This window comes from Sycon ciliatum, chromosome 10, assembly GCF_964019385.1.
Source record: "Sycon ciliatum chromosome 10, ocSycCili1.1, whole genome shotgun sequence".
Taxonomy (NCBI): domain Eukaryota; kingdom Metazoa; phylum Porifera; class Calcarea; order Leucosolenida; family Sycettidae; genus Sycon; species Sycon ciliatum.
In genome coordinates, this window is record NC_088652.1 from 13,922,912 (window position 1) to 14,055,116 (window position 132,205).

A 132,205-nucleotide genomic window follows, 5' to 3' on the forward strand; every position below is an offset into this window, starting at 1 on the left:
TCCATGACATATTCCGCATTGCTGTGTGTGGAAGGAAAGGTGCAACAACATTAGATTGCTACTGGCCATAGACATCAAACTGCAACGTCTGGGCTTCAGCTGTCACAGGTCCATTGACAGAGAGACTGCCGCATATTGCACATACTGCGAACTATTGACTTCATGCCATCGCCTCATGGATCAGAAGTCACCACACTGAAAGAAGAACAGCAGAGGAAAACAGAACTGATGCAGTTAATTGATGCAGTTAATTGGCAGCAACAAATTTACTCCTTCATTTCATTCGACGAATTTGAGCCGTGCAATGCAAGAAAAAAGTCAGAGAGCAGGATCTAGGAGAGGGCATGCACCAGTGCTGTTGTGCCTATAATAATTAGATGCTCTGAATTTCACCACAAGAATGCACATAATACTGACATATTTACACTATGCAACCTAGTAGTCAACAAATTCAGAAAAAATCTAGTACTTCAGCTGGTGAAATATCCCACCTCTATCCCCTAAGCTCAAATGTCCCTGTAAAATTGATAAAGGATTGGTAGATGCTCACTCGGAGTGGTGTTTGAAAAGTAACACAACAGGTCATGACGATTTAGAGCATGCTCAATTGTCTCTTCTCATAAAATCACAATATTGCCTGTGCGTGGTTTATTTCGGGTGCAATTGTGGGGCACATAGGTATCACTCTAATTTTTCGTGCATTCGAAAGATAAAGCTTTGGTCTATCACCCCACAAAGCGGCTTTAGTGTCCGCGATGGGTAAATGCCTTACCTGGTGTGAAATTGGTGACCATATTCCTCGTTTCAGCAATTACAAAAGTGAGACATTCGTCCTTGGTGGCTGCTCACGAACTGCAAGCTCCAAAATAATTTTCCAGGGTACGGCCATAGGTGTCTACATCACTCCGAGCCATCTCTCCAGTGTAGGAAAGGTCTCCTGACGAGACTAGAAGGGCTCTAAGCAGCAAATTTCATTGAAATATTCACCATTCGGAGATAGGCGAAATCAACAGAAAACAAGCCCGCAGGTGCGGCGCCTTGGAGGCTACGATTCCCGCGAGAAAATGAAAATCGGTCTCTCAAGGGCCTTGGCGCACGGACTGAATAGACCATCCCTACTTGCAAGACCAGTTTGTCGTCGCCACACTGAGTCACTGAGGTTCATGCCTGCGCAATTCAAGTGCAGTGCCACAATCCCGTCGTGTAAAGTACAATGCAGGTCGATATTAGAACGAAGGCCCTCTATAATGCCTATAGGAGGCCACCCATCCAGGACTCTGCCACCAATCTAACGTCCAAAGCAGGGAGTAGTAATTTTACTACTCCATGTACATGTACTCCCTGGTCCAAAGCATAGAGCACGACACCACAGAACCACGAACACCTCCGCAGTTCTCCTTGCATAAATATACCTGGTAGTACCGGCTTGGCCAACAGCATCTTTATGTTGCCTCATGATCGCATGGCATAAAACTCAGGGTTGCCACAAACTAACCTCGTAGCCTCCACTCCTATCAATTATATTATTTTTGGTTCAGCGCATCGCACTAGCCGCGCGGTGCGTGAATAACATGACATTCCCAGCACGAAACAGCCCGCAACTATTATAGAGCGGGAGGGAAACATACAGCACAAGTACCATACCCCGATTGTTTTTTGTTTGTTGTGGTGCAGCGGAGAGCTCTTGAGGTGCCAAGTAGCAGGTGAGAGACACTTTAGTTTCGACAAGGGCGGACAATGTCTCACACACAACAATCATAGTTGTGTCCATGGGAAACTAGGATCAATATTTTGAAGCACTTCGTTTTAGTTCTCTTGTCCGGCTTCCCTTTCGTGAGATTTGAACCTGACTTTCTCATGTTGGAACCAATATAGACAGCCGCCAAGGCGTCACCCCGTGAATAACAAAACCTCGGGAATAGCAACATCAGTTACTAAGGATGTACGTGTACATGTACGTACAGTGCTTGAGCGTTCTGATCGCGCTGGTCACCCCCAACTGCCCGTTTGACATGCGATGTAAAATAAACATACAACAACTGCGTTGGAAATTCCTTTTTGTTTAGGCATATCTGCCTCTTGGGAATTCCTCAAATTTGATAACATCCGAGCAGGGAGAGCAGGGAGCCTGCGCTTGTGCGTGGACCCACTCCTAGTAGTCTTACGTTGGAATCGACTGCTATAACTAACAGCACAACACTCAAGCACTGAACGTATTCCTTGTTTAGGTTTAATACCGTGGTTGCAGACTCTACTACTAGTACTAGTACTGGCTTGAAAGACGGAAATAATTCGTCTCGCCAAGCATGGCAGGCAGGTAGCCAATGACTACATACTTCAGCACAATCATGTACATCACTACATGTGCACGCACAGGCTCTTGCCCTGTCTTGAGTCTTGAGGGGTGCAATGACATTATGTACAGAAGTCATCTGGTTATGGTATGGCTGGATCATGGAGTGGCTGTCTAGCTACTATTTTAAGAGCAAGTTGAGATGATTCGTCTGAGGACAGAATCTGATTATTTAAAAGAGGCATCTTACCATGCGCACCCAAATAAGGCGATGCCGTGCCGCTGATGGATCAGCGCCGATCGATCACCATCAAATCAGTACAGTAGTTCTATGCAGCCATACATGTACATCAACTACTACAGCACAAGTCTAGATTGGTTACGAGCTGCACTGCCGATCATTGCGAAGGTCCTTGAATCCTGGTCGCTGTACGTAAACACCCAGAAGACGGAATGGGTCACAATATCGTCAACAACAGAAAATTGGAAAACAGTAAAGCAGCTGGGATCACTCATGGCAACTAACGAAGACATCCAAAGGCGAAAGAAGCGGGCAACGATTGCCTTCAAGAACATGTACACTCTGTGGCTGCGGAGGGAGCATGTCTCAGAAGCTCGCAGAGTTCGCCTCTACAACGCATATGTTCTGCCGACCCTATTGTACAATTGCTGTACGTGGGGATCAACAAAGGCAGTCAGTGACAAGCTGGACGTGTTCCACAGGCAACAGCTTCGCTCGCTACTGGGCATACATTACCCCAATCGTATCACAAACATCGAGTTATACCGGAGATGTCAGAGCCAGCCCATCTCCGAGGAAGTCCACAGACGAAGAATGACCATGCTGGGACATGTCCTACGCCTACCCGAAGACACACCACCGCAACAAGCCATGGCACTCTACTTCAATCCACCGAACACAGCCAAGCCAGGATGACCTCTGACTACTTTAGTCACCCAGATCCAGCAAGACTGCGTCCACAGACAAACGCCACTCAAGAGGAGCCCGCATCTGCAGAAGGCATCCGACAGGCAAGTGTGGAAGGCCTTCGTAAAAAACGCACAGTGAACACTGACGAAACAGAAGTTGCCCATCCTTCTCAGTGCTATTTGCTTATTGTCGATTTGTAAACCGTACCTTGCAGTCCATGTCTTCCCTTGTCATCATCATAATAGTATAGTTTTGTCTCTCTCCTTCTATTGCTCAGGAACACAGAGGCGGAAAGAGGCTGGTCCTCAAGTACGCGAAACTGTTCATAATAAATAATAATAATAATAATAATAATAATAATACATGTACATGTATAATGGAACTCTGACAAAGATTTACCCCGGTTGGGAACAGGAAAGTGTACTTAGTATCCGAGGTGTTTCATATCCCAACATAACGTTATACCGAATGTCCACAATAGCGAGAATTCCCAGATTGTCTAGAGTGCTAAACACCACAATCAATGGCCTTCCAACTGGATACTAGTGATAATTTTGAAGAGGGGAAGGTATTGTCCAATGGTCTTACCGTCCCGTTATCGTACCGAGTCAGCATTCCACTGTGCCTTTGAATGTATAATGTAGCCGGTTGTGTTGGACTTGATAGCGCTAACCTTCCCCTCTTTGGAATTACCACTAATATCCATGAACCTCCCAAGTTGGAAGCCCGTTGGTTAGCGCTATCAAGCAGTGCTCAAGCTCACTGTCCTGCCGTGGAATGTCTCAGTATTCCTTGTCAGTCTCGTGCTAGCTTGTGCAAGTCTGACTGTTCTCAATCTGGTTTAGTTGGTGGACTCTAACGCATAGTTGGAAGGTCATTGGTTAGCGCTATCGAGCAGTGCTCAAGCTGACTTCCTTGCCGTGGAATGTCTCAGAGTACTCACTACGCGTAGGCAGGGTCTACAGCAAATCAACCGATTCTCTTCACAAGCCCATTGCACCGGCATGTGAAACTCAATATTGCACCAAATCGGGCCGTCGACAGCATCACATCCGTCCTAAAACCTTAAAGTACATGTATGACGAATTTATCCTTCGTATGATGATTGGTCGATGAATGCCATGCCAGGCATGTGGTTGATAAAATTATAAGGACCGATAGAATTCTACGTTGTTCATGTAGGTATCGGGGTAATGCCGGTAAACAGAGAGACCTGATCCACCATCCGCGTGGCAGGTAGATCATGCGACAATCATGTTTGTGAGGCAGAGTAGTTCAGAGACGTGGACGACCCATGGAAACTCGCGGTCGCCAGCGGACGTCCGTCGGATATCGGCTCTGTACTACATCCACACTTACATGTACATGTACCGGTATGCCATTCAGTAGACGGCATGCCAAATTTCGGTTGCTAATGTCTCAGTATCACTGCTCCTTACGTTTATAATAATTATCATCATGTGTTTACGTTACCCAGCCTGTCATGCCAGCGTTGTCATGCAATGCTGATCTCTCTTTCAGCATTTCCATTCCCACATGAGCTGCAACTCCCGGTGCCGAAAGGCGGGCTAACGCCCCTACATGGCTACTTCCCCTTGTATAACCCCCAAGACGAAAATTAATGGTAGTAGCCGACTGGCCGAAATTTAAAAAATTTAAAAATTCTCTCATACTAGTACAGTGCACAGTAAAACCGGTCATGGAGACCACTCTTATAAGGCGACCACCTGTCCTAGAAGTTGATAAATATGGTGGTAAAGACACACCTGGCAATATGGCGGTAAACACACGCCTGCCCACACACGCTCTCTAGGCTGCAAAGTTCTGGCACAGAGCTCTCCTTCTCACCACCACCACCATCAGTTCGCGCCTGGCGCCTGGTCGATGCATGGTTGGCGGTATCCGGCATAGCAGGCTGGTACATCAAGTAGTGCATGGCGCATATCACATGACACAGCAACGACATAGCTCGATTGCGACGTACGTTTCGTCCCCGCTAGACTCATCAGGCAATCTTCTTCTTGGATGTCTTCACACGGAGCTCGACTCGGGAGAATGAAGTTGAAGACACCACTGCAGCTGTACTTATGGTTGATAAATATGGTGGTAAAGACACACCTGGCAATATGGCGGTAAACACACGCCTGCCCACACACGCTCTCTAGGCTGCAAAGTTCTGGCACAGAGCTCTCCTTCTCACCACCACCAGTATCAGTTCGCGCCTGGCGCCTGGTCGATGCAGGGTTGGCGGTATCCGGCATAGCAGGCTGGTACATCAAGTAGTGCATGGCACATAGCAGATGACACAGCAACGACATAGCTCGATTGCGACGTACGTTTCGTCCCCGCTGGACTCATCAGGCAATCTTCTTCTTGGATGTCTTCACACGGAGCTCGACTCGAGAGAATGAAGTTGAAGACACCACTGCAGCTGTACTTATGGTTGATAAATATGGTTGTAAAGACACACCTGGCAATATGGCGGTAAACACACGCCTGCCCACACACGCTCTCTAGGCTGCAAAGTTCTGGCACAGAGCTCTCCTTCTCACCACCACCACCATCAGTTCGCGCCTGGCGCCTGGTGGATGCATGGTTGGCGGTATCCGGCCTAGCAGGCTGGTACATCAAGTAGTGCACTGCACATAGCAGATGACACAGCAACGACATAGCTCGATTGCGACGTACGTTTCCTCCCCGCTGGACTCATCAGGCAATCTTCTTCTTGGATGTCTTCACACGGAGCTCGACTCGGGAGAATGAAGTTGAAGACACCACTGCAGCTGTACTTATGGTTGATAAATATGGTGGTAAAGACACACCTGGCAATATGGCGGTAAACACATGCCTGCCCACACACGCTCTCTAGGCTGCAAAGTTCTGGCACAGAGCTCTCCTTCTCACCACCACCACCATCAGTTCGCGCCTGGCGCCTGGTGGATGCATGGTTGGCGGTATCCGGCATAGCAGGCTGGTACATCAAGTAGTGCATGGCACATAGCACATGACACAGCAACGACATAGCTCGATTGCGACGTACGTTTCGTCCCCGCTGGACTCATCAGGCAATCTTCTTCTTGGATGCCTTCACACAGAGCTCGACTCGGGAGAATGAAGTTGAAGACACCACTGCAGCTGTACTTATGGTTGATAAATATGGTGGTAAAGACACACCTGGCAATATGGCGGTAAACACACGCCTGCCCACACACGCTCTCTAGGCTGCAAAGTTCTGCCACAGAGCTCTCCTTCCATGCACTACTTGATGTACCAGCCTGCTATGCCGGATACCGCCAACCATGCATCGACCAGGCGCCAGGCGCAAACTGATGGTGGTGGTGGTGAGAAGGAGAGCTCTGTGCCATAACTTTGCAGCTTAGAGAGCGTGTGTGGGCAGGCGTGTGTTTACCGCCATATTGCCAGGTGTGTCTTTACCACCATATTTATCAACCATAAGTACAGCTGCAGTGGTATCTTCAACTTCATTCACCTGTCCTAGAAGACCACTATAACCAGGACCAAGGGATGCTATTTCCAGTCAAATGACCCTGGATAAGGAGACCACCCGGTAACAGAGACCACATTTTGGAGGTCCATAGAGCGGTCGTCTTAGACAGGTTTCACTGTACGTGTACAATAACATAGCAGACTCAGCGCTGTGTGCCAGTACATGACATTGTACTGTATTGTACTAAGCTCTGTCTCCGACATTGAGCACTCTCTGCAGCTCGGGGATCAACGGATTTTTACATGTACAAGTACATGTATGTTTTGTAAGCCTTGAGGTTCCTGTGATAGGCATGTACATGTACATGTAGATGATAACCGTGGTTGGCTATAAAAGCCTGCAATGAAGCCTGCAATCGCTATGCAAAGGTGTCATTGGCTGCCCAAGGCATGCATTTCTTTGAATAGAACTAAAAGTTAAAATAAACACGTTTTGCCGTTGGCAAATCAATCAAATAGAAATTGGTTTATTACTACCGGTATTTAACAAGTCGGTGTGGAGACAAGAAATCTAATATCTTTTTTTAATTTCGGCCAGTCGCCTACTATCATTAATTTTCGTCTTGGGGGTTAGACAAGGGGAAGTAGCCATGTAGGGGCGTTAGCCCGCCTTTCGGCACCGGGAGTTGCAGCTCATGTGGGGATGGAAATGCTGAAAGAGAGATCAGCATTGCATGACAACGCTGGCATGACAGGCTGGGTAACGTAAACACATGATGATAATTATTATAAACGTAAGGAGCAGTGATACTGAGACATAAGCAGCCGAAATTTGGCATGCCGTCTACTGAATATCATATACCGGTACATGTACGTGTAACCGTCCAACCAGAGCGATTCAGGATCAAGAGTAGAACGACTATATTATACCATCAACGGGGTTATATGGGACAGAAGTGTAATCCAAGGTGAACATGCAACACAGGTGTGATGTAACACAACGTAAGTGGGAACGTGTAGTAGGATGCACAGTGTGAGTGTGTGAATCTGTTACACCACCCCCCTCGTCAGCAAAGGTGAGCCGGGCTAAACACGAGTAGGTAAGCATTTTAATACCAGTAAATCAATATTATTGGTTCGAAAATAATTGCTAACACAAGAGGCAATTCAAGGTATGGTAGGAAGTAAAACTCAACGCAGGAAAGGCGGCTATTGACGACGCTTCGTTTTCAAGTAACTCTGCAGCGGAATAATTTCCTTGTTAGACTCGTCCAATAAATGTTCGATAGGCTCCCAGGTGTTCTCACTGTAGCCACGCCATTGAACTAGATACTCCATGCGGCCCCTCCGTTTCCGTTCATCGACGACCGCGTCTACAATATAACGCGTGTTGCCGTCCAGATCCGTTATTGGTGGCGGAGGCGGCTGTTGCCGTCCTGGTATAGAGTTCTCCTCATACCGCCTCAGAGCTGACACATTAAACACCGGATGACAACGCATATTGGCAGGAAGTAGCAACCGGAAGGCATTGGCACCAACCTTCTCAGTTACAGGAAATGGACCATACCATTAAATTTTGGAACGCAGCTTAGGGGACGGCTGATTCCGCGCCTCGGGAGTAATGAGGAAATCCCTATAGACCAGAACACGGTCACCAAACTTTATAGTACTGGGGGCACGAGTGTTGTCCGCATACAAGGCCTGCCGCGCCTGAGCCGCTACAATAGCATCCTTAGCAACGCGTAACGCATCCTGTTGCTCCTTCACCCAATCAGAGTGTCCAACTCCCATACGATCACCCAGCAAATCCGCTGGGGCTCGGGGGTGAAACCCAAAATTCAAATAAAATGGGGTATGTGATGTAGAGGAATGGTGGGCACTATTGATGGAGAACTCGCAAAGAGGCAATAGCTTATCCCAATTGTCATGCTTATGGTTAATGAATGCACGGAGGATGTCTTCAACCAGCCTATTCACCCTCTCCGTTAATCCATTTGTTTGGGGATGGTTTGCCGTGCTGAAACAAAGCTTGGTTCCCAGAAGGTGAAACACCTCCCTAAAAAAGGCAGCAGTGAACCGAGGATCTCTATCTGAGACAATGGATGAACTCAAACCATGCAACCGAAAAACGTTAGCTATGTACAATTCAGCACTGCCCTTGGCATCAATGGATGTGGTAGTCGGTACCAAATGAACGCATTTAGTCAGGCGGTCCACAAAGGTATAAATAGCAACATGTCCAGCAGCTGTTCTAGGAAGACCCGTAAAAAAATCCATGGCGATATCCTCCCACGGGCCTTTGGGTATTGGTAATGACTGCAGCAGGCCCGTGCGCAGCCTCCCCGGTTTAGTTCGCTGGCAAATATCGCAAGACTTCACGAAACGTTTGACATCGAGTCCCATTTTCGGCCAATAGAAAATTTTTGCCAAGCGTGAATACGTGCGGTCACGCCCTGGGTGACCTGCCGTCACGCAGTCATGGTTCTCCTGTACTAATTTCAGCCGTAGGGTACACCTCGGTATGCATAAACGGTTGCTAGGAGACGCCTTCAAGTAGAGGAACCCGGAGTCGTTGTCGATGAAGTACTGACTGTGCACATTGTCACTGTCGGGGCACTTCATTCGTTCCATAACTACACTCAGCTCAGGGTCCACGGCATAACTGTCCAGTATCATGTTGGCTATATCGTCATTGACCTCCAAGGTATATTCTATAGCGTTTAGTCGAGCTTCAGGCGGAACCACATGATCTTCGTCCCTTAAGTCCGGGCGGCGTGACAACGGATACGCCACGTTCTCCTTGCCAGGTTTATGGTGAATAGTGTAATCAAAGTCCGCAAGAAATTCAACCCAACGGGACTCCCTTTTCGTGAGATTTGATTTTGTCAGGAAGTAGACTGCTGCTCGGTTGTCTGTGAAAACGTCAAAGTGTTCAAACAAATAAATGCGCCACATCCGGAGGGCGGACACAACTGCTAACGTTTCTCGTTCCGACGCTGTGTAGTTCCGCTCCGCCGAGGAAAGCTTTCGACTGCCGTACGCCACTGGCAACCAACAACCAGGTTCCCCCTCCTGCGAGAGCACCCCCGCGATTGCAAAATCGCTAGCATCAGTTTCAACTCGGAAAGGTTTTGACACGTCTGGAAGTCTCAAAATAGGGGGATTTAGCAGTGCCCTTCGTAACTCCTCGAATGCTGCCTGGGCCTCACCAGTCCATGAGAACCTGGTGTATTTACCCGTTAGCTCCTCCAAGGGCTTGGAAATATATGAATAGTGTCTAATAAAGCGACGGAAGTAATTGGTAAACCCGAGAAATTGTCTCACGTCTTTCACCGTACATGGGGTGGGCCAATCACGAACTGCAGCCAATTTCTCCGGATCAGGGGTAATCGAGGAACCGGTCAAACGGTGACCCAAGAATAGAATTTCTTCCACCGCAAACTCGCATTTCGGTAACTTGCAGAATAGTTGGTTAGCGCGGAGGGTAGTCAGAACGGTTCAAATGTGCTCAACGTGCTCTTCCAGGGTTTTGCTAAAAATCAGAATGTCATCCAGGAACACTACCACGAATTGGCGCAAGTACGGCTGCAGAATGGAGTTCAGTGATTGGAAGGTTACCGGGGCATTAGTCAGACCAAACCCCATGACCCTGAACTGGTAGTGGCCAAACGGGGTGTTAATTGCCGTTTTCGGCACATCCTCCTGTTGTATCCTGATTTGGTTGTATCCTGCGCGAAGATCAAGCTTCGAGAAATATGCACTGCCCTGCACTGTGTCGAATAGGTCCTCAATGTTAGGGAGGCAGGCCTTATTCTTAATTGTTATTCTATTAAGTTCCCTCCAGTCACACACCATGCGAAGAGATCCATCTGATTTCTTCACAAAGAACACAGGAGCCCCCATAGGGCGACTTACTCGGCTCTAAGAAGCCTCTCCGGAGCAGCTCCTCAATCTGCTTCTGGAGCTCGTCTAGCTCCGGCTTCGGAAGGCGGTATGCCGGTCGTGATGGTGGCGCTGTCCCTTCTGCCACCTTTATTTCATGGTCGACCGTTCGCTCTGGCGGTAGTTGGTCAGGGAGCTCGTCCGGAAATAGGTCGTCGAACTCACGTAGCAGAGCGTTCAGCTCACTTCCGAAGTGAGTTCCTTCCTTGTCACGGATAGGTGGTGGGTCTTGGCCCGGCGCATCATCCTCCATAGAGACCCAGGCTATATACGCTTCGTCCCCTGAACGAATAGCGGCATTCGCTTGTGCTGCAGAGATGAAGTGGGATTCTGCGAACTCGGTGTCCTCGCCAGCTTCGTGGCCTCGAGCCACGAAGGTGTCCTCCTGGATCTGCACCTTTTTACTCCGGAAGTCGATCGTTGGGTTGTGGCGAGACAGCCACGGCATTCCCAAGATGGCGTCGTAGCGCGCCAGTGGCAGCACGGTGAAGGTCTGGGTTTCGCTGAAGTCAGCTACCATCACTTTTACTGGCCCGGCAGTTTCCAAAGGCTGTGTACGAGACGAGCCATCTGCTAATGTGACCTTCAGCTCCTTGGTCGCCGTGTCAGTCGTCAGGTTATGTCTCCTGACGAACTCCGACGACAAAAAATCGTGGGTAGAGCCAGAGTCTATTAGCATGGTAGCCTTCCTCCCATTCACCTTCCCAGTGACACATAGCAGATCGTGCTCTGCGCCCATCGCCACGCTGCTGATGTGCGCCTTAGGCGTAGCGTCAGAACTCTCCACTGCAGGATCGCTTGCGCTGTCTCCTTCCTCAACACTCAGGCCTTCGAACCTATTGAACACAATGAGTGGTGTGGGTGCCCGAGTATCCACCGCCAGTGAGCGCACTCCCTTCTTCGCTGGCTGGAAGCGTTTGGGGAATTCACGATGACTGGACAGTTTCTGGCAATATGTCCAGGCTTCCTGCATGAGTAACATATGGGCTCACTCGTACGGTTAGATTGCTGCTGCTGACGTCCCCATGGACTGACAGGTTGCCTCGGTGTACTGGCCTGAGCGGGAGGTGGCGGACCCGGGTGCCTCGACCGACGAATGCCTGTGCCTGTGGTGGCCTGTTCCCTCCATACCCCTGATGCCTGCATGGCTGCCATGCGTGCGGCACGAATGGCCTGGCCTAGTGTTGTCGGGTGCTCCCGAAGAGCCGAGTGACCGATTGCTGCATGCAGGCCCCTCACGAACAGCACCGCCTTCGAATCGTCATTCAGGTCGTTCACCTGAAGGCAGAGATTAGTGAATTCCTGTACGTATGCGTCCAGGCCGCCGCGCTGTACCAGTCCAAACAGCTTGAGGCGCGCTTCCTCCTGTTCATGGACTGGCCCATACACGTCGCCGAGTGACTGTTTTAGCGTCGGCCAGTCGTGGATGCAGGCGCCGGAATCCAATACCGACATCAGCCAAAGCCTGGCGTTGCCTTGTAGGTAGCTGGCAGCGAATCGCACCTGCTCCTGGTCGTCGTTGACGCGCTGTGACACCATGGCGAGCTCGATAGCGAAGACCCACTCCCTGAAGTCCGCAGGGTTGCCCGAAAACACCGGAGGCCTATTGACTGTCCCATCAAATTTCCTGTCGAGCAGTCGTTGGTCCGTGGGCCGTTGAGGTCCTTGAGGTGTATCCGTCGTTGCGGCAGTTTGTACCCGTCGGCGCGCTCCGTCCTTGTAGCGGTCATACCGAGCTAACAGAAGGGTGGCCACGCATACCAGCAAACAAAAAATCTCGACAACCATCCTTTGCTACCAGTGTAACCGTCCAACCAGAGCGATTCAGGATCAAGAGTAGAACGACTTTATTATACCATCAACGGGGTTATATGGGACAGAAGTGTAATCCAAGGTGAACATGCAACACAGGTGTGATGTAACACAACGTAAGTGGGAACGTGTAGTAGGATGCACAGTGTGAGTGTGTGAATCTGTTACAATTTCCATTCCCACATGAGCTGCAACTCCCGGTGCCGAAAGGCGGGCTAACGCCCCTACATGGCTACTTCCCCTTGTCTAACCCCCAAGACAAAATGATAGTAGGCGACTGGCCGAAATTAAAAAAATTAAAAAATTCTCACATACTAGTACAGTGCACAGTAAAACCTGTCAAGGAGGCCACTCTTATAAGGCGACCACCTGTCCTAGAAGACCACCATAACCAGGACCAAGGGATGCTATTTCCAGTCAAGTGACCCTGGATAAGGAGACCACCCGGTAACAGAGACCACATTTTGGAGGTCCCTAGAGCGGTCGTCTTAGACAGGTTTCACTGTACGTGTACTAGTACATAGCAGACTCAGCGCTGTGTACCAGTACATGACATTGTACTGTATTGTACTAAGCTCTGTCTCCGACATTGAGCACTCTCTGCAGCTCGGGGATCAACGGATTTTTACGTGTACATATATGTAGTTGAGGTTCCCGTGATCTACATGTACATCTACATGTACATGTAGATGATAACCGTGGTTGGCTACATGTATAAAAGTCTGCAATCGCCATGCAAAGTGGTCATTGGCTGCCCAAGGCATGTATTGCTTGGAATAGAACTAAAAGTTAAAATAAACATGTTTTGCCGTTGGCAAATCAATCAAATAGAAATTGGTCTATTACTGCCGGTATTTAACAAGTCGGTGTGGAGACAAGAAATCTAATATCTCAAGAAATAATAATTATGGTAAACCCGCCCATACCAGGACAGCAATGCCTGAATGGAACAATACTGAAGGGTTTGAACGTCTTTTTCATGTGATGATCATCAGAAATCTTCGTCACATTGACAGTTTGACTACAAAGGAAAGAATAATATGTTATGGTACCACAAAGTGAACATTACTAGATTTAAAACTAATACAAGAAACACTACTAGTAGTATTCTAAACTAAGTAAAAAACTCGTTGCTATGAGACAGGAGCTGTATTTGCAGAAAGCAGAAGACATATTATCGAACATGACCATGTATGAGAAAGTAGATTTGACCATAGAGTCCTACGAAACCAAGACACGAGAAGTAATACTGTCAGAGTGCAAGAACATGGATTCAAAACTCCTAAAGTCAATCCTACCAAACAGTACGAAGTTCCCCGAGTGGTACGGTCTTCCAAAGGACCATAAGCAGAACTTACCATTGCGACCCGTGGTAGCAGCGTGCGACAGCCCAACGACTGGAGTATCTATTGTATTGGAGCGCATCCTACAGCAGCTCATTCAATTTGTCCCGGCCCACCTGGCTAACACGACGGAAGCAATAACCCACATCTGTGACGCATGTCCGGGATTGAACGCCCCCGATGGCACCATCGTTATGTCCGTGGATGTAGTCGGGCTATATCCGAGCATACCTATTCGGGAGGGCGTTCAGGCAGTGGTGGATATGCTGCAGCAGTATTTCCAGCGGATCGACATGTTTGGGCTGAGTGTGAGCGGGGTACGGAATCTGTTGCTGTTTGTTCTCAGCCACAACTATTTCAGATTCGGCCATCAGATCTATCACCAAGTGGACGGGGTTGCAATGGGTAACAATCTTGCACCCCCATTTGCGATTCTATTTATGCATACGGTTGAGGCCAGGCTTCTGCAGGATTCTCCGTTAGTACCGCTCCTCTACAAACGCTACATCGACGATATCCTGCTGCTATGGACCCACGGCAGGGACAGCTTGATGCGGTTTGTGCAGCATTTCAACTCTGCACACCCAAGTATCAACTTCACATATGAGCTCAGCGAGGTGAGTGGCTCCATAAATTATATGGATATCACAATTATGATCCAGGAAGGCAAGCTGGCATACAAGCTGTACCAGAAGGCATGTGCTAGTGGTCTACTCAGTGATTATATAGCAATAAAAACTGCTTTATGGCAGCTTTCTAAAAAAGTTATTGTGTTCTAGTCCTGGGTCCGGCATAGGCTATAGAAAATTGATAAAATTGCTTCCAAACTGGACTCCGTCTAAAAGTAAGAAATTAACGAAATGTGAGTGCCGAAAATTAAAATTTCACACAAAACCTCACAATAATCACAACACTTGACAATCAAACACTGCTTTCAACACTTGTTTAGTCTGACATTGTACTTGTACTGCACCAACATGCATGCATGGGAAAGAGGATCACGAAGGGAAAAGGTCTTCTAGCTTTTCATCCTGTGTGTGATTATTGTGAGGTTTTGTGTGAAATTTTAATTTTCGGCACTCACATTTCGTTAATTTCTTAGTTTTTAGACGGAGTCCAGTTTGGAAGCAATTTTATCAATTTTCTATAGCCTATGCCGGACCCAGGACTAGAACACAATAACTTTTTTAGAAAGCTGCCATAAAGCAGTTTTTATTGCTATAATTTCTTTTGTTTTTTCTGTCACCAATCAATGGAATGCCCTTATGTAAATGATGGCCTTCACATCATATCAATACCGTATTATACGCATTGATGTGCAAGCCTTTTCTTGCAGAAAATGGCACTAGCATTATACTTCTGCTGGGGAAACATGTGGTTAGTGGTGGTGATACTTTTTTTTTATACGCAGGTCATTCTGTGCATGTTGCTGTTGCAGAATTTCCGGACTGTCATAAAATTGTCTTGCCTTTCAGATATTTCAGATTTACTTGAGAAATGTAGCCAGGTGCGTGTCGCAGATGTTTTTGTTGATTCTGTGTTTATAATTGTTTACAATCATGGGTTATCATGATAAGGTCATCCTGCATCATATTGCACTGAAATCGTAATCCTGTTGATGTCGATACAACTTTTGGAAGTAGTTCAATGACTTCAAACTGTTAGTCCACGATTTTCTAAAACAACACAGCAAAGGAGGAACAATAAACATGTATTAAAATGTAAACAAATACATTGTTGAGTCCGGTACCTCGTTCCAACAACTACACTGATCCTCAGGATAAAAGGGGCAAGGCCATTGGAGGGTCGAGGTCATTGTTATCAAATTGTCAAATTTTTGATAGGGCAATCCCGCAGGCCTAAGGCCTTCTTACAGGGTACCCTGGAGGTACTGAGAGATAAACAAGGCACTCCATAATAATAAAATGGTACACATCTCTTGCTGTGAGTATGAATGATATCCAGTCGAACCTCTTTAGGACGAACACCAAGGGACCGATGGTATTTATTCTGTGAGTTTGTCTTAACCTATTTTATAACCAGTGAATACATTTCTCCAATAGACATACGAATAGATTTTTTCTACAGCGAAAGATTCTAAGCCACACCGACTCGTCTCGTATGAAACAAATGAGTCACTGAACCTTTCTTTAGCAACATGACGGCAACTGAAACAGCAACAGAGAAAGTACGATACGTGTACAGCACATTCTTGCAGGTAAAATGTACTACAAACAGATTGCAGATCGTAATTTTTACTTTGGCAGCACGCAACTTTATTTGTGGCAGTGCAATCTCGGCGGTACTCACAAATCAAACAGCCCAGACTCGAGTAAACAAATCCAATCATACAAGTACGAGATTTTCACGAGACGAGACTGCACCCATTGGCTTGTTTCGTATGAAGCAAACAAGTCACTGAACCTCTCCATAATGGAGATTTTCCCTGATATGCGAATTTATTTTGCATACTCGGTCAATGGGTCCTTGAACCTTTCCCTCCAGATTGGGAACTGCCAACGATAGTATGCCACTGACCAGTGCCTTACTTGTAACGTACCAATGTACAATGAACATGAGTATTTCGACAACACATCTAAGCCTCAGCAGCAACATAAGCCTTACCGTCAAGAAGCCTGTGAACTCGCGTTCTTCGCACACTGTAGGCAAGGGCAAAGAGATAAAAATGGATCTAAATCCGAATAAAAGCAGCACACGTTTCCGTAAATGAAAGGGTGAGCATAAGCAAATGAATCGAAGGAAACTGGTCAACTCAGAGATCACTTGTCATCGAGTATTCCGTAAAAGGAGGCCTCGGCAGCGAAAAAGCTAAATTTAGAAAAGAGATCCTGTCAGCTTTTCCATTATTTATTGCATTCCGCCCAAAATCAGCACACTTTTCGTAAATGAAAGAGTCAACACAAGCAAATGAATCAAAGGGAACTGGTCAACTCACCTTTCATTGAGTAATATTCCGCGAAAGGAGGTCTCAGCAGCGCCGAAACGAAATAAGCCAGGCCAGGAGACAAAATATCCGAAACAGCTCATGCAAGAAGCAGTTCCAAAGAAGGAAGTTCCTCGTGCATGCACATCCGAAAACATGGAAAAGGCAGCAACAAAAAGTCTGCAATGCACACGCATGCGGCCAGCCGGCCGCGCGATGGTAGGAGCCATGGAGCAGCTCCCTGGCCCTGGTCCAGGACCAGGTACCGAGCATCTTACGTAGAAACTTACGTAGCTACGTAGACAACGTGTCTGAATAGCGGTGTCGTTAGGTAGCGCCATGTGAACAGAATAATAGAAAAGCTGACAGGATCGCTTTTCTAAATACTTCGGCAGTTCCCCACCATATCAAATTGGCAGTTGCTTCGTCACAATTCCTAAGAGCTCAGAGGCTCTCATCGAATACCAGAATGCGTGCAGAAAGTGAAGCGAGGGTTCATGAACAATTAAGATTGAACAATTACCCAGAGAGAATCATTGAAGAGGCACGCACTGCCTCCACAAGGCCAAAGCGTCGTCGCCATGCCAACCCATGCTGCGCATTTCTAAAGCTTCCATATAAGTCAGATAAAGTACATCAAGCAGTGAATAAAGCCATCAGAAAGTATAAAATTCCGGTTAGAGTCGTATATGAGCACACTGGTAGCCTGAGGCGCACATTGTGTCGCTCCGCCCTCGTCCCTCCTCTATGTGTCAAGGCTGCAAATCCGCTACAACCGAAAAAGAGAGGTCGCCCAAAGGGGCCGTGTATCTCGTGTATATCCGGGGGACAGGATGTATGTATGCAGAAGAATGTTGTATATCAGCTGAAGTTTTTTTTTTTTTTTTTTTTTTTTTTTTTTTTTTTTACTATATTCACATAACCAGCTCGAAAAGAATAAGGAAAGACAATGGTACGGAGACTAGGACAAACGTGACAACTAATGAGCAGGCGCTGCACCGAGACGCAGCAGTGATGGTGGGGCATTGATGACTCTGCCGACCTGAGGTCTCGGCGTCACGGCCAAAAACACGCACCAAAAACAATGAAAAAAGAAGAAGATAGAGCTGTACAGGTAAGAAAGATGCAAAAACCCAAGGCTTAACACGAGCGATTGTGGGGGAGAAACTGTCTTAGCGTCATACTATTCATAGGGAATCGACTGCCCAGAGCCAGTTTGTGCTGCGAAGATGGCGGTAAACATTCGTTTTGAATGATTGCATTCTCTTGCTGTGGGGAGGCTGGGATAGGAGAGCGGCAGGGAGGGAGTTCCAATCGCTGATGCTGCAGTGTGGGAACGAGCGCTTCAGTGCCAGCGGGGCAGATGCAGGCAGCTGGTGTTGGAGCTGGTGGTCATGGCCACTGACAGCACCGTGCTCGCTGCGAGTTCTGGGGTTGGTAGAGATGATGTGGCGCGGTGGCAAAACAGAAAGCAGCTGCGGAGGACCAGGCAAGCAGTGCAGCTTGTACAGGCAGGCAAGCGAGGCAACAGTGCGGCGGATGGCCAGGCTGGGTAGGTGTGCCCCAGGGCCGATAGCATGAAGCGCGCGGCGCTGAACATTGTTCAGACGCTGGAGGTGGCTCTGCGCAGCTCCCATCCATACAAGAGGCGCATACTCCATGACTGGTCGTACGAACGCCTTGTATACGGTCGTCCGGCCGGCGGGGGTGAGTATGTGGGCGGCTCTGTTTAGGACCCCAAGCCGTTGGCGTGCACGGGTGGCTACGGAGCGTAGGTGATCGCTGAAGGTCAACTTGGCGTCCACCTTCACACCAAGGAGGGTAATGGTGGTTGTCTCGGGCACCAGTGTGCCACCAAACAGGAGTGGGGGGAGATCTAAGCCGGTGCGTCTGAGGGTGGCTGTCATGGCCTGGGATTTGGTCGGTTCAAACATCACTTTCCATGTATGACCCCACTCGTGCAGTCGGTCAACGGACACCTGCAGTGACTGCGCGGCGACTGTTGGGGTCTGCTGGGAGGTGACTAAGCTGTACAAAGTTGTATCATCAGCATAGGCTTCCAAACTGGCGCCGTCAGCGAGAACATCTGGCGCGTCGTTGACGTAGGCCAGGAAAAGCGTTGGTCCAAGGATGCTTCCCTGGGGGACTCCAGCGGAGGTCGTATACCTAGATGACGTCCGCCCTCCAACGAGGCACTGTAGGGAACGGGTGTCCAGGTACGAGGCCAGCAATCTCTGAAGCGGACCATCTATGCCTAGGCTACGCACCTTGTGAAGGAGGCCGACATGCGAGACACGATCAAACGCTCCTGCGATGTCCACAGCTAGGATACGAGCCGCCCCTCCACAGCCCACAGCGCTTGCCCAGGCAGTTTGGAGAGCTTGCAAAGCGTCCGATGTTCCAAGGCCTCTGCGAAATCCAAACTGGTGCGACGTGAGCAGATGATGGTCTTCAAAATAGTTTACGATGTGTCTGTTTACAAGAGTTTCCATTACTTTCGAGATTATGCACAGTAACGATACGGGCCTGTAGTTCTTAAGGGTTGAGCGGGAAGATCGCTTGTGGATCGGAACCACGTTGGCCGTCTTCCACATCCTAGGTTGCACTCCAGACCGGAAGCATAAAGCAAATAGCTTGGACAGTGGCTCTGCGAGCTCATGAGCACATTCCTTAAGGACGCGAGCAGAAATACCGTCAGGCCCGGTAGCCTTGGAGACGTCGAGCCTTGCCAGGAGTCGGCGGACAGCCTGTGGGCGGAAGCGGATGGTGCGAAGAGGTGGAGCCTCTGAGGGAGCAGGGTCCGGTAGGTCAGCCTCCACAAGGTCTGGACCGGCAACGCTACATTTCTTCGAGAAGAAGCGAGCGAATGCCTCTGCTTTCTCTGAGCTTGTTGCCCACTCACGGCCGTCAGAGTCGACAACTAGGGGAATTTCGGGCTGTGTGCGGTTGCCAGCAGCGTTCTTCAACTTCGTCCACCACTGTTTGTCTCTGAGGGACCCAGTTGAGAGGCTGCGACGGAGGCTGTCCTCCTTTGCACGTCGTGATCGGAACTGGGTGGCGATCGCTACAGTCACGGAATCGGTGAATGCCTGCTGAAGTGCTGGGTCATAAGGGTGTTTTCTCCAGTCGCGCCAGCGCTTCTCCTTCTCCCTCTCGGTCTCTGTGCATTCAGGCGTCCACCATACCGGATCGGAAGGCCTCGTTTCCAGAACTTTGGATGGGACAAACTGTGCAACAGCTGCAGTAATCGAAGCGGTAACCTGCTCACAGGAAGTTTCTGGGTCCTCCGTGATGATATCACCCCATTCCACGTTGCGAAGGTGCGCCCTAAGGCGATCCCAGTCTGCCCTGTTGTAGCGAAATACTGTTCGCTTAACAGGGGGTTCACGTCTAGGGAGCACGGAAGAAAAGTCTGACAGTACAACTGCATGGTCAGATCGACCGAGGGGCGGAAGTATACGTGTAGTTACTGGGGACGTGAACGTTGACATTATGAGATCTAGCGGGTTGTCTCCACGAGTCGGTACTGTGACATGCTGGACAAGAAGATGGGCAGCGCAGGTATCTTCGAGAGCCTCGCCTGCAGGCGTAGATTTCGAGCTGTTCAGCCAAGCCCGGTTGTGCACGTTGAAATCGCCAGCTAGGATAATGTGGGAGCCCTGGTGTCTAGCTTCTGGGAGGATGTTGTCGAGATGATCGATTAAGGTAAGATCGCCAGGGGCACAGGACCCTGGCCGATACACTGCTCCCAAGACGGTGCGGAGACCTGGGGCCAGCTGGAGAGAAACCCAGATGATCTCATGTGCGGGGGACATGAGGTCAGGGATGAGCATGGAGGGGAGTGACGACTTCACCCAGATGGCTACCCCTCCCCCATGTGCCGTTCTGTCCAACCGAAGTGGTGAGCTGTATCCAGGGAAGCTGATGTCAGAGGGAAGCACTTTCTCCGCAGTGAACTTCGTTTCTGTCACAATTGCTACGTCGGGCTGATGCTGCAGGAGTGCGTGCTGTAGGTCGGGAAGTTTGCTGGCTAGGCCGAAAGCGTTTGTGCAGAGAATGCGAAGATTCTTGCTACCCTTCATTGCAGGAGGAAGTAATTAAAAAAAGGGGAGGGACATTTGGCGTAAGCGGGTGCATAGTTACATGTATGGCTAAGGGTCCTAAAATCTAATGAAATACCTAAAAGGATCAAGCTAAAGATAAGAATGAGGAAGCTGGAGGAAGACACGAGGTTGAAGTAGGACAGGGAAAACCAGATTGTGTTTGTATACCTAGGGCTACACAGGGGGAGAAGATGTTATCTGCGCCAAGTTATCTGCTTGTTGCTTGACGCAGTGATCTTTTTCGCCTTCTTCTTTCTCTGGTTATCACTGGAAACTACCAATGGGGAGGTCGACTCCCGCGGCCTCTTGTGGAAGCAGTCTGCCAATATCGCCAATGCTCTAGCCTCATCGCCCCCTGAGAGTTTCCCCTCAGGTGGACAGTCCGACTCCTCGGCCCAGCTGCTGTCAGGAGACAGAGTCAGGTCAAGTTCCACGTGGTTGCTTTGTTTATCATGCTCAGGTCGCATTTTGACAGTTACGGCAGAAGCTGAGTCTTGGCTGCCATGTGTACCCGTGCCCTCCTCCAGGGGTCTCGAGTCGGCCTGACCAGCTGGAGAAGCGCCCAGGCTCTCGTGTTGTGGCTGATCCTCGCGCGCTTTGTCTGCACCGATGACCTCCTGGGGTCCCGATTTGACTGCAGAGGCTAGGCTTTCAGGCAGTGGCTGATCCTCGCGCCCTTTCTGGGGTCCCGATTTGACCCTGTTAGCGTACGTTCCACGAGGGGTGCGTGGCCTGGTGGGGCAGTCCGCGGCCAGGTGACCTGGGGACTCGCATACCCTACAGGTGCGTGGTTGATCCTTATACCGTACGGCAAAGACGTGACCCCCTGCCGTTTGAACGTACGATGGAATGGAGGGGCATTGTTTCCCTAGTTTGAAGCTTAAAAAGCGTACCCCGGTTGTAACATCGAAGCCATGCTTTGTGGTGACTTGCCCGTATCGAACTGTTGAAGCGGGACTACCGTACGGTTTGAGAGCGTCCGTCAATGCAATGTCCGAGATCCAGACAGGGAGGTCAGATATATGCAGCTGGAGGATCGAATCCAGTACGTTTGAAACCAAAATTGTCTTATCCAATAGAGAAAAGCCCTCCCGAACAACACGCTCTAGACTCGCAGTGGACATGAAGGTTACAATGCACTCATGCTGTGAACTTATCTGAACAGATGTGAGGTCGTTGTATCCAGCATCTCCCAGTGCATTCGCGACATCCACCACTTTGGTCCCCAGTGGGCAATCGAATTTCCCGGACGTCTCTCGCATCTGCTCCGAGGTCAGTGCCATCCATCGGGGTCTCGAGTTACCAGTGCTTGCCATGATTGGTGGTTAGGTTATAAGGGCACGCCCTAGATATGCTTTATAAGGATCCAAAAACTACCACATTCACAAAAGGATGCAGAGCTCTCAAAACTGCATCCGCTCTTGCTTGGTACAGTTTTACTAAGTGCAAAGAATGTCCGGAACAATATGTTGGTGAGACTGGCCGCTTTCTGGAAACTCGCCTGGAAGAACACAATGGTGAGGCAAGACGAAAGGAACTCGACAAGCCATGGGGCCAACATTTTCGTAGCACTCACCCTGGATGTAAGCTTAACTATGGGCAAAGTGCATTCTCTGCAGTTGAAGTGATAGGAAGAGAGCCTGATCGAGCCCGTCGCAAACTGCGCGAGGCGATTGAGATTCGTGATGCCAAGCCCCATGTGAACATAAGCACCAGATGGGATTTGTTGTGAATTTTTCTCACCTTCCCCTGCTGCTACTTCAATATCACTGAATAATTATAATATGAGGCGGGTCACTCAAATCCATTCTGTTCCTGATGCCTCGTCGCGTCCCTGGTGGTAACAGTTTGGCATGGAAGTTTAACCTCATAGTGCATTGACACATGGGGCTCCGTGCTCCCCTCCTGTGCTAGAATTAACACCATAATTATTTGGCATGTGCCCTCACTTCGTAGAGCACAACGGCGCGCTCTTCTTCTCCGTGATGTGCACAGTTCCACCTTCTCTCTCCCCCCCCTCTGTATAGAGGTGACATAACTCGCATCATTTTTATTTTTTGGCGCTACACTCTGCGTAACGCCATTCACAGAGCACAATGCGCGCTACCTTTTGTTGCTTCTCCTCCGTGATGTGCTAGTTGCGCCTTTTCTCTCTCTCTGCCCCCCCCCCCTTCTGCACACTAGGTGACATAATTCGCATCTTTTTTGGCGCTACACTCTGCGTATATACTGCTCTTGTGTGGCTTCCACGGTATTCATTGCTATTACCTGACGATGGCCAAGTGCCGAAACGTTGTAAAAATAACGGAACTGGTTCGGATGTGATGTGCAGCGCTATGGGAATGGGTGTGTCCACCCGAATTCTTTTCACAGATGAAGCTGCAGGAAGCCTCAGCCCTTCTTCAAACTTAGTATTCTAAAGCTAGCACTATTGAAGGCGTGATTACATGAGCAGCGAGCGTTGTGTGAAACTCAAAGCATGCGTAGATTGGAGAAGTCGATGAGGAAGAGCTGGTTGATAAACGTAACGCATTGATAGTCGTGTAATTAGCCTTGATACAAAGTCATGTACATGTATGCGAAGGCGGACACACATGTACTTCAAGTACATGTACCGTAAAGTACCGCCAGAGCGCCCCGTCTCGCGAGAGCGCCCCACCTTGATTTTACAGCCAGGGAAAGGAAAATCGTATGGCAGAGTGCAATGAAGTTTGTACGATGTAAGAATCTTAGTGTACTAAGGTCACACTTGGCAGGTTTTGTGTGGAGCTTGTGTCCGCTTGAAGGTACGGATTGACTGCAAAACGTGCAATATGTGTACAAGGTTCATGTCGTATGACCTACAGACAGCAGACCACCTCCACAAAACGACCACGAAAGGATGGGATGGTGGGGCGCTCTGGCGGTACTTTACGGTACATGTGGAAGGTCAGTAGTTCTCACAGTACACAAAGAACAGTTTAGGAGGGACTCAGGGAGAGCCCCTAGAGACGCAGCAACCAGCAGGCCCGCCGCCCCCCCCCCTTGCCCGACCTACATGTACATGAACACAGTCTGTAGGTTCAGCATGCACACAATGACCATAATGACCGGTCGACCATGAATGACATGCACCAGCCACCCTACACATAAGCGGCCGTGTAGCCCCCTAGAAGGGGAACCAGCTATGCCCCTGGCGAGGATATTATATTTTTAGAACTTTAAATAATCGACGCGGAGACAACAATTTTATAATAGCTATAAAGAGAACAAATTCTGCTGTCATCGCCACACTACAACAAAGTCATGAAGGTTTACCAAAATCGATTTTCTTGTCACAATCATCAGTGGAAAGCCGTGACTGAAGAGTAACCATGCCAAATCAATAATTTATATACATTCAATAATGTGTTATGAGAACAAAACAAAGTGCTAAAAATAGAATGAGGGAAGGTGAGACAATAGAAGTAAAGTGAGAGCTAAGTGCAACAGGGGTGAGGAACTAATTACAACGCTAGAACTGTGTAGTGAGACAAACAATCATGCTGTGCACCTACGAAAACAATCTTAACGCAACTACATGTTTCTTCTGCTTACAAAGATCAGGCTTATGCAAACGAATACAAACAGCCTCAAGTACTTTCAACTGACTAGCGTACCGTGCCGTACCGTGCGGAAAAACCTCCAGACCGAAGCACATTTTCATTATCCAGAGAACACCTTAAAGCTCGACGTGTTCTAATGAACAACAACGATATTAGAATCACAAGACCAGACAAGGGTCGAGCTACAGTTATTATTAGCACACAAGAGTACAATACAAAAATGGCGGTCATCCTTGAGGACACGAGTAAGTTTGTCCAACTCGGTCCGGTATCTACTCATGACAACACAGTTCGGGTAGAGAAAAAGTTGAATAGTTTTCTCAAGAGACTTAAAGAAAGTAAACAGATATCGGAGGAAGAGTTCTTCAAAATGCGGCCCATTGGTTCCGTCCGACCACGTCTCTATGGGCTCCCAAAAATACATAAAGTGAACTGTCCGTTGCGCCCCATATTATCCATGGTCGCATCACCGCAATATAATATCTCTAAATGGCTGTGTGGTTGGCTTGACATCGTGCAAAAGTTCTATTGCAAACATACAGTTAAAGACACCTTCGAATTCATTGACGTCCTTCGCTCCCACCCAGTTCCGGCCTCCGCGCATATGTGCTCGTTTGATGTTGTGAGTCTATTCACGAACGTTCCGTTAGAAGAGACTATCAATATTTGCCTGGATGTGTTGTACCGGAATGATGAAGTTGATACGCCGTGGATATCGGAGACGGCATTCCGGGAACTGATGTTGCTCGTGACGACTGGTGTGGAGTTTTCCTTCAGTGACATTATGTATAGGCAGGTTGATGGGGTAGCCATGGGCTCCCCATTAGGTCCAGTATTAGCGAATGTGTTCGTTGGTTACTGCGAGTCACTGATTGCAGAACAGTTGTGGCCAGCATTGTACGTTCGTTTTGTTGATGATTCCTTCACCTGGTTCGATTCTCTTGAAGATAGCCAAATCTTTCTTGGTATTCTAAATGACCTACATCCTTCCATACGCTTTACTTGTGAGCACGAACAAGCGAACAAACTTCCCTTTCTAGACGTCCTTGTGGAAAAGTCTAGTCAGGGTACAGTAACATCTGTGTACAGAAAGCCTACATTCACCGGCCAGTACATAATGTTTGACTCGTATTGTTCGTACCAATACAAGGTGAATTTAGTGCGTAACTTGGTGGATCGAGCAAACCGTATTTGCTCCTCTTCCAAACTGGCTGAGGAACTGGACTTCCTAAAGTCAGTTTTTCTAAAGAACGGGTATCCCGACGATCTCTTGAAGGAGCTCATGAGCGAAAGGCTGCATAGAAAGGAAATACGTTTTGGCCCGGACAAATGTCCCACGTATCTTTCTCTCCCTTGGAAAGGTAACCTCTCATTATCCATGAGTCGCGTGGTCCGCAAAATTGTACAACAAACGTACTACGCGGTACATTTTGTACCCGTTTTCACAACTGTACGTGCGTTCACGGTGAGGAAGGATGTCCTACCAACCCAACTCGCATCTAAATTGGTATACCAATTTGAGTGCCGACAATGCGGTAGTCGGTACGTTGGTAGGACTCTTCAACATCTGAACGCACGTATCAAGCAGCACGTCCCACTGCACATGCTGACTGGCTCGGCACGGGCACTGCGACCCAAACGCGGCAGGCCACCTAAGAACCCTCGATCAGAGCCATCGTTAGCACAATTGCCGTCGACGGCAATAGTGCCTCCATTACCCGTATCGAGAGCCGTGGAGATGGATAATGTGCACATTGTCACTAACGTTATAACACAATGCACCATAACAACACAAGAAAGTACACCACAACAACATCCAGCTCATGACCAAAGTGGACGCTGCGACGAGGTGATCATGGTGATGCCCCCATCGCCATCGTTGCCGTTGCCTCCCCCAGAACCGCCACCTGCATCTGCCATCGGCAGTGCTGGGGCTGAGTCTGTGGTGTCGCTGGCACGGGCAAATATGGATGAGGTAAGCACTGAACATGAACAAGAAGAAAGAAGGCTGAAGGAAACGGAATTCAACAGAGAAAACGACACGATCAACATTCAAAGACCTAGACGATCAACGGCTAATTATTCAATGAATTATTACAGTACTGGATGTCAAGCACCGGCGAAGACACTGGGAACAGAAGATTTAGCAACAACAGGAACAACAACAATGACAACAACAACAATGGTAACAAATTACCATCAAGATCAAAGGAGGAGTCAACGAACAGAGGTTCAGCAACGTGAAGCGAGCCTGGGACCGATCGGTGGTGATGAGGAGAATGACACGGAGGACGACACTGAGGACGAGTTGGAAGATGAGACGGGGGACGAGGTTGCGGTTGGTGGAGACGAGGAATCGGATGGTGATTGTGATCGTAAGAAGTCTGCCGTTTTTCTTCATCTGTTGTCTCACCCTAAGTGTCTGCAGGTGTATGATGATTTTAGTTTTTCTGTTCTTTGTCGTGCACGGTACGCTAGTCAGTTGAAAGTACTTGAGGCTGTTTGTATTCGTTTGCATAAGCCTGATCTTTGTAAGCAGAAGAAACATGTAGTTGCGTTAAGATTGTTTTCGTAGGTGCACAGCATGATTGTTTGTCTCACTACACAGTTCTAGCGTTGTAATTAGTTCCTCACCCCTGTTGCACTTAGCTCTCACTTTACTTCTATTGTCTCACCTTCCCTCATTCTATTTTTAGCACTTTGTTTTGTTCTCATAACACATTATTGAATGTATATAAATTATTGATTTGGCATGGTTATTCTTCAGTCACGGCTTTCCACTGATGATTGTGACAAGAAAATCGATTTTGGTAAACCTTCATGACTTTGTTGTAGTGTGGCGATGACAGCAGAATTTGTTCTCTTTATAGCTATTTTAGAACTTTACAAAATAATAATACCCAGACAATCTGTGAAGCTGGAATTGGTACGGCCATGCCCGCATCAGCCTTACCAGTGGTGCCGGCCCTGCTTTCCAATTACTGTACCCAAAGACAACATTGACCACTCACAGTGTGCACGGTCCCACATTGCTACTGAAGGTAGTAAAGATTGACAATGTCACACATTGCTACTGAAGGTAGTAAAGATTGACAATATCACACATTGCTACTGAAGGTAGTAAAGATTGACAATGTCACACATTGCTACTGAAGGTAGTAAAGATTGACAATTTCACACATTGCTACTGAAGGTAGTAAAGATTGACAATATCACACATTGCTACTGAAGGTAGTAAAGATTGACAATATCACACATTGCTACTGAAGGTAGTAAAGATTGACAATGTCACACATTGCTACTGAAGGTAGTAAAGATTGACAATTTCACACATTGCTACTGAAGGTAGTAAAGATTGACAATATCACACATTGCTACTGAAGGTAGTAAAGATTGACAATATCACACATTGCTACTGAAGGTAGTAAAGATTGACAATATCACACATTGCTACTGAAGGTAGTAAAGATTGACAATGTCACACATTGCTACTGAAGGTAGTAAAGATTGACAATTTCACACATTGCTACTGAAGGTAGTAAAGATTGACAATATCACACATTGCTACTGAAGGTAGTAAAGATTGACAATATCACACATTGCTACTGAAGGTAGTAAAGATTGACAATGTCACACATTGCTACTGAAGGTAGTAAAGATTGACAATTTCACACATTGCTACTGAAGGTAGTAAAGATTGACAATATCACACATTGCTACTGAAGGTAGTAAAGATTGACAATATCACACATTGCTACTGAAGGTAGTAAAGATTGACAATTTCACACATTGCTACTGAAGGTAGTAAAGATTGACAATATCACACATTGCTACTGAAGGTAGTAAAGATTGACAATATCACACATTGCTACTGAAGGTAGTAAAGATTGACAATGTCACACATTGCTACTGAAGGTAGTAAAGATTGACAATGTCACACATTGCTACTGAAGGTAGTAAAGATTGACTATTTCACACATTGCTACTGAAGGTAGTAAATATTGACAATTTCACACATTGCTACTGAAGGTAGTAAAGATTGACAATTTCACACATTGCTACTGAAGGTAGTAAAGATTGACAATGTCACACATTGCTACTGAAGGTAGTAAAGATTGACAATGTCACACATTGCTACTGAAGGTAGTAAAGATTGACTATTTCACACATTGCTACTGAAGGTAGTAAATATTGACAATTTCACACATTGCTACTGAAGGTAGTAAAGATTGACAATTTCACACATTGCCACTGAAGGTAGTAAAGATTGACAATATCACACATTGCTACTGAAGGTAGTAAAGATTGACAATGTCACACATTGCTACTGAAGGTAGTAAAGATTGACAATATCACACATTGCTACTGAAGGTAGTAAAGATTGACAATATCACACATTGCTACTGAAGGTAGTAAAGATTGACAATATCACACATTGCTACTGAAGGTAGTAAAGATTGACAATGTCACACATTGCTACTGAAGGTAGTAAAGATTGACAATTTCACACATTGCTACTGAAGGTAGTAAAGATTGACAATATCACACATTGCTACTGAAGGTAGTAAAGATTGACAATATCACACATTGCTACTGAAGGTAGTAAAGATTGACAATTTCACACATTGCTACTGAAGGTAGTAAAGATTGACAATATCACACATTGCTACTGAAGGTAGTAAAGATTGACAATATCACACATTGCTACTGAAGGTAGTAAAGATTGACAATGTCACACATTGCTACTGAAGGTAGTAAAGATTGACAATGTCACACATTGCTACTGAAGGTAGTAAAGATTGACTATTTCACACATTGCTACTGAAGGTAGTAAATATTGACAATTTCACACATTGCTACTGAAGGTAGTAAAGATTGACAATTTCACACATTGCTACTGAAGGTAGTAAAGATTGACAATGTCACACATTGCTACTGAAGGTAGTAAAGATTGACAATTTCACACATTGCTACTGAAGGTAGTAAAGATTGACAATGTCACACATTGCTACTGAAGGTAGTAAAGATTGACAATGTCACACATTGCTACTGAAGGTAGTAAAGATTGACTATTTCACACATTGCTACTGAAGGTAGTAAATATTGACAATTTCACACATTGCTACTGAAGGTAGTAAAGATTGACAATTTCACACATTGCTACTGAAGGTAGTAAAGATTGACAATGTCACACATTGCTACTGAAGGTAGTAAAGATTGACAATATCACACATTGCTACTGAAGGTAGTAAAGATTGACAATATCACACATTGCTACTGAAGGTAGTAAAGATTGACAATGTCACACATTGCTACTGAAGGTAGTAAAGATTGACAATATCACACATTGCTACTGAAGGTAGTAAAGATTGACAATGTCACACATTGCTACTGAAGGTAGTAAAGATTGACAATGTCACACATTGCTACTGAAGGTAGTAAATATTGACTATTTCACACATTGCTACTGAAGGTAGTAAATATTGACAATTTCACACATTGCTACTGAAGGTAGTAAAGATTGACAATTTCACACATTGCTACTGAAGGTAGTAAAGATTGACAATGTCACACATTGCTACTGAAGGTAGTAAAGATTGACAATGTCACACATTGCTACTGAAGGTAGTAAAGATTGACTATTTCACACATTGCTACTGAAGGTAGTAAATATTGACAATTTCACACATTGCTACTGAAGGTAGTAAAGATTGACAATTTCACACATTGCTACTGAAGGTAGTAAAGATTGACAATGTCACACATTGCTACTGAAGGTAGTAAAGATTGACAATGTCACACATTGCTACTGAAGGTAGTAAAGATTGACGGCATATTGATCTGAGAAATCACTGGTGCCAGCAAAAGCGGTCTTTAGTAGCAGGTGGTCTTTAGTTAGAGGTTTGCACCGCGCGACCATATATGGATCCCATTATATGATATGTATATCAAAATGCAGCTAATACAATTCCCCACGACTTGCGCAATGCCATTCTTATTTCAGGTCAAACAACACTTGGAGAGAAAGGCGGAGAAAGACGGAGAGATGGATAGAGAGAGAGAGAGAGAGAGAGAGAGAGAGAGAGAGAGAGAGAGAGAGAGAGAGAGAAGATGAATGTTTTTTGCGGACATCAAATTCAGCTCCTACTTCTGAAGCCAGGAGTCAAACGTTCCCTGTGGAAGTTTCGTTTTGCGCTGGGCTTCAAATTTGTTCATGCGATCAATCGTACCCCCTGTCCTTGTTGCGACTTCTCGATTGCTTGAACGCGATCCTTCAGAATCAGGACCTTGCGGTGCTGCTTTGTTTCTGGATTCCTTGATGCTACAGGCTGTATGATCTCAAGAAGAGACCCACGGTCGGACGAGCTGTCCAGGCCTCACCACCACTGCCGTTTCTGTGCTGCCTTCTCTATGCATACGCATGTACACTGTATATGTATCATTATGATTGTGCAAATTCACATTTCTGAAGGTTTGTAGTTTTCAATAAGAAAAAAAAGAAAAAAAGAACCGGCACAAGGAACTGTCAGAGAAAGTCTGTCCGTATGTGCAAAAGTGTTTCGCACACGCCATCGCACAACACGGAAATGATCCAGAAGCATTGAAAGTCGTTATCCTTGAAAGTCGTTATCCTTGAAAGTCGTTATCCTTGAAAGTCCTTATCCTTGAAAGTCCTTATTCTTGAAAGTCGTTATCCTTGAAAGTCCTTATTCTTGAAAGTCGTTATCCTTGAAAGTCCTTATTCTTGAAAGTCGTTATCCTTGAAAGTTGTTATCCTTGAAAGTCGTTATCCTTGAAAGTCGTTATCCTTGAAAGTCGTTATCCTTGAAAGTCGTTATCCTTGAAAGTCGTTATCCTTGAAAGTTGTTATCCTTGAAAGTCGTTATCCTTGAAAGTCGTTATCCTTGAAAGTCGTTATCCTTGCGTGCGTGCCACATACAGGTACATGTACAATCAACTTCGCTAATGACAACTGTGGATATAACGACAATTCGCTAATAACGACTGCGGATATAACGACAATTCGCTAATAACAACTGCGGATATAACGACAATCCGCTAATAACGACTGCGGATATAACGACAATTCGCTAATAACGACTGCGGATATAACGACAATTCGCTAATAACGACTGCGGATATAACGACAATTCGCTAATAACGACTGCGGATATAACGACAATTCGCGAATAATGACAGAATGTCCATGCCCAGAGCAAAGTCCCATCTAACTGTAATACGTATAATGAGACTTTGGGTATAACGACCCTTCGCGCACAAGAACACTTTTCTGATGCCCCGCTGAGTGTCGTTATACGCAAAGTTTGCCGTATGTATGACGATCATTCCGACTGCGGCACATGGCGCGGTTCCAATAGCAACCAGGACACGTATCGCCATCAAAGCCTACCCCGGAGTAAGGCCTGTGCTTGCCAACCACCAGAGCCGCATTGCAGAAGTCACTGTTCTGCCTCTATGCCTCTGTTATCTATATAGATTTTCTTGCCTACAGGTAGAGTCATCTGGTGCTGGCATTTGACAGAAATCGAGAAACTCGCATCTGACTTGATTGCAGGAAAATGATGGCAATGGGCATGTGCGAGTGAGAACGAGTTCTGCTATTGCAGAATGCATAGCAGATCATCTAGAGTCTGAAAGACCAAACACCAGCAACAGACCGCTACAGACCCTGCAAGTACTCCAGCAGCTGCAAGAGTTGCTGCCTCGTCCCCAGTTTCAACCACTCAGAGTCCAGCCATGCAGCAGTTATATGGCCAGACATTGGAGTTGTAAGACGGAAGGTATGAGAATGGATACTACATGTACATGTATCTGCCTGATCCACACTACCAGCAGTGACTGCAGGCTGTCTCATCCAGCAGTAACCAAGCAGCTCAACTTGCTCATTGACCGCATTATAGGCCATTATGTTGTACACTGATATACAATCATACTGCATTATATACATACATGTACCGTAAAGTACCGCCAGAGCGCCCCGTCTCGCGAGAGCGCCCCACCCTGATTTTACAGCCAGGGAAAGGAAAAATCGTATGGCAGAGTGCAACAAAGTTTGTACCTTGTGTGAACCTTAGTGTACTAAGGTCACACTAAGCAGGTTTTTGTGTGGAGCTCGTGTCCGCTTGAAGGTGGGGATTGTATGCAGAACGTGCAATATGTGTACAACGTTCGTGTCGTATGACCTACAGACAGGAGACCACCTCCACAATACGACCACGAAAGGACGAGATGGTGGGGCGCTCTGGCGGTACTTTACGGTACATGTATTCACAAATATACAAGTAAAGACGTAAATAACAGCACTACCTACCGTCAAGTTTTGTGATACATGAACAAGTGGTAGGGGGGGGGGGGGGATAGGAGTTTCCATGAAGATATTTTGAATTATCACTGTAAACTTACTATAATTTTAAAGACATTGATACGTTTTACTTCACTACCTGTGCGTTCACGCTCACACCATGCACCATGCATTTAAACACATTTTTTTTACCTGTCAGGGGTGGATGCAAATTTGCGAGCTCCTGACCTTTACTCCTTTTTTCGGTTTCCCGGGGCACTAGGCCCTTGGAACACCAGTAAAATAATAGTGATATAATGGCCGGGAAACTCGACCCTAATACGGACATCGCCGTGCTTACTGACGATGAGCTCAAGGAGCTCATCCAGCGACTGGGACTGGAGTTCCCCAGAAAGGCGAACAGGCCAATGCTGATTGCCCTACTGTGAGGATCCAAGGACTCGGCTCCCGTAAGCCATGCTAACCCTGATGTAGCTAGCCTTTGCGCCGCACTCTCCGAACTTACCGGGGTAGTAAGGGAACTGAAATCAGAGCTAAAGACGATGAAAGATGTGAATGTACAGCTGAGAGATTCCGACAGGGAAATTCAGGCGTTGAAGGACGACGTACAAAAGCTCCGACGTGAACTGCATGCTGAACAAGATCACCAATCCCGTTTGACCCACGTCCACGCTGACCCTGGGGATACAACAACTCATCTCAGAACTACTACAAGTAGTACTCTCCCCATGCACTTTAGTACGAGTACCGACGCTATCCCAGACCTGTCACATGCACCGGTACAAACACAAGGCCCAGCTGCACAGCACATTGTAGAAAATTCGTACGCAGACTCCGCAAGGCAGCCACCAAGGCCGCATGCACCTGGCCACGACAAATGTCCGCAAAAGCCAAACCACCGTAGGGAGGAGACATCGCGGTACAGAGCACCGAAAACACCCAAGAGTGCACCTGGACTCGTAGGACGACCCCGCGTGACGGTGTACTACATTGGAAATGTTGACCCGGACTGCGATGCGGATTCAATAGCTGAACACTGCAAGGTACAAGGTGCATCTGTAGTACAAAGCGTCGTGTACACCTCCGTGCACTTTAGAACAGCCTCTGCTCGTATTACAGTCTTGGTCACGGACGCCAAGAAGGTCGCGGAAGAATCGTTCTGGCCTGACGAAGTTGGCCGTACTGTTAGAGAGTGGCGATTTGGTACAGATGCCTGGGCCATCAAACACGTCAAAGCATAATGCCACACACCACCTACCGGTATTCACAACCCCTGAACCCGCATGCTCCTGTGTTCACCCCTTCGTCCCCAAATCCTCCAACCCCAGCACTCTACTCTACAATTCATCCTAATATTAGGCTCGGCACAGTTAACACTTGCAGCTGGCTCAAAAGGTCTGACGAAATTAAGAATCTGTTCTCCACCTCTCAACTGGACATACTGGGTGTTACTGAAACCTGGCTCACCGCTGATATTCCCAGCTGCCTACTTGCACCTTCAGCTGACCATGCTGTCATACGAAATGACCGACACAGCGACAACCTACGGCGTGGCGGCGGAGTGGCATTTCTTGTACATCCATCAATATCACATACACAACGCCCGGACCTTCAACCTCGTGACCAGACTATTGAAATAGCATGCATTGAACTCCATCATCGCCCTACTCCCACTTTTGTGTTTTGCTGTTACCGCCCACCTTGGCAATCACCAGCCCAGTTCTGCGACTCATTCCGTACATGTATCCAATCAATACCTTGTCCACAGGCTTCCATATTAGTTGTGGGTGATTTCAACGCTCGTCTATCCAGATGGCTGACACCCGATCCCGACACACCTGCTGGTTTATACATGTCTGACACCCTTGATAACCTTGGCCTATCCCAAGTTGTAGACCTGCAGGCAACCCGCTATTCTCCTGGTGGCAATACATCTTCTCTGCTTGACTTAGTTATAACCAATGTTCCGTTTAAACTCTCGCATCTCACCATTCTCCCACCCGTGTCTGACCACTGTCCTGCTGTTTTCGATTTCGCTGTCCCTAAGCTCCCAGCAACGCCAAACCCTCAATCCTCGTCTCCATGTCTATCCACTCGGCTTGACTTCGCCCATACTGACTGGCAAGAACTTAACGACCACTTGTGGAAGCTGCCCCTCCTAGATACGATCCGAAATGCGCAAACAGTAGACGATGCCTGGTCTTTCTGGCGCACCATGTTGGAAGACGCAGTGTTCTCGTTCGTGCCAGTTATCCGGAGGCGAGTGTTCCCAACGAACAAACCCTGGTTCGCAGCCACTCATCATCGGCAACGGCAATGTAGGGACCGTCTCTTTTCGAAGGCTAAGCGTCAAGGAACCACGGAAGTTTGAACTTTGTACAGACTTGCTCGCAACCGTCTCAACTCTGCGATTCGCAAAGCCAAGCGCCACTTCCACGAAAAGATGGCCAGAGACCTGCAAAACCACCGTGGGTCCTACTCATGGTGGCGAAAAGCGAAACTCCTTTGCAACATTAATCGCCCGACCTCTGCTATCCCCGACCTCCAGGAAGACAACCAGATCAAGCCAGTGACTAGCAGTGCAGACAAGGCCGCCCTCCTCGCTAGGAAGTTTGCCAGTTACAGCCAGGCTCCCTTATCACAGCCTGATCTGCGCTCTGCCATCTTGCTACCGACTTCCACCGAGAAGTTTTCCATTCAGCCCTTCTCTGCCCAATCCGTATTCGATAGTTTACATAGACTGTCCACATATCGCTCTACTGCTGGTAAGTTGTGTAACCGAATTTTCAAAGAAACTGCTGAAGCTACTTCCCAATCCCGCGCAGTCCTCTTCAACCGCTGTTTACTCGCCAAAACACAGCCTCGCGAATGCAAATCTGCCATTGTGGTACCCATCTTGAAAGGCAAAGGTTGCCCAGCCGAACCGAGCAACTACCGCCCAATTTCTCTGGTAAATGGAATCGCTAAGGTGTATGAGTCAATTGTCAGTCGCCAGTTCTATTCGTTTGTTGAGAAACATAAGCTTATTAGTGAGAACCAATTCGGATTCTGCAGAACCAAGTCAACAGTCGACCAACTTGTTCAGCTTACAACCACGGTTTCCTGCGCTCTTGACATGAAATCACCTTGCGATCAGCTTTTCCTGGATTTCTCCAAGGCATTCGACAGGGTCAGCCACAACTTGATCCTGGAGTCGGTTTCCGGGTGGTGCTCGTCAAACGCTTGCGATTGGATTAAAGACTTCATCAGTGACCGTAATATCTGTGTCTGAGTTGGGCAAAGTCAATCTGATCCGTTGCCCATCACAGCTGAGGTGCCTCAGGGGTCTCATCTCGGCCCCCTCCTCTTTAATCTATGCATAAACTCTTTTCCTGATGCCCCTGTCTCCAGTACTCTCTCTCTCTTTTTGCTGACGACTCCAATTTAATCCTTGTTTCCCCGCCTAAAACGTCAGCCCGCTCACCGTGCCAGCTTTCAAGCTGATATTGAACATTGCCTCAAATGGTCAAGAACCACTGCCATGAAGTTTAACACCAGCAAGTGTGTTCATGTGTCCTTTCGGAAACATGCTGTGACTCCCTGCCCACCCCCCTTCAAAATGGATGACACTGAGGTTACGACGGCTGACAGGCATTGTCACCTTGGTATTACCCTTTCCCCGAACCTTAGTTTCTCTGACCATATTACTAAAATCACTAGTAAGTATCGCAGTAGAGTATTTCTATTATGCCACATGACCCGTTGTCTCCCCGCACCAACCATCAATTTACTGTATAAATGTTACGTGAGACCCTTACTGGAGTATGCTGTCCCTGTTTGGCTGTTCGCTATGTCGTCTACGCAATCCTGCACATTGGATCGACTACAAGCTACTGCTGCCCGATCCTACCTAATGCGTAAGACCCGACAGCTTCCTACTAGGACAAGATCCAAGAATGTTCTGAATCATCTGTGTGAATGGGAATCGCTCCAATGGCGTCGTCAAATTCTCTCTCTAGTTTATTTTCATCATGTATTCTACCAATTTCCAGCACTACTGAGCCAGTTTAGTTTCACCATCTCCAGCAGCTGCCGCCACCCTTCCTCTATCGTTTTGCCTCGTTCTGGAACTCATTTCTTTTAGTCTCCTCTTTTCGGTTTATCAGTTGTCTGGAACAAGCTTCCTGAGAGCCTACTCAGGGAGCGATCTTCTGCTAAGTTTCGGTTTCTCCTGAAGGACCAGAATTTAACGTACAAATTCTCCACCACTGGAATTCCTGATTTTCGTATCTAGCTCTCGTCATGTATTCTGTTTCTCCCTGGTGGTTTTACCTGTAGTTTTCCCTGAGCAGTGTTTCTGCTAAGTACTATTTTCCCTTCTCCCTTTTCACTTCCCTTTCGTCTCATCCACCCTTCCAGGAAACTCCCCCGATAAGTATCCATTTACTTTTGGAGAATCCTTCACATAAAGTCTAAATGAAAATGAAGTGACAAAACTAGAAACAAATTAAAATTTATTTGCTGAAATAATTTCGCTACAACGAGCACACTCACCTATACCATTGTATACCGTGTGACTTGAGCTCAAGTTTCTGAAGAATGAACACCATCTCAGCTGCTAGAAATCAGACTCCACTCGGCGGTAATCCGTCGCATGTACGCAGCTCTACTTCACATCAGTGCAGGCGAATGTTCGTAACTACAATCACGTACTTGCCATGTCCGCCATGGTGTCCACAGCATACTAATTAATATCATCATCATCTGAGTTTGACTGGCTACCACCTACATTGTACTTCCTTCCTCAGTGACAAGACACGACTTAGTTATCACTGTCACATCACGTCACGTGACGCGCATACAGGTAACTGGTTACTACTACTACTTCCTCCGTTAACAAAAACTTCGTGATGGATTTTGATGGATATGAAAACGCTTAGAACAGGTCAAGAACAGTTTGTATCGACTGCAAATCACTGGACGAAGGTGATTCAGTCTATCTACAGCGTCTTTACAAGAGAAACTGTTGGCGGAATGAGCAGAGAGTTCAGTTTGCGTCGCTTTCGCTCGACTCATTTTTGACCTGCTTCGCTGTCGTCATCTGCTGCGCGCGAACCGTCATCTCTCTCGAGTCGTTGTTTAGCTCGTTTCAGCCTTGCCTCGGCTTCTTTGATCACATTCCGCTGACCTTGATGTCGCCGTCGTTCAAGTTAGTTGGCTTTCAAGCCGCATGAGCCACCGCGATGGCGATTACTCGTTTCCACAAGGGAGTCGTGAAAAATATTTTACGACTCCCTGGTTTCACCTTCGCTCTCCAGAACTCCGCGAAACGAGGAGTGAAGGCACAGCCAAACTGATTCCATTTTCTCTAATGGATACCCCTGCCAGCACTGAACGGCAGCGGCTAGCAAGTCCAGTCGACTTTCTTCAGCCACGAGACTCGCATCGGACTGCAGACTTCTGAAATAAAGCATGGTCATCAGCATTCGAATCTGGGCTTTGCGCAGGTTGAACAAGAACTTGAGTTCAGAATTATTCTCATCGAGCCGTGCGATCGGAGCAGCTCCTTGTTCACTCGCTCATTTTGTGGGCTCGCTGCTCCGTTTTATCGCTCTCTATCACTCTCCAACTTACTGCTAAAGTGGTAAAGAGGCGCTAGGCCAAGCAACGCAATATCCCCTCGAAGAAGTGGTATTTCAGTTTCGCTCGCCATGACTGTCATCACCTATGTTTCCACAGCGCAACCATCGATTCCGCTCGGCTTGTTGTGAAAGGTCGCTTTCCTTGCATCGTACCTCTTTCATGGCATGCCAGGGAAGGCCAAGAAAGTGATAGCGACTCACTGCCGTTTTTGCCCAAATCAGCCCCTCGAAAATCCATCACGAAGTTTTTGTTAACGGAGGAAGTACTAGTAACCTAGCCTACATGTAGTGCCTCTTCAAATACAATATAGCTGCTTTTGCCACGGAGTGTAACTGGGCATATTGCCGCGAATGTCTCCATAAGCACGCACACGATAACATCATGAACTGAAACTTCATGACTTGTAGCCACAATAATCACTTACTGAATGGATGAGAACAATAAAGAATGTTTTGGAAAACAAGATTCGTCAGATGATGCAAATAAAATACTTGAGCTGTGGAAAATGTAGCACGTCGCACTGACACTGACACTGACACAGTGACACTAACTGCCACTAACTGATACTGACAGTGACACTAACTGACACAGTGACACAGTGACACTTTGAATGACTGTGACAGTTACTGTGACTCGCACTCCTAGATCCACTCCACTGAGTCCACTGTCTCCCGCCACAGTGCATGAGAGGATGTTCGGGGTGGGGGGGGGGGGGGGGGGGGGGTGCTAAGCCTAAGGAGTGAAATTAGACCTTCAAGTTCGAAGCTTCGTGTGTAGAAAATTCCTGTCTGTGGCTAGTGCCAAACTCAAAAAGAAGTAATAATGTCTCTTTCCCTCATACCAGTTAATAATTATTAGTTCACACTTTCGCTTAACCTGAAACCACCTGCTATCCCGGTTATTGTCCTTCAAATTTGGCCAACACTAGAAATCATGAAACATGCAGCTAGTGTACCTCGCAGGTGCATGGATCCTGCAAGCAGCAAGCCTGAACAGCTGGAACAAAGGAAACAGATCGAGAGGTGAAAACCTGAAATGGGACTCGAAGGCAATTCATCGTAAACTCGCACTCAAATCCAGGATACCCTTGGGCCAAGAAGCATGCAAGCTCACTTCATGAATAGCAAGAATTTGTTTTTGAATGTTTTTAAACCCTCTCCCAGAATCGATTTTCTTGTCACAATCATCAGTGGATCATGGTGATTGAAGTGAAGGCAAGCCAAGCAAAAAGCAATAAAACACAGGCCTCTTTTACGGGCAAACAGAATACAATTCACGGTGGCATGATGAATGACTAGAACACAACACCAAAAAATGAAAACAAATACATGTGTAAACAGTGGCATTTGGTAGAGGAAAGAGTCAAAAATCCGTAATCCCCTTGTTTCGACATACAAAATCAATGTAAAAACCAAAACAATATAACACCTGTGACAAAACAAAAAAAACATGCCAGGAGAATACATGGGTAGTGTCCTGTCCAACATCATCTCCAAATCACTGACAGCCGGCCCTCCGAGACTGCCAACTCTCGCAAAACATTTAAAATTACCCTATCGTCACTCACAGTCATTTTCATTAGAGGGAAAATAAAAAAGATCGAAAAATATGATAACCAAACACTACTCTCTCCCGAGAATAATAGTTTAATACTAGAGGGAGCATGACTTGTAAAGAGAGGTGAAATAGACATGTGGGAGAGGAGGAGGGGATTTCTATTGTAATTAGCATGACCAAGACTACTCAATGAAAACAGTAGCACGATAATGTAGAGGTGTGGTGTGGTGTGTATGCGTGGGGTTGGGTACGGGATGGGAATGATGGGTGTGAGTGTGTGTGTGGGGGGGGGGGGGGACTCCCGGAGAGGAGAGACAACAACATGGAGTTTGAAACATAAAATTAACGGTCTACAAATCTAATGTCGCAGAGAAGGAAAAAAAGATAATCAGATGATGGCTTATGGCAGTGGCTAGCAAAAAGGACAGAAGAGGAAGCAGGGAACAGCAAGAAATAACACAAAGAAACACACTCTGAAAAGTGCTCCACAAAAGGCAGCAGTGACACTTCTGTGTTGTGCTACCGTCATCAACACAGTGGGAAGGCAGATTTTGCCTGTGCTTATGGTGAAGTAAAAATAGTTTTGAGTGTGAGCCAGTGTTGCTCACACGCCAATTTAAACACCATTACGTAGCCCTAAATGCAGTTTGAACGCCAAAGAGACAGAAAAAAACAGATCTCCAGCCGAGAGAATTTGGAATGTACGGAACAGTGAAGGCAGATCTTGATCAATCCACTTACAAATATGGTCTACTGAAGTTGTCCCAGGTTGACTAGGATGATAAAAAGTGAAAAAAGTAAATCGTGTCCGTTCACGACGGCCGCTAACACCTGGTAAACCCTAGCATAACTGCAACAACTACTGAGACCAGACAAAATAAAACAATGCAGAAATATCTTGCAGAAATATTATGCAGAAATATTATGCAGCTGAACAAATGAGCGAATATTGTTTCTCGTATCGAAAACCAAACCGAAAAAACAAATCTCCTCTGCCTTGTTCAGTGTGTGTACAGTACATAGTTGTACAATCAAACCTGTAGTGGCCCAATAACATAAAGGCGAATATGTAAGGAGCATAGGAGGAAAGGAAATAAATGGCAGGAAGAAAAAATAACAACGGGTAGCAATAGAGCTATTAAATGGCAAGAACACCTGCTTCCGCAACCACTAGCTCAGCAGATAGTTGCACAGTGTGTGTACATAGTTGTACAGTGTGTGTACATAGTTGCGCCAGAGCAGGAATCACACAAAGTAGTGTACCTGATAATTAGGTCATGAGTATGCTTGTGCTGCTGCTACTGCTGTTGCTGCTGTTGCTGCTGCTTCTGCTGCTACTGCTGTTGCTGCTGTTGCTGCTGTTGCTGCTGCTACTTCTGCTGCTGCTGTTGTTGTTGCTGTTGCTGCTGCTGCTGTGGCTGATACTGGTGATGCTGCTGTGGCTGATACTGGTGATGCTGCTGTCACTGACGATGATGATCATCCACATCATAAACTCGTAGCACTGTGAGCAGCCAGTGTGGGTCAATCTGCACAATAGTACAGCAGATATGCACACACAGACGAGGGTACCAATTATCACACACAAACTCATGCACATAACCGCGTACACCCGCACACACATACGCCCACATACGTACACCCACAAATGCACACCAGTACACACGTGCGCAAGCACACACGCAGCCGAGAAATGGCAAAAGAATGTCTGAGTAAAAATGAATGTTTTAAAATAGTATTTAAATGCAAGCATCACAAAAAATAGAAATGAGCATGCATATTTGGGCACTGAGAGGGAGGGAGGCCAACTGTGCCGGACTGCGGTGGGCTATGGTGGATGGTGGTGGACTGTGGCGGACTGTGGTGAGTGTGGTGGACTGTGGAGGACTATGCCGGGCTATGGTGGGCGGGGCGGACTGTCGTGGACTATGCCGGGCTATGGTGGGCGGGGCGGACTGTGGTGAGCTATGGTGGACTATGGTGAGCTATGGTGAGCTATGGTGAGCTATGGTGGACTGTGGTGGACTATGGTGGACTGTGGTGGACTATGGTGGACTATGGTGGACTATGGTGGAGTGTGCTGGACTATGGATGTGAGTGTGAGGATGGCGGACTCTGACTGTGGTGGACTGTGAATATGTTTGACTGTGAATGTGGTGGTTGCGCAGCGGAAAATGTGTGGCACCACTCTCCTCACTGTTGGACAATGTTATGGCCGATTCATACTTCATTTCGCATATGGGAAAGTTATCGCGCGACCGTCGCGCGCTGGCTTTACCGTACGCGAAATAGTTGAGTCCAGATCAACTTTTTCGCGACGTGACGCGTTTCCCGTACCTGAAATGAAGTATGAATCAAGCTTTAGACTAATGTTACTATGGTATTCAGATGATGAATGTCCGCTCTGATCCCTTCATGTCAAAGTTTCAGGAGAGCACATGCAGGAAGTGTAGATAGAACTGACCAGCACAATAGCTGACTGGAGGGGGTTTGGTTATCCTCCATCATGGCAAGGTGGCCATGCCAGTCTGTGCTGGAGGGGGTTTGTTTATCCTCTATCATGGGAAGGTGGCCATGCCAGTCCATACTGTGACAGTTGGAGAAGTGAAAAGGCCTGGACACACAGACGGACACCCTACCACACACAAGCATACACACACATGCATACACACACATGCTCTCTCTCTCTCTCTCTCTCTCTCTCTCTCTCTCTCTCTCTCTCACACACACACACACACACAGAGGCACGCACAAAACAGCTGCACACAATTTCACACTTACCATCTCTAGGCTGACGGTCAGCAGGAAGCAGTATGATCATCTCTCTGTACAAAACTTCATACTTCAGGCCTTTGATGGCTGCACAGAGCTTTTTGTAGGAATCCACTCCTCCAGGATGGATGTATCCGATGATCTTGACATTATGGTTTTCTACTGGCTCGTACTTTTCTGTGCGCATCAATTCATTGATTTCTGCCATATTGTGTAGTAGACCCTGCTTCTGAACACTCCTGCGAAACATTGCACAGGGTATTTCGCATAACTTTGGAAGTATGCGACTAGTGAAAGTTCCAGTGTCAAACGGATTGTCTATAGTCGAAAACAAACATTAAAAAGAGGAACAACAACAATTCATCGATTTGCAAAATGTTATGATCCCCAAGTTTCTCCAAAGGTCGGGCAGTCCTACATCCATTTTTGTAGGTACTCAACCAGACCTACATCCATTTGTGCAGGTACTCAACCAGACCTACATCCATTTGTGTAGGTACTCTACCAGACCTACATCCATTTGTGTAGGTACTCAACCAGACCTACATCCATTTGTGTAGGTACTCAACCAGTCCTACATCCATTTGTGTAGGTACTCAACCAGTCCTACATCCATGTGTGTACATACTCAACCAGCCCTACATTCATTTGTGTAGGTACTCAACCAGACCTGTTCCTGGTGTGTATGTACTTGTTGTCGTCGTCGTCGTCGCCGCCGTCGTCGTTGTTCTTGTTGTCGTTTACTTAATTTTTTAATTCAAAGAATCAAACAGGAAGCAAGCCCAATTACATGAGAGCATATGTGCGCGCATATAAAGCATGTAAGCAGGGCTAAAGGAGAAAGCAAAGAGTTGAAGTTGAGAATTAAGAAGTGTGAGACATCCCTACTTAACCACCGATGTTCCTGTGTAGGTACATGTATGTACCTGGTCCGACTTATTAAAATGTGCGTTTCGCTTCGAACGTCAACCAAACAAATTCAAATAATCTCAGGACGGAATAAACTTTACAGCTACCTAACACTATCCTTCAGTTGTCAATTTGTGATGTTGAAGAAGAAATGGCTCCAACTCCAACGGAGGCAGCGGTTCGGGATCCTAGTCGACTCGAGAATTTTGCGTCCAAATTTTGTCGTCAGAGAACTCCTGTTGCTTCTCGCGCAACACAGAGAAGGCCTGGTGCTGAAATCAACACCCCGCTGCGATGGGGGATTGTCACGGAGTACCAGAACCTCCTGGGCGATCGTTCTCTAGTGCCTCCTGGCGGATTGAATTTGCTGGAATCGCTGTTTCCTTGGCAGAATTTCAGCAAACGCGTCATCCAGAAACTCGTACAGAAAGCACCTGCATCGCTCTGTCCAGTTTGCTGATCTCTCTTCCAGTCGTTCACGATGTGGCGGCCGACGAATGAAGATCACAGAAGTGATCGTCGAGAAGTTGATCGAAATAAATAAAGGGCCTTGAGGTCGACTTTCAGGCGACAACCTGGCTGGAAAACTGAAGCGCAGAAAGAGTGAATTATCCGGCGGATACGGTGCGGAGTCCTCGGAGCCGCGATCGCGATGTGTCACAAGATCGCCAGTCTCCGGGGCCGGTGGATTCGTGAAACAGGCAGGGAAGAGCACGCATGGTCTGACTGCATGACATGTCGACACAGATCAGACTCATGATCAGTAGACCTACGCGCGCGGTACACGGTGGTCAGAAGTGATTTTTTTAAGCATGGTGGTTTACTTGTTCGCCTCATTTGAAGGTGTCGTGGGAGCTTCAGGCGAAAACACCTACAGCCACCATTCTGGTAGTCGTACTGCACGAGGAGGAGGCGAAGTTGATCGTCTAAATCGTGCTATGGAATGAAAAATCAAAGAAGCGCAGTGTAGCTTGGAGGAGATGAAAAAAATGTCGACGTTTTGCAGGTTGACGCACTTGCAGATGCGCCCTGAGACACCAGCAGCGATGAAAACTAGAAGGCCAGGCCAAGAAACGACACAGTAGTTATCTATCCACCGTCTCTTGGTTGATTTTTTAGTACAGGTGCTCCTTTGTACATATGCTTGAGTTTCGAAGTGAAGCGCACATTTTAATAAGTCGGACCAAGTAATATATACAGTCAACTTTGCGTATAACGACATTCGGCGGGGCATCAGAAAAGTGTCCTTATTCGCGAAGTGTCGTTATACCCGAAGTCGCATATATGTGTCACAGTTGGTTGGGACTTTGCTCCGGGCATGAAAATTATGTCGTTATTCGCGAATTGTCGTTATATCCGCAGTCGTTATTAGCGAATTCGACTGTACCTACAAAGGAGTATTATTATTATTATTAAAAGCATGTCCGCGTAGGTGGCGGGGGTGCCACTTTCGCTTATGCCATTCAGGATTGATGTCTGAAGAGTAATACGATACAATAAAATGACAGAAGTGACGTCAACAAAAGCCGTTAGCAACAACACCAATATAACTAATGGAAAACTTCATCCAAAGTATAAAATAAAATAGAATATGCATACAACATGTCTGGTCAGTCCTGTTAGGTGGGGCGGGCTCCACGCCATGCCTGTCGGTCCGCTGCCATTGTGCGGACTGCGTCAACATCTAGCGGCTGGTGGAGGGTAAGTCCATGCCATGATAACAGTTCCGTCTGCAAGACCGTTACCAAAGTCGTCCGAGGTCGACCCCTGAAGCGTTCAGTGCCCTCGTCGTTGGCCAGGCGAAGATACATATCCACTGCCAACTGTGGAGGAGCAGTTGGGGCCAAACGAAAGATATGGCCAGCGAGACTGTAGCGCTGCCTTGTGATCATCTCGCTGATGGGGACAGCTCTGCAGCGCTTATACAGAGTGTCATTGCTAATTCGCTTAGGGTACCGCATGTCGATGATGCTTCTTAGCTGGGTCCTGTGGAACGAATCCATTCGCGCGAGCTCCGACATCGGTAGGCCCCAAGTGCCGCAGTTGTAGGTAAGGACTGGGATGACGTAGGCGCTGTAGAGCCTCAGCCGAAGACCTTCACTGATCTGGCGCCTCCGGGTCCAGATCTTGAGGAGTGAGTTGAAGGCGGCGGCGGCCAGTTGACGCCTCCGAGCAGCATCTTCGGCGTCACCCAGGAGGGAGCCTAGTTTGCGGACAGTACGCCACGTTTCTTGGTTCCTATCGGGAAATCGGGCGACGGTGGTATGCTCTGTCTTGGAGGGATTAACGTTCAGGTTCCATCTCGCAAGAACTGCTGGAGCTTGTTGTTCAACTTCACTGAGAAACGTCTCATCCCGGCTCACAAAATCAACATCGTCCGCGTATGCGATATCCAACGGCAGGTCATTGTCCACAGCAGGGCGAGATGGCAGCTCCTGTCGTAGGTCCCGGAGAGCAGCCTCCAGGTAAATGGTGAAAAGCACTGGAGAGAGACTGTCCCCTTGAGGGACTCCGATATTTGTCTTGAAGGAGCTTTTCGATGCACCTTTCACACGAGGTTCAAGCCAGGTTTCAGTCAACAGTATACGGATCATTCGGAGCTCACTTTCTTGGAGGAAGGATTCAAGGATCCTCATCAGGACATCGCGGCGGACAGTGTCGAATGCTTTACTCATGTCAATTCCCAATATGTGGATGGACGTATTGAATCGCTGTGTCATACTACATAGCCATCTATGGCACCACACCACATCACTTGTGCTGCGGCCACGACGAAAAGCACTTTGGGATGTAGCCAGGTACTGATCAACCGCTGGCTGTATCCTCTTCAGCACAATCAGGGACAGCGTCTTTCTCAACGCCGAGAGCAGTACGATAGGGCGCGTACTAGTAAGCGGCCCTAGTGGTTTACCGGGCTTCTGCAGCAGTATTAGGGTTCCTCTGCCAACTTCGAGTGGGTCATGTGTCTCAATAGATCGGTTCAATATGTCGGAAGTCATCTCAGCGACAATGGGAGGACTGTACTTGAGTAACTCTCCGGAGAGATGGTCAGGGCCTGCCGCTCTCCCGTTATTCAGGCTTTGGAAGGCCCTCCTAACTTCGGCCGATGTGATTCGATTGGGGAGAGGGCTGGGATCACCTAGGAATTGTGGAATGTCAGGGAGGGATTTATCATGGAATTGGCTTTCATAATGTTTGATGATGAACGCCTGCTGGTCTGCAGGGTTGATAACGACCCGCTGCTTCTCATCATGAATAATAGGCTGGCTGTACGGTTTTCGCTTCAGTAGCTGGACAGCACGGAACATCTTTGCCCCACTATCATGCAGTTGCTCCACTTCCTCTGCTTGACGATCCAAGGCTCTCTTGGCATTGTCAGATGCGATATCACGAATTTCATGCATTGTGCGATTTCTTTGATTTTTTAGTGACTGTCTTTTCTGGTCATCCCTGCACTCTCCAATCGCCAGGCGAAGATCTTTCTGCTTGCGTGACAGCAACTCAATTTCAGGGGAGAAGTCATGGCGGTGATGTTGTCTCTGCTGAGTGCCGGCCGAATCCAGTGCCGATTTGCTGAGGACTTCAGATAAGGATTCCCAGACTGCTTGGGTGCTGTTGGCTTCTGATGACACGCTGCACTGGACCTGGGTCTCCACAGTTCTCTTGTAGGATTCCCGAATTGCGACATCTGAAGCAAGCTTTCCAGTGTCAGGGCGGATGTTGCCGGCAGTGGTCTTGCGTTGGTGCATACCCAGAACACCATAGAATCTCGACATGTCCAGTCTCGCCACAACTAGGCGATGGTCGGAGAATACATATGTTCCCGCATACGACCTTGCGTCTGTTAGAAGGGGACTCTGGTTCTGACGGCAACAGATGTAATCTATCATATTGTAAACAGGAACACCGGAATTGTCACGGCAAGGGCCTTGCCACGTTGTTTTATGTCTAGCGCTGTGCTGAAATGCTGTGTTTCCAGCGAACAGGTTGTGAGCTTCAAGGAAACTAGCAAAAACTCCACCACTCAAGTTTCGTTGACCGCGGCCATGGCGTCCAAGAAAGGACTCGCCACTTTTGCGTATCCCTAGCTTCGAGTTGAAGTCACCAGCTACGAACAATAATCCACTGGAAGCGTAGTCAGTCACGGCGTTCGCCAAACTGTCAAAGAACTCACTTTGTTCATCCGGGCTTGCCCGCAGCCGTTCTGTTGTTGGACCGTAGGCGTTGATGACCGTCAACGATGATTTTTTGCTGTTGGGAAATTTGAATTGAATACCGGCCGCTCTGTCAGAAATACGCCAATACCGGCTCATACAGTCCTTGAGGGCGCCTCTAACGGCAAAGCCCATACCGTAATGCCTGCACTCTGACGGCAGGCAGATGATTCTCGTTCCGTTGCCCAGCGTTTCATCAAAAGAATTTACTATTTTCGTTTCTTGAAGACAACAAACATCGACTCGGTACCTCGCGATATCCTGAGCAAGCTGCTCCCGCTTCACCTGACTAGAAATACCTCTAACGTTGAAACTTCCTATTGATATATTCTTTAGACCAGTCCTGAATGAAGAAGACATTCTCCTTTCGCGAGAGAGCGGAGTCACCCAACTCAACCTACCTTCACCCAGGTCAAAAGTACCTACAAAGGAGTGTGGTCTGAAAACTGGTTCGATTTTCGAAGTGATTCCTTTTTCATCATTTCTTCCATACTACTTCTCAGTTCTTCACCACCTTCGTATCCACTCGTTTTTGAACACAATAAAGCCTTTGTGAAAGGGCAGTTCAGCTCGTTCTGCTTATCGCAGTCCTAAAACTATTGTCGCCTCATCGCTTATTACATAGATATGTTGATTTCTTGCATGTCTGATTTTAAAGTTCTCCTTTGAGCGGTTGGGTACAGTTGTTGGAAGGATGTGCTGCATGTTGCGTCACACCAACCGGTGTACACATCGTGTTAAAAGATAAGGTCAATGATTGGTGAAAAGTGGATGCGGATGGGAAAAGCAAAGGAAAAGAGTAGGCATAGGTGAAGAGTTTGGGTGACTGCAGTAATCACATGCTAGAAATGATTCTTCACATACCTATGATTCCTGTTACGGCCGCTTGGCATGTTTTTGATGTGGATGACTCTCTAGCTGCGGCTGTGTCCATAGCTGTTGCCGCTTGCATCATTGTGTCTGCGACTGTTGCTGTAGAGGCTGCTGTGGGTGCAACTGCATCTACCTCGTAGCCTGCATGTGCTGCTGTGACTGCTGCTACTGTTTCAGCATTGGTTAAAAACAGAAGAGTTACAGGTGCGGCGGAACCGATGCGGTTAGCCAGGGCATCACCAGACCAACTCTTTGACCACCAACGAGTGTTGGCTGCTGAGGTGGTCAGGCGTCCTCTCCATACCACGCACAAAGCATGGAAGGCTGTGGTATGGCCGGGCAAATCGACAGCTGCCTCCGCGGGTCCTGAGAAAAAATAAACAAGAAGAAGATTCTGATAGGTATCGAAAAAAGATTTAAAACATTTTTAGATAAAAAATGCTATAATTACATATACAGTTATAAAAGTGCATGGCAGGTAACAATTCAAGGCTTGGTTGGGCCCAGCAGGGTAGCCCCGGGGTTGTAGGCTCCATTCTTGAATGAGGTTGTTATTCCTTTTAGGAAACTTCACTTCTCAACTCCAAACTCCAAAAACTGCGATTAAAATTAAAATTAATATTTTCATTACACCAAATTTTCAGGTCTGGTACATCATCAGGATAATGTAGTCAGATTGTTATTTCCTTTCCATATAAGCTACCGTTTTGAAACACATTTCTCAGAATGTGAAGACTCCACTGTAGCCATCCGCTATATCCATACATCTTCACAACACTCAGGAAGATGGGCCTTACCCGAAATGATTCCAATGATTATCTCCTTTTTTTTCCTTTCAGTGATTGGAGTAGCCCAGGGACCATCTGGAGAGTGTCATGACGATGTACGTGCATAGAAGGTGACCATGCAGTTATTTTCGAAACTATCTCAGTTTGTAAATGGCCCTAAACCAGAACATGGAGTTTGCACTCCTCAAGCTTACAGCATATCACAAGTTGCTGTTGTAGATGTCAATTAATAAATGGAGAAGAAACTCGGCCATTTGAATATAATTATAACTATCCACCTCTCCACGTCTCCCTATTGATATGCTCATTCCTTTATATGCTATTCATTCGATATCTACCTCCAATGAGGAGCTCTCAACGTGGGAAACAGCTGCCCCCAAGGATACGGAACATCTATCCAAGAACAAACTTCCTCACTTTGGTGGTCTGGATGTCGGCGAAGAGTGCATTGTGGAGCGGTGGATAATTCAAGCGATATAAAAGATAAGATCAACAGCTGGAGGAAAATGGAAGTGGAGGTAAAAGCAAAAAAGGTCGAGATGGACGTTAAAAGGGTAAATCCCAGGTCAATGGTTTGGGTGACTGCAGTAATCACATGCTAGAAATGATTCTTCACATACCTGTGCTTCCTGTTACGGTCGCTTGGCATGTTTCTGATGTGGATGACTCTCTAGTTGCGACTGTGCCCATGGCTGCTGCTGTTTGCATCATTGTGTCTGCGACTGTTGCTGTAGCGGCTGCTGTGACCTCTGCCGTAGCGGCTACAGTGGGCGCCACGTTGTCTGCGCGTGTGGTCGTAGCGGCTGCTGCGTGTGACACAGTATCTGCCACAGGGACTGTAAGTGCTGCTGTGACAGCTTCTGCCTCTGCTCCAGTTAAAACAAGAAGAGAAACAGGGGTTGCAAAACCGATCTGGTTGGTCCGGCCATATCTGGACCCAATCTTTGGCCGCCAGCGCCTGTTGCCTGCTGAGGGAGCGATGCGTACCCGCCATGTCATGCGTAAAGCATGAGCCGCTGTGGTATGGTCGGACGAATCAAACACTGCTTCTGCCCGTCCTGAGACAAAATGAAGAAAAAATAACGAAATATTTAGTTTTGATTAGTTTGAGCGAAAGATGCAAACAGGGAAATTCTAAAGAAAAGTTGACTGTCGCCACCAGGACTTGAACCAGGGACCTTGCTTATGGTCAGCGAAGCTCTACCACTAAGCTATGGTGTAGCTGTCATCCAGGTAGTGACTGTTCAACATTTTCTTAAGACTTCGAAGCTAATATTTCCTGCAAATCCACACAGGCTGATGGACGCAGCCCTCAAGGTACCCCTCACACTGCACTCTAACCCAAACCCTTCACTCTAACCCTCACGCTAACCCACACACTTCACGTAAACTCAACCTATACATTTTAAAAAAATGATGAGGAGCAAGGAACTACAAGTTATGCGGTATTGTCCACTAACACCACCAGTTACTTTAGAATCAGCTCATGCGATAACATTGCCCGCCACGGAATAAAAGGTACTGATGTTCAACACGAAACTGTCAATGAGCTCTAGCACGTCTCGGATGCACACTCTAACATCCTTCCAGCTTGGAAGGTTCTAAGTTAGAAATAACATAGAAAGGGAAGGTGCCCTATGTGTCCCCTTGCGTAGAAGCTGATGAAGTAGTTATTGTGAAGCTATGTCAGGATCGCGTTCATGCCACAGCGTGTGTATGCAAGTTTCAGACCACTGTCTGTAACATGTCATTTTATTGTAAAGTTTGTAATCTTTGTAGTTCAATCAGTAACTGACAGTTTGTAGATGGCCCCAAACCAGGACATGGAGATTGCACTCTTCTAGCTTTCAGAATTTCAAAAGTTGGTGTTGCGGCAGACAATCCACCGTTGGAACCGATGGATTGTAAAAGGGTACAGCCGAGCTGAATTGTTTGCTTGTGGTAATCATAATGCTAGAAATGATTCTTCACATACCTGTGCTTCCTGTTACGGCCACTTGGCATGTTTCTGATGTGGATGACTCTCTAGTTGCGACTGTGCCCATGGCTGTTGCCGTTTGTGTCACTGTGTCTGCGACTGTTGCTGTAGCGGCTGCTGTGACTTCTGCCGTAGCGGCTACTGTGGGCGACGCTGTATCTGCCACCGAGACCGTAGGTGTTGCTGCTGCTGCCTCAGCTTTGGTATTAAGAGGAAGGGATAAAGTGAAGAACAGAATCAGATAGGTATGAAAGATTGTGACATATGTAGTTATAATATTAAAATTACAGGTTAGAGAATTGCAGGGAACAATTCAGGGCTTGGTTGTGCCCAAAAGGTTAGCCCTGTGGCTGTAAACTCTATTCTTAAATGAGGCTTGTAATCCCTTTGCGTATAAGCTGACCATGCAGTTATTTTGAAGAACATGTCAGGATAGCGTTTCATGCCGCAGTGTGCGTATGAAATTTTCAGACCACCGTCTCTAACATGTCCTTTCCTTGTAGTGTTTGTAATCTTTGTACAAGTAGTCCAATCAGTAACTGAAATTTGTAGATGGCCCTGAACCAGAACATGGAGATTGTACTCCTCCAGCTTTCAGCATTTCAAAAGTTGGTGTTGCAGGTGACAATTAAAACTATGGAACTCATTAAAGGTTAAATCAAATCAACTGCTGAAGCAAAGCTATTGTTGAGAGATAAAACGGAAAACTCGACAAAGTGGGGATGAAGGTCGAGATTGAGGTTGAAAGGGTAAAGCCAAGGCGAAGGATTTGGGTGTGGTAGTCAAATGCTAGAAATGGTTCTTCACATACCTGTGCTTCCTGTTACGGCCGCTTGGCATGTTTCTGAGGTGGATGACTCTCTAGCTGCGACTGTGCCCATGGCTGTTGCCATTTGCATCATTGTGTCTGCGACTGTTCCTGTAGCGGCTGCTGTGACTCCTGCCATTGCGGGTACTGTGTGCGCCACGTTGTCTGTGAGTGTGGTCGTAGCGGCTGCTGTATGGGTCACAGTATCTGCCACAGCGGCTACTGTGGACGTCACTGTATCTGCCATAGAGACTGCAGGTGTTGCTGTGGCTGCTGCTGCATCAGCTTTGGCATAAACAGGAAGAGATAAAGTGAAGAACAGAATCAGATAGGTATGAAAGATTGTGACAAATGTAGTTAGGTGAGACCAAAAAAATAGAGATTCCCGGGCCCTCCCACACCAAAATCAAGCCGAAGCCGATTTTTTTAATTAAAAAAAAAAAGTTCATGCATGTACAGTACTGATCGTGTGAGTAGATCTGTGACATGGAGTCACACAAACCCGAGCTTGTACGACTAGGTCGACTCCCTGATGTACAGATCAGGGCCATCGTTGGCCAAAATATAGAAAAATTGAACGGGTAAACCGCGTACCTGTTGTCTGTAAAAGATATTGAATGAAAATCACCGGAAATGCCGTAAAAAAGTTCAACATGGCATGCACACATATAGTCATGTACATACATGGGAAAAAAATAAAAAATAAAATTCGCCCGCCCGCACCAATTTCACATGGGTCCTGCCCGGGAATCTGGATTTTATTTTGGTCTCGCCTTATGATGTTAAAATTACAGGCTAGAAAATGGCAGGAAGCAATTCAGGGCTTGGTTGTGCCCAAAAGGTTAGCCCTGTTTCTGTAAACTCTCTTCTTAACCCTTTGTGTACGGACTGTACAACTTTCGATCCCCTGGAATTGAAACTTTTCAAAATTTCAATCGATCGGAACTCAGTCATTACTGGGGTATTACCAAAAACTAAAATATGTACGTCGAAGGGAAAACTCTCAGCTGTCCATTAAACACCACCAAAGTTGAACACATTGCAGTAAAAGTATAGCAACAACATACCTGTGTGGGACAAAATGGAGAGCATGTCCTTGCTCCTGTCCACATACCCAAGTTCCTCAATGACAACACCGAGATCACGATAAGTCTTTAGGCCACCAGCTCTGAGCAACTGGATGAGCTCCTTATTATGAGCAGATTGTCCATCCCGGGACCGAATTCTCTTTAGTCTCTCTATTGATGCGCTGTCAGTTATGAGATGTTTCTTGATCACCATCTGTCGCAGTCGATCTGCGTCAACTTCGTTCAACCATGGTTGAATGTCACACACAAACCTAACCAGATGAAACGGATTGTCTGTTGCGAAAGCAGCAAAATACAGAAGGCACAGATAAAACATGAACACACAACTACACACAACTACATGTCAAGAAACAAATAAAAATGGAATTGCACAACACCGATAATACATGGAAAGGAATTTGAGTGGACACACCCATTTCCATAGCGCTGCACATCCGAACAAGTTCCGTTATTTTACAACGTTTCGGCACTTGGCCATCGTCAGGTGATAAGAACAATGGACACACACACACACACACGCTCACGCACACAGACGCACACACTCACACGCACACACTCACGTGCGCACGCACACACACACGCACATGCACACACACACACACACACACACACACATTCCCAGACCCGCACATCGGAGCGCTTCAGTGATTGCTTCAATGGACAGTTTGGAGTTTTCTCTTCGACCTACATATCGTAGTTTTTGAAAATAACCCAGAAACGACTGAGTTACGATCGATTGAAATCTTGAAAAGTTTCGATTCCAGGCGATCGAAAGTTTTACAGTCCGTACACAAAGGGTTAAATGAGGTTGTTAACCCCTTTGCATATTAGCTGGCCATGTAGTTATTTTGCAGAACATGTCAGGATAACGTTTCTTGCCATAGTGTGCGAATGAAAGAAAAAACGCGGCTATATGAAAATAATTTGAACTATCCCCCTCTCCACGTCTCCATACTAATATGCTCATTCTTTCACTATTTATATATATGCTATCCATTCGTTTTCTACCTCCACCGAGGAGCTCTCCATGTGGGAAACAGCTGCCCCAAGGATACGGAAAAAACTTCCTAACTTTGGGGGTCTGCATGTGGGTTAAGAGTGCATTGTGGAGCGGTGGATAGTTCAGGCGATATGAAAGATAAGATCAACAGCTGGAGGAAAATGGAAGTGGAGGTAAAAGCAAAAAAGGTCGAGATGGACGTTAAAAGGGTAAATTCCAGGTCAATGGTTTGGGTGGCTGTAGTAATCACATCCTAAAAATGATTCTTCACATACCTGTGATTCCTGTTACGGCCACTTGGCATGTTTCTGATGTGGATGACTCTCTAGCTGCGACTGTGTCCATGGCTGTTGCCATTTGCATCATTGTGTCTGCGACTGTTGCTGTAGCGGCTGCTGTGACTTCTGCCATAGCGGCTGCTGTGTGCCCCGCGTTGTCTGCAATTGTGGTCGTAGCGGCTGCTGCATGTGTCACAGTATCTGCCACAGGGACTGTAAGTGCTGCTGTGACAGCTTCTGCCTCTGCTCCAGTTAAAACAAGAAGAGAAACAGGGGTTGCGGAACCGATCTGGTTGGTCCGGCCATATCTGGACCCAATCTTTGGCCGCCAGCGCCTGTTGCCTGCTGAGGGAGCGATGCGTACTCGCCATGTCATGCGTAAAGCATGAGCCGCTGTGCTATGGTCGGACGAATCAAACACTGCTTCCGCCCGTCCTGGGACATAATGAAGAAGAAATACCGAAAAATTTAGTTTTGATTAGTTTGAGCGAAAGATGCAAACAGGGAAATTCTAAAGAAAAGTTGACTGTCGCCACCAGGACTTGAACCAGGGAACCTTGCTTATGGTCAGCGAAGCTCTACCACTAAGCTATGGTGTAGCTGTCATCCAGGTAGTGACTGTTCAACATTTTCTTCAGACTTCGAAATTAATACTTCCTGCAAATCCACACAGGCTGATGGACGCAGCCCTCAAGGTAACCCTCACACTGCACTCTAACCCAAACCTTTCACTCTAACCCTCACTCTAACCCACACACTTCACTCTAACCCACACACTTCACTCTAACCCTCACGCTAACCCACACACTTCACGTAAACTCAACCTATAGATTTAAAAAAAATGATGAGGAACAAGGAGCTACACGTTTTGCTGTAATGTCCACTAACACCAACAGTTACTTTACAATCAGCTCATGCGACAACATTGCACGCCACTGACTAAAAGGTACTGATGTTCAACACGAAACTGTCAATGAGCTCTAGCACGTCTCGGATGCACACTCTAACATCCTTTCCACTTGGAAGGTTCTATGTTAGAAATACCATAGAAAGGGAAGGTGCCCTGTCTGTCCCCTTGCATAGAAGCTGATGATGCAGATATTTTGAAGCTATATCAGGATAGCGTTCATGCAATAGTGTATGTATGAAACTTTCAGACCACTGTCTCTAACATGTCCTTTCATCGTAGTGCTTGTAATCTTTGAAGTTCAATCAGTAACTGACAGTTTATAGATGCCATCAAACCAGAACATGGAGATTGCACTCTTCTAGCTTTCAGCATTTCACAAGTTGGTGTTGCGGCAGTCACTCAACCATTGGAACCGATGGATTGTAAAAGGGAGAAGCCCAGTAGAAATGTTTCCTGGTGGTAATCATAAAGCTAGAAATGGTTCTTCACATACCTGTGCTTCCTGTTACGGCTGCTTGGCATGTTTCTGATGTGGATGACTCTCTAGCTGCGACTGTGTCCATGGGTGTTGCCATTTGTATCATTGTGTCTGTAACTGTTCCTGTAGCGGCTGCTGTGACTTCTGCCGTAGCGGCTACTGTGGACGACACTCTATCTGCCACAGAGACCGTAGGTGTTGCTGTGGCTGCTGCTGCCTCAGCTTTGGCATTAACAGGAAGAGATAAAGTGAAGAAGAGAATCTGATAGGTATGAACTATTGTAAAAAATGTAGTAATATAGTAAAACCTGGTGTAAGCGACCTCTGGGTTTAGCGATATACTGCTCCTAGTGACTGTTTTTCCATGCACCGACAGTTCTACAGGTTAGAGAATGGCAGGGAATAGTTTCGGGTTTGGTTCTGCAAAAAAAGATTAACCCAATGGTTGTAGACTCTATACATAAAATGAGGTTGTTATTCCCTTTGCAGTGAAGCTGACCAAGCAGTTATTTCGAAGCTATGTCAGGATAGCATTGCATGCCATCGTGTGCCTATGCAACTTTCAGATCACCATCTCTAACATGTCTTTTCCGTGCAGTGCTTCCAATCTTTGTAGTGCAATCACTAAGTGACAGTTTGTAGATAGCCCTAAACTAGAACATAGAGATTGCACTCCTCTAGCTTTCAGCATTTCACAAGTTGGTGTTGCAGACGACAATTTAATAGGATGGAACTAACTTTAAAGATAAGGTCAACAGCTGGAGTAAAGCGATTGTCGAGAGGAAGAGCGGAAAACTCGACAAAGTGAGGACGAAGGTCGAGAAGGATTGGAAATGGGTAAAGCCCAATGAAGATGTTTGCTGGTGGTAATCATATTGCTAGATAGTGTTCTTCACATACCTGTGCTTCCTGTTACGGCCGCTTGGCATGTTTCCGATGTGGAAGAATCTCTAGCTGCGACTGTGTCCATGGCTGTTGCCGTTTGCATCTTTGTGTTGGTGACTGTTGCCGTAGCAGCTGCTGTGACTTCTGCTGCAGCGGCTACTGTGTGCGACAATGTATCTGCCACAGTGACGGGAGGTGCTGCTTTGACTGCTGCTGCCTCAGCTTTGGCATTAACAGCAAGAGATAAAATGAAGAAGAGAATCAGATAGGTATGAAACATTGTGACATATGTAGTAATATAGTAAAACCTGGTGTAAGCGACCTCTGGGTTTAGCGACCACCTTCTCCTAACGACTGTTTTTCCATGCACTGTCAGTTCTACACAGACACTGTGGGACCTGGTTCTAAAGACCATCTGTCTATAACGACCGCTTTTGCTCGCACCGTGGGGTGGTTGCTTAAACCAGGTTTTAATGTCATTAAAACTACAGGTTGGAGAATGGCAGGGAATATTTCAAGGCTTGGTTGTGCCAAAAGGTCAACCCAATGGTTGTGGACTCTATTTTTAATGAGGATGTTATTCCCTTTGCATTAAAGCTGACCATGCAGATATTTTGACGAACATGTCAGGATAGCGTTTCATGCCAAAGTGTGCGTATGCAATTTTCAGACCACGGTCTCTAACATGTCCTTTCCTTGTAGCGCTTGTAATTTTTGTAGTCCAATCAGTACCTGACAGTTTGTAGATGGTCCCAAACCAGAACATTGAGATTGCACTCGTCTAGCTTTTAGCATTTCACAAGTTGGTGTTAAGGGTGTCAATTCAATAGATGGAACTTATTTAAAAAATTAAATCAACTGCTAAAGCAAAGATATTGTCGAGAGGAAAAGCCTACAACTCGACAAAGTGAGGATGAAGATTGAGATGGAAGTTAAAAGGGTAAATCCCAGGTGAATGGTTTGCTGGTGGTAATCATAATGCTAGAAATGATTCTTCACATACCTGTGCTTCCTGCTACGACCGCTTGGCATATTTCTGATGTGGATGACGCGCTACCTGCGCGTGTGCCCATGGCTGTTGCTGTTTGCATCATTGTGTCTGCAACTGTTCCTCTAGCGGCTTCTGTGACTTCTGCCGTAGCGGCTACTGTGGCCGCCATTGTATCTGCCACATAGACAGTAGGTGTTGCTTTGGCTGCTGCTGCCTCAGCTTTGGCATAAACAGGAAGAGATGAAAATGAAGAACATAATTATTTTTTTGCGTTTCCTCTAGTGGTTTTATTGCACTTGTAGCTTAATGTTATTTCTAACACCTTTCTATTTACAGTACTTAACTTCAGTTTCTTTGGTTGTACCCTTAGTTCCGTTTTTCCCACTGATGATAGGATCGAGAAAATCGATTCTGGGTTTTCAATAATATTTTTGTTATAAAATACACAGTAATACATGTCAAACAAGTAACGTAGTTGCGTGATGGCTGCGGCCTTCATCCTATTCATAGCTATATTATAATTTGATAGGTATGAAATATGTGACATATGTAGTTATAAAGTTAAAATTACAGGTTAAAAAATGGCAGGGAACTTTTCAAAGCTTGGTTGTGCCCAAAAGGTAAACCCAACGGTTGTAGACTCTATTCTTCAATGAAGTTGATATTTCCTTTGCAGTGAAGCTGACCATGCAGTTATTTTGAAGAACATGTCGGGATAGCGTTTCATGCCGCAGTGTGCATATGAAACTTTCAGACCACCGTCTCTAACATGTCCATTCCTTATAGTGTTTGTAATCTTGGTATTTCAATCAGTAACTGTCAGTTTGTAGATGGCCCTGAACCAGAACATGAAGATTGCACTCCTCTAGCTTTCAGCATTTTGTAAGTTCATGTTGCGGCTGTCAATCAACCGTTGGAACCGATGGATTGTAAAAGGGTAAAGCCCAGTTGAAGTGTTTGCTGGTGGTAATCATAATGCTAGAAATGGTTCTTCACATACCTGTGCTTCCTGTTACGGCCGCTTGGCATGTTTCTGATGAGGATGACTCTCTAGTTGCGACTGTGCCCATGGCCATTGCCGTTTGCATCATTGTGTCTGCAACTGTTCCTCTAGCGGCTTCTGTGACTTCTGCCATAGTGGCTACTGTGGACGTCACTGTATCTGCCATAGAGACTGCAGGTGTGGCTGTGGCTGCTGCTGCTTCAGCTTTGGCATTAACAGGAAGAGATAAAGAAAGAACAGAATCAGATAGGTATGCAAGATTGTGACATTATGTAGTAATAATATTAAAATTACAAGCTGGATCGACATTTGTGTACACTGTATTCATGTATTGTAAAACTGTGGAGACAATGTGCAATAACACGATGAAAAATGTGAAGAAATTGTGTAGCGAAAAAAAGGGATTCAAACAAGTTTTCGTACAACACTCATCAGGAATCGTCAGTGTACTAAAGGACACTGAAACAAAAATTGAACTATTATAGAAAATCTAAGTTAGAGAAATAACACTAAGAGCAACAACAGTGAAATTTACAAGTGTGGATTTTAACAATCAAAGCGAGAAATGAACAAAGGAGAAAGGAAGGAAAGACAACGTGATAACACATAACAGCAGTACGTTACACCTGGAACATTAACGGCCAAGCTTGGCCGCACTAAACACGACACGTTACTTGAACAATTTCAACCCAATTATACTATCTTTCTGTACACACAAATTAGGCTTGTACAGACGCTGATAGATAGCTTCTATCAAAAAACAACCTAGAAAACAACCATTAACCACACAGCCGTTGCCTACACAACCCGCGGATCCTGGCTCTCAGACTGTGCTTGCTCCGCCGTCGTTGGTGGCGGTGGTGGAGGAGAATGGGCGTGGTGGCTCATCGGGTCGGCTTGTGTCGCAGCCTTTGCTCCGGCCATCGGTGGTTCCCTCGTCAGTGCCCCCGGCGGCTTTGGCTGAGGCGGTGCCGCTTGCGGTCCCGGTCCCACTGCCTCCTCCTGATCCTCCGCCATCGGTTCTTGCGGCGGTGGAGCCGCGAGTGGCAGACCGCGAGCAACACTGACAGCTGCATTACCACTACAAATGCCGACTCAAAAAGACCCACCTTGCATATCAGTAACTCCCACACCAACACCAACAACGCAATCTACAGCAACCACAACTAATCCACCATCCAAGCCCATAATTGAAAGACCAAGACGATCAACAGCCAACTACAACAGAAGCTACGCACTCAGCGGACAAGGGCGAAAGGAGGGACGTGATAGCAGGGGGACGGCCGAGTTGAGTTCAATTGACCCGGTCAGGCGGGATGGACGAGACAGAGAGAGTACAGAGGAAGCGGAGGATGGAACGGACGGCGGAGAGAGCAGTGGGTCGGAGAGCAGTGATGGGAGTGATGGTGAGAGTGCCGGTGAGAGTGTTAGTGTTGTGCGTAGGTTTCGTGGTAGCAAGTCTTCAGTGTACAATCATCTGTTGGCTAGTCCTGATTGTTGCGGTGCGTATTCCGACTCTTCGTTCACTGTATTGTGCTGTGGTCGTCATGGTTATGGACTACAGTTAAAAGTGTTGGAAGCTATCTATCAGCGTCTGTACAAGCCTAATTTGTGTGTACAGAAAGATAGTATAATTGGGTTGAAATTGTTCAAGTAACGTGTCGTGTTTAGTGCGGCCAAGCTTGGCCGTTAATGTTCTAGGTGTAATGTACTGCTGTTATGTGTTATCACGTTGTCTTTCCTTCCTTTCTCCTTTGTTCATTTCTCGCTTTGATTGTTAAAATTCACACTTGTAAATTTCACTGTTGTTGCTCTTAGTGTTATTTCTCTAACTTAGATTTTCTAGAATAGTTCAATTTTTGTTTCAGTGTCCTTTAGTACAACGACGATTCCTGATGAGTGTTGTACGAAAACTTGTTTGAATCCCTTTCTTTCTCTACACAATTTCTTCACATTTTTCATCGTTTTATTGCACATTGTCTCCACAGTTTTACAATACATGAATACAGTGTACACAAATGTCGATCCAGCTTGTATTACTGATTGCGGTTATCAAATTGTTGTCTCCTCGCCGTTTATTAAAATTACAGGTTAGAGAATGGCAGGGAGCAAATCAGGGCTTGGTTGTGCCCAAAAGGTTAGCCCTACGGCTGTAAATTCTATTCTTAAATGAGCTTGTTAACCCCTTTGCATATTAGCTGGCCATGCAGCTATTTTGAAGAACATGTCAGGATAGAGTTTCATGCCATAGTGTGTGAATGAAACATTCAGACCACCGTCTCTAACATGTCCTTTCCTGGAGTGCTTGTACTAAACTTTGTAGTTCAATCAGTAACTGACAGTTTGTAGATGATCCCAAACCAGAACATGGAGATTTCACTCGTCTAGCTTTTAGCATTTCACAAGTTGGTGTTGCGGCAGTCAATCAACCGTTGGAACCGATGGATTGTAAAAGGGTAAAGCCCAGTGGAAGTGTTTGCTGGTGGTAATTATAATGCTAGAAATGATTCTTCACATACCTGTGCTTTCTGTTACGGCCGCTTGGCATGTTTCTGACGTGGAAGAATCTCTAGCTGTGACTGTGTCCATGGCCGTTGCCGTTTGCATCATTGTGTCTGCGACTGTTCCTGTAGCAGCTGCTGTGACTTCTGCCGTAGCGGCTACTGTGGCCGTCACGGTATCTGCCACAGGGACGGCAGGTGCTGCTATGGCTGCTGCTGCCTCAGCTTTGGCATAAACAGGAAGAGATAAAGTGAAGAAGAGATTATGATAGGTAAGAAAACTTGTGACATATGTAGTTATAATGTTAGAATTTCAGGTTAAAGAATGGCAGGGAGCAATTCAGGGCTTGGATGTGCCCAAAAGGTTAGCCCAACGGTTGTAGACTCTATTCTTGAATGAGGTTGTCATTCCCTTTGCATTGAAGCTGACCATGCAGTTATTTTGAAGAACATGTCAGGATAGCGTTTCATGCCATAGTGTGCGTATGAAACTTTCAGACCACCGTCTCAAACATGTTCTTTCCTTGTATTGCTTGTAATCTTTAAAGTCCAATCAGTAACTGACAGTTTGTAGATGGCCCTGAAATAAAACATGGAGATTGCACTCCTGTAGCTTTCAGAATTTCGCAAGTTGGTGTTGCAGTTTGATGGAAAAGATGGAACCAATTTTAAAGATTACGTCAACTGCTGGAATAAAGAGATTGTCGATAGGAAAAGCCGAAAACTCGACAAAGTGAGGATGAAGGTCGAGATTGATTGTAAACGGCCAAATCCCAGGTGGAGGGTTTTGGTGTGGTTATCACATACTGGAAATGGTTCTCCACATACCTGTGCTTCCTGTTACGGCCGCTTGGCATGTTTCTGATGTGGTTGACTCTCTAGCTGCGACTGTGCCCATGGCGGTTTCCATTTGCATCATTGTGTCCGTGACTGTTGCTGTAGCGGCTGCTGTGACTTCTGCCGTAGCAGCTACTGTGGGCGTCACTGCATCTGCCACAGTGACGGGAGGTGCTGCTGTGACTGCTGCTGCCTCAGCTTTGGCATTAACAGGAAGAGATAAAGTGAAGAAAAGAATCTGATAGGTATGAAACATTGTGACATATGTAGTTATAAAGTAAAACCTGGTGTAATCGACCTCTTGGTTTAGCGACCACCTTCTCCTAACGACAGTTTTTCCATGCAGTTGCACACAGACACCGTGGGACCTGGTTCTAAAGACCACCTGGCTTTAACTACCGCTTTTGCTTGCACCGTGGGGTGGTCGTCTAAACCAGATTTTACTGTAATGTTAAAACTACAAGTTAGAGAATGGCAGGGAAAAGTTCAGGGCTTGGTTGTGCCAAAAAGGTTAGCCCAATGGCTGCACAATTCATTCTTGAATGAGGTTGTTATTCCCTTTGCCTTGAAGCTGATCATGCAGTTATTTTGAAGAACATGTCAGGATAGCGTTTCATGCCATAGTGTGAGAATGAAACGTTCAGACCACCGTCTATAACATGTCCATTCCTTGTAGTGTTTGTAATCTTGGTAATCCAATCAGTAACTGACAGTTTGTAGATGGCCCTGAAGTAGAACATGGAGCTGGCACCTCTCTAGCTGTTAACATTTCACAAGTTGGTGTTGCAGGTGACAATCAACCGTTGGAACCCGTTGTAGGATAAGGTCAACAGCTAGAGACAACCAGATGTGGTAATGAAAAGCGGAAAATAACCGAAACGTGCGGGTGTAGGGAGAAGTGAATGATCGATGCAGAGTAGATTTGTAGGGTGTTGATGTAGTAATCGCGAGCTAGAAATGGTTCTTCACGTACCTGGGCTTCCTGTCACGGCCGCTTGGCATGTTTCTGATGTCGATGACTCTCTAGTTGCGACTGTGCCCAAGGCTGTTGCCGTTCGGGTCATTGTGGCTGCGACTGCTGCTGTAGTGGCTGCTGTGGTTTCTGCCGTAGCGACTACTGTGGACGGCACTGTTTCTGCAACAGAGACCGTAGGTGTTGCTGTGTCATTGCCATTGCAGGTGTGGACAGAGCCAACCATCACTTGTGAGGTCATGAAGGCTCTGTGCATCTTCAATGGCTGTGTGCACTCAGGAAGCAGGGAGAGAGCAATGATATCTTTCTGAGAGCGGATGCTCAAGCCAAGCTGCAAGGCCATGCGCACGCAGAGTGTTGCCTTTTCACCGTCTTTGGCGAAGGCCGTCAGAGAACGGACGAGCTCCTCTTCACTTATCTTGTATTCCCTGACAATGCCATCAGGTCGGAGGGGGAAGACGTTGGAAGAGTACATGAACCCAATCACGTCCTGCAGGAGCCAGCGACGGTCATGAACCACCAGATCATCCAGCTCGGGGAATGTGATGATCTTTAGCAGAAACCATAGTCATCCCACATACACACGTAAATACAGATAGATAGACAGGCGAACAGACCGACACGACAGGCAGACAGACAGATAGACGCACAGACAAAGAGACACAGACAAAACACACACAGGCACACACACACACAGAGTCGAGTCGTGGGTTTCGCCTTTTGCCAGTAAATTGCTTTACAAAAGCATTTCAACTAATGAAGTAATGGCATCACCTCTAGCTGTTTAACAGTACACCAGCACTCGCAAGACCAGTAAGCCAATGTCAAACAATTATTTTCTAGATTTGATGGTCTCATAATGATCCATTTTGGCTCGGCAGCACTCCTCATACATAAAAATACATAATAATGTCGAATGTCACTTTCCACCACTGCATGGACATGGCTAAAAAAGAGCACTTTTTCAATTGTTCACAGCTGGCAGTGGGCAGAAATAGGGGGTTCGTCCGTACCCTCTGACCCATCCCTCGGCCACCAGCCTGCCCTTAGATGTTTGCTAGTTGTGTATGCAGGGTGTTGTCGACAGTCCAATTGCAGTACGTTTTGCACCCCGTCCCCCTTTTCAACACCCCGAAAGTAATCGTGTTTGGATCAGCATATTGAGAACACAGTTTCTTACATATCCATAAGCTGTCAGAATCCGAAGATAGTTACTGATGTTCTCCGCAACACGCTCCCTAACAGAATATTGTCTTCTGGAAGCGGCCTTCTGGGAAATGACGTTCTGGAATGCTGCAACAAACTCTTTCCTTGTGCAGTATGGATTGCTCAGAGAGGCCTTGACTTCACCCAAGTAGTCATCGGCCTTCTGCACCAGGCGATGTTGCCTTGGAGACTTCTGCAGGCAGCATGAACAACGTCACAGACACATCAAATGTAAAGAGGCCTCAGGGCACTTGCATTTTGTGTGCATTATTGTTAAACTTAATATCACAGAATTTACAGTAGTTTACAAGTAAACCTGTGCTGGGAAATCTCGATTTTCGGAGATCTTCTTTACCCTCCCCCTTAAGAACTGACTTTTTTATTTTTTTTATTTTTTTACTATGTTCACATACCCAACTCATAAATAATACAGAAGACAATGGTACTGAGACAAGGACAAACGTGACAACTACTGAGAAGGGGCTGCACCGAGGTACAGCAGTGATGGTGGGGCATTGATGGCTCTGCCGACCTGAGGTCTCGGCATCACGGCCAGAAACACGCACCAAAAACAAAAGATAGAGCTGTAAGGGTCAGCAAAAATAAAAATAAAGCAAGGGCAAGCAGCAGCTAGTACTACTGTGCAGCGCATTCGTAGCAATGGGAGTCGTTGACGGGGCACTAGAATGTAGGTGGGTCGACAGGCAGAATGTCCGTGGACCATCGCCAATCCTGTCGGCGGAGGTATTCGTTGACGTTGCACTTAAACTTTTGAAGATGTTTGCGAGTTGGGGCGGAGTCTAGAAAAGCTGGCGGCAGGGAATTCCACAGCTGGATTGCACAATGTGGAAAGCTGCGGAGAATGGTGTCTGGTCCTTGACGCGGTAGCGGATTTCGTAGCTGGTAACTGTGGCCGGCGGCCATGCGGAGATCGTTTCGAGTGCGAGTGGCGTCACGGGGCTCAAGCCTTGGTGGGAGGACTGCTAGCAATTGAGTTGGACCGGTGATGAAATGCAGTTTGTAAGTGTATGTTAATGCAGCAACGTATCGCCGTAGGCTGAGGCTCTGGAGCTCCGTCTCGGGATCAATGATGCACAATGCACGGCGTTGGATGCTATCTAGGCGTGATAGATGGGAGGGAGCAGCTCCCATCCAGACGAGCGGAGCATACTCCAAAACGGGCCGTACAAACATCTTGTACACCGTGAGGCGGCCTTCTCGGGAGAGATAGGGCGCAGCTCGCCGCAGGAGGCCCAAGCGCTGTTTGCCATGTATAGACACTGCGCGGATGTGCTCCGCGAAGGACAGCTTCGGATCAAAAGTCACCCCCAAGAGCTTTATTGTGGATGACTCTGGCACAGGGTTGCCTCCAAAGAGGAGAGAGGGCAAGGCTAGCTGCACTCTTTGCAGCGTGACTGTCATAGCCTGGGATTTCGACGGCTCAAACGCTACACGCCATTCCTTGCCCCAGTCTGACAGACGATTGACGGTGTCCTGAAGCAAGGCAGCAGCAGTGGGGAGGTCGTTACGGAGAAGAGTGTACAATGTCATATCGTCAGCATAGGCTTCCGGCTGCGTGTTCCCAGCAAGGCATGTTGATACGTCGTTAATGTATATGAGAAACATGGTTGGCCCCAAGATGCTGCCTTGTGGGACTCCCGCCTTGATGGGGTATGGACGGGAGGTTGCACCACCGACAACACGCATGACTGTTGACATTGTCTCTACATTGTAGAGGCCACGGTTCGATACCGGAACGGCTTTACAGCCAAATTTGTATAGACCCAAACCGATCATCAGCGTTGATTGTTCACTCGAAATATGTTTGTGGAAGGAAACTGGCATGTTGAAGTTGCTCTGAGGCCAGAGTCAATCGAACTGAGCCACTCCTTTGTGTCGACCCATTGCCTCCAAGTTGCCCAATTTTTCGCTTCAAGTCAGAGGTGGCTCCAAACCGGACAGGTTTTAGAGTGCACGTCAAATTCTCTCTGGGTCTGAAATTAAGTAATTGCTATCGCTCCACGACGGCCAGTACAGAGTAACAATAAGCCTTGTGCGTGCTTCCATTAATTTTGATTGGTATGCGGTGCATTATTGGCGAGAGGCGAGCCGCTGTTTACCTGCGACAAGCTGGTGATTTTTCGAAAGTCGTAAAACTCAAGTCGCAGTGCGAAGCAACACGTCTAAAACTCACCTGCTTGGTGTGGCGCTTCTGGTCATCGCAGAGCCATGAAATTTTGGCTCCATGTATAACACATCATAGCCTCACTGTGACATATGTTTTCTAATCAAAATACCAAGAGAGAAAGTGTATATTGAGTCCGTTCCGGTTTGCAACCTATGTCCTATTTGAAAACGTCGCCTCTACTGCTTAGCACTAGGAAAATCAATTGCATCCATTTGCACATTCGCTAGTGCCAACATGCAAACTGCACGGCACCCTTCAATACACTTACCAGCTTATACTCAAAACCTTTGTTCAAATTCATTGAAATTCATTGAAATTCATGCAAAGGTTTTTCTTGTTGAGATGGGCCATGAGAAAATTGAGGAAAACTGAAAAAAAGGACATTGAGTCAGAGAGCAGTCCATACAGTTTGAGTCAGAACCTGTTATATTTGTAGCAAAGAAAACTATAGTTCCACACTATTGTGGGTTATGAAGGGGGTATGTCAACACAATAAATATCTACATGTAGGCGCCGTTATAGAATAACAACGTTCAAAATTGCAATCTTACCGCCAGTACTTTGTGCACCAAGCGTAGGAATGCTCTCCTCAGCTCGTTCATACTGAAACTGTTGGACTTTCTGGCATCGACTACTCTCACAAAGGCAAGCTCCAAACGCTGTGAGCTTGATCTCATCCCTTCCACAATGGCCCTTTCCACTTGGTCGCATTGGTGCGGAGTAAGCAGATCTGCACGTGTAGCAATAGCCACAACGTCTAGTTTCTGCTGGTGCCCGCCTGACTGTTGTGTGTGTGATTGCGACTGCAGCTGCAGTGGCAATGGTTGCTGCCGTTGGCCATCCAGTTCAGAACCTGCATATGAAATCACAAAATGGACTCAATATATTTTTCCCTGTCGAGATGATCAAACAAAACTATTAACATCAAAATGTAACTAGTCCAGTAGAGTAAATGTGGAGACGTGACGTCAGCCACATTCCTGGCTGAATGATACGATGGTAATGGCCCACCTGACACAAAAAAAGTAAAGAAAAAAATTACCGTGTCCGTTCCCGACGGGAACTGACGACGGCTGCTAACACCAGGTAAACACTTAGCACAGAAAAGAGGTAAAAACAAATTCCAAAAACACACTCTACATTCTGGCACAGAACTCTTCTTCTCACCGCCACCTACCCAATCAGTTTTGTGCATGATGCCTGCTCAAAGATTGGCTATTATATCTGACATAGAGGGCTGGACAATACATTGTGTAATAAAAATAGAAGAAATCACATGGAAACGAGTTATGAAGCAACTATCCACGACTGTAACAAGATAATACGCAGTCATCACACCTCCCACTGCTTATTATCTTGTAACAGTCGTGGATAGTTGCTTCATAACTCGTTTCCATGTGATTTCTTCTATTTTAATTATATTTATTCCCGTAGCTATGCAGAAGTCGTTACTTCAGTAACGTCTGGAGCTAGCCAGGGTCCACACAGCTTTAATTTGGGGTTTGTTTGTGTGTTTGCGTCACGCCTGGCGCTATCCCGTATCTGTCCCGTACCGTACCGTACCATCAAACACAGCTGGCCACATACAGCTGGCCGCAATATTCAAATAGGGCTTTCAAACGCAAGATCATAACGTGAAGTTACTTGGAAGAATAAGTATGAATGCGAAGTGTATGGGGGAATGCATGTAGGGCGATAGTGCGGGTTCGAATCCCAGGTAATGCCTGAAAAATAGGAGAATTAAAAAAATTATAACATCTCTTTTCTTTTTTTGCCATCATCAAGGCGGTAGACGGTGTCGTATTCCCATCGACCGTACCTGTCCCGTACCTGTCCTGTACATGTCCTGTACCTATCCCGTACCTATTCCGTACCATACCGTACAATCAAAGACGGCTGGCCACAATGCATATTCAAATAGGGCTTTCAAATACAAGATCATAACGTGAAGCAACTTGGAAGAATTAGTATGTATGCGAAGTGTATCGGGGGGGGGGGGGGGGATGCATGCAGGGCGATAGTGCGGGTTCGAATCCCAGGTTATGTCTAAAAACAAAAAGCAGAAACTTATAAGAATTTATAACATCCCTATGCTTTTTTTGTCTAGGTCATCAAGCCAAAAAAAGCATAGCGTAGGGCCCTGAGCTTCCAAGCTCTCTCGTTGGCTCAGTATCCGAGTTGAATACATTATGTGATTGAAACAGAACGACGCGGCTACTTTTGACTTGCAGATGGGATTTCTTTGGACACGGCTGTAGTACATTGTTATCCACTCACCATCATCAGATGTTGATTGTCTACACGCATAACTAGCAGCAGTTGCACTGACACGTTTCGTGATCTCTTCAACCGACTCTGTGCCATCCACCACGATCGTGGCAACAGATGGTGTTGTCATGGCAACAGCAAAAAAGTCGTGTGACGCAGAATAATGGTCGTGGCCTGCAAAGTTGCGAAAACGCACGTTCACCTGCGATTGCTTCCACATGGTTTCTTCAATTCCCTACATGGAAAAAAAATTGAAAAATGAAAATATGCCGTGAGAAAGTGAACACTGTGTGAATTACACCCATCTCACTAACATAATAGTGGTCTACAGTAACAGTATAGTAATGCTATGTGTAGATAATACACATAGAAGTATAATACGGCATTACAATATATGGGCTGCGATCAGCTAAAGCATGTCTTTGGGGTTTCGTAAAAAAGTTGGGAAATGACGAAATGAAAAAAATGTTTTTGGAGCGCGTTCACTCTGCACTTCATTCATGATGTGGCGATCATCTTCTCAAATTTTGTTCAAACACTTGTTTGGCGGTCTAGTTCAAGTAGCTGGCGAGAAAAGACTGACATTGTCCGCATCTAGTGATACTAGAGCAGCTCGCAGGGCCAGACGATCGCTGTGCATGGCCCAGGTTTGTTCAGTTGCCTGCAAGTCCGTGGCGGCGGGTCTGCAGAGCGACGCTGACAATTTGTTGGGATCTCAGTGATGTTGATGTCGACAGCGAAGCTGAATCGTCCCCGTCGTCTCCAGTAGCGAAGAGGCACAAGTTGTGGGCTAGTACATAATCATTAGGCGACGAACCGGCTGCCTTACGACGTTACTTACGTTCAGCTCTCATGAGTCGTCTGACGCAGTCTCGGAAACGCAGGCGAGCATCGAAAGTGTTACTGCCAGAATCGAAAGAGTATGCAAGTGCAACGCCGCCCAGAGCATCGTGTTCCTTTCAAGGAAGAACTTGGGCCATGCCGTGTCGTTGACATGCTCAAGTCTGTGTCAACATCTTAGTTCCGTTGTATTGTGCTCCGCCACAAAAGCCACTAAGTAATAGTTTGTCTCTTTGTGTCAGACTGTGCGAAAACTGTCATTTTCTATTTCAAAGTACATATTTTGAAAGCGGTGTTTGGGGCACTTGTAGACTACTTTTCTGCCCTGTATCACCTTCAAGAGGTCAAGTTAGGCCCCAAGAACTGTTTTCTGGAGAAAACAAAATTTGAAAAATTTCACTCTAAGACATGTTTTAGCTGGTTGTGGCCCACTATTGTCATGCTGTATTGTACTTCTACGTGTATTATTGTTCTGGTCACAAGGCGTCAGGCGAAATAGCACGTCATCGTACATTTGAGACCAGCGGGAAGAAGATGACGACGTCCACTGATTAAGTATCTGTGCACACGAATGTGCTGTGCGTGTGACTTTGAATGTCAGCTATGACATCAAACCCTGTGGTTCCATGCCTACCGTGTACAGTCCATTCAGAAAAGGTTGAGCGCTGGCTCTGGAGAGCTCCCGTGTTTGGCGATTTTGTGGTACACTGTGCAGACATCTTTTTTTCTAAATACCGAGTGGTAGGCAAATTGAGCGCTCTGACATGGACAGGCCAGCTGTCCATTTCCAGTGTCCAAAGACTGTGAAGCATCTGGACGTAGCAAAGGCAATTCAAGCCTGCAGTCTCTCGCTTGGAGATGTCCTCCAGATCGACCTGCACGGCCGGCCCGGGTCTTGTGTTCTGACCCTGCGTGATTTCGCCACCAGGGACAAGCTCGTCGCAGCAAATCTGCAGTTGGAGGGTAAGAGCATTGACATGCTACCGGGAGATGGCACAGTATCCGCTACCCGTGTTTACATTTATGGTTGCGAACCCGCATTGCATCTGGGCCACATAGAGTCGGCTTTGGGGGAATTTGGCGAAATTGTCGGCAATATTGATTGCGAATTTGTCACCGTTGAGAAATTCAAAATTCTCACGGGGGTACGACGGGTGCTAGTGGTCCTGAAGAAAGGTGTACCCTGCAAGCTAAGCATTCAGAAAAGGTCGTACCGTATACATCACCGCGACCAGATACAGACGTGCTTTCGCTGTGGTGTATCTGGCCACCAAGCACGTGACTGTCCTGCACGCCCAAATGCTGCACGTACACGTACGCATCACACTTCGTACTCCACTGTCGTACAGGGCCAGGCTGCGGACCGTATGGCGGATGACAGTCCGGATGTACTCGTTCATGTACAAGAACCCACTGGCGCTGAACCAAATCCAGGAGCTGCGATAACAGGCGAAGCAACCGATAGCAACTGCCCATGTCCACCAAAAGGTTCAACCACACTAGAGGGCTCGAACCAACAACAACAGCAGCAGCAGCAGCAGCAGCACTGCGACAAGCGACCACCAAAGGTCTCTAAGATACCTGTACGGCAGGCAGCTTATTCTGTACCAGTCGCCACGCCAACAACCCTGCCAGCAGAAGAGGCTACACGTGGAGTGCCGGCATTTCCGCTCTCTCGTGGGAAGGGGTGTCACTCTTCACCTGATGACGAAGGATTCATCCGCGCATCAGGCAAGCACACATTCTGCGCAAGAGTCCTGGCATTCGACCCCCAAGTCGCATGGGCAAATGAGGCATCTGCAAAAGAGATGCACCGCCTTGCCCAACGTGTGAGGAGTCGGCGAGGAAGCCAATAACCGGTAAACTTCTGCTTGTAATCTCGATTCTATGCTAGTCCTCGTCATGATTGTTCTTTTTCTTACTAATTACTACTTTTCACTGCTATATCGTCTTTAAATCCACACGCTCAGGTATTTTCTCCACGAGCTGCCACCATCAGTTTTCCGGTGAGCACCCAGGATACCCGAACGCTTAAACTAGGTTTTTTGAATGTCTGTAGCTTGCGCTACAAAGTAGATGAAGTAACGGCACTCCTCCAGGTGCAGGACTTTGATATTTTTGGATTGGCCGAAACCTGGCTGGATAGCACTATTGGTGACGGAGAAGTAGCTTTTCCTGGATACAGCCTCACAAGGACCGATCACAGCGGCAGGCGAGGTGGCGGCACATGTATCTATTACAAATCCACCCTGCCAATCAAACCACGCCCAGATCTAAGCGTAAGCGGCTTAGAGCTGGTGTGGGTTGACGTACAGATACATCGACAGCATCACCGTGTCGGCTGCGCCTACAGGCCCCCTGACACATCCGTGGAGTTTTGGACTGATTTAGAAAGTGCCATGCATAGTGCTGGCTCTTCAGCCACGTATTTAACGGTGTTGGGGGATTTCAATGTGGACTTGTCCGCTAATCACCCCAATCATCAGCGAACCCATCTACAGAGCCTGTGCTGCACGTTCGACTTAACCAACTGCGTGGATGCAGTGACGCGCATCACTCCAAGTACGCCGAAAGGCACCCTTATTGACCTTGTCCTCACGGACAAGAAGATGGTATCCAGCTGCAGGGTGATACCTTGTCTGATCAGTGATCACAGCGCTGTGCTCGCCAACCTGAACATTTCAGTTCCTCGTGCAGAGACTCAATCGAAGCAGGCCAGGCGGATTCGGAATATAAGTATCCCTGAGTTCAGAATCGCTCTGGAGCAAGAACTTCAGCATTTCCCTTCCCTTCCACAGTCGTCAAGCGTGGATGATACGTGGCATGATTGGCACTCGCGCTTTATGACTGTCCTGGACAGGTATGCTCCAATGAAGACTGTACCACCGCGCCGCAAGCCTCTACCTCCATGGTCCGACCGTGAGACGTATCAACTCATCAGGACACGGAATAGGCTGCACACGCGCTGGCTCCGGAACCCCGAAGATATGGCACTTCACAGTGCATTCAAACTGGCTCGGACGCAGGCATCTAACGCGATTCGGCGCAAACGAAACTCGTATTTTCATCAGACATGTCAATCTGCATCTGCAAACCCTCGTAAGCTCTGGCAGCTCATCAACAGCCTTACAGGCCGTACCCGAGCACAACCGGATCCTACATGCGACGTTGAAGAGGTCGGCAATACGTTCCATCAAGTTGTGACCGACGCCAATAGACCTCCCATATTGGCAGAACCTCAGGGGCCATTGAGAGGGGAAGTCCTTTCGGATTTTCGAGGGACTGATGCAGGTTCCGTTTACGAACTGCTCCGTAAAGTCGACGCCAGAAAAGCAACCGGTAGTGACGGGGTCCCAGGATCGTTGCTGCTCGCCACTGCCGACATCATCGCACCAAGCCTCACCCAACTTTTCAACATGTCCCTGAAATCGGGTATCGTTCCTCGGGCCTTCAAGCTAGCAGAGGTTCGCCCCCTCTTCAAATCGGGAGATCCTGCTTCCCCTGGGAATTATAGACCAGTATCTCTACAACCCATTATTCCGAAAATCCTCGAGCGGATTGTACAAAACCAGTTACAAGGTCAGCTTTCCCGTGTTCATGCGCTGCCTGACACGCAGTTTGCGTACCGGCATGGCTACTCAACAGAAGATGCATTGGTTGTCCTGACGGACACGCTCCTGGAGGCCCGCGATCGACGCCAGGTATCGGGAGTGTGCTTTCTCGATCTCTCCAAGGCATTTGACAAAGTCAGTCATGAGCGTCTCATTCAGGACCTGTTTGCTTTAGGAGTGACAGGCAGACCCCTTCGCTGGCTCATCAGCTACCTCAGTGAGCGGACACAGCGAGTTTGTTTCGGGGCCAGCAGCAGCACAATCACCTCTTGCAGCTGCGGTGTGCCCCAGGGATCGGTGCTCGGCCCGTTGCTCTTTAACGTGTACACAAGAGATGTTCCTCAAGTAGCCCAATCCGCAGCCACGATCCAGTTCGCCGATGACGTCGCAGTATATTGTAGCGCTGACACGACTCAGGCTGTTGCCAGTACGCTCTCTACCGCAGTCTCCTCCTTGGCTGCATGGCTGGAAGAGCGAGGACTGATTCTGAATGAGAAGAAGAGTCAAGTTCTCACAGTCTTTCCTGGTAGAGACGCTGGACCCCGGGTAACAGTCCTCTGTCGCAGCCAAGCTCTGCCAACAGTCACCAGCGCGAAGTACCTTGGCGTCATCATTGACGAGGGGCTGAACTTTCAGCAACACCTGAAAGCCATTACAGCAAAGGTGTCCCGCAAAGTAGGTGCCCTCTGGCGGACTCGGAGATGCTTGAGCCTGGCAGCCCGAGTCACCTACTTGAAGTCCGTGGTGATGCCGGATCTGACCTACGCATCAAGTTGTTTCTTGTTCTGTCTAACTGCCCAGCAAGCAACGGATCTCCAGACGCTGGAGAACAAAGCGGTTCGCGCAGTTTTTGGCGCTCGGCCATACGACTCTGCTCAACCTCTGCTCCAACGGGTGGAACTCTACCGAATCTCAGAGCTGCACAAGCAAAAGGCGCTATTGCTCACCTGGCGATGCATCCACGGCATTGCGGGGAACCGGCTCTGTGGACTGATTTCAAGGTCACCAGATCGGCGTACCCGCTTGCAGAAGGACATCGGAGCGCACATACCACCAGCCGCAAGCCGCGCTGGTCAGGCTAGGTTCTCTGTTGCCGCTCCCAAGCTGTGGAACGCACTACCCAGCGACATCCGCACCATCCCCCAACGCAGTGTGTTCAAGATGTCAGTCATCCCACATACGCTCGCTCCATGAAACGTATCACCCATTATTCCAGTCACTGTTGCTGTCACATCCACTCGTATGTCGCATCCACTCGTAGTCCACGTCCACCGATGTCGACCGAGGTAGCTCTCTTGCTACTGTGTAATAGTGACATGTACCCAGCTAATGTCTCTGCTTCGTTCAGGGAATTCAGAATAGGAAGTCTGCGGTACCACCCGCTATTTTCTTTTTACTTTTAAAAGCGATTATTTGTAACATGGAAATTTGTTCCTTGGCTCACCATCTGAGCTCTCAAAGCTATTATTCATTTTCTGCTGCCCCCGGTTATTTCTTTTATTAGTATTATTTTCTTTGCCTTCGCTTTCTTGTTATTGGGCAACTTGCCCGTTAGAATCTGCGAAGTAAAATAAACAACAACAACAACAACAACAACAACAACAACAACAACAACAACAACAACAACAACAACAACAACAGTGCCGCGCGATTCGAAACTTGAAAAAGGGTCTAAAAAGGCACCTCAACTGGGGTTCGAACCGCAAATGTACTGTTATGCAAGTGGAGTAAACGGCCTGGATTTTGTTATTACCCAATTCAGTGCTTTGGGGGCAAAACCTGGCCGAAATCCTATTCTTGTTATGGCTTGCTTTTTGGAGAAATAGACTTCAAAAACACAATTGGAAGAGCATTCCATGGGGGATTGCCAAAAAAAGACGAAAACTCAAAATTTGACCCGTTTATGGCCAAAAGCTAGGATATCAACCTTTTCTGAATGGACTGTAGGTCAGAACCATCCTGCAAAGTTTGAATGACGTAGGTAGAACGATCGCGCCGCGAACCATACCTTTTGAAGTTCTGTTCAAAGTATACCTTCCACCATTGACATTTCGAATTTCTTGCTGGGAGGGGTAGCTTGCAACCTCGATATGGCTTGTTCCAGGCATGCTGTGAAGCGAAACCCTTTTGAAGTAGTGGCGGGATCTGCCCTGCAACTGCTACAACAACAAAAAACGATTCGATCTGAGAAAGCGTGAGACCGCAAATCTCCGTTGAATATTGAGTATTTCAAGCCTTTTCACGACGAAGATGGAGTTCTTTTTGGAGATGGACGTCGCAGCAAAGGACATGGTTTCCGACTTCTGGCGTCTGGTGAAGCCAGGGATCACTTGTCCAGTCAGGTCGGCAGCCTAACCGTCGATAAGCTTGTGTTTGGATCGCGTTCTGCTCAATGTGGTGGATCACAAACAATTTTCATATCGCACAAATTGAGCTCTGCATCGTGCGTACGGTATTTTGTATTCAGAAAATCGCAAAGTGTCTCTGACTCTCTGTGTGGCCGTCCTCAGCCACGAGCAATTCCAATCAGGCTCCTACGTCCTCTGCCTTCTTGATTGAATGTCCACTTCGTTTGAACAACGAACACAACAATCGAGGACGGCTTTGCAATGAAAAATACAGCTATACTGGAGCTGAAAAAAGAAGAAAAACGTCCTCAGGAGGAGACTCGAGTACACGCATACTCTCCCAGCAGGTTTTGTGGATGTCGCTCATAGATGCGTAATTTCGCGTGACGTGCTATTTGTAGTAAAGAAAAGGACCAAGGAACTGCAAGTTATGCTATAATGTCCACAAACATCACCAGTTATTTGACAACCAACTCAAATGATAAGATTGCACGACACTGACCGACAGTACTGACGTTCTACAACTACTTAGTAACTGACCATCAGCTCTAGCACGTCTTGGGTGCGCACTCCAACAGCCTTCCACCTTGGAAGGTTCTAAGTTGTATGAAAACAAAGGATGGGGGAAGGTGAACGCAACCAAGACAAGCACAAGCTGAAAGTCTCTGCTGTGAAGGACGTTGGTGGATGTTCATGCATGTCGATGACGATACTGGCAAGACCATTCCTATGTTTTCGTATAACTTAGAACCTTTCAAGTTGGAAGGCTGTTGGAGTGCGCACCCAAGACGTGCTAGAGCTGATAGCTAGGTAGTTGTAGAACGTCAGGACCGTCGTCAGTTTTGTGCAATGTTATCGCATGAGCTGATTGTCAAGTAACTGGTGATGTTAGTGGACATACATGGTCCGTCAAGTTAAAATTGGCGCTTATCTTCTCACTTGGTTTTTCGGTCATCTGACTGTGTCACACGGCATGGAACCACCGATTCACCATCCGAACATAACCATTGACCATTGCATCCGATGACATGGCAGCACAAACCATTACAGAAGTTGCGATCGGTTCGTTTGAGTCTTTTTGACGGAGCTACCGCCGACGAACACTTCCGTCAGCGCAAGAAAACACTGCAACCTCCGCTCGAGTCCGTAAAATAGGTCAGGATGTTCGCATTTCAGAGTGATGGAGAATACAATTTCTGTCTACTTCCAGCTGTCTGATGGCAAGGATTGTTTACCCCGGAGAGGTATAGAAAAGCTGAAAAAGCGCTTCGCGACCTTGAATTTCAGTGCTTGCACAGTACAGCGCCTAGTGAAGGACTATCACCAGCAAATCGCTGACGAAGAAACTGCAGCTCATGTAGACATATCCAGAAAGTGAGACCAATCCGGCAGACACATTTTGAAGCTCACAGAGGACAGGGCAAAGGAGCTAATCAAAATAAGTACCAAGTCCTGAGGGAAACACTCGTGCAAAGGACTTTCAGGAAACTAGCCGAAAAGTCTGGTGCACGGCCGGCGTTAGGACTTACAATCATGTAGGTGCAGTACGCACAGTACAGGTGCTACATCAAGCAGAAGCTATCACTGCGCTGCATGTACAAGCACCCGCGGCTCGCGTGGGTGCTGATGAGCAAGTACGACAAGCGTAAGATGCGATTTGAAAAAAAGTCACTGATATGGCGTTGCCTCTTTGTCTCAAACAAAGTCGCATTATTGCGACAAACGGGGATAACACTACCAGCCAACATGCGGGCAGTCTCACTCAGCTTCTGATCGGCAAGGTGACAGGCATGCACTGCCCTTGAGCGAGATTCGAGACGAGGAGAAGTGGAACAAGCTATGAAACGTGCAGCAGCTGTCCGGATCGAAATTTTTGAGCTCTTCCTCCAGCGACGATAGTGGTGAGGAGGATATGTAACTTGCTTGAATTTTCGACTGAGTTGCTTACTGATATGTAAATAATCATGTACATAGTACTTTGTGATCGTGGCTTGCTTCAAATAATATATTCGTATTTCCTTCCTGAAACACGTGTGAAGATAAGCGCCAATTGTAACTGGGCGGACCAAGTACATTATAGCGCAACTTGTAGTTCCTTGGTCCTATTTCTTTACTATAAATTAATCATTGCCTCTCCATCCCAGTCTATACATGGTGGTATATTAGTTGTGTACCAAACACTGTGTTGGTGGGGTGGTAGTAATTTGGACTAACAATACATTCATCCAAATCACACTCTATCCGATGTAATGCTGTGTGCATTCAACATTGCTTTCAACTCACCTTTGTTCTCGAGGCTAAATCTTTTGCCTTCATGTCTGGTTGATCCTCCTTACGTAGTCGTTTATTTAAGAAACCTTCTGTTGTGAAGGATGCAATGAAGGTAGATTTCCCTGAACCTTCTGCTCCACACACGTTGGCAATCAGTTCAGTGGGATCCTTGTAGCCCTCAATACCAAACTCTGCACATATCAAGCTGGTCTGGAGCATACCAATTCATCACATAACAAAAACAACAAAACACCCATACTTGTAAGTTGTATGCATGAACCAGAGATTCCAGTATTGTCACACAGCTGGACATGCACTATTATTAATCTGAACGAACGCTAGTTGCTTTCAGGTTGTTCAATGTAACCACCATTTCAAACCAATGATGAGGGCTCTTGGCGCATGAGTTTATAGTGGGGTCAGGAAGTACATTAGTATAGTGTCAATAGAGAGGTTCCGGGGTACGATTTTCAGTGCCAAAATCCGTATGGGCACTACGGATTTTTTCAGGCGTGCTTCATACGATTTTTCGGCACGGATAATCCGTGTGGACTGGCTTGCATACGAAACCGTGCCTCCCTCCCTCCTTCCCTCCCCCTCCCTCCCTCTCTCCCTCCCTCCCTCCCTCCCTCCCTCTCTCTCTCTCTCTCTCTCTCTCTCTCTCTCTATCCCTCTCTCTCTCTCTCTCTCTCTCTCTCTCTCTCTCTCTCTCTCTCTCTCTCTCTCTCTCTCTCTCTCTCTCTCTCTCTCTCTCTCTCTCTCTCTCTCTCTCTCTCTCTCTCACACACACACACACACACACACACAATCCAGTCAGCGAGTCGAGGGATCGTGAGGGTCGTCTCCATCAGCGTGTGGATGATCTCTCCACGCAGCTCTTAGCCCTACATGAGGAATTTTGTTCCCTGCAGAAATCCGCCAATGTTCCCGACAAATCTCCCAAGGCGAAAAATCTCGCACCCGTACGAAACCTCGTAACCGTGCTCCCCAGCTTGACCCAGCACCAAACCAGCTCGACCCAGCCGATGCAGATGATGGAAAACAGTCAGGGCAGATCGACGTGGCCTCTGGCTCTGCACAGCACGGAACCCGTACCCGTACGGACGACCCCAGCTTGTTCGATCCTGAGTCTGTGCAATCAAGCTGTGAGAAGAGCCAACCTATCATGGCCGTCATCAATGATGACAGTTGGAAATTAGTTGCGGCGGGCCCGCCAAGAAAGAAGCGATCGGTGTTCTTTGTGGGCAACTTGAGCCACGACTGTACGGTGGACAGCCTCACTGAGTTTGTACACCGCACGCAGGTCGGAACGCATCGGGACAATTGTCAAAGCCCACCAATGCAGCCTACACACAGCCGGAAACGGGCAAGTGTCCGCCAGGATATCAGTTGATGCCACCTCCAAGCTGACAGTGACGTCAGCCAATTTCTTGCCAAGGCCACTCTACTGCAGGCCGTGGAGATTCCACACCTCCACAAATGTGAATGCAGTCAACAGCAACAAGAGCAGCAGCCACAACAAGAACAACAACAGCAGCAACAACAACAACTCCAGCAGCAGCACCAGCAGTTGCCGCAGCAGCACCAGCAGTCGCCGCAGCAGCAGTAGCGACAGTAGCACTAACCAGCTGGAAGCACAGCAGCATTATCAAGAGCAAGAGCAACTTGGGATTGGCGCCACGATTAACGAATTCCTGAGCGCGAGTCATGGCCTGTCCGCTGACGCTGCCGGCACACCTGTACCCCCCCCCCTCCACCTCCACAAACGTTCCTCTGCCGCACGGTCACCAGATTCGCTGGTACAGGATGCAAAGCGTACTGCCCAGCATGGTGCGCAGCCACCCCAGCAGGATAACCAGTCCTCACAATGATGGCACCAACACGTGCAAAGCAACCTAAACTCCGGGTCCTGTTCACCAATGCCTTTGGATTGAAGTCAAAGCTCGGAGAGCTACGGCACCTAGCTACAACGACCACACCCGGTGTAATTATAGTGACTGAAACTAAATTTTCACCAGACAAGATCACCGATAACGAAGCATCCCTCCCGGGCTATTCGGTACCTATCCGACGTGATCGCAATGAAAATGGCGGTGGTGTCGCTATCTGGATTGGAGACAACTTGGCCCTCCAGCACCTGCAGCAAGTCAACTGTCTTCACCACGAAGTCATCTGGGCGTCCGTAGCGGCACAAAACCGAACTCAAGTCGTGATTTGTGCAGTCTACAGGTCGGGATCTTGTGCAGTAAACGACACAGAGCTACTAGAGTACATTGACTGTGAGCTACACACTGCTCGGCGCTCTGGCCAACAGTTAGTTCTGGCAGGTGACTTTAATGTCCACCATGTGCTCTGGCTGGGCAGTACTTCGAAGTAAAAAACCCACACCTGCAGGAGAGCTGGCGGAGGAGATGTGCTACATTCATGGACTTGAGCAGCATGTAGCTACACCAACCCGAGGCAGCAACACTCTTGACCTCATGTCAGACTTCCCCGGCAAGATACCAATCAAGTGCCTTGCCCCAATGGGAGCATCAGATCACTCCGTCATCATTGCCGACTTCCCAGTATGCATATACAAGGAACCAAAAACCTCCCGCACCGTCTGGAGGTACAACCAGGCCGACTGGGGTCGGCTCAACCACTTCTTCCGTAACCATGATTGGGACAGCACGATTACTGGCTGCCCTGAACGGTCGTACTCCAACTTTACAAACGTTCTACTAGACAGCATGAAGAAATTTTATTCCGTCGCGACAGCTGTCATCACGTCCATCTGACACAGCATGGTGGTCTTCGGAATGCACTGACGCTGTCCGGACTAAGCAACATGCGTGGAAAGCTGCTGCGCAAGACCCTAGTGACAGCAAGAAGCACACAGCCAGACTAGCCCCTCAGCACTGCACTGCTGCTATTGACCGAGCAAAAGATGTGCATTTCACCCCCCAGCGCAACAAGCTGTCTGCGGGCAACCTATCTGACCGGGGCTGGTGGTCCACAATCAAGCAGGCAGGAGGCAGTTGCCGCAATACTGCCATCCCCACTCTCGTCGACCAGTCTGGGCACGAGGGCATATCCAATGCGGAAAAGGCAGAGTGTTTTGGACAGTTCTTTGCATCCAAATGCAGCCTAGGAGGCAATGACTTTCCTGCAACACACCATTCTGTGGATTTCCCCCGTGTCAGACAACGGACAGCCCAGGCATTGTCTTAGGTGCACTTTCGGCAAGCAACAGTACGGAGAGAGCTATGCAGACTCGATCCTGAGAAAGCCACTGGTCCGGATACTGTCCCGGCACGGGTTTTGAAGTTGTGTGCAGATGTCCTCTGCAAACCACTGGCCAAGCTATTCTCTCTCTGCTTCCACAGCCAGATGCAACCAGCATCATGGAAGATCTCGAGGGTAGTGCCCATCCGTTAGCAGAAGTCCAAGAGTCTCCCCCAGAATTACCGCTCCGTGTCCCTGTTGCCCATTATTTCGAAGGTAATCGAGGCTATTGTCAACCAGCATATAACCAACTCCCTTGAGAAGCACCACGTCCTCTCGTCCAGGCAGTTCGGGTTTTGCAAGGGTCTCAGTAGTTAGTGCGGGGCAGGTTCTGGTGCACTTTTTGACCTTTGACCTTTGGGCCAAATAAGGCACACTGTGTTGGTCGTGCTGGGTCTGGCCCCGGGACCCCCCAGAGTTTGACCTTTGACCCCTGCCATGCCATAAATGTGCCATAAAGGTTCTTTTCCGTGGCGAACGTGCACTTGTGCACGTTCGGTGCATTCGCACCGTGGAGTAGTAAAATACGTACTATTCCCTGATTTGCACATCGTAGATGTGCATTGCATGCAGTGACATATTGCGCATGCGTGCATACGCACGCGGAGCGTGTGACCTTCAGTGGTCCTATGCGTGTGGAAAAGACGCAGTGCAACACAAGGTGTACTAGTACACGTGTCATTATACTACTCCCTGATTCGCACTTCGTAGATGTGCAGCAAACAAGTGAGTTCACGTGCCATGCACTCGTTGAGCTCCAAGATCAGAACTCGGCTCAACGTAGTACTTGAAGTCACCGTTCCCATTACGTCATGTACATTTACATACACTCTGTTGAAGCACTGAAACATCGGTTTTCGGGGAATTCAACATGCGAATTTTTGAACATTCGGCGAAAAGATGGGTAATTTCTTCAAAACCACTGTTTTCGGCGAATTTTTCGCCCGGCCGATTTGGGAAATGCCAACTATCCATGCATGTACATTAGATGCATATTTCTATTTTGATCGGGATACAGTAAGAATCAACCGGCTACGCCCGGAGTATCATGCATTAAAACAATTATTGAAGGGGTGTCACAGTGAAGCAGTGTTGCTACGCACCACAAATCCCCTCTGCACTGTACCGAATCTATACTGGAGAATCCAGAGTGGCCAGCAAAGAGTCACAACCCGCGGGTATCCAGTCACACTAAGGCATGTCCACCATTCCCCACATATTCACCATAACAAAACACAATACTGTTTACTATAATACACTTTTATTTAAATAATTGACTTGGATGAGTCTGTAGAAGAGAACACAATGCACGCACACGCACGCATGCGCGGACACACACACGCACACACGCACACACACACATCTAGGTTATAGTGCTATACACGTATCTAGGGTTTAGGAAGCACGAGAATATGTCGAAGCACCCACACATACCCCTTCATGCAGTGTACTTCAGTAGCCCAACACGTTACGACCGCTCAGGACCATCACAAAACACATTACGACCGCTCAGGACCATCACAAAACACTACACACTGTTACTACACTGCATACACAGTTACTACACTACGCCTGTTACAAGTACTTGCAAATAATTTTGAAAACAAATGGCACATCCCGAAGACGGCAGCTAGCTCCAGACCTTCATACATACGTCATCATCATCTGTAAAACCAAGCATGAGCGCACACAAACACTATTAGTGTCACGAATACGGAAGCAGGGTAAGACAAGAGGATACGAAACAAGTAAGTATCGCTATAACGAGGGGGGTAAGTATACATGTAGATAGAGCAGTGCTTACTTACAGGGTCCGGATACGCTCCATGGCGTCCCGGTAGTCGGACTGCAACAGCAGCCCGACTTGCCGGCCCTCCCAGTAACGGGCCCGATGGGCCGCACCCGCCAGGTGTGCGGCCACGGCCTGGCCTCCCACCAGCCTTTCTCCACTGTAAAAACGAAAGAAACCGCAGAAAGCACAGTGTCATAGAGCTCTTTTGTTGGGGGAGAGAGCTAGGAGCACTGCACACTTACCATTTGTCGCAATATATGATAAGAAAGAGGCGGCGCTTGACGCACCGCCTCAGGTGCTGGAACAGGGGTATTACCCCTGTCAGCTCCACACCGCAGTGGCAAGTGAACGCCATACTGTAAATGTAATGATACTGAAGTGAAGGTGTGAACCGCAAAGCAAGGCCTTTACCTTCTTCCTGTCGAATTCGCTCCCCAGCTGCATACCGACATCACCCGCTAAAATCCAATCATACCAAGTAATGCAAAGGTCATCACTTGACCTTTTGGACTTTTCAACTCTTATCCAAAACCACCAAGAGGAAAAAACCAGGATGAAGAAGACGTCAGTTGTAGAAGCGTTTGTGGAGGAGTTGTTACATTATTCTCAGTAAATAGATATGGCTGATACATTCGGCGTAGACTTGGACGACCGGTCGTGGTCTCTCACCACGGGTCCTTTACTAATAGAAAGATGGACGCCAATAAGAACTGTTGTGGAGTTGGCAGATCAAAACGCGCAGCAAGAAATTTGGCACGTCGATGGTAGACTCCATCGGGAGGACGGACCAGCTCTTGTTGATTGTAGGGGAGTGTCCGCCTGGTGCTATGGAGGTCGCCTTCATCGCGTTAATGAACCGGCTTGGATAGGACGGGGTAGCATAGAGTACTACCTCAACGGCGCCCGTCATAGAGCCGGCGGTCCTGCAGTCAGTTATTATGACGCCACATGCGGTATTCTACGGTGGTATCACCACGGAAGACTCCACAGGTATGATGGCCCTGCAGTGGAAACATTTTCAGACCTTGGTGAAGACTCTGAGGGGTTCTACCGACACCGCGAAGAGTGGTATTGGAATGGCGTCAGACAAAGGATCGGCGACGGCCCTGCTCTGACGGAGAGATTTGATGGCGCCTATTTGCTGGAAGCCTGGTATGTCCAAGGGCGTCTACACAGAGTAGACGGACCAGCCAGGATCACTCGGAGTGATGATGGTATCACCATCCAGTGGTATTATCACGACCGGCTCCACAGGGAGAATGCGCCAGCCGTGATACGCAGGGAAGGTAACAACCGTGTACGGGAGTGGTACCGATACAACCTTCGGCATAGGGAAGATGGGCCTGCTTTCATCTCTCAGGAGGAGGGTATCTATCAGTGGTACCTCAACGGGGTGTATTGCGGTGACCACCATCAAGACCAGGCAATACACCCCATGGAGCTGTAGTACATCAATATAGTGCCTACTAAGGTAGACTCGTCAGCAATAAGTCATGAGCCCATTTGTGTGATTTGTCAGGATACCCTGGACCGTCCTCTATCCAAGTTGGAGTGTGGTCATGAATTTCACTTCCACTGTATCAAGGAGTGGATCAGTTCTGCCCCCAGCCCAACTTGCCCGACCTGCCGCTACTCCATGACTGCTGAGGACTTGGTTGAGTTCTTGTAGTAATACATGACACAGTTGCATGTAGGCGACTACGAATGACCAGTCATGTGTTACAGATGGACACGGACACGCCACCCTAAGTAGCCATGAGCGGCTATTTGGACAAGGACAACAAAGCACCTCGTGGGCGGCCAAGGTTGACACTAGCCACAAGTCTGGTCGCTCAGTTGAATAAGCTGGGTGTGCCCATGAAGACCATGGAAGACCTTTCCAGGTGCCGGCAACATGCAGAGGACAAGACAGACTGGAAGAAACTGTGCAGCTCGACACTCGAGGACAAATCAGTATCAGCAGCTACTACACCTTGCTGATGATGCTCACAAGACAGAAGTGGGAAAAAACACTGAATTTCTTTATTTAGTGCTCAACTACGCGAAATGTGTTTTATTATTATTATACATGTTCAACTGTACACAGACTGGCTGACTGCCATTCTCTACCACACATTACCGGACACTGTTGTGGTTGTCGTCGTTATCGTCGTCGTCATTGTTGATGTTGTTGTCGGTTGTTGTCGTCGTTATCGTCGTCGTTGTTGATGTTGTTATTGGTTGTTGCTGTTGGTTGTTGTTGGTTGTTGTTGGTTGTTGTTGATGTTGTTGTCGGTTGTTGTCGTCGTTATCGTCGTCGTTGTTGATGTTGTTATTAGTTGTTGCTGTCGGTTGTTGGTTGTTATTGGTTGTTGCTGTCGGTTGTTGGTTGTTATTGTTGATTGTTGTCGGTTGTTGTTGGCTGTTGGATGTTGTTGTCGGTTGTTGTCGGTTGTTGTTGGTTATTGTTGGTTGTTGTTGGTTGTTGTTGGGCGTTGTTGGTTGTTGTCGGTTGTTGTCAGGTGTTGTTGGTTGTTGTTGGTTGTTGTTGTCGGTTGTTGTCGGTTGTTGGGTGTTGTTGTCGGTTGTTGGGTGTTGTTGTCGGTTGTTGGGTGTTGTTGTCGGTTGTTGGGTGTTGTTGTTGGTTGGTGTTGGTTGGTGTTGGCTGTTGTTGGTTGTTGTCGGTTGTTGTCCATTGTTGTTGGTTGTTGTTGGTTGTTGTTGGCTGTTGTTGGTTGTTGTTGTTTGTTGTTGTCGGTTGTTGGTTGTTGTTGTGTGTTGTTGTTGGTTGTAGTTGGTTGTTGTCAGTTGTTGTTGGTTGTTGGATGTTGTTGTTGGTTGTTGTTGGCTGTTGTTGGTTGTTGTTGGTTGTTGTTGTTTGTTGTTGTCGGTTGTTGGTTGTTGTTGTTTGTTGTTGTTGTTGGCTGTAGTTGGTTGTTGTCAGTTGTTGTTAGTTGTTGTCGGTTGTTGTCGGTTGTTGTCGGTTGTTGTCGGTTGTTGTCGGTTGTTGTCGGTTGTTGTTGGCTGTTGTTGGTTGTTTTTGGTTGTTGTTGGTTGTTGTCGGTTGTTGTCGGTTGTTGTGTTTTAATCGTTATTTTGTTCATTATCCAGGAGGATGTTGCTATGATCCAGTACCATTTTTTCGCATATATGAGACAAGTTTGTGTAACGTTAGTGTGACGTGGGGTATGCTGATTGGATGTGAGGTGGTGAGAGTATGCTGATTGGCCGATAACAATTAGTGGAAGGGATAAAGTAATGCGCTGCTTGTGCAGCGTAACCAAACACATGGTCTGTGGGAAACACCCTAGTAAAATAAATGAAATAATAATAACATGAATCGCCACCGGCACTTGAGAGACTCGAGCCCCGCCACCTTGTTCAAATCGGACTTGGTAGCTTCATACTGGAACATAATCTTCTTCTTTTTGAGGTATGACCGTACAAAACGCGCTTGGATTTTTTCATTTTTTTTTTATTTTTTTATTTTTTTATTTTTTTCATTGCAACTTTTTTAGCAGATAGCAACTTTTTTAGCAGACTCGTGAAACAACGGTGAATCTGAAACGAATAAATGGTCCATGTCAAAGGCATGACGAGTCTCGAAGTCTTCACATTCATGATGGAACCTTGTCATGATTGACGCATTCCTTGATGGTGCGCACATGAAATCACCCTGGCTCATCTTTTCCAACTCCATTCTTTTCACATCCTGCAACCCATACCCTACTAGTATCAGTGGGGATGCTAGAATCAGAAGAGGCAAGGCAGCACTCTTCCGTGGATGTATTACTCGACACAACACCACCCATACTTGTTTTCTAGAAGTTTTGACTATAATGATATATTGCAGCAGGAAGTAGTATACAGTCAAATAGGATAGGATAAAAATGAATGATCAACTGTCTGATAAAGAATGCAGTTCATTAAAGACTTATTGGAAGGTCTCTACCAGCTGATCGTCATGTTGGACGGCGACACTGCATAATGATATGAAGCTCTCAGTTAGCTGTTTCAGTTCCGTGGTAGAAAGTGTCATGTGTGCGTCCAGAGAACGATGAAAACATCTTGGGTCCACGTTGATGCAGACGATTGGAGCAACAGCAAGACGTACCTTCAACGCTTGCTCGTCAATGTCGAGGGAGACTGCCCCGGGGTAGATGAAAACATCTTGTTCCACATCCAGTTCGAACCAGCTGGTCGGGACTAGCTTGCTTTCACCGTTGATGTACACCCGACATTGACCGTAGGACGAACGTGATGGGTAGAAGTTGGTCTTGATCTTCTCCACACGTCCTCTTCGGAGAGTGTCACGGAGCGATGGACAAGTCTTGATCAAGTTCGTAATGATGAACTCAGTGGACTCATTCAGTTCGATGTAAACCTGTCCTTGAGCATCTTTGCGAGCTGTTGCCGTACTATTACAGGCTGGTAGAGCTCCTGAAGGGAAGTACATCTTATAACCAGGCTTGTAGAAGGATCTACCTGATGACTTGTAGGACAGTTGCATGTCCTCCTGAAACCCATCTACCACAATCTCTTTGTGGAGCTTGGTAGGAGCAGGTGACACATAGCGACGCTTAGCCGGTACTGCCTTCGAAGAGAGCACAACTTGAGGAGGGTCAGCAGGAAGAGCGGAATTCTTCCTCACCCGCCGCTCGTATAGGTTATCCATCTTCCAGGAAGCGAAGGGAGAACAACTCATCAGCACTGTATTCGATGAACGAATGACTCGACTACAGGACAACCACCCGTATTTATACAAGGCAGAGACGGAGGCGGGTTGAAGTGATAAAATATGTGTCAGCTAGGTCAACCAATCACCATCAAGCCCGCCAAAAACATTGGACCACTCAGCATTGAGCCCACCAAAAACATTTGACCAACCAGAATCAAACCCGCCAAAAGCATTTTGTCCAATCAGCGGCATGCCCACCAAAATCATATCTCATCTTAAAGATTCCTTACATGATACCGCCACTTTAGTGAACTGATACAGTATGGAAATAAGATCAGAGTCAAACGTGTGCAAGTTCTGAATCACGTGATCAAGTGAATAGGTTTCCCAACAATAGGCATCAATCAATGATGCCATAAGAGATGTATCAGATGGAGATAAAATCAGCAAATTCGTACGCAACGTGGACAGTTGAGAAGAAGACACCATCCTGGTCGACTCCATGAGATGCAGTACATATAGGAGTGGAAAATGCTGAGGAAGAGGTTTCATGATTCGACTGAACCTCAACCATGATACATTGCTACGAGGTAAGTAGGAACGCAGTTTACGTAGAACATCCACATTCGTATCGTATACTATGCAGGATAATGCTATAGCATAGTTTATACTCTTGTACAAACAGGATTTTTTCATCGCAAGTATCTGCTCCCGAAGAGTGTGTACGCAAAGCTGATCGGATAAGAGTTCAGTTTTCGAAAGAAAATGCAAAAGATGACGATCCACACCGCTTAACCGCTCATGTACCGCGTAAGGCTTCTTCATCAAACTACATCTCCTATGCACATCATCTTCAGGGAAGTAAATCACCGCCATGACAAGTCCACACGAAGAACACACGTATCTTCCTTCATGTAAAACATGATCAAGATGTTGACACTGTTTTTCCTCCCCGTATTGCTCTTTTTCTTCTTCTTCATCATCCTTCTCATGAAGTCTCCTTTCACGTACATAAGCAGGTAAGATCTTAAATTCAGAATCCATCTTCACTCCTCACCAACATCCTCATTATGACACTATATCCAGCATGATATCTACTTTATATAACCAATCCTATCCAGGGCAATTATCAGGTACAACCATTGGGGTAGAGGACCTCATACCCTCTCCAACACGTCGGAGAGGGTATGAGGTCCTCTACCCCAATGGTTGTACCTGATAATTGCCCTGGATAGGATTGGTTATATAAAGTAGATATCATGCTGGATATAGTGTCATAATGAGGATGTTGGTGAGGAGTGAAGATGGATTCTGAATTTAAGATCTTACCTGCTTATGTACGTGAAAGGAGACTTCATGAGAAGGATGAAGAAGAAGAAGAAAAAGAGCAATACGGGGAGGAAAAACAGTGTCAACATCTTGATCATGTTTTACATGAAGGAAGATACGTGTGTTCTTCGTGTGGACTTGTCATGGCGGTGATTTACTTCCCTGAAGATGATGTGCATAGGAGATGTAGTTTGATGAAGAAGCCTTACGCGGTACATGAGCGGTTAAGCGGTGTGGATCGTCACCTTTTGCATTTTCTTTCGAAAACTGAACTCTTATCCGATCAGCTTTGCGTACACACTCTTCGGGAGCAGATACTTGTGATGAAAAAATCCTGTTTGTACAAGAGTATAAACTATGCTATAGCATTATCCTGCATAGTATACGATACGAATGTGGATGTACTACGTAAACTGCGTTCCTACTTACCTCGTAGCAATGTATCATGGTTGAGGTTCAGTCGAATCATGAAACCTCTTCCTCAGCATTTTCCACTCCTATATGTACTGCATCTCATGGAGTCGACCAGGATGGTGTCTTCTTCTCAACTGTCCACGTTGCGTACGAATTTGCTGATTTTATCTCCATCTGATACATCTCTTATGGCATCATTGATTGATGCCTATTGTTGGGAAACCTATTCACTTGATCACGTGATTCAGAACTTGCACACGTTTGACTCTGATCTTATTTCCATACTGTATCAGTTCACTAAAGTGGCGGTATCATGTAAGGAATCTTTAAGATGAGATATGATTTTGGTGGGCATGCCGCTGATTGGACAAAATGCTTTTGGCGGGTTTGATTCTGGTTGGTCAAATGTTTTTGGTGGGCTCAATGCTGAGTGGTCCAATGTTTTTGGCGGGCTTGATGGTGATTGGTTGACCTAGCTGACACATATTTTATCACTTCCACCCGCCTCCGTCTCTGCCTTGTATAAATACGGGTGGTTGTCCTGTAGTCGAGTCATTCGTTCATCGAATACAGTGCTGATGAGTTGTTCTCCCTTCGCTTCCTGGAAGATGGATAACCTATACGAGCGGCGGGTGAGGAAGAATTCCGCTCTTCCTGCTGACCCTCCTCAAGTTGTGCTCTCTTCGAAGGCAGTACCGGCTAAGCGTCGCTATGTGTCACCTGCTCCTACCAAGCTCCACAAAGAGATTGTGGTAGATGGGTTTCAGGAGGACATGCAACTGTCCTACAAGTCATCAGGTAGATCCTTCTACAAGCCTGGTTATAAGATGTACTTCCCTTCAGGAGCTCTACCAGCCTGTAATAGTACGGCAACAGCTCGCAAAGATGCTCAAGGACAGGTTTACATCGAACTGAATGAGTCCACTGAGTTCATCATTACGAACTTGATCAAGACTTGTCCATCGCTCCGTGACACTCTCCGAAGAGGACGTGTGGAGAAGATCAAGACCAACTTCTACCCATCACGTTCGTCCTACGGTCAATGTCGGGTGTACATCAACGGTGAAAGCAAGCTAGTCCCGACCAGCTGGTTCGAACTGGATGTGGAACAAGATGTTTTCATCTACCCCGGGGCAGTCTCCCTCGACATTGACGAGCAAGCGTTGAAGGTACGTCTTGCTGTTGCTCCAATCGTCTGCATCAACGTGGACCCAAGATGTTTTCATCGTTCTCTGGACGCACACATGACACTTTCTACCACGGAACTGAAACAGCTAACTGAGAGCTTCATATCATTATGCAGTGTCGCCGTCCAACATGACGATCAGCTGGTAGAGACCTTCCAATAAGTCTTTAATGAACTGCATTCTTTATCAGACAGTTGATCATTCATTTTTATCCTATCCTATTTGACTGTATACTACTTCCTGCTGCAATATATCATTATAGTCAAAACTTCTAGAAAACAAGTATGGGTGGTGTTGTGTCGAGTAATACATCCACGGAAGAGTGCTGCCTTGCCTCTTCTGATTCTAGCATCCCCACTGATACTAGTAGGGTATGGGTTGCAGGATGTGAAAAGAATGGAGTTGGAAAAGATGAGCCAGGGTGATTTCATGTGCGCACCATCAAGGAATGCGTCAATCATGACAAGGTTCCATCATGAATGTGAAGACTTCGAGACTCGTCATGCCTTTGACATGGACCATTTATTCGTTTCAGATTCACCGTTGTTTCACGAGTCTGCTAAAAAAGTTGCTATCTGCTAAAAAAGTTGCAATGAAAAAAATAAAAAAATAAAAAAATAAAAAAAAAAATGAAAAAATCCAAGCGCGTTTTGTACGGTCATACCTCAAAAAGAAGAAGATTATGTTCCAGTATGAAGCTACCAAGTCCGATTTGAACAAGGTGGCGGGGCTCGAGTCTCTCAAGTGCCGGTGGCGATTCATGTTATTATTATTTCATTTATTTTACTAGGGTGTTTCCCACAGACCATGTGTTTGGTTACGCTGCACAAGCAGCGCATTACTTTATCCCTTCCACTAATTGTTATCGGCCAATCAGCATACTCTCACCACCTCACATCCAATCAGCATACCCCACGTCACACTAACGTTACACAAACTTGTCTCATATATGCGAAAAAATGGTACTGGATCATAGCAACATCCTCCTGGATAATGAACAAAATAACGATTAAAACACAACAACCGACAACAACCGACAACAACCAACAACAACCAAAAACAACCAACAACAGCCAACAACAACCGACAACAACCGACAACAACCGACAACAACCGACAACAACCGACAACAACCGACAACAACTAACAACAACTGACAACAACCAACTACAGCCAACAACAACAACAAACAACAACAACCAACAACCGACAACAACAAACAACAACAACCAACAACAACCAACAACAGCCAACAACAACCAACAACAACATCCAACAACCAACAACAACTGACAACAACCAACTACAACCAACAACAACACACAACAACAACCAACAACCGACAACAACAAACAACAACAACCAACAACAGCCAACAACAACCAACAACAACCAACAACAATGGACAACAACCGACAACAACCAACAACAGCCAACACCAACCAACACCAACCAACAACAACACCCAACAACCGACAACAACACCCAACAACCGACAACAACACCCAACAACCGACAACAACACCCAACAACCGACAACAACCGACAACAACAACCAACAACAACCAACAACACCTGACAACAACCGACAACAACCAACAACGCCCAACAACAACCAACAACAACCAACAATAACCAACAACAACCGACAACAACCGACAACAACATCCAACAGCCAACAACAACCGACAACAATCAACAATAACAACCAACAACCGACAGCAACAACCAATAACAACCAACAACCGACAGCAACAACTAATAACAACATCAACAACGACGACGATAACGACGACAACAACCGACAACAACATCAACAACAACCAACAACAACCAACAACAACCAACAGCAACAACCAATAACAACATCAACAACGACGACGATAACGACGACAACAACCGACAACAACATCAACAATGACGACGACGATAACGACGACAACCACAACAGTGTCCGGTAATGTGTGGTAGAGAATGGCAGTCAGCCAGTCTGTGTACAGTTGAACATGTATAATAATAATAAAACACATTTCGCGTAGTTGAGCACTAAATAAAGAAATTCAGTGTTTTTTCCCACTTCTGTCTTGTGAGCATCATCAGCAAGGTGTAGTAGCTGCTGATACTGATTTGTCCTCGAGTGTCGAGCTGCACAGTTTCTTCCAGTCTGTCTTGTCCTCTGCATGTTGCCGGCACCTGGAAAGGTCTTCCATGGTCTTCATGGGCACACCCAGCTTATTCAACTGAGCGACCAGACTTGTGGCTAGTGTCAACCTTGGCCGCCCACGAGGTGCTTTGTTGTCCTTGTCCAAATAGCCGCTCATGGCTACTTAGGGTGGCGTGTCCGTGTCCATCTGTAACACATGACTGGTCATTCGTAGTCGCCTACATGCAACTGTGTCATGTATTACTACAAGAACTCAACCAAGTCCTCAGCAGTCATGGAGTAGCGGCAGGTCGGGCAAGTTGGGCTGGGGGCAGAACTGATCCACTCCTTGATACAGTGGAAGTGAAATTCATGACCACACTCCAACTTGGATAGAGGACGGTCCAGGGTATCCTGACAAATCACACAAATGGGCTCATGACTTATTGCTGACGAGTCTACCTTAGTAGGCACTATATTGATGTACTACAGCTCCATGGGGTGTATTGCCTGGTCTTGATGGTGGTCACCGCAATACACCCCGTTGAGGTACCACTGATAGATACCCTCCTCCTGAGAGATGAAAGCAGGCCCATCTTCCCTATGCCGAAGGTTGTATCGGTACCACTCCCGTACACGGTTGTTACCTTCCCTGCGTATCACGGCTGGCGCATTCTCCCTGTGGAGCCGGTCGTGATAATACCACTGGATGGTGATACCATCATCACTCCGAGTGATCCTGGCTGGTCCGTCTACTCTGTGTAGACGCCCTTGGACATACCAGGCTTCCAGCAAATAGGCGCCATCAAATCTCTCCGTCAGAGCAGGGCCGTCGCCGATCCTTTGTCTGACGCCATTCCAATACCACTCTTCGCGGTGTCGGTAGAACCCCTCAGAGTCTTCACCAAGGTCTGAAAATGTTTCCACTGCAGGGCCATCATACCTGTGGAGTCTTCCGTGGTGATACCACCGTAGAATACCGCATGTGGCGTCATAATAACTGACTGCAGGACCGCCGGCTCTATGACGGGCGCCGTTGAGGTAGTACTCTATGCTACCCCGTCCTATCCAAGCCGGTTCATTAACGCGATGAAGGCGACCTCCATAGCACCAGGCGGACACTCCCCTACAATCAACAAGAGCTGGTCCGTCCTCCCGATGGAGTCTACCATCGACGTGCCAAATTTCTTGCTGCGCGTTTTGATCTGCCAACTCCACAACAGTTCTTATTGGCGTCCATCTTTCTATTAGTAAAGGACCCGTGGTGAGAGACCACGACCGGTCGTCCAAGTCTACGCCGAATGTATCAGCCATATCTATTTACTGAGAATAATGTAACAACTCCTCCACAAACGCTTCTACAACTGACGTCTTCTTCATCCTGGTTTTTTCCTCTTGGTGGTTTTGGATAAGAGTTGAAAAGTCCAAAAGGTCAAGTGATGACCTTTGCATTACTTGGTATGATTGGATTTTAGCGGGTGATGTCGGTATGCAGCTGGGGAGCGAATTCGACAGGAAGAAGGTAAAGGCCTTGCTTTGCGGTTCACACCTTCACTTCAGTATCATTACATTTACAGTATGGCGTTCACTTGCCACTGCGGTGTGGAGCTGACAGGGGTAATACCCCTGTTCCAGCACCTGAGGCGGTGCGTCAAGCGCCGCCTCTTTCTTATCATATATTGCGACAAATGGTAAGTGTGCAGTGCTCCTAGCTCTCTCCCCCAACAAAAGAGCTCTATGACACTGTGCTTTCTGCGGTTTCTTTCGTTTTTACAGTGGAGAAAGGCTGGTGGGAGGCCAGGCCGTGGCCGCACACCTGGCGGGTGCGGCCCATCGGGCCCGTTACTGGGAGGGCCGGCAAGTCGGGCTGCTGTTGCAGTCCGACTACCGGGACGCCATGGAGCGTATCCGGACCCTGTAAGTAAGCACTGCTCTATCTACATGTATACTTACCCCCCTCGTTATAGCGATACTTACTTGTTTCGTATCCTCTTGTCTTACCCTGCTTCCGTATTCGTGACACTAATAGTGTTTGTGTGCGCTCATGCTTGGTTTTACAGATGATGATGACGTATGTATGAAGGTCTGGAGCTAGCTGCCGTCTTCGGGATGTGCCATTTGTTTTCAAAATTATTTGCAAGTACTTGTAACAGGCGTAGTGTAGTAACTGTGTATGCAGTGTAGTAACAGTGTGTAGTGTTTTGTGATGGTCCTGAGCGGTCGTAATGTGTTTTGTGATGGTCCTGAGCGGTCGTAACGTGTTGGGCTACTGAAGTACACTGCATGAAGGGGTATGTGTGGGTGCTTCGACATATTCTCGTGCTTCCTAAACCCTAGATACGTGTATAGCACTATAACCTAGATGTGTGTGTGTGCGTGTGTGCGTGTGTGTGTCCGCGCATGCGTGCGTGTGCGTGCATTGTGTTCTCTTCTACAGACTCATCCAAGTCAATTATTTAAATAAAAGTGTATTATAGTAAACAGTATTGTGTTTTGTTATGGTGAATATGTGGGGAATGGTGGACATGCCTTAGTGTGACTGGATACCCGCGGGTTGTGACTCTTTGCTGGCCACTCTGGATTCTCCAGTATAGATTCGGTACAGTGCAGAGGGGATTTGTGGTGCGTAGCAACACTGCTTCACTGTGACACCCCTTCAATAATTGTTTTAATGCATGATACTCCGGGCGTAGCCGGTTGATTCTTACTGTATCCCGATCAAAATAGAAATATGCATCTAATGTACATGCATGGATAGTTGGCATTTCCCAAATCGGCCGGGCGAAAAATTCGCCGAAAACAGTGGTTTTGAAGAAATTACCCATCTTTTCGCCGAATGTTCAAAAATTCGCATGTTGAATTCCCCGAAAACCGATGTTTCAGTGCTTCAACAGAGTGTATGTAAATGTACATGACGTAATGGGAACGGTGACTTCAAGTACTACGTTGAGCCGAGTTCTGATCTTGGAGCTCAACGAGTGCATGGCACGTGAACTCACTTGTTTGCTGCACATCTACGAAGTGCGAATCAGGGAGTAGTATAATGACACGTGTACTAGTACACCTTGTGTTGCACTGCGTCTTTTCCACACGCATAGGACCACTGAAGGTCACACGCTCCGCGTGCGTATGCACGCATGCGCAATATGTCACTGCATGCAATGCACATCTACGATGTGCAAATCAGGGAATAGTACGTATTTTACTACTCCACGGTGCGAATGCACCGAACGTGCACAAGTGCACGTTCGCCACGGAAAAGAACCTTTATGGCACATTTATGGCATGGCAGGGGTCAAAGGTCAAACTCTGGGGGGTCCCGGGGCCAGACCCAGCACGACCAACACAGTGTGCCTTATTTGGCCCAAAGGTCAAAGGTCAAAAAGTGCACCAGAACCTGCCCCGCACTAACTACTGGTCTCGGTACTGCCGACATCCTCACTAAGCTCCACACCGAATGGTCGAAGACAGCCGGCCTTGGAGGAGCTGTCCGTGTACTTGCCATCGACATCGCCGGTGCCTTTGACTAAGTCGGTCACCCCGGTCTGCTGCACAAGGCTTCAGTTTCAGGGCTACATGGTCACCTCCATGGCTGGCTGTCCAGCTACCTTGGCGACCGTCGCCTCCAGGCGGTTGTAAGTGGCTAGCAGTCTTCAGCTCAACCTGTGCAGTCTGGTGTCCCGCAGGGCAGCATTCTCGGTCCCGCATTGTTTCTCCTCAACGTGAACGACTGTGAGGACCATTTACCTGCGGGCTCCGAACTTGCCACCTATGCGGATGACACGATGCTCTACCAGTGCCTGTCTGCCACATCCGACATTGCCGACTCCATAGTGCAGCTCCAAGCCGCCATGGCCAGCGTCGCTGAGTGGGGCGCAGACTGGAGAGTGACATTTGAGCCATCCAAGTCTCAGGCGATGACAATTGACCACCATAAGCCACCCCCAGCCATGCCACCACTACTGTTTGCAGGAGCTGCCATCCCGGAGGAGCGGGATATTAAGAGAGCATGTCTGAGAAAGCCAGAACATTATGTACAAGTCGATCTCTCAGATTTCGCTCAAATTTTGCAGGTAGGTTTGCTTTGGGGTGTAGATCGACATTCCAAAGCCCGCACAAAATCTTTTGAAGGAAACCATGAAATTGGTATACCCCTCAATATTGGCCCAATATTGGCATGATTTATGGGTCTACAAATGAGCCACGACACAGCGTACAAGAACAAGCTACGAACAAAACTTCATCAAGCCATCATTACCTCACCTTAGAAGAGTTCTTGGGGCAGCACTACTTAGCCACGCCAGCATCCAAGAAGACGAGGGCTATCATCCCTTGACGCCACACATGATCGTCTTGAAAATAGCCTAATTATAAGCGCTGATAAAACAGCGAGCTACGTCCTCAATTAGCAAACACTATACACCGGCAGATAGTAGAACACCTCTTCTAGCACTGAGGACATGTCCCCCATCATCCTTTTTGGGTTTGCTTGAAATAAACAATTTTGAATTTTTCCACTCGACCATTCTGGAATACGTCCAAACTCATACCTGCGCAGGAAAGCTCGCTTCTCCGCAACATCTAATCAGCAATTTCTACTCCAAAACCACTCCCAACGCTGCAGAACAAAGTGTATTGTTGACTCTGACAAGGAAAAGCAGCGGTGATCACTTGTCACTCCAAACGACCAGTCACTCCAAAAATTCAGTCACTTTTGCATCAACTGTGGCACCGAAAAATGTTGGTGGCGCAAGGAGAAGCTTGTCGTTTGGAGTGACAAGTGATCACCGCTGCTTTTCCTTTTCAGAGTCAACAATACACTTTGTTCTGCAGCGTTGGGAGTGGTATTGGAGTAGAAATTGCTGACTAGACGTCGCGGAGGGGCGAGCTTTCCTTCGCAGGTATGAGTTTGGACGTATTCCAGAATGGTCGAGTGGAAAAATTCAAAATTGTTTATTTAATTTTCAAGAAAACCCAAAAAGGATGATGGGGGACATGTCCTCAGTGCTAGAAGAGGTGTTCTACTATCTGCCGGTGTATAGTGTTTGCTAATTGACGACGTAGCTCGCTGTTTTACCAGCACTTGTAATTTGGCTATTTTCAAGACGATGATTTGTGGCGTCAAGGAATGATTGCCCTCGTCTTCTGGGATGCTGGCGTGGCTAAGTGGTGCTTCCCCAAGAACTCTTCTAAGGTGAGGTAATATTGGCTTGATGGAGTTTTGTTTGTAGCTTCTTCTTGTACGCTGTGCCGTGGCTCGTTTGTAGACCCATAAATCGTGCCAATATTGGGCCAATATTAAGGGGTATGCCAATTTCATGGTTCCCTTCAAAAGATTTTGAACGGGCTTTGGAATGTCGGTCTACACCCCAAAGCAAACCTACCTGCAAAATTTGAGCGAAATCTGAGAGATCGACTTGCACATTTGTTCTGGTTTTCTCAGACATGCTCTCTTAAGCTGCTTGGTGTCACTTTTGACACCTAGCTGTCCTTCTCAACGCACCTCCACTCCATTGCAACCAAAGCTGCTCAGCGGCTCCACTTCCTTGCCAAGGTTGCCCCCCTCCTAGACACCAGAGGTCGCACCACTGTGTACAAGGGGTTTGTCCGCCCTCTCATGGAGTACTGCTCCTTGGTGTGGATGGGCTCCAGTACCTCCCGCCTGGACAAGATGCAGCACAGGGCGCTAACGATCATTGGCCCAGGAGTTTGGCTTCCCAGCCTGGAGCACCGCAGAATGATTGCATCCCTGTCACTCCTCCTCAAGCTAACCTATCTGCCCCCCACAAATCCCCTTAGGGCCATTCTACCAGCTCCAGCCGACCCACGCCCTCCGTGCTGACCATCGACCAGGCTGGCTACTAAGATTGCTCAGCAACACCAGAACCAGCTAAAATCAACACTCCCGAAGCCTCCGCAATGGGTTCCCCGATTGCGCCATCCCAAGGTGAAACAGCCTGCCAGGACATGTCTTGCAATCTGCACCGCACCCACAACAGCTGCGGTCCTTCAAGGAAAGATGCCATAAGTACCTGCTGCGCCTTGACTGGCAGAGAGCAACTGACGCTCTTTGACTTCCTTAGCTTAAGAGAGCATGTCTGAGAATACCAAAGTATGTGTGCAAGTGGATCTCTCCGATTTCGCTCAAAATTTGCAGGTAGGTTCCCTTTGGGGTGTGGATCGATTGTGCAAAGCCCTTGAAAAATCTTTCTGAAGGGAACCTTGAAATTTGCGTACCCCTCAAAAATGGCCAAAATATCACATTATTTATGGGTCTAGAAACGAGTCACGCCACAGCGTATACGAACAAGCTATGAACAAAACTCCATCAAGCCAACATTGCCTCACCTTAGAAGAGTTCCTGGAGCAGTACCGCTTAGCCACGCCAGCATCCCAGAAGACGAGGTCCATCACCCCCTGACGCCACAAATGATCGTCTTGAAAATAGCCAATTTACAAGCGCTGGCAAAACAGCCAGCTACGTCCTCAATTGGCCAGAACTATACACCGGCAGATAGTAGAACACCTCTTCTAGCGCTGAGGACATGTCCCCCCATCTTCCTTTTGGGGTTTTCTTGAAATAAACTTTTTTGAATTTTTCCACTCGACCATGCTGAAATACGGCCAAAGTCATACCTGCGCAGGAAAGCTCGCCCCTCCACAACGTCTCCTAAGCAATTTCTACTCCAACACTACTCCCAAGGCCGCAGAACAAAGTGTAGTGTTGACTCTGACAAGGAAAAGCAGCGGTGATCACTTGTCACTCCAAACGACAAGCTTCTCCTTGCGCCACCAATAAATTTTTGTGCGACTGTTGATACAAAAGTGACTGAAGGCCTGAGCGCAGTTTTTGAATTTTATTCCAAGATGCACGGTCAGATCGCGTGCTCTGTGACGTATGATGTCGCTTCCTGCATCACGATACACGGCCATCGATCGCGAATGTGCCTGGAACGCTACTCGGAACAGATCATGATGGCAGAGGTAAGATGAGCTTCATTTCCTGCTTGAACTGCTGAGAACCCCCACAAACTGTCCCAGGAGTGTTGCAATGGCAGCAAGCCGTTGAAATATGCCCCGTACAGCATGGAGAGTTATTCGTCTTTCACACTTACCTCCTGCAATCCCGAACATAGTTCAACAGTAAAAGTGCCTTGTTTTCATGTCGATGCTCGACAAAAGCGGCTAGCTCGGTCTCTTTGTGTTGACTGGCACGCGAGCAGCACTGGCTGCACGCACTTGTCGCGTGAACTGCATGAGAGATTTCTTACGTCATAAAAAATGTGATTTCATCATCATACTGCCGTGGCTGGCTCAACGCCCTTGTCTCAGGGGATTCTGTCCCTGCATTAGCTATGCTTGTCACATGCTATGAGATTGTGTCTAATAATAATAATAAAATAATATTATCACTCCCTTAGTATTGACTCACATAGATTTTTGCCATACCTAAGCAGTCAAATATTCCTGCATATTTCACTCCTTAGGGCTATATTGACTGCTTATATTTGACTGCTGAGGGGCTGCGCAGTTGAACGGTGCCTAGTGCAGCAGAGTCAGTGCATGAGTAGGCCGTGGTACAACGGTTGTGCAATCATAAAACCGGGATTCATGAGGTTATCGTTCTGGAATTTGAAATACGGACTGTTTGTCGTGATAAATCTAATATTGACTTCGTAGTTGGTCAGTATAAGAAATAAAACCTCGTAAAAGACCTCGGCTTCGCCTCGGTCTTTTACTCGGCTTTTATTTCCTATATTGACCTCGTACTCAGTCAATATTAGATACATATCACTGGTCTTCGACCTACATGGTCAGGGAAAGTCCCGGTTCGTAGGCCTACAACACGGTCAGCGTGTTCTTGAGCGCAGTAACAACACAAGTGTGATCCCTTCCAGACCAACGAGCGTTCAAGGCGAGTAACAAGCGCACTTGACAAAGGTGACTCTGAAATCTCGTGAGCCGTGGGCCACGCGACCTGGCATTCTTGCGTCAGAAGGCACGTGATTTCACTGTGCATCTTGCAATAAAATTCAAAAACTGCGCTCAGGCCTTCAGTCACTTTTGCATCAACAGTCGCACAAAAATTTATTGGTGGCGCAAGGAGAAGCTTGTCGTTTGGAGTGACAAGTGATCATTGTTCATAGCTTGTTCGTATACGCTGTGGCGTGACTCGTTTCTAGACCCATAAATAATGTGATATTTCGGCCATTTTTGAGGGGTATGCAAATTTCAAGGTTCCCTTCAGAAACTTTTTCAAGGGCTTTGCACAATCGATCCACACCCCAAAGGGAACCTACTTGCAAATTTTGAGCGAAATCGGAGAGATCCACTTGCACACATACTTTGGTATTCTCAGACATGCTCTCTTAAGTTCTGATTGACCCCATCTCACTATCCAACATATCTTTTATCTTTATCCCTCTGCAGTGGATGTGTGGGCGCTAATAGTGGGCGCTGCACTTCCGTATACATGCCTTGCTCTCGTCTTGTTTTTCTCTCTCTCTCTCTCTTATGTCCTTCTCTATTTTTCTTGGCGCGCTTTGTCTGTGCAGACGCCGAAACCACCAAGGTCGGCTGAGCAGCAGGGCCCCGCCACCACTTTCCGCATTCATTCGGGAGCATAGTGGACTTAGGAAACACACACACACACACATACACACACACACACACACATACATACACACACACACACACACACACACACACACACACACACACATACACACACACACGCACACACACACACACATACACACACACACAAACACACACACACACACACATACACACACACACACAAACACACACACACACACAAACACACACACACACACACACACATACACACACACACAAACACACACACACACACACACACATACACACACACAAACACACACACACACAAACACACACATACAAGTACACTGATAACTGTAACACACCACGTAACATGTATATGCCTGTCACAAGAGAAGCACGCAAATCTGCAAATGTTTGCGCTTCCCTTCTCCTCATTGGACTTTCCTAACCTGTGCATTTCACCTTGAAATGTTCTTCGTTTTTCGCTTTGGAGATGTGTCAGATCTAGGTGTCAGGGCGTTGAATGTCTCAGTATCCTGTCAATTTTGTGCTTTGTCACATCTTCTAACTGATTTTTTATTTGATCCGGTTACATCGGTTGGCTCGTTACACACAAGTTGTACCAATCTGTCTTTCCTCTCATCCATGAGCAAATAGTTAGAAATCCTAAGGAATGACATTTCTAACCTTAGCCAAATCCAATATTTGCATTCGTTCCTTCTCTTCAGCTAGTCTCTTGACTTTCTCCACGATCTCCTTGGCCTGGATTGGAAACACAGTATCAATAATTATTTGTATAGCAATACACTCTTCACTGTCATCAGTTTCACAAGTCGCAATAACAATCACATAGCAAAAAAAACACACAGAAAAGCACCGGCCACTTTACTTGTTACACCGTATGTAACAGTTTTCCCCTGTTCTCTATAACTTTACACTCCCTCGCACCTCATGCGTCTTACGCCTGTCTATTAGCACCTTCATTGGCGCCATTGCCACATGTATACTATCACATTTTGCATATAACTGGTCGAGGCACGCTCAACCAGGCCTCTTACTTTTCAAGTTTGATTAAACCTGTTACACTGGTAGCAGAGGATGGTTACTACTCTGCTTTTGGCAGGTGTTCTGGTCGCTCTGCTTACGCTCCTCGTACTCGTCGTTCGGCTGATAAACGATATCAAGACCGCTCAGCGCGTTAGCCAAGGTTTTGTACTTCTGAAGTGGAACAATGTCATTACCAGATTCATCCAACAAATAATGTTCAGGCTCCCAAGTGGCATCAGAGTAGCCTTGCCACTTGACTAGGTACTGAAGCTGATTCTGCCGGCGGCGGTGACTGAGAATGTTCTCCACCACATAGCGGGCATGACCATCAAGGTCCGTGATAGGCGTAGGCGTAGGCTGTCTCCTATTAGGAATAGCGTTCTTCTCGTAGGCACGGAGTGCCGACACATTAAATACCGGGTGACAGCGGCTGGTATGAGGCAACTTGAGCTTGTAGGCATTCGGGCCGACCACATGGGTTATAGGAAAGGGGCCAAACCACTTGGGGCGTAATTTATGGGATGGTCGGTCCCGAGCTTCAGGAGTCAGGAGGAAATCCCGGTAGACCATTACCAAATCTCCCACCTTCAGCTTTCCCTCGACCCTTGTCCGATCTGCATAGAAGGCCTGACGAGCTTGAGCTGCCACTAACGCATCTTGTGAGATCTTGACCGCGTCTTGTCTTGCTTGCAACCAATCAGCTGAATCTCTGCCTCCCTGAATAGGGTTGAGGAAGTCGGGTGGCGCTCTGGGATTTAGACCGTAATTTAAGAAGAACAGGTTATGCATTCCAAAGAGTAGCAAACTCCGACTCGCCCTGCTTCAAGAATACCATGACTGTGTGACTGCGGGGCATCCCGGTCGAGATCGCACCTATTTCAGACTCGCTAGATATTTCTATTGGCCCAGAATGGGACTGGATGTAAAGGCGTTTGTCAAGTCATGTGACGTCTGCCAACGAGTTAAAGGCGGCCAGCTAAAAACTGGTCTCTTGCAGAATTTACCAGTGCCCAGTCAGCCGTGGGCGGATTTCTCGATGGATTTTATCATGGGTTTGCCTAGGACCGATACAGGTCATGATGCTATATATGTATTTGTAGACCGCTTGACAAAGTGTGTACATTTAGCACCTACTTCCTCTACTATTGACGCTAAAGGAAGTGCTGATCTGTATATTCAACATGTATTTCGACTTCATGGTTTGAGTTCTAGTATTGTATGTGATCGTGATCCAAGATTTACGGCAGCATTTTTTCAGGAATTGTTTGATCGCTTAGGAACGAAACTAGCATTTAGTACTGCCAATCACCCTCAGACAGATGGCCTAACTGAACGAGTAAACAGAATAGTAGAGGATGTGCTGAGGGCTTTTGTAAATCATAAACAAGATAACTGGGATATGCTCCTACCTCTCTGTGAGTTTTCTATCAACAGCGCTACTCAATCATCTACAGGAAACACACCGTTCTTCTTAAATTACGGTCTAAATCCCAGAGCGCCACCCGACTTCCTCAACCCTATTCAGGGAGGCAGAGATTCAGCTGATTGGTTGCAAGCAAGACAAGACGCGGTCAAGATCTCACAAGATGCGTTAGTGGCAGCTCAAGCTCGTCAGGCCTTCTATGCAGATCGGACAAGGGTCGAGGGAAAGCTGAAGGTGGGAGATTTGGTAATGGTCTACCGGGATTTCCTCCTGACTCCTGAAGCTCGGGACCGACCATCCCATAAATTACGCCCCAAGTGGTTTGGCCCCTTTCCTATAACCCATGTGGTCGGCCCGAATGCCTACAAGCTCAAGTTGCCTCATACCAGCCGCTGTCACCCGGTATTTAATGTGTCGGCACTCCGTGCCTACGAGAAGAACGCTATTCCTAATAGGAGACAGCCTACGCCTACGCCTATCACGGACCTTGATGGTCATGCCCGCTATGTGGTGGAGAACATTCTCAGTCACCGCCGCCGGCAGAATCAGCTTCAGTACCTAGTCAAGTGGCAAGGCTACTCTGATGCCACTTGGGAGCCTGAACTTTATTTGTTGGATGAATCTGGTAATGACATTGTTCCACTTCAGAAGTACAAAACCTTGGCTTCTGCCCGCTGAGTTTTGCAGTTGAACTTCTAGTTTCACCTTACACATTTGTTGAGCTTATTACACTTTATTTGCATGGAGTTTCAGTCGTCTTATTGTGTTACTTCAGTGCGAAGCCTTTTTTCGTCTCGCACGTGTTTGCGCTTATTGTACTCTATTCCACTTGAGCATTTGGGTTATAAGCTCCTTCCTCTCCATAGGAGGGGGATGATGTAACAGTTTTCCCCTGTTCTCTATAACTTTACACTCCCTCGCACCTCATGCGTCTTACGCCTGTCTATTAGCACCTTCATTGGCGCCATTGCCACATGTATACTATCACATTTTGCATATAACTGGTCGAGGCACGCTCAACCAGGCCTCTTACTTTTCAAGTTTGATTAAACCTGTTACACCGTAAATAGCAGCGGTGCACAGTAAGACATGATAGACCTTTCAGACAACTCTCAATATTTAACATGATACACAAAAGAAGTGGATTGAAGTGAAGAGTAAAAAAGAGATGCACTGTACACGATGATGATACCCAATACACCTTGAAGTAGACAGTGAGGAAATAGACTAGAGAAGAACGCATGCTATGTTTGTCTTACGCATTTAATCTGCAGAAAGTACTCTTTCATCATATTCAAACCGATTTCAATGGAGATCGTCCAGGTTATCCAACCTTATGTGCAGCTACGTGTTTCAGGAGCAACACTCATATCATACTGATAGTGACTTGTCCATGTGAGGGATGAGGGGTGAGGGGTGAGGGGTGAGGGGGGGGGGGGAGTGATTCGAGACCAAGTCTTTTCACAGGAACCAAAAATATCTTCACAGACAAAGCTGGTAGACCTATCCTTAACACACAACATACTTTTCACAACACTTACCTCATCATATGCAAGCGTAGCCCAGGTGACGTCTAGCAAGTAGGGTACACAGCCTACATCCCCAAAGTACACTGCTTGACCAAGAGGAGAATACCCATCCTACACAGCCATAGCATCCATAGCAGCAACAACAAAACCAACAAACGGATATCACGAGCACCAGTACTCTACTGGAATCGACGGCAATTGTCATATCGTGGAAAGGCTGGATGTGATGCGGCCAACATCAAGTATCCCTTTCCCATATCTCTGAAGGCAATGTTGCCATCTATGACCAGACCAATTGGCAATAATTCTTATTGTGTTCTCATGCTCTACAATTACGTTCATCATAATGTTGTGCTGTGTTTTCAAAAATAATTCTAACCGTGTTTTACACAGAGATATACTTGAGAGTCTTGTCCCATAGAAAAATTGCTCTGTCTGGATAAGCGCTGCAAGCCGCTTGATGAACTGGAAGATTATGACACCCCCACCCCAGGAACTCGTCTAAGGTGAGGCAACGTTAACTTGATGGACTTTGTCCATAACTTGTTTGTGTACGCTTTCCTGTGGCTCTTCTGTAGATCCGTAAATCATGTGAAGTTTCGGCCATTGCTTGCTACCAGTGTGGGTGGCTAAAACAGAGTTGATCTGGTGTAAGCCTCAAGACCACCATTCATTACAAAGAGTTAATCAAACACACAAACACACACACACACACGCACAAATGCACAAAAACACACACTTACATACATACACACACACACACACACACACACACACACACACACACACACACACACACACACACACACATGCACATACCGTATTTTACCGGTTGTAAGTCGACCCCGGTTATAAGTCGACCCCCGTATCTGGAGGTCTCAATTCTGCGTTTTAAAGTTTTCACCCAACGAAGCATTACTAACCACTCCCTGCTACTAACACATCAACAAATCAGGTAATCATTCCTTATTGGAGGGCATACCGTCCCAATCCTTGAAAAATTGCAATAAACTGGCAAAAATGTGTACACATGGTGCACTCGTGCATGCAGTGCAGGTCATTTTTTGTAAGATACTGATCGTTCCCGGTTATAAGTCGAATCCCTGTTTTAAGTCGACCCCCACCCTTTCTCCTTCTATTTTTAGTCGTAAAAGGTCGACTTACAACCGGAAAAATACGGTATGCACAAAAAAACACACTTACATACACACACACACACAAACAAACACACACTCACACTCACACACAGACACACACACACATACACACACACCATGTACCATGTATACGCCCGTCGCAAGAGAAGAACACAAATCTGCAAATGCACTGGATGTGTACCCACAGACTTTCTCTTTATAGCAACGATAGCGGATCTGATTCTAAATGAAACAGATCAAGACAAGCACCAGATAACTGCCTAATCCACACATCTGGCGAAGCCATATGAATCGACCCCCTACTGCACACCTGGTCAATACCACGCGGAGTACATCGGAATAGGACGGCCAAGACAGTTACCTATGCACACCCTACACTTGCTGGGGTAACCAGTATAGACAGCACGCTGCTTTGATAGAAGCAGACACTAGATGCACTGGTACCTTGAAGTGAAATTGGAGTTAGTTTACAAACCAGCCACGGCAACTGGGAACTGGGAACCCAGGGCCAATAGAAGTACCAACAACCTCAGCCATGAAAGCTATATAGTAACGACACACTGGATTGTGGAGCCGAAACTAGTCCAACTTCAGCCCTCACCAACGCTGTACAAAGCGTCACTGGCCCGTTTCTCAACGGTCGCGCTAATCGACCAATCAGCGTACAGCTAATGTACCAAAATTCTCAAACTTACCGTAATTCCTTGGTTCATACGTTGTAGCTTCCAAAGATTTTTTATGGACCAACGTCTTCTTTCGATAGATACCAACAGATCGTCCGCTTCGAATTTTTCGATTTGATTGCTGTTTGGCCGAAAATTACCTCCGAAACCGGCGTCCACTCGTTTCACTTCAAGGCTTTACAGGTGGACGGCATCGCAATTCGGAAGCGGAGAAAGGATAGCCAGTGAAAAAAGAAAAACAACGACGTATTGGTTGTCAAAATCGACTAAGAAATGAATTCAATAGACCCGTTTCCGTGCTGCGCCCTCGCGGCCCGCGCGAGTGCGAAAGGGATTCTTTCTCGACAAAACAAACAACAACTACGCGCAGTACATGCAGGTGCTTTTTGCAGTGCAGTACACTGACATCACTGCACTGGCTGTATATACCTTAGGAATATCCTGTTCTTTTCCAAGGCATGATTGTCGCTAGTGGGAGAACTCAGCCACCTGAAGCTTTCATAAAGGAAGAAGTAGTAGGTGAATGAGTTCGCCACAAAATGGAACGCCACGAAAATAGATACTGTTGCTTTCGGGCGCTCATGAGACGACGGCAAGATAGGACTGAAACGATCGACAGTCTGCCTCGACGCAAAATAAACTCTTCTAGGAGAAGCTCGACGTGCTGTAGAGTTTGCAGTATTCTGCTGGAAGAAGACAAGAGAACTAAACTCAGACTACAGCGTGGAGCTGAAGCACGAGCGCGAGCGAAACAAAAGCTGAAGCAAAAGCTGAAGCAAAAGCTGAGCGAGTTCGAAGAAATGGGGAAACACAGGAAAATGAGTGGGCGACATGATCTTTAGCTCGAAGCTCGCGCTAAGACACGCGGTGGGCACGTGCGACTACGGGTAGAGCGGCCAGCCACCATGTTTTCAAAATGGAGGTCGACGCTTTTGAAATCCGTGTAGACGATGGTGAGGGCTGAACTTCCAAATGCTTTGGCAAGAGGGCAACCTTCCGACAGGTTGAACACACACACACTCACACACACACACACACACACACGCACGCACACACACACACACACACAAACACACACACAAGTACACTCATACACACCATGCAACATGTATACGCCCGTCACAAGAGAAGCACGCAAATCTGCAAATGTACTGGATGTGCACCCACAGATTTTCTCTTATAGAAACGATAGTGGACAAGATCTGAATGAGACAGATCAAGACTAGTGCCAGATATCTGCCCAATCAACACAACTTGTGAAGCCATGAGAATCGAACACCAATGCACACGTGGTATACACAACACGGGGTACATCAGCATAGAACGGCCAAGAGAGTTGACTACACTTGCTGTATGCACACACCCATACACGCATGCGCATACCCCCCCCCCACGCACACACAAACACACATACACCAGGAAAATATATTTACGTCCCTTTAGCCTGTAGGGAGGGCCATTGTATGGACCCAAGAGTGGATGGTGTGCCATGGTCTGCTCTATTGGCAGATGGTGGAATCCGTAAGGTTAAGTTCTGTTGCTCTGGCCTGGCGCGAGTGACTAGATGCTACTTATTGCGATCGAATATATTGCTCAAACCGTGTCCTGGAAAAAATGCCTTTTATGCCCTGCCTTTATGTACTGAAAAAATGTACACAGACTGAATTTGATCTCGACTCGCCTCAAATTCCATAATTCTCCGGGTCATAACTTTGGTCTCCTTTTGACGATTTTTTCAATCTTGAGCTTCCTGGAAAGCTCGTCGCAAGAGGAACACATTGAGCCCACACTTGCCACCACGAAGGTCAAAACTCCAGCGCTACAGCCCGGCGTCTTAGTTGCAACGCCAATATTCCGACAGAAGTCATCTTGTATCCGCCATTTCGCTCTCCTTGCTTGTAACAACTAATTTTTACTTCCAAAAAAATTTCACAATCTGCCACGAGTCCGTTTGCCATTTTGAATATGTTTCTACGTCACTGGATGCCCAGAAAGATGGGAAAATCCATAATTCAAATCTGCGCACGCGGCTATTGAGCGACAATTGCCGCGATTTGACTTTCAAGCTTCGTAACTCTGGAACCGCACATCAGAGTGTTTCTGCGACTGTTTCAATGGACAGCTGGGAGTTTTCTCTTCGATCTACATCATTTAGGTTTTGGAAATAACCCAGAAATGACTGAGTTACGATCGATTGAAAATTTGAAAAGTTTCGATCCCAGGGGATCGAAAGTTGTACAGTCCGTACACAAAGGGTCAAGGAGAATCAACGATAGAGATTGCTAAACTTACATTGTCCTTTGCAGAGATCGTGTCGTGTTGGAGATCTCGTAGATACTTGACAACTTCCAGATGTCCATTGCGAGCAGCGTAATGAACAGGAAGTTCACCTTCCTGTGTACAGGTAACACACATGACCAGACATTCCTATACGTTATCCATAAGATAAGTACATATTGGGTATAATGCACAATCCACTACGAAGTGAGGCAGTCTCATGCACAACATTGTGATAAGTCAATTGAAAAATTGTTTACAAGCTAGTGCTGGAAAACCCCAATATATGCTTTAGTGCTGGGTACGAGATTGCTGATTAGTTTGCATTCTTTTTGAGGCAAAGTAATGTTGCAATGTTCCTCTTGTGGGTGGAGGGGCATATGACAGGCGCAAGTATACAATACTAAGAACTGTTTTGAATCATTTTATGGACATCTCTGCACACACCAAAACATTCCTGTTCACGGGTGTTGAATTGCGGATGCGGCCCTTGACGCCCTCAACGTTATACAAGTGCTAGAGTGCACGTGTGCCGTATGAACTGTGCATGTGCTGTACTCATACGCATGCATGCTTACACCAAAGTGTAAAGAACCGCGCCAAACAAAGACAAGTGTAACATTCATTTCAGTTCAGCACAAGTAAAGAAGACGGAGATCGTTTCGAAGCAGTTTATTTCATACACAGAGCAGCAGGGCTTCAATATTTTGTGTGGCCACCGTCGGCTTCGATTAGGGCTTCAACACGACGTGGCATTGACTCCACGTATGGGAAAACCGTGTCAGGAGCCAAGGAGTCCCACTCCAGGTGCAGTGCATGCACCAGCTGGTCAGCATTCTCGCAGCGATGTGGAATTATTCTCTTCTTGAGAAGAGCCCACACATTCTCAACTGGATTCATGTCCGGCGAGCAGGGAGGTTGAAACAGGATGTTGGGTACTCCGCTATCGAGAAGATCCTGCTGTGCTTGAGCTGACGTGTGGGAGGTAGCATTGTCGAGCTGCAAGGACCAGTCGTTTGCAAAGAATCCGATGCCACTCGGTGCAATGTTGGCTGCCATTCCTTGGGCGAACGTTGCTGCATTCCACGTCGCAGCAAAGGACAAATGCTGAACGGTTCCGAAAAGTGAAATGCCCCGATAACGTGCAGCTTTGCTGGATAGTGTGGCACCTCAATTATTGGCTTGTCGTCCCGCGGGTACCAGGACATAACACGTCCGCCAGGACCCAAGGCAAAGCTTGCCTCGTCTGCAAAGACAACGCGGTCAAAGTCAAACTGGCGATGCACAATTCCCCATACTAGCCGGCTGTTCTTTGCTGTTTCTTTCAGAACAAATTTACGCACCGGCCGCACGAACCTTTAATTATTCCGTCTGAGGCTTCTGCGTACCGTGCTGGGGGCTGCCATTTCCCCACCAGGTTGCTCCTTGTCCAGAACCTCAGAAATCTTCTCACTGCTCGCGAAACGATTGGCAGCGATGTGATCAGCAACAAACTCCACGCCCACAGGTGAGAGTATCGGCATTGTTCCGCTGCCTGCCTGTCTTGCTACGCTTCTCCCAATTTCAACTCAATTGCATGTGTCCTTTACTTGAACATGGACAATAGAATCGAAGATTGTTTTGTGACTTGTTCTCGATTTTATCACATTATTGATGATCTGTTTCATTTACCTGAGTCTTCTTGTAACCGTTTATGTCCATAATTTGTCTCGGAGTATTACCTGCTCTGTAGAGGGTCGCTATTTTTTCTCGTCTACTCAGTTCATTTCCTCCAAAGAACTCATTATTTTCCATTTTTGAATAGGGCTTGCAAAGAAAACTGTAGAGAATGGTTTCACCCCGTTTTGGAAATGGGATTGCGGAGCATGTTTGTGTGTCCTTTGTTTGCTGTTCTGTCTGCACTGTGGACTCTGTACGAGAATTTGGGAATGGCCATGTCCTTCTTCTCTATCTCTTCTTGAGCTGTACTTCGTGAAGTGAATGGAAGAAATTTTGAACTGTTTTTAGCATGCAACACATGCACTCTGAACTTTTACACGAGGTGCGTACAGTTGAGTTCATACACACAAACTGCCAGTGATGTAATGGGAGCTGGCTTCGCGGCGCCGGCTTTGCACTTCGGGCCAGATTTCACCGAGTGCAACTGTATTACTGTACCTTGGCTGAGGCGTAGTACGCGCGCTGGAGTCCTTCCTTGCCATGAAAGGAACTGCTTCCTATTATAAAGATTAGGCGCAATTTAGTTGACACCGCACCAATTTCCATCTCTGTGGATGCTGAAGCTAGGCCGGTGGCTCAACCAGCACGACGTCTCCCATTCAGCGCCAAGGCCGACATTGAACATGAACTGCATCGTCTTGTCAAGGCAGACATCATCGAGCCAGTTAAGGAAGCGTCTGGATGGGTATAGCCGATTGTCCCAGTCCGTAAGTCAAACGTCACCTTGCGTCTATGTGTTGACTATTGGCAGTTGAACAAGTCTATTGTTAGAGAGCGACGTTCATTGCCAACCATTGATGAAATTAGTGACAAATTACTGCTGAGCTTGCGGGAGCGGAGGTTTTCTCGGTTTTGGACGCAGAGTCTGGTTTTCACCAGCTCTTGCTTGACGACCAATCCCGACCGCTTACCACGTTTACCACACACTGTGGTCTCTATCGTTTCAAACCACTGCCATTTGGCATATCCTGTGCTCCCGAGATATTTCAGCGTGTTGTAACCGATCTCCTTTCGGGTTTGCCTGGTGTTGTTGTCTATATAGATAACGTCTTGGTGTATGGTCGCAACCGGGCGGAACACGACGCACGGCTCACTAGCGTTTTGGAACGACTAAAAGCTGCTAATCTCTGCCTCAACTGGAGCGAGTGTCGCACTCGACTGACATGTGTCAAGTATCTCGGCCATGTCCTGACGAAGCAAAGTGTTCAACCCGACACATGCAAGCTTCAAGCTATTAGTGAACTGTTGGAGCCCACGTGCCTCGCCGACGTTCAGCGTTTTCTCGGGATGGTCATCTATCTGGGCAAGTTTGTTCCTCAGTTGTCTCAAGTAACTGAGCCACTTCGTTCGATCGTCAAGCAGCCAGAGCCATTTGTAGCTACTGAGAGCCTGATTGCGGCATTCAACGCAGTGAAGTAGGCAGTCGCTTCATCTCTGCAGACATTGGCGTACTTCCGCCCATCTCCAGATGTGCGTACGGCTGTCAGCTACGATGCTTCGCCTCAAGGTTTGGGCGCTATCCTCTGGCAGCACGACGACAAGGGCCAGTGGGTGCCAGTCACTTGTGCCAGCCGATCATTGACTGATGTGGAGACACGTTATTCGCAGATGGAGCGTGAAATGTTGGGTGTGGTATTCGCTCTAACTCGTTTCCGCCAGTACGTTCTGGGCCGGGATGTGGACGTCTTCACGGACCACAGACCACTGCTCCATATAGTTCAGAAGCTGTTCGATGACGTCCCACCACGTCTCCAGCGTTGGCTAGTCTCTCTGATGCCATATTCGTACTCACTCAAGCACATCCCAGGAAAGCAACTGTTGTGCGTTGACGCTTTGTCTCGTGCTCCGCTGAAGACCCCTGTCTTGTCTCCAGCTGAGTCCCGGTCATTGAATGAGTACGTCAACATGGTTCTTGAGGCAGCACCAGTCAACCTTGAGGAGATCCGCCGTGCCACTCAAGACTATGCAACGCTCCACAGTGTCCTGCAGCGTGTGCTCACCTCATCCTGGCGTGATGCCTCACCCGCTGAGCAGCCGTACTATCTCGTCAGAGATCAACTCACAGCAGCTGACGGTGTGTTGCACGTGTTGTGATACCAGAAGGGCTACACCATTCCGTCATGGCATTAGCGCATGAGGGACACCCGGGCCAGGAAGCCTTTCAAGATTCCCTCCGGCAGAGAGTTTGGTGGCAGGGCTCACCAAGGACGCTAGTCTGTATGTGTAACGTTGCTCCGAGTGTTGGCGATGTCGCACAAACAGTCCGTAAGATCTTCTCCCCACTGCGATTGAAGGCGTGTGGGAAAAAGCTGGCAATCGACCTGGTATCTATTGAGGGCCACTCTGTTCTCTCGCTCATTGATTATGGCTCCCGGTACCCCATCCTCAAGGTTCTGTCCTCTACAACCACTACAGCTATCGTGGACGAGCTAGATGAAGTGTTTGCCCTATTCGGTCTACCGTCTGTACTGGTTTCGGATAACGGGCCACAGTTTGTGTCGGAGCAGATTACCACTTTCTTGCAGCGGCTGGGCATTCGTCGCATCCGCTCCAGGCCACGTTATCCACGTTCCAATGGCATTGTGAAATGACTCCATCGTCTCGTCAAGGAAAGAATGGTGGCACTGAAGCCTCATTTACCTTTCCGTCGACAACTGAACCAGGTTCTGTTCGACGACCGACATTCTCGACTCCGCATGTTGGGAACCTCTCCAAACGAGGCTCTGTTCTCTCGCCCATTGCGTAGCAGAGTTCCTACCATGATCCCTCCTCGCATTGTCAACCCCAGCATGCAGCTGAGAGCCAAGGCAACAATGGCACGTGATCATGACGCTCGTCGGGGAGTGAAGGCCTTGCCACATCTGCAGGCGGGCAAGCGGGTGATCCTCCATGACGGATACAATGATCCAGCCAAGCCGGGGACCGTGGTGGAGCAGTACGGGAGGCAAGTGGGAGTAACCGACGGTGTCCGGATTCTGCTTCGTAACCGCCAACATGTCAGAGAATTGGTCTCACATGCTGCTGCATCGTCTGATTGGCCTGAGTTTGTTGCCTCCGTACCCAAGTCACCGCTGTCCACGCCTCCTGTTAGTTTTTCGGTTCCCACTAACCCAGCCGCACCACAATCGGCGACAGGTAGTGAGCCATTGGTGCCAGCGTCAACGGAAGCTGAGGCCCCTCTCACTGGTACTGCACTCGCTGACGCCTCACCCGCGTGTTCTTCGCCTCGTCCAGTTTCTCCTAGCGATGTCTGCAGGGATCAGACCAGTCCACCAGCCAGTGAGTCTCCCAAGCGATTTCATGATGGCATGAAAACCCGTTCTGGCTGTCAGGTAACCCTTACAAAGAAGGCCAGAGTGGCTTATGGATGACTGCTGCTGCTGTGGGACAGTGTGTCCATGGACACGTAGAGACCATTTTACCTTTTTTTTTTGCTGAAGTGTTTTTGTTTTCTTCCTCGCTCACAGCCGCTTGTCGGTAGTATGTAGTGTGGTTGTGTTTTGTTTTTGTTTTTTTTTCTCAGTGATTTGCAGTTTTCAATGACTGGCGCATGGCATGCGCATTATACAGTGGAAAGCTGGAGGTCAGGTTGAGTTTTTAGAACTCCGTAGTCTTTGTAGATTTCCAGTAGCCCAGCCGGCATCAGGCCGGTCTGGAGCATAGTAGAGGGTAGTAGTAGTTGGCATGCATGGACTCTGATGCGTCGGAGGCCCAGGGGACCAAGGACTTAGCTTTGCTGGGATTCGACGACCTGCTGAAACTGGCTACAAAACACAGCATAGAGGGCGTGAGTAAGCTGTCCCGTGCTGAGCTGGTGGAGAGCCTCCGGGCATTTGGTGTGGATGCATGAGCCGGAACGTATGTATCCAGGCTAGAAAATGCATTATAATTATCTTTGACGACCTGTATTGAAAACCTGAGCAATGAAATAGTGGCACTGAAGGTTGGCCAAAAAGCGGAAATTTCAGCCCTCCACGCCAAAATTGAAGTTCTGAAGAGAGAAATTGGCAGATCGAAATTCAAAAAGGTTACACCCGCACCTGACGCACCCGTACTTAGCGTACCCGTAGCAGAAGTCTCTCCTGAGCTGGATGCAGCAGCACAGGCACGGAATACACACTCTGCAGTCAACCCGTACTCGTACAGTGCAAAAGTAGTATCTGCACGTCCCAAAGCTCACTTCCCATCGCATTCTCCCATGACACAGTCAGCTACCTCCAATACGGGGACACATACTGATCAAGCCCTCTGGACAAACGTCATTTCATACTACCAGCGCCCACCCCGCAAACATGAGCAACTGCGCAGTGCCCATCGTACCAAATGCAAAGCTGTTCGTGTTGGAAGAATTCACCCTGGTTGCTCTGCTTACTCCATCGCAAAATGGTGCGAAAGCAAGCAAGTGACTGTAGTGAAATGCTCCGTCTCTGAGACAAAGTACTTTGGCCTAGCGTACGCGCACGTAGTCGTCACAGAAGATGACTGGGAAGCTGTGCAAAAACTGACTTTTGGCCTGACGGAGTGACAGCTCAAGAATGGCGATTCAAGGCTGTCAGAATAAGTACAGCTGACAACACAACCGTCGATCAGTCTGCACAATAATGAACCTCAACCACCCGATACTTCCTCACTGTTCCCCAAACATTACTACTAACAGCACACATAATCCATTAGCTCAGCCTTTTTACGCACTTTCGCAGCCAACCGCAGGATCACAGCCTATAATGTGCATCAATGCCAGGTCCATTAAGAACAAGACTGCCGAGCTGGCTCACATTTATTCCACAGTTAAACCCCTCATTGTTTGCATAACGGAAACATGGCTCTCTCCACAGTCGTCTTTCACGGTCCCTGGATATGACTGTTTTCGCCGAGATCGTCTGCCAGACGAAAACAGGTCAGCTACCGATGCCACCCATGCATATGGCGGCGTCTGTATCATAGTACGGTCTGGGATGTTTCCAAAGGTCACCCATCGATCTGACCTCAGCATCCCTCTCCTGGAAGCCACATGGGTGGAAATAGCCCTGTCATCTGCTAACATACATTTCCCAGAGGCGCCTCATGTGAAGAAGTTGGTTATTGGTGCAGTATATCGACCCCCAGCCCTTAAGTCAAGCCCAGCCCATCAAGTATCAACACCTTCTGCAATTCCCTCCAGCACTGTCTAAGTACTCTTAAGAACAGAACAACATCTATCCTGTTGATGGGAAACTGTAATGCTAAGTCATGTCATTGGCATGGAACTACCACGGATGCCGCTGGTCGCCAGCTTCACAGTCTTTTCGGCATGTTCTCTCACACGCAGCTCGTAAATTTTCCAACACATGAGTCATTGTCTGGCATGGGGGCAGCTCTCGACTTAGATGTCACTGATATACCGGACTCTATAATCCTGCCTCCGAGCTACAGCACCACTTGGTCAATCCGATCATTCTATCGTGGTTGGCCACATCTGTACTGTACCCTGCCCAAAAATGCCCACATATCGTTCTCATGATGCTCGTTCGACTCCCCTAGATGTCCCTGATTCTAGTGTATTTTCTTTGGATTCTCTAGACAGCAACACTGTCGCGAGTATGAATACTACCATGTTCCACATACATTGGCCAGCAGCTTTGAGCCTGGAGAGGCGCAATCCTGACATATCCGGATCCAAGCATAGCCGCTGGGGCAACACCATATTTTCACTGCCAGGAAAGCTCCCACTCCCTTTTCTCCGCTTTCCAGCGCACTTCGCCATCCTGCGACTGGAGAATTACATCATGCCCATCATGCTTCACGCTGACATGACGCGACGGGTGCGCATCGCTAACAGACGCGACAACATCAGGCTTGGCGGGTCCAAGCCGGATTCCATTGGTCCCGGGTTTCGGCACCATAAGCTGTAAGGGAATTACTGGCTGCGCCTAAGTCTATCCTCTACCATGGCACACTAACCAGAAGAAAACAAGTCTTTAATTACAGATAGGAATACATTTACAGATAGGAATACATTTACAGATAGGAATACATTGACTTTGGACAACAAGTGCACTTGAGACGATAAAACTTGATATGAAGGAAGGTAAGGTACAGCATGGCAACTGGTCAAGTGGAATTTATTGTGCAAGGAAGGGTTCATGCATTATTGGTCCTCCTTGTCGCTGCTCCTGGCGCTGGTGACAAATATTTTTTTCGCAAGCTCATCTCTCTTCCTCTCCGCTGCCTGGCTATTTTCTAAAGGGAAGTCGACCGTGACGATCGCCTTTTCTATAGGACTTCGCGTGGGCAGCACGACTGCCTGTGTGGTTCAAATCAGTCGCCGTTCTTTGCAAGATTTATTTTGACTGACAATGACTCGTACAGTACTTGCAAATCTCCACGATTCGCTGGATACTCCGAGCGTTGCACTGGTGGCGAGGGAACTGCGATGTCAGCTTGGCGAGCGATCCCTGAGGTGAGCGATCCGTTTTGCAAATGGAACTGATTCCGAGTAACCGAATACTTTCTTGTGCGACTCGCTGCTCTTGCCTGCCCAGTGTGACAAGATAATCTATATTGATGCGGCGCTGTACCAATAAGAATCACGAACCTGTCACTCTCGAAATCTAGCTAGACCTTTCAGGTACTAGTAAACTAACCTACTAATCAAGATGGGGAGGAAATGGGCTGCCAAGTGAGCATTGGCGACATAATAACAAAGCTGAAAGATAAGCGACAATATTGCTGACGCGGACCAAGTATAATCGTTTCAGCCCTAATATAAATATAAGTTTCCGTGCATGGCACGGTAAGTGAAGTTAGCAACCCACCAACAATTACATTCCTAACATAATTTGCACGTACTTGCCATAGCGCATCACGTGCCCGTGCAGAACACGCACTCCGAACTCCCGCGCCCCGGCACGGGACCACGCGGAGCATGCGCATTACTCCGGCTCTCGATGCTGTTTCTTCTTCATCCTTGCTGCGCCAACAGTCAGATCGCTTGACAACCTTGGCCAGTTTTTGAGTTTTTGTTTGAGCTTGAGCATTTTTGAGCATTGAGCACTTTCCATTTCCGAGCAACCATGTCTGAATCTCTGTCAATGAACGACGCCAAGAAAATGCGCTCTGTAGAGCTGCGACAAGAACTGGCGGCCCGCAATCTAGGCACGACGGGGACCAAACCCAGGCTGCTGACTCGCCTGCTCGAGTCATTGGAGTTCACTGCAGCACGCGAGGACTTGGCCACTCAGGCAGCCGAGCAGAACCTACCCCAGGCAACTGCTGCTTCGTCCCTGAGGGACATTATCCGGGAGGAGGTCCGTGCTGCCCTTGGAAATCAGGCCGCAGCTCCAGCCCCGCCGGCAGCTCACACAGCGGCACCCCCACCGCCAGCTCACGCAGCGTCACTCCCACGGCAAGCACCAGCAACTCCGCAGGACGCTCTGCCTGCTCCGCATTTGGCGGCTGCCGTCTCACCGCCAATGAACCCCGCAGGTAAGAGAACGTTTTATGCAACCGTGCCGAAAGCCATTCACGATAAAGTAGTAACTGGCCAATTTGTTGAATTGGGCTCATTGTTGCCTAACCCGTCCCAAGGGGACACTAGCCGCAGCATACTCCAGATCGACCACGACAGCTCGCACGGCGCAGTGGTCCTAGCACCGGCCAACAGGGCCTCCAGGAAGGTCGAGGACATCGACACCTGGCTCGACGCCTGGACAACATACTGCGCGATTTACGCCACAGCACCCCCCCCCCCCCCCCAGGGCCCCAGAGCTGTTTGCGTACCAGCAGATTATCCTGAAAGTAGCCCGCAAATTTCGATTTGAGGCCGTGCAGGAGTATGACCGATCATTCCGCTCACTCCTGGCCGCGGACCCAACCATGCGGTGGGACGCAATAGTCCAGGACCTATACACAATTATATTTGACGCGCGGGCATTTCGTCCCTTTCGGCCCACCGGCAGCAACGACGCTCGTTCCTTTCGGCCCAACAGCAGCAACGACGCTCGTTCCCTTCGGCCCAGCAGCGGCAACGCCACGGTCGACAAAGAAGTATGCCGCCTCTTCAACCAAGGAAACTGCGTCCGCTCCAACTGCCGCTTCGCCCACAGCTGCCTCTCTTGCGGCCGCCTCGGTCATGGCCAATCCACATGCTCTGCTGGCCAACCCCGCAGCTCCAATTAGCTCAGACGCGCCTTGGTCCCCTGTAAATATTCCCCTGCTGTTCGAAGAGCTATCCCAGCACCCCGATAACGATTTTGTGCATTCTCTCTGTCACGACATGCGCGTCGGGGCCCGCATTGGCTATCACGGTAATAGATCCCGCCTCATCGCCCCTAATCTCCCTTCCGCATTGCTCAACCCTGCCGCCGTCTCTGCTTACCTTCAGTCTGAATGCACGCATGGCCACATGGCCGGGCCTTATTCCCAACCCCCATTCCCTAATATCCGATGTTCTGGCGTTGGCATCGTGCCCAAGAAGTCTGGCGGCGTACGCCTCATCATGCATTTATCTGCCCCTAGCGGCTCTAGCATTAACAATGGCATTTACCCTGACGAATTCTCCCTGCATTACGTTACGGTAGATGACGCAATACGCTGCATCTTCCGGCACGGCCCCGGAGCTCTCCTCTCTAAGGTTGACATGAAGCACGCCTTCCGGCTCTGCCCTGTTTCCCCTGACGACTGGCCCCTACTTGGCATTTTTTGGGAAGGTTCGTACTATGTCGATAAGGTACTACCATTTGGCCTCAAATCCTCCCCGTTTCTGTTCAACAGACTTGCCGACGCTGTGGCATGGATTGCAGTTAATAATTACGATATTGTTGATTTGCTGCATTACCTAGATGATTTCTTCCACGTCCAGCCGCCCAACTCCGCAGCTATGCTCAAATTCAAGACACTGCTGGCTGTATTTGACATGCTGAACATCCCATTGGCCGACGGAGAGGACAAAGTGTGCCCGCCGTCAACTTCAATAACGTTCCTGGGTATCGAGCTCGATACAGCCGCCTGGGAGCTGCGCCTACTGGCTGCGAAACTGGCGGAACTACGGCTAGCACTTGCCGCGTGGCTGTCGAAGCAGATGTGCACCAAGAGGGAACTGCTGTCCCTGGCCGGTAGCCTGTCTTTCGCAGCCAAAGTCATTCCAGCGGGTCGCACGTTCTGCAGACGCCTGTTCGACAGCGCAGCAACGCTCCCTAGCCTAGATGCACCGGTAGCCGTACCCTCGGAGGCGAAGCTTGACATCCTGTGGTGGGACGCCTGCATCAGCCAATGGAATGGTCGGAAGCCCCTCATCGAGCCGTCCTGGAGCACAGCCGAAGACATCGGGCTGTACACCGACGCTTCAGGTCGACATGGTTTCGGTCAGGTTTTCGGCAGCAAGTGGTCCTATGGCGCATGGTCTCCTGACCAAGCTGAGCACACTATTGAATGGAAAGAATTGTACGCCGTGATGTTGGCCCTCTGTACCTGGACACATACGTTGGAGGACAGAAGAGTGCTACTCTACACTGACAACGAAGCAATCTGCTACATCTGGCGCTCTGGCACGTCCCCAAATAGAGCGGTCATGGACTTGGTCAGGGCCCTTATTGAAAGCCGCCCAGCATAACATTGTCCTCCTGCTTCGCCACATCGCCGGACACTGCAATGATCTTGCTGATTCTCTCTCCCGTCTGCAGGTACGGCGCTTCCGGACCCTCAACCCAACTGCCGACGCACCCCCTACACCACCAGCGCAGTCCACCCTCCATCAGTTGATGACGCAGCCATGGAGCTCATCCGTCACGGCCTGGCAGACAGCTCCAGCGCAACGTACGCTTCAGTGCAGCGTTCCTACGAACGCTTTGCTGCCCTACGGCAGGTCGCGCCGTACCCGGTGACGGAGCCCAGCCTGATTAACTTTCTGAATTGGAAATTCTCGTCCGGCTCGTCTGGCTCGTCTCTGAAACTCTACACCCAGGCGCTGAGACATCAGCACGTCCTGCAGGGCCTCTGCCTGGACGTTTTCGCCTCACCGCGTGTCCGGCTGCTCCAACAGGGGGCGCTCAGATCCCAGACGGCAGTCCGGAAAGTGCTAACGGCCGCAACTTTGGACGATCTGGCTGGCGTACAGCACTACCTGCAGTCCACCGTGCCTAGCCCGCACAACCGTGCCATGCTCTGGAGCGCCGTGACTCTGGCCTTCCACGGGTTGCTCAAAGTCAACGAGTACACCTTCACGGCACGGGGCGCCGGCCTTGAGTACAGCAATGCGACCATGTACCCAGACCGCGTGGAGCTGCGCCTGCGTGTGACAAAGACGAGCCAATACGGCAGCGGCCAGGACATCAGCGTCAGGAGGACAGGCTCGCCGACATGCCCGCACACGGCAGCCACCAGCTACCTAGCAGCCCGTGGCTCGGCACCTGGCCCGCTCTATCGCTATGATGACGGCACGCCCCTGAAGCCGCATAACATCAACAGGCTACTACAAACAGCCTTGCCTAACAAAGACGTGCGCAGCCACAGCCTCAGACGAGGCACTGCAACGCTGGCAGGCAAAGCTGGCGTGCCTGAGTGCGTGCTGAAGACCGCCGGCAGGTGGCAAAGCTCTGCCTACCTCCGCTATGTCCGCACCCCTGTCGCAGACAGAGCATTGCCAGCGGCATTGTTCTAGTCTCTGCCCGTTATGCTAATGGGTAGCCGCATTGGACGGCCCTAGCAACAGCTGTAGTGTACATATGATATACCTATCATACTATAACTATAGTAACGCTACTATAACTATAGTAATGCCGATAATTCCTGTTTGGGTCATGTTGTATTTTGGGAGAACGGTAGGGATCGTGGGTCAGGCCGGCATTGAGCCAAGTGCGCCTACATGTGCTCACAAGTGCATCCCTACCGTATGCGTGTATTGACACGCCGGGCAATTGTTGCCCCCATTAGCCCTGGCATTGGCCAGTCTAACGCACATTGGTGCTTGCGATACTACGGCATTGGTCCATAGTATTGCATACTGCATGCGGCAATTGTCGCCTGCGATACTACGGCATTGGTCCATAGTATTGCATCCTGCATGCGGCAATTGCTGCCTATGCCCTGATAATACAACGCGTAATAGCTCCCAAACAAGTCGGCTTGTGTGGTTGTTAATTATACATGTACACACAAACATGCACCTACACCCCCCCCCCCCACCCCGCAACACACACATACACACACATGTACACACATACACACCATGTACCATGTATACGCCCGTCAAAAAAAAGCACGCAAATCTGCGAAATGTACTGGAGGTGCACCGACAGATTTTCTCTTATAGCGGACAAGATCTGAATGAGACAGATCAAGACTAGTGCCAGATAAGTGCCTAATCCATACAACCTGTGAAGCTATGAGAATAGACCGCCAATGCACACGTGGTCTGCACAACACGAAGTACATCAGCATTGAACGGCTAAGACGATAGCCTATCCTTGCTGTATGCGCACACACACTCTTTCACGCACGCATGCACCCCCCACACACAAACACACAGACACCAGGAAATATAATATTATGTTGGACTCAGTATAGCGTCCAGCCCTTATATGATGTCCAACTCCTATATAGAGTCCATTGGTCCAAAATCCACTGTACAGAGTCCAAACTTGGAAAACCCGAGCTTGTACGACTCCCTGATGAACAGATTAGGGACATCGTTGGCCGAAATATAGAAAAACTGAAAGGGGAAAACCGCGTACCTGTTGTCTGTAAAAAAATTGAATAAACATTACCGGAAAATGCGGTAAAAAAAGTTCAACATGGTATGCACACATATAGTCATGTACATACATGGGAAAAAATAAAAAATATAATTCGCCCGCCCGCACCAATTTCACATGGGTCCTGCCCGGGAATCTCGATTTTATTTTGGTCTCGCCTTAGTCTTGAGGCTCCACTGCAGCCACTTCATCACATGAAAAACCCTACAAACACCATCCTCAAATCAAGTGGTCTCTTTGCAGACGATGCAAATTACAGCATCTCAATCATGTAGTGTTCTCAAATCATTATACACGCACACACACATATACACACCCACACAACGCCAAGAAAATACCAAGAATCGAAAGAGAATTGGCTATGATGGAGAGCCAAGGATTAAGTTATTGTTTTCAAACACACCTTGACCTGACCTTTGACGCCCATCGCCGGAGGCGATGATAGCAATGCTACGGCAGAAGCCATAGCAACTTGTGCTGGGATTGCACCATTCAACAGCTTGCAAGGCTGAAGAATTGACCATCACTGTTCAGCCTGGTCTACACCATACAGCTATTTGGAGTGACATTTTCTGGGAAGTGAATCCCTATTTTTGGTCTTTTCATTTTTTTCCCGCACACACATCACACCACATACTCCGGCATGCACTGGCTGTTGGTAACCACCCAGGAGAATGAAAGAAAAGTCAGGAAGAGTCTGAGAAAGAGAAGAAAGACGCGTGTGACCATAATCGTCGGGAATCGAACCCGCAACCTATCGATTGGAAATCGCTGCACATACCACTGCACCATATGGGACACACACTGCAAACACACCCGCACACACACACACACACACACACACACACGCACACACACACACACACACATACATACACACACAAACTTATACAACGCCAAGAAAACCGTGACCAAGAAAAGAGTAGAGACACAATACACACGCAACTCCAACTGCCATGCAAACGTCACCCATTTACACGTAAAGTAAAGAGGGATAATAAATAATTACACGAAACGAATGCATACATGGACGGGTGCACGCACGTTTACATAAATATATTAGTATAAGAGAGTAACATAGTGCAGTAGTCAGCATAATACTAGCACATGCTGAGAGTGCAATAGCCGCTGAAGCTTCACCATTGCTCATGGCCATGCAAATGTTCAGCAGCACTCAGTCCCGCAAGCTTCTGAAGATCAGCACACCTGCAACAAATAGATAGCACAAGGATACGCTTATTACCGTAATGATGCATGCAAGCACACAACTACCAAGTTCTCAACGAATGTGATGCTCAATGAAAATCCATCCGCTCAAAGACCTGTGAACAGGTGACGGTAGGGACAATAATCTCTTAGTAATACGAGGAATAAGATAGTTTGTGCACACTCAAGACGCACAGACACACCAACATACATGTGCTCCAGCGTTACCGTCAGTCAAACAGTCTTCCCAAGATGGAAATGCAATGATTTGTCGTCACGAGGCAATTTCACTGACAAATTTCATGTTTGTGACATCAAAACGGTTATTTCATGGAATACGAGTATTATCTTGAGAAAAATTTTCTTGTCATCGGCATACAAGCAATCCTCCTCCTACTACTACTAGTACACTGGAACTGCGTTTGTGGATCCCATTGTGTTTGACATCATACGAGGAAGAGTGTCGTGGAGTTCACATAATTATCACAGGACAAAATACATTTCTCATGAAATAAAATTGATGATAGCTAGACGATTGATGCAAAGTCCTTGCAGTCCTTGAGGACTGATAGTATTGTCACGCAACTATTACGAAGTCGTTGATTACTTTTAGGACATTCATTCAAGCAACATCAACGTGATACGCTCCTTGAAAATGGAAAAAAATGTCAAGCATAACGACAGAACAGCAGACCAATCGAAACGTGTAAAAGCTTCCTTACCTCAGTCATTGTCATACCATGTAGTTGGACAGCCTTTTGACACGGTGGTACGGGCAGCTCTTGTCCAGTCAAACAGGGTATCCTTGTGGAGTCGAACGAAAGAGAGTGTCAGTTTATCTGACTGGCGTCAGATTGGAACTGTGCTGAACTTTTCTCGCTCTCCGAGGGGCCGCTTTCTGCTTTCATCCCGCGGACTGATGAAACCGTTCAAATGTCTTACTGTCAGCAACTGCACAGCAGAACTGGCAGCCATGGCCAGTCAAACAGGGGATCCTTGCGGCGTCGAACGAAAGAGAGTGTCAGTGTACCTGACTAGTCAGATTTGAACTGTGCTGAATTATCTCGTTCTCCAATTTCTGCTTTCATCCGGCACACTGATGAAACGTCTTCAGAGAACTACAAGACGCTTTCCAGATTTGATTTTGAACGTCTCCTTGAACTGTGCTGAATTTTCTCGTTCTCCAATTTCTGCTTTCATCCCGCACACTGATGAAACGTCTTCAGAGAACTACAAGACGCTTTCCAGATTTGATTTTGAACGTCTCCTTTTCCTCCTTGGTTATCTCGAGACATATTCCTGTCAGCAACTGTACAGCAGAACTGGCCGCCATGGCTGAAGTGAAGAGAGGAATGCGCCACCACGAGGCAAGCAAAACTGAAAAGGTGTTTGCTCTCTTTTTTACTACACACAGGATCTAGGATGGTGTGACTGGATAAACTGGACTCGTGGACCGTGAATAGGGGACTTGCAGAAAAGGTGTACTCCTTATAGGGGATTGCGCGGCTGGATGGAGCTGATCAAAATTGAGTGGACTCCTGGACGCTGTATAGTCGATTTTGGACCAATGGACTCTATATAGGGCGCTGGACATCATATAGTGCATGGACTTTATACTGAGTCCAACATATATTTACGCCACTTCAGTATGTAGGGAGGGCCATTGTATGGACCCAAGAGTGGATGGTGTGCCATGGTCTGCTCTACTGGCAGATGGTGGAATCCGTAAGGTTAAGTTCTGTTGCTCTGGCCTGGCGCGAGTGACTAGATGCTACTTGTTGCGATCGAATATATTGCTCAAAACGTGTTCTGGAAAAATTCGTTTAAAAGGAGAATCAAGGATAGAGATTGCTTAACTTACGTTGTTCTTTGCAGAGATCGTGTCGGGTTGGAGATCTAGTAGATACTTGACTACTTCCAGATGTCCATTCCTGGCAGCGTAATGAACAGGAAGATCACCGGTCTGTGTACAGATAACACACATGACCAGACATTCCTATGCGTTATCCATCAGAAAAGTACTTATATTGAGTATAATGCACAATACATTACGAAGTGAGGCAGTCTCACGCACAACATTCTGATAAGTCAATTGACAAACTGTTTACAAGCTAAAGCTGGAAAATCCCAATATATGCTTTAGTGCTGGGTACGAGATTGGTAAGTTTGCATTCTTTTTGAGGCAAAGTAATGTTGCAATATTCCTCTTGTGGGTTGAGGGGCATATGATGGGCGCAAGTATACAATACTAAGAACTCTTTTGAATCATTTTATGGACATCTCTGCACACCAAAACATTCCTGTTCACGGGTGTTGAACTGATGATGAGTGTGTCCATGAGGTCACATCAGAAATGATTGAGACCAAGGTTTATGTGAACCGGATGCATAATGGAGGTGCTTTGTGCAGCTATCAGTGCCGGGCAGCAGAGTCACCAATATTCACAGGTACCTTTGCAGCAAATAATCGGTTTGGTAGCTGTTTCAGCCTGATACTCCCCAGCAATTGATATATAGCTAGCACAGTAGTCCTCATTGGCAAGAAGAGTGCTGTATGAGCATTTCTGCTGCAAAGTTAATCCACCGTCAACGTCTTCGAGCTAAACTGCAAGCTGGTTGTGCAAACGAGATTAAAAGAGTGGTGGACAACTCTGAAGCAAGCCAGTGGCCATGGACGCAACTCTTGCATACCTACTATCATCGATTGTGATGGCAATGAACACTCTACCAATAGTAGCAAAGCTGAGGCTTTCGGGAAGTATTTTGCTGGGTAATGCTCTCTTGTGGATGATTTCGAGGATGAGCCTCTCCCACATGTGCAGCCTAAGTCTACCGCCCACTTGCACCAAGTGCATTTCAGGGAACCAGCTGTAGCCCGAGCCCTCCGTCAGCCTGACACCTCCAAAGCAACAGGACCTGACAACATCCCAGCTTGTGTCCTCAAGACGTGTGCAAACGAGCTTGCTGCCCCCCCCCCCTAGCACGCCTCTTTGCCACGTGTTTCTCCATTGGAAGACAACCGGCAGACTGGAAAGAGGCCAGAATAGTCCCAGTTCACAAGAAGAATTCCCGCTCACCCATCAGTCACTACCGACCAGTGTCCCTACTCAACATTATCTCGAAGGTAATGGAAGGCATTGTGAACCTCGCAATCATGAACTTTCTAGATCGCCATCATGTTCTGTCGGCAAAGCAATATGGATTCCGCCGACGCCTTGGAACTGCAGATGTCCTGACGCTCCTACATCCTCAATGGAGTAGAGCTGCCGGTTCGGGAGGCTCAGCCCATGTTCTTGCAGTAGACATAGCTGGAGCATTTGATAAGGTGTCCTACAAAGGTGTGATTCACAAGGCTGCTGTCTATGGGCTCAGGGGCCCCTTTTTAACCTGGTTGACCGACTATCTATTAGCTCGGCATCTCCGTGCAGTCCTATCTGGCCATGAGTCTAATGTTTTTCCCATTACCGCTGGTGTTCTTCAAGGAAGTATATTGGGGCCTACCCTGTTCTTGTTTTACGTGAATGACAGATCTCGCTGTCTATGCGGACGACACCACGCTGTATCAGTGTCTCGCAGTGGGCGCAGACGTGAATGAACAAAGCCGTGTTTTGCAGCATGCAGTGGATGACCTCTCCGCCTGGGTCAAAGCCTGGAAGATCTCTTTTGAGCCCACCAAATCCCAGGCCCTCACCATCGGCCACGGCGGCAGCTCCCAGCCATCTCCTTCGATGGAGTACCAGTTGTGGAGGAAGCAGAGCTCAAGCTCCTAGGAGTCCAGTTCGACACACAGTTGTCTATCCACCAGCATTTGCCCTCTGTAGCCGTACGTGCACGCCAGCGGTTACACTTCCTGAACAGAGCTGCCCCCATCCTTGATGTTCGTGGACGAGAGCGGGTCTACAAAGGCTTCGTCAGACCAGTAATGGAATACTGCCCGTTGGTCTGGATGGGGGCTGCCACTACAACCCTTCGCCAGCTCGATGCAGTACAGTTACGAGCTCTCAAGATCATCTCTCGTGAGTCATGGCTCCCAAGTCTGGCCCTCCGCCGTGCTGTTGCTGCTCACACATACTTATATAAGCTCCACTGCCTCCCAACTAGCTCACCACTGCGAGCAATGATCCCTGCCGTTGCACCAGAGCTGCTAGGGCATCCTCGCACACGTCAGCAGAGCCGGATTTGCCATGAATTGCAGTTTGCCAAGCCCCACAACCGTCACGCACGCAACAGCGTACAGCGATCATTTCCGTCCGCCATCGTTGAGGAGTAGAATCACCTTCCTCCAGAGCTCATCACAGCACCACCTACTCTACCTCGCCTCCAGCAGTTCAAAGAAGGCGTTCAGAAGTATCTACGATCTGCTGACTGGAATTGGGCCTCTACGCACCTGTGATTTGTGTGTGTGTGTGTGTGTGTGTGTGTGTGTGTGCGTGCGCGTGTGTGTATAGTGTGTGTGTGTGTGTGTGTGTGTGTGTGCGTGTGTGTGTGTGTATAGTGTGTGTGTGTGTGTGTGTGTGTGTGTGTGTGTGTGTAGCATTATAGTAATAATGCAGATTAATGGGTGCACGCGGCTGCTTCGTGCTACCACTCAAACTATGCTGCTATGATTGCTGGTGCTTTACTGCATGCTCATGCTTTGCTGCTGGCTACAGTCACCTGCACTGTACATCACGGTTTCCATGTTGGTCACACACCTTGGTGCATGCTCACATGGTACTCTATGTGTCGTGGCATTCTATGTGTCATACAACGTGTCACTCAACGCGACATTCATTCATGCGCGACGCTCAACGTGGGCGGCATGCGTTGTGGGCACTCAACGTGTCATGCTAAAATTTGGGCGTTCATGCGTGTCGCTCGCCTCCGATGTGGAAAGCGTGTGGCGGCGTTATGATGACGCTTGCTTGTAGCTCAACATGGGTGGCATGCATCGTTGCATGTCTTGCAAGAGTTTGCTGTGCTATATATTTTCGATCCGTTCTGTGCGACGATCATTCTTGCTTGCTCGTCGTGTTTTAGTTTTATATTTCGTATTTCGATCCGTTCTGTGTGTGGATCTCTTTCTTGTCAGATCATTGTGTTTCCTCATCCTTGTTGTCGCGAGCCATGGCTGGCTTCACAGTCTGTGAAATTTGCGCCATGCCGGTTCTGCGTCTCGGTAAGGAACTCTCGCTCTTGGGTTTGAATAATTCGGGCAGGAAAGCTGCCCTCGCCGATCGCCTGTTTCAGTGTTTCACAGTTTGTATTTTGCTCGTTCTCATCCTTGTGCTTTGCCTCGTTCTCATCCTTGTTGTCGTGAGCCATGGCTGCCTTCACTGTCTGTGAAATTCGCGCCATGACGGTTCTGCGTCTCCACAAGGAACTCTCGCTCTTGGGTTTGAATAATTCGGGCAGGAAAGCTGCCCTCGCCAATCGCCTGTGTCAGTGTTTCACAGTGTGTATTTTGCTCGTTCTCATCCTTGTGCTTTGCCTCGTTCTCATCCTTGTTGTCGTGAGCCATGGCTGCCTTCACTGTCTGTGAAATTCGCGCCATGACGGTTATGCGTCTCCGCAGCGAACTCTCGCTCTTCGGTTTGAATAATTCGGGCAGGAAAGCTGCCCTCGCCGACCGCCTGTTTCAGTGTACTTCACCACGCTGAATCCTGCCATTCTACCCCGAGCGGGGTGAGCGGAGCAGGCAGCAGAGAACGCGAGTCATTGGCGACGTCTGCGTCATCAACATCAGCTTTAACTCCGGAGACCTTGCGCTCCACGATTGCTTCGAAGGTTTCAGAGACGTTACCTACAAGTCTGGCGGCCGTGGATTCACAACCTCATCCGCACCAGGGCCCTCACCCAGCCAGCTTAGGGAGCAGCAAGTCTTTCGCTGTAGCTGTACACCTGGGCACTAAAGTTCGTGAGCGGGTCGTGACAGGTCAGTCCGTCGAGTTGAGTGGGCTCCTGCCCACTGTGTCTTGCTCTGTGCCGCCCGCTCGCACACAGAATGTGCTTAGATTTTAAATGTCAGTTGGGAACCCATTGCGGGTGGTGGAAGACAGCGCTACTCGCAGCAAGAGTAGGCATGTTCATAAACTTGCGACGTGGGTTGAGGCCTCCACCGTCTTGGTCCAGATCATGGTCGACATTGCTTTGCACAGGACAGTGGAGTTGCTGTCCTATCAATTCCGCATCAAGGCTGCTGCCGACCCATCACTGAAGTGGGACATCATTGAGCCAAGTCTGTGGCAGCTGATATATTTCTGACTGTCTCCAACGCTGCTGCGAGGACGGTATGACAGCTGGTCCATTTAGCACACAACCGTTTAGCCCCATGCAGTCGTCTGGGCTAGGCATTGTGCTGGCCGAGAGATTACAACGCCCTGGCCCTAGCATTGCCAGAAGGAAACTGTTTGCCAGCGATAGTCTATCTTTCTTCTTCAAAGTAAGTTCTGCAACCTCAGGCTATGCAACTCCAGTTACTCCACACCAAGTTACTCAGTACTGTGTAGTACTGTGTACATACTTGTAGCCTGCTTTGACCAGCAGCAGCATCCAGTTCTTCATCTGCACCCAGGCACAGCCCTGTCATCAATCCATCAAGTACTACTATTAATTGGTCTACTTGTCATTGGTGGAGTAAGGAACTCCCACACACACACATTCACAGTGCATCAATCAATCACTGCTAGTGCCTGTCACTTTTGAGGTGCACCGCCCACGTGCTAACAGGCTGGCCTATGCCCATGCTGTTGCAGTCTCCTCCAGTTAGTACGGGGGTTAGCACTATTGCAGTTCACACTGCCATCCCAACCAGTGTGTACAACCAGCAATTGACAAGTATTTAAGTGTTCAGTCCAACAGCAGATTTGCTTGGGCCACACTTGTCTAACCATTTATGTAGTTTTCCAAAACCTCAACCTCTCTGGCCCTACGTCATTTAGTCTCTGCCACACTGACAGGCGTTGCGTCCTCAAGCACGAACTGCCTTCTAGGCCAACTCACATTCGCTACCCACCCGTACGTTATTCTGCCCTGCCTGTCTGAGGCCACATCTCAGATCATCTCACATAATGCTGCACCTCTCAACCTCAGTCAAGGACGACCCTGAGCTGGTGGCACCATACTCTACCAACATATTGAAGGTTGGCACAAGCCGTTCAGTTCTTCTGTGGTCATGGCACTCATCTGCACCCTCTGTAATAGTTTTACCTTGACACTTCTTGCTTGTCTTATGGTAACACCTTGTGTTCCTACTATTCTCACTCCTGCGGTTCTCGCCTTTCTTTTGCTTTATAACCTCTGGTTTGAACATCATTCGGGGAATTCTCCAATCAATCAAGTCTATACTGTTACACTGGTAGCTTGAGGATGGTTGAGATCATCGTTTGCCCTTTGACGTGCCTTGTGCTCCTGGCCGCTACTGCTCTGCTATACGCCGCTTTCCGTGAGATCCGCCGCGCTCGGGACAACGTGGCTGCTACAGTTGGACGACAACAATTACCTGCTACATCAAGCTCAAGTCCTCCGGATCTAGCCCCGTGTCGATCGCGTTCTCTCTCCCAGACAAGCCCGAGCGTCAAACGCGTTACCAGAGAACCGAATGTTTTCCATGGCAACCCTTCCGAGTTCAAAGAGTGGGTATTTACGGTCGAGTTAGCCTTGAAGTGCTCACCTCAAGGTGACCCGGAGAGCCAAGTTAACTTTGCGGCTAGCTACCTCGCTGGGAATGCGCGTCTTTGGCTAATTTCTTCCATGGAAGCAGATGAGCAATTTTCGGATTGGCATTCCTTGAAAAGCGCCCTAGCGCGAGTGTATGGCCCGCACTATGACGGGGAAAGAGTGCAATTGGATATGTTCTCTATCCAACAGCGTGGGTCAATTGAATCGTACGTAACGGAGTTTTCTCAGCTAAGTTTACAGGTGCCGGAACTTGACGAACTCTCCAGAGCCTTGCTATTTGTCAACGGCCTGCACGGTAACATGCAGACCTTGGTAGTGAAGGAACACCCCACTACACTGTCAGCCGCCGTTCAGTCAGCGCTAGCAGTCGCCTCAGACAGCCGATTTCAGCGCAGACCACCACTGGCGACCGCGCCGGGATTCGCACCACCATCAGGTAGCAGAAAGCTAACAAAACTAAGCCCCGAGGAACGTGAGACATTA

General features: G+C 47.6%; 4 protein-coding genes and 1 long non-coding RNA gene across 5 annotated transcripts in view; 2 read left to right on the plus strand and 3 right to left on the minus strand.

Annotated features, from left to right (window-relative positions):
* Positions 1 to 1,104, minus strand: part of LOC135825685 (uncharacterized) — a 1,836-nt gene extending 732 nt beyond the window's left edge. The window contains exons 1-2 of the long non-coding RNA XR_010555107.1: positions 773 to 1,104; positions 1 to 195 (exon numbers count right to left, since the gene is read on the minus strand). The exon at positions 1 to 195 is cut by the window's left edge and continues 732 nt beyond it. This is a non-coding gene — a long non-coding RNA (uncharacterized LOC135825685). The remainder of the gene's footprint in view (positions 196 to 772) is intronic.
* Positions 1,105 to 13,608: 12,504 nt separating this feature from the next.
* Positions 13,609 to 19,959, plus strand: LOC135826670 (uncharacterized). The gene is made up of 2 exons (XM_065339271.1): positions 13,609 to 14,385; positions 19,885 to 19,959. The coding sequence occupies exons 1-2, from the start codon at positions 13,609 to 13,611 to the stop codon at positions 19,957 to 19,959; spliced, it is 852 nt and encodes a 283-aa protein (XP_065195343.1).
* A 19,619-nt stretch (positions 19,960 to 39,578) lies between these two features.
* Positions 39,579 to 59,079, minus strand: LOC135825948 (mucin-19-like). The gene is made up of 12 exons (XM_065338591.1): positions 58,874 to 59,079; positions 57,886 to 58,092; positions 56,898 to 57,104; positions 56,013 to 56,219; positions 54,607 to 55,044; positions 53,311 to 53,604; positions 52,247 to 52,528; positions 51,433 to 51,633; positions 50,078 to 50,515; positions 48,661 to 49,035; positions 42,683 to 42,991; positions 39,579 to 41,430 (listed from the first exon to the last, which is right to left on the minus strand). Exons 1-12 carry the CDS (start codon positions 59,040 to 59,042, stop codon positions 41,426 to 41,428), a joined length of 3,132 nt encoding a protein of 1,043 aa, XP_065194663.1. The 5' UTR covers positions 59,043 to 59,079; the 3' UTR covers positions 39,579 to 41,425.
* Positions 59,080 to 61,387: 2,308 nt separating this feature from the next.
* Positions 61,388 to 110,933, minus strand: LOC135826671 (uncharacterized). The gene is made up of 12 exons (XM_065339272.1): positions 110,799 to 110,933; positions 110,233 to 110,517; positions 109,426 to 109,527; positions 105,306 to 105,404; positions 101,982 to 102,056; positions 77,932 to 78,129; positions 68,859 to 69,084; positions 67,133 to 67,434; positions 64,368 to 64,586; positions 63,188 to 63,737; positions 62,206 to 62,412; positions 61,388 to 61,602 (listed from the first exon to the last, which is right to left on the minus strand). The coding sequence occupies exons 1-12, from the start codon at positions 110,931 to 110,933 to the stop codon at positions 61,388 to 61,390; spliced, it is 2,613 nt and encodes an 870-aa protein (XP_065195344.1).
* Positions 110,934 to 113,249: 2,316 nt separating this feature from the next.
* LOC135826672 (uncharacterized protein K02A2.6-like) lies at positions 113,250 to 113,720 on the plus strand. Its single transcript, XM_065339273.1, has one exon. The coding sequence runs from the start codon at positions 113,250 to 113,252 to the stop codon at positions 113,718 to 113,720; it is 471 nt and encodes a 156-aa protein (XP_065195345.1).
* Positions 113,721 to 132,205: the final 18,485 nt, after the last annotated feature.

Bases quoted from the DNA above. Each gene is read 5' to 3' on its own strand.
- LOC135826671 (XM_065339272.1), bottom strand. From the start codon at position 110,933: ATGCCGATACTCTCACCTGTGGGCGTGGAGTTTGTTGCTGATCACATC. The intron at 110,518-110,798 runs GTACGCAGAAGC...GGAACCGTTCAG, and splicing joins AAATGGCAGCCCCCAGCACG to CATTTGTCCTTTGCTGCGAC. The intron at 105,405-109,425 runs GTAAGTTTAGCA...ATGGCTGTGTAG, and splicing joins CGATCTCTGCAAAGGACAAT to GATGGGTATTCTCCTCTTGG.
- LOC135826670 (XM_065339271.1), top strand. From the start codon at position 13,609: ATGACCATGTATGAGAAAGTAGATTTGACCATAGAGTCCTACGAAACC. The intron at 14,386-19,884 runs GTGAGTGGCTCC...CTGTGCATTCAG, and splicing joins TCACATATGAGCTCAGCGAG to GCGTCCACCATACCGGATCG.
- LOC135826672 (XM_065339273.1), top strand. From the start codon at position 113,250: ATGGCATTAGCGCATGAGGGACACCCGGGCCAGGAAGCCTTTCAAGAT.
- LOC135825948 (XM_065338591.1), bottom strand. From the start codon at position 59,042: ATGGCAGATACAGTGACGTCCACAGTAGCCACTATGGCAGAAGTCACA. The intron at 51,634-52,246 runs GTATGTGAAGAA...TTAATACCAAAG, and splicing joins GGCCGTAACAGGAAGCACAG to CTGAGGCAGCAGCAGCAACA. The intron at 49,036-50,077 runs GTATGTGAAGAA...ATTTTTTCTCAG, and splicing joins GACCGTAACAGGAAGCACAG to GACCCGCGGAGGCAGCTGTC.